Consider the following 144,179-nt stretch of genomic DNA (forward strand, 5'->3'; position numbering starts at 1 on the left):
ATGTGGCGCTTCAACAAATCTATTTGAGGAAGCCTGGCGTATAACAATATATAATGTAAAAATAAGCAGTATATTCAACTACGTATAAAATACTATGTAACTTTTTCAATGAAAATATTCAAATATAATTATTTCGTTATTTTTAAGGGACGGTCTATATGTAAGATTCTGTCAGGGCCATATAAGGCATATATATAGCAGTGGTCATATAGCATGGCCACTGCAATTTGTGAGTAATTTGTTGTATATTTCTTTATAACATCATTAATCCATATCAGTTTGGACAGAAAACCTTATTTAGTTCAACCCAATTCTTGATGGCTGCCACTATGTTTTTGACCTTATTACAGTACGGTTTCCTGTCGTGTGATGGGGATCCCCTCTCTGTCAACCTCATAGTTTTGTTGACTTGATCACCGTTATTGGTTGGTGCAAAAATTTGAAAATTGTTATTATACAATACTTTTGTTAGTGTTCTGTACATACTATTTCAATTTTCCCCCATCCCCCATTTGCTGGTGGGGGTTAGCATATAAATAAATTTGGCCATCCGTGTAAAAGGCATGAGAATATTTAGTTTTAAAACTCAATTCAGGTTTTTTTAGTCAAGATTTCCACAACTTTATTTAATTACAGCCTGTTTTTGGTACTTTTTGCCCAATTTCATGAGCATTTTCAGTTTTTCAGGGTTTTTTTTTAGGAAAGTGCAGCAGACATGATATGTGAGTACAATAATTTAATAATTTAATTTTCATAGACATCTTATTTATTCATTTTATTTATTTTTAGTAGTCTTATTGTCCTGTACTTTAGTTTAATACTGAAATAGAGATTAATATTTGGCTATTCCAGTTGAAATCCATACACCCCCAATGGACAACATGAATGATCTTAATCTCCCAAACTGGGAGTGTGAATTTCAAATGGAGTTACCTGAATGGGTGACTCCATTTGAAATCACACCCTATGTGGGAGATTAAGGTCATGACTATGGGTGATTTCAACTGGAATATCTCATTATATTCTATGCTTCCAACATTTAAGTGGTAACATTAAAAAACATGTTGAACTTGCGATTGGTAATAGTTCCTCTTCTGTGTAATATATGTGCACAAATAAAGTATGCTGCAACTGCCAGTACCTGTATCTCCGCTCTCTAAGGGTTTTCTTATACAAAGTATCTAAATGCAGCTATTTAAAGTTCTTTTTCAAGACCATAGGAAAAAAGTTTTTCTGCCAAAAGTTTCACCAGAAACCTGTCTTTCTCAAAGCCAGAGGGTTTTGCTTGGAGGTAAATAAAAATTATGATTTTCCTAAAACTTGGAGGTTGATGATGTTGGAGCAGGAATCTGCTCAGAGGGTTTAATAACATCATCAATGCTTTGAGAAAGCTAGAAGGTTTTTGGCGAAACTGTCAGCAGAAAAACAGAAGTTTTTCCTTTGGTCTTGATAAAGAACTTTAAATAGCGGATTAATCAACAGACCGGATGAACCTTGAATATTGCAAGTGATTACGTAAAAAGCAATGCACAACTTTGATGGCACACGTTAGCCGTGCATCCGTTACACTTTATATGACATGCACGTACAGACTACATGTACAGCTTTCTGGTACCTGATGTGCATTTATTTACATTCAATTGAAATATCTCAAGAATGGAATACCTTATGTGATACTGGAACAAACTTAAAAATAAAGCCATTACATTTCTTTCAACATTGTTTTTTTATTTGGTGCATGTTGAATTATGTGTGTTTTTGCTATCAACTGCAGATAGCTCAAATTTAAATGTGTGTTGGTTGTCGGTTTTGTCTGCTGAATGAGATAACTTGATATTTTTCTGAAGATCAAATTAAAAGTGTTGCAACATGTTGTTTTGGTTTAATACTAAATTCATGTGTATTTTTTTTTCTATCTGTTGAAGATACAGCTCCAATAAAAAATATGCTGGTCTCCTGAGCAAGACAGGTTAATATTTTAGAATCAAATTAGGCCTATAGCTACTGGTGCTATATCTACTGAAGATCAAATTATAATTTCAAGTAGTGAAGACTTGCTTTGAACATTTACTTAGTTTAAAGTTTCTTTGTTTTAGTAGATAGCACCATAAACACAGCCCTAAAATAAATATCTAGGTGAGGAGACAAAATGACAACATGCATTTAATTTGAATTATCTTCAGTAGATAGAGGAAAACACATGGATTCAACATAATTACAGGCCTACCAAAAGAACTTTTACCAACACTTATCTTTAGTAGATAGCAGCACATTTACAATTCTAAAAACATCAATCTATTTCGTTTAAGAGATAAAAACAACAAAGTACATTAAATTTGAACTATCTTCAGTAGATAGCAAAAGCACATAAATTCAGTCTAATTGGAAAAGATGCATTACAAACACCTTCCATGAGCTAGCCTTTTTCAAGGCCCTCTAAGGTCCCTCCATCACAACAGTACTTGATTCCTAATTGAATATCATTACTTTTGGGCTTGCCAAGTCCATGATAATGAGGGCACAGACTGCCGCTACCTATAATCATGCGTAAGTTGAACGATCAAACTCAGGTTGAGCCTACAAGCCTATTGGGCGAGTACGGGCGAGACGAGGGGCAGGGAGGAAATCTTAGAAGGCCTTGAACAAGGCTATCCATTAGTAGAAATATGTTAAGGGGACTCGATCTTTTGTGCGTAATTATAGAGGGCCAGGGGATTCACTCTATCATTAAAAAAATTATTTGAAGAAGTTAAAGAGCCCTAAGAATAAAAAACTGTAGTGTAATTCATGCCACACACAATTTCTTTATATGACAAAAATTAATTTTTGTAATCGATCAAAAAAACAAACGTTTTATATCAATTTTAAATTTAGCCTGAATCGGTAAATATGGTACCTCTCGCCCTTTTTTAGGTCAAGGCTGTTTTTACCATTATGCAGCGAACCATATATTGTTGAAGCTATTTCACATACATGTACAAAACATTCTAGAGAAACAATGAGGCCATACTGTTTAAATATCTTTTGTTGATTTCGAATGATAATTGTCACGAAGTCGTAAATTTTAAGGTCACATTCCTAAAACCAAAACAAAACATTGCGACGCAGATATTTCCCGACTTACGCAATTACATCATCACATCAGTGTCTTTATTATTTGTTTGAAACATTTCCCAAACGTTCGTGCTCTTTATGCATAAAACGGCTAATCTATCTTTACAAAACGCGTCTTTTTTTAGTAAACAAAAGGCTCAAGATGGCATTATGAGATTTATCTTTTATCATTACACTCATCCGCTCAACTACCACCGTGGACGAGTGGTAAAGCACTAGACGTGTAATCAAAGGAAGTTTCGAATCGCTGGTTCGAATCCCAACGAAGCCTGTGGAAACTTTTTTTTCCTTCAAAATTCATGATCGCATTCCGAAATGAGTCACTTGTCGGTAAATCATGTATCATATCCTTAATTGAAATAAACAAAATACCATATTTTTATTTTAAATAATATTCTTATTGGGAAAAAGTAATAAAAGAAAGAAGTTTTTCAGAATAATTTTGTTTCTCATACTGGTTTTACTAAATTGTTATAATTTTTGTCTCCTGATGAGAGAGAGAGAGATCATTTGATACTTAGAATCAAAATGGGTCTTAAAAGATCAAATTAAAATTTCAAGCAGGGAAGACTTGCTTTTTAAACACATATATATTTATTTACTGCTTGCTTTAAAAATGTTTATTTTTGACCATATTGTTAATTCCTTTTAACAACACTAACATGGTTGTAAAATATTGAGCTATCTCGTCAAGGAGACTAAATAAAATAACATGAATTTGACTAGGGCAGGTCATTATACAAAACGAATTAAGACAGTTAATATTTGTTTTATATCACTCATTCATAAATTCTGTTGCTCAAAAATACTATTTAAGATAGGGAATACATTTTTTCATCAACATAACACCGTGTTTTGCCGTGACATACATAACATTTTGGTGTCCACCCCATAACTAAATCGGCGAGTCTAAGTCAGCGCACGGCTTGGCGCAGCACTATGATGGTAAAAACTATCACACAGAGAGGCTGATGGTAAAAATGATAAATGGCTATCTACCAATGAACTGTCTAGAATTGATCATGTATGAGTGATTATAATAAGGGTTATCTTCAGCAGGTTGCAAAACACATGAATTCAACATAATTATACCAAAAGAAAATGTCTCTGGTTGTAACACTACTGTAATTTGCACATTTTAAAATTAATTTTGAAAGGAACTTTTCAGGGGAAATTAGAAAGAAAAACTATTAAGGGCTGGGGTATGAACGTTTGGACAGTATTTATTTTGGGACATTAGAGCACCTCAGACATATCGAATTGCATTCTGAATACGAAGAATGTCATTCTGATATCAAATAATTTTGATTTTTTGAAATTCGCATTTTGATACACATCTTATGGCAAATCATTAAAATTGATATTTTGATATTTAACAGTACTTGAAGTAAACTTTATAAATCTGATGATTTATACTTAAAGTGTATGTAGGTGGGATGAAAAGCCGACGATCAATTGAAAATTTTGACCTTTCAGTATTGAAGATATGGATTTTTTTCCCAAAACACCAAAAAAAATGAGGTCTTTTTGGGAAAAAAATCCATATAATAATAATAATAATAATGACCCTTTAATATTGCGCCGGTATTCGCCTTTCGACTCTCAATGGCGCTTGACACAACAAGTTCAAAAGATCTGAGAAAATATATATCAACATGGTGACACAGTTCATTTGAAAAAGAGTCAAATACTAAAAGAGTCACTCTTTGAATGCCTCATTGTATAGATGGGTCTTAAGTCCAGATTTGAAAGTTGCGATATTGTCACATGTTCTTAGGGCTACAGGCAGTGTGTTCCATAGTTTAGGTGCACCAACTTCGAAGGATCTATCTCCCCAAAGGGTTCTTGTACGCACCTCCAGCAGGCGTCCACTGTCCGTTGATCTCAACCCAGCTTTATCCGGAGTGAAAGCATCAACTAGATCACTCAAGTAGAGGGGTGCCTGACCATGCATGCATTTGAACAAGATCAAACAAACTTTGAAAGACACTCGTTGTTTAACAGGTAACCAATGTAAGTCCGCTAACACAGGTGTGATGTGGTCAGACTTTTTGGTGTAAGTTATGATGCGTGCAGCCATGTTTTGTAGTCTCTGGAGCCTATTAAGTTGCTTATCTGGCAGACCATTTAGGAGAGCATTATTTCCATCAATTCTTGATGTCACAAAAGCATGAGTGAGAGTTTCTGTTGCATCTCTGGTCAAATATTTGCGTACACTTCCAATGTTGCGCAGTGATAAACAAGCAGCTTTGGACATGGACGTGATCTGATTCTCCATAGTCAATGAAGTGTCAAACATAACACCCAGATTTCTTATGTCAGTGGATGGTTCAATATAAGAAGAACCAACCCTAATGTGCGGAATGTTGACTTTCTCCAATTGATGTCTTGAGCCAATGATTATAAATTCAGTTTTAGAGTCATTTAACTTCAAGCAGTTGCTTCCTTTCCACCCGCGAACATCGTCAATGCAGTTCTCAAGTTTGGCAAGGCCTGCATCAACAGCTTCTTGAGTAGGCTCAACAGATAGATATAATTGGCTATCATCAGCATAGAAATGATAGTCTACCTCATGCTTGCTTATAACATCACCTAAGGGCAGAGTGTAAATTGGAAATAATGCTGGTCCAACACATGAACCTTGCGGTAGGCCATAATCCAATGCAGCAGTGTCCGTAGTCTGATCATTAATACAAACTAACTGGCTCCTGTTAGACAAGTAACTTTGAAACCAGTTAAGTGCGATGCTATCAATTCCAAGTCGCTCTTTCATGCGCAATATCTTCAATATGAAAGGTCAAAATTTTCAATTGATCGTCGGCTTTTCCTCCCTGCTACATACACTTTAAGAATATATCATTAGATTTATATAATTTACTTGAGGACTGTTATATATCAAAAATTTGAAAAATATCAAATTTTTATAATTTGTCATAAAATTTGTATTATATTGTGATTTAAAAAAATGAAAATTATTTGATATCAGAAAGACATGCTTCAGTATTCAGAATGCAATTCGATAGGTCTGAGGTGCTCTCATGTCCCACAAAAATACTGTCAAACGCTTAATAAACGCTCATTTTGGATCCCTTAAGTTTGCAGACTTTTTTGATCTTCAACAAGTCCCTTTATATTTGTTGTGCATACAGGCTGAGGGAACAAAATACTCCAGAAAATGAGAAACAAACAATGTTTTCAATTTGTCTACTTTGTATAATTGCAACATTTTATTTCTCTTTACCAAACAAACATTCACAACTTAAATGTTAAGAAACTGGACAGATAATGTAAATGTATAAACAGAAAAAATAAGCAACTTGTCTTCAGAATTCATTAGATGCTGTAATATTCTTTTACAAAATTTTTTTTTGCAAGAAAATACATTTTACATTTGTCCATCTACATTATAGCTTTCTTAAGCACACATACAGTTTTAATGCTAAAAAATGACTGAAAAGGAAGACAAAAGTGCTTATTATTTGTGACATGATCAAGGGAATGAGTCACATGTCGGCCCAGGTCGAAAATGAGTTTTACACATGTTTCTAAAGAGGACATTTAGAGCTTTCAGAAACTGACAACCCCATGTTGATACGATTTTTCTTTGTGAAGTTACATCACTTTATCAATCGCTGAAAACAATATAAAACAAAAGAATTTTAACACTTTCTTTGCCAATATCTCAAAATCAATATTAGCGACATCCGACTCATTTCCCTTGATCGTGTCACATTTTAGGACCAAATTGTGCTTTAGCATATTAGGAAAAATAATAATTTTAAAATAATATGATGAAATTTTTACTTAAACCACACATTCTTAAACTAATAACAGGCATGAGAATGAATCCAAGAAAAAACCTGAAAATTTTGGACCAAAAAAAAGCCTGAATTCAGGCTTAAACCTGATAATTCTCATGCCTGTAGTGTAATAATAAATATATAACAAAAATAACATGTTTAATAGGACTTGACAACAAAATAAAGTCCCACATTGTTTTACGATCTTTACACAGTCACAGAGCATCACAGGTTGCAATTTAAAGTAGCATGTAATGTATAAACCACCTAGCTAATGTACAATGTACTTGATACAAAGAGACAAGATCCAAAGAGTACCAACTCGGAATTGACCATGCATAACGCTACATGGTAAATCCGCCACATCGGTTTGTCACAATGGCGATCAAGATAGTGTACCTCTGGCATATATCTACAAAACCCTGATATTGAACGTTAACACAATAATGTGCAATTTCCATACGAATATATTCTTATTTGTTAGTTTTCACTGGTCACATTATGTGCACTTTCAATTTCAAACAGGAGGTGAAACAAATTTTATTCCAGCGCCTGTAATCATCATCAATGCGTGTATTCACCTCGCCAATCGTTATTGAGCCAAGCTTCACGCAGCTGGGACGTATAAATAAGGTGTGTTATAACTAAATATAAATAGTGATATACAGTTCAGTTTTATACGTCAATGATACAAGGTGAACATGGTGACGGTGAATAAAACTAAAGATCCCCAGGTTTGTAATAAAAATTTTGTAATGTCTTTCACATGGTATTGTGTAGTACACCATTGGGCATTATTATGTTTTGATGAATCCAAGTGTGTAAAAATATTGGATCCAACACATAATAATGATAAAATTGATGTTTTACGCCTAATATTTATTGGTCTCGCTATGAGTTTTAAAATATTGGACTCGACTACGTCTCGCCCAATATTTTTAAAAACTCGTAGCTTCGACCAATAAATGTGGGCTCAATCGATCCAATCATTATAATCATGCAAAAAATGGAAATTGAAGCAAATCACACATAATGGCTTCAATTTCCATCTTCAAGCTTGATTGTGAAACGCTGGTTTGCATGCGATGACACAATGCCGCATAACGCAAACACTGCCAATATTACCGGGCACATGGCGAAATAACCCACAGGTACACTATCTTGCCTACCTGAGTGACACACAAACATTGCCTTAAACTTTTAGTCTAATCCATTTGACTTGTTCTAGAATCACTACTTTACATAATAAACATATTCACAAAATTATCTACAATATATACAATCAATAGGCATTTTTTATACACACAAGATTAATCACATTATTATGCCAAACTACATACCAATTATGAATGTCAAGCATATAAAGCCAAGCTAGTAAATTTCAAGGCCTCCAGATTCAAAATCACTAAATACATGACTTGCACAATAAATGCTTTTGTACTTTGATCAGCTCGTAATCGGCGGGCCTTATGACATCGCGGAATAATATCAAAGTATTTTATTTCGAAAATTGTCTTGTGACATCTCGCCGGGAAAAATACCCAACCACACACAAATATTAATTTTTTTACCACCACATTCGGACATCATTTTTATACTAGAAAAATAACTACAATTCATTGAATATAATAATTGCAGTCATTTGTCACTTTTCAATGGACTGTAATGTACTTTGTTTCCCCTCAAGTTTAGTAGTGAGTAGTGACGTCGGTGCTTTTATGCAATGAAAGCACACCACCCTTGTACCGTGTCAATCCACTCTGCAGGATTAGGCTAGCACCTGCGATTCAGTATGTACTGCGACCAGCGAAATACACACCTATGCATGCCTACCAAACTTTTGGTGAAACACAAGTATAGATAGTTACAATGTATATCATCTGCTGTCAAGAAAAGCAAATAATTAAGTTAATATTAACTGAACCACTGAATGCAGGGTGCGTGCAGCCACCTCTATTTCAAATTCAAGGACTTTTCAAGGACTTTCAAGTACCCAAAAATTAATTTTCAAGTACCTTTGAACGGAACAACCCAGAGATAGGTGTGTGTAAAAAAGTAGAAAAATACCCAGTGGTCTAGTCGCAGCAGCCCAGTGCATACCTGCCAACTTTTGAAAACTAGAAATAGGGACACTTGCGAAGCAGAGTGAGCGTAAGCGCTCACGACACTGGCCGGGGTCCAGGGGCGAAGCCCTGGTGGGGGTTGAGGGACGAAGCCCCAAGCCAAAGTCAGAGGGTAAAAAGAACATTTCAAAGCTCCTGGCTTGTTCTACACTTTTAATAAAAGTGCTTCCTTCTTCCAGAAAACATGCTTTAAAGTTTGAGTTTCCTATACTTTTATGCACAAGAGACACTCTTAAAAATGTTTTTTGGCTTTATTACATGACCAATATGGCTTACGTTGATATATGTGAAGCAGAAAAATAAAACAATAATTAACCATTTGTGCTTGCATCCACTGCCTCCCCACCCCCACCAACTGGCACCCCATCCTGGGCCTTGATGGTCAGTGTGCTTTTGGTTAAAATTTCAGGACGACAAACATTTTAGCAGATTTAGCACCCCAAAAGAGACCATTTTGGATGGACTTTTTTTGAAAAAATGCTTCCTTCATCCTAAAGAAGTGGTTTTAAATATTCACTTTCCTATACTTTTGTACATGAGAGACATTCTTCAAAGTGTTTTCTTGGCCTAATAATATGGCCTACATGATTGAAATTGATATATATAATGCACAATATAAAAACAATGATTCATCGGGTATGTGGGAGGGGGCCCACATGGGGGGGGATACTAATGAATGTGCCTGAAGAATACATTTTATGATAAGAGTAATTTGTAAAATTCGGTATGTTAAACATACAGAGTGATGTCACTACAAATTGGGACTAAAATAGTAGGCCTATCCCAAAGGAAATACATAGGCCTACACACACTCACTCACCCCCACCCAACCTCCCCCCCCCCCCCACGCTCACCACGACGGCTACACAAAGCCAAAGGATACAGCTAAAAGGTTCATATCAAACCTTTGACCGAAGTTTGTTTCCATTTAGACTTAAACATGACTTGATATTAGAGTATATACATATAGGCCTATACATCATCAGTCCAGCATCATCTCAAATGTCATCGTTCATTAATGCACATGACATACTTCTTACTTGGGTAATATTCATTGAGGAAAAAGAGATGAGTTTTTGAAGCATAAAACCGACACAATCATATAACATGCTGGTCCGATAATGGACTAAAATTCATCAATTTTGGGCATGAAAAGGTGTTCTCAATAAGATAAAAATTTGACCACATGCATGCTAAATGGGTACCTTTATCTAGTCGAGTCATCCAGTCAGGGTTCTATGGAATTTTCATTTTAAAATTGGAAATATATAAGTCCAAAAAGAGTTAATGTGTAGCCTACAAAATGAAAAATATATAGGCCTACAAGACAGATTTATTTCCAAACTTCTTTTCTTATTTATTTGTAACATAATTTTTTATTGTTTCAGCACATTTTTTCTTTAAGGACTTTCCATAAATTTCAAGGACTTTTCAACAAAATTCCAGGACTTTCAAGGCCTTGAAAAGGCATTTTGATTTCCAAGTACTTTCAAGCACTTTTTTGGCTTTTCAAGGTTCTGCACGCACCCTGTGAATGTGTCCTGTATGAAGATCTGTAGTTTGCGTTTATCTAACTTTATAACTTGGTGAACAAAAATGTCAGCTTAAGCAGTGCAAAATATCCATCCAGGATTTGAACCTGGGACCTTCGGTTTGCCAGGCCGTTGCTCTTCCTACTGAGCTAATGGATCATATTGAGCTAGTTGACCTGTATTAGCTTTCAGTTTGCACATACTGGCTGACATTAGTGTTGCAAGTTAAAGTCATACATGTAGATGTCCAATAAGTAGTTTACTCAAGATGACATATGTGTACATCCATATCAAAAGGATGCACTTGTCGGCTGCTACATGTGTCTCATTTCACATAATAACTAGGAATAAATACCAGACTCATCTCCGAAGTGGAGGTCACTTCAAATTATCCCAAGTCACGTGGTTTAGGAATACAGATAATATTTCTTATACAATTTGACTTGGGATGATTTGAAGTGACCTACACTTGATATGAGTCTGGTATTTATTCCTAGCTATTGTGTGAAATGAGACACATGTAGCAGCCGACAAGTGCATCGTTTTTGATATGGATGTACACATATATATGCATTATATCAAGGTGCTATAATAAAGATTTCATATTTGGGTGTCCATTTGCATCCTACAAAAACAAATTAAAAAAATATTGCATGATTTCACTTGGCGAAAATCTATAAACATACCCTTAGTATTTGCATTAGACGGTTTTTATCATTCCTTAGAATAATATTCATTTCTCCATGAAAAATATTGTAAATGCATTTATAGCAACAATGAGAATTGTATACGATTGTAATCTCCCGCACAAAAATCTACCCTTGGCAATGTCTTCAGAAATAGCACTTTTCAAATCAACTAGAAATTTGGGATAATCCACTGTAAGTCCACACTCCCCCCTGCGGAAGAGTTTGGAAATATCTCCCACAGACAGAGCATGAATTTTAAATGGAATTAGTACATTTGAAACTCATCATCCATTTGTAGATTCTGGTTGAATCTTTCTCAAAAGGATACATGAAGTTTAGACCTGGGTACCTTTTGGATGGGCGGGTACCCGACAGCCCACACAAATATCCCAACCTTGCTTCTCAGTGTGCAAACTTTGCATTAGATACATAGATTACAATGCTATTCCAGTTGAAATCCATACACCCCCAATGGAAGACATGCCCTTAATCTCTCACACAGGGAGTATGTATTTCAAATTGACTTACCTGAATAGGCAACTCCATTTGAGGTATGTACCATGTCATGTTTTCCATGGGGTGTAAGGATTTCAAATGGAACAGCCCAATGGAATCTGATCACCTTTGATCTTTCAATCAATTTAACATACAAAACACTGTCACTATAAACAGCCATGATGTGCATCTACTTGACACACATGATAACCATATTTCTTACTATAATTTATAATTCAAATACTAGTACAGGGAAAAAGTGCAGAGGATGTTTAAAGACATTCCCACAACCCAATGGGGTTTCTGACCTTGGTATGTCTGGCATTTGTACACATGTGGTACAGTTGATCATACCTTGCATTGGGATTGTGTGCAAATATCTGGTGGTTTCATCCTATTATTTAACATTCAAAACATCGAGACTTATGAATAAAATTAATACAGTGGGACAATATGAATGTTTCCTGTAAGAAAATCAAATATCAGTCATAAGTCTCAACTATTAGCTTGTTGGCTGTAGTTTTAAAATTACCATTTTGTGTGTGTGGCAATGGGGACTTTAAAATTAGGTTATATTGGTCAAATTTACCAATCATAGTGCATTGTAGGAATGCCTTTAAGCCTCCTCTGGAAAAAGTGGAAAGAGATACAAAAAATGTCCAACATGAATGATTCCACAATCATGAGCTGCTCTCTGGTTCAGCCAATTAAGACCGATGGTCATAATTATTGATAAAGCTTTACGAGTTCAATTTATAATTTATCTAAGTACTGATATCCATCCATTGCTGATCACGATGAACTGGTTGTGGCACTAGAAGATGATGATGAAGCTTTAGCATTGTTCGTGATCCAGGGATGAGCTAGAACGCCCTCTAGTGTTAGACGTGAGTCAGGGTTGTATCTCAACAGCTGTTGGGTAATAGAAATAGAAATCAAAGCAACATGATTAGTGTTTAAAAAAAACCATTCACTTCAGTTAGGCCAAAAAAAAAAAGATGTTTGCTTGCCCTCAACCGACCGACCCTAATTTTGGAAATCGGAAAAAAGTTTTTTTCTATTTACTGTACAAAAGAATACCGACCCTATTTTTGGAAATTCTTTTTTTTTCTTTTCAAATTTTTGCATTCTGAAGATGTAAAAAAAAAGTATTTTAGAGCTTGTATTCCACATTTTAGTTGTTTTGTAATGTTAGCTGATTCATTTTGACACCAAAAATGTATTATTTTTCATATTTTGAGCCTTCATTAATACAAACAGTAGAGTTTGCTAGTAATTAGAAAAAAAAAAGAAGAATAAAAAAAAAAGAAATCCCGACCGACCGACCCAATTGTGAAAATTCAATTGAGGGCAAGCAAACAATTTTTTTTTCTTGGCCTTATGGGGAATCAATTCTGAACATTTTAAAGATAATTTATTGAACAGTTTCTATGTGTAGTGAGACTTCATTATGGACCCAAACATTATAGAATTGCAGATTCATACGTAGTGGTAAAAAAATGTAATTGAACACTACCGTACCGTACTTGTTTATTTCGCTTACCGGGAGCATTTTCAAGGAAAGAAAAACATCAACCTAACGACAAGTTCCTTGAAATTAATCCTCTAATTCATGATAGGTTTTTTTTTTTATTTCTTTTTAACACTATCCACAAAAAAATTTACAAGGAAAACCACTGCACAAGCATGCATCCCACATGATGACATGACGCAATCACCCCAAGTCATATATGCAAGGAATTGCTGACCAGGCCAGCGAAACCCCTATGGCTACCGGTCAGTGATTTTGTGCATGGTACACGAGAGGTCAATTCACAGGGGTACCAAGTTGCTTCTTTGTACATCTTTTCTCCTTTTTCGTTCCTTCTTTGCTTTCTGATATCAAAAATCCATGGGCAGTGTTAGGTTTAAGTTTTCCACTATTCCAATGAGAACTCACCTTTGATATTAAGTCTCTAGCTCCTGCTGATACATAGCTTGGAAATGTATAGTTTACCTGAAATATAAATGTTGATAGATATAAAAGATTTGAACATACCAGATGTACAGAGCAAAATTAATGCCCCACACATATAATTTGAAAACTTCCATAGCTATTCCAAATGATTGTAACACACTATATTATTCCACTAGGCCCTAAAGCATAGTTTATTTATAACATTTGGCCATTTCACGTAAAAAGAACCAGGTCATGCAGTGATACCCAGCTTGATCGGTGAATACAGATGTGATGATGACGTGATAATATGGACAATAGGCCCAAGTCTAAGTCGAGTGGTTGCCTTTTAATATTGCGCGTACCATGGGCCTATCAGACGCGTGCCAGTTGAGCTCAATACCTCTCAGTTGTTGACAAGTGTCCCATCCTGATTTTGCGTCACATCCCGCGGCCCATAGCTTTGTGCTACCATATTTGAATTGAAACTGGGGCGGGGTTTTTGTAATTCACATTGGAATCACCGGGCTTCGTTGAACGATTATTTGGAAGGGAGATCTCAAACAGATTGGTTCAGTCGAGGAATCAGCGCTCACTGCATGCACTTTCGTGTTCACTAATAATACGAGTATGTTTCTCTATTGCTGCATGGTTCGACTGTGTGTGTAATCCTATTGTTTATTCATTAAATACAATCCGACTGTCTGTCTCCTAAACATTCAGGAGAGCTGTGTGTAACCCACAGAATTCTGAGAAAGAGAACCAGGACTCAACAGCCATCGAGCAAAAATTAAGGGTATTTGGTTTCCCTTAGAATGCGCTTGAGGAAATCGCTGCCATGCAAGCATAACATGGATGACGGGCACATTTGATACAACCTGCACACAATACCAATGAGACGCAGAATTGTTTTCATTTGTCTCCGCGCACCGTCGAAAAGGACTCAAATACCCTCAATTTCCTCCCCATAGCTGATATACTGACTGACCGATACTCACCTTCATAATTCTTTTGTACGTCTCTGAGTGTCCTTCTGATTCAAATGGTGGCTTGCCCACAAGGAATTCATAACACAGTACTCCCAAGCTCCACAGGTCCACTTTGTCATTGTGAGTTTTTCCTTCTACCATCTCAGGAGGAAGATAATCTAGGGTACCGCACATTGTTGTACGTCTGTATAAAGGTTGCAAATGAAATAAAATTAAAAATAAGTATGTGTACTGTGAAGGGAAACAATTTATTTCAAAAACCCTGAAAACAAACTTCCCGATTTCCCTGAGTGACTGGGAACGTTAACTTGGACTATATAGAGACACATCAAAAGGCACAAGTTTGTACACCAATGGTCTTTCAGAAGGCACCTTCTTTGGGATTTTTAATACTTTGTTTGACTTATAAATGGAAAGACTCATGGATTGATATACAATGGTGCATGCAGTTTGGTATGCAGTATGTTAGCTGCGTGAATGGTGCCTGTTCATGTGAATTTACGCAAGCATAGAAATTAATGATGTATGCAGTACTTATTTACGGTGGGGACAATTGAACCAAATCTATTGAACAAAGTATGGCCTGTAACTCTGAACAGCGTAGACCTCTTTAGCAGCTGATTGGAATTGGAAAGATGTCGCATGCATTTAACAAAACACACCAAGACTACACTAGCATGTTCGATGAGTGTGTAGCAAGGCTTATATTAAACAGGCACCCAGGCTTTTTTTACCACATTGTTGCCCAGTTTCGGCTCCTGGTGTGTGGCGTAGTATGATAATCCATTATCCACACCAATCATCCCGCATTCCCGCTGCTCTTACCTGAAACAGCGTATTGAACACAATGTCCACTGTATGGTCCAATAAATGTTCGGCCTAATTTTTTCACTGTACGTCATTGATGTACTTACCTTGATGATGGGGCATGCACGGACCAGCCAAAGTCGGCAATCTTGAGGTCTCCTTTGATGCCTAATAGTAGGTTTTCTGGTTTGATGTCTCTGTGAATCACCTTCTTAGAATGACAGTAGTGGAGAGCATCAGCTAGTTGACCTATGTACTGTGACAAGGAGAATGGTAGGAGAGTAATGTTAGCTCAAGTGTTAAGTTTTACAACCTCAGCAGGGTTAGAATTTTGGTGCGATGCTTTAAATTGATTCTGGGAAAGCTTCTCATTAAACATGGCTGTATGAATCGCAGTTGATATTTGTAAAACTTTTGAACTTAACACAGTAATTAAAGGCCCATTCAGTGATTTGCTCATCCGAACGATCGTAAAAATCATCAAAATTCAGATTTTGGTACCTTTGTAATTGGCATAGATGTGCTAACATAGCCTGCTAGTGGTTCGGTCGAAAGCCGTGTATTTTAAACAAAATAAAGCATTTACATGAATCTGGACTTTTGATACTGACAGTACAAAAAGTCCGACTCGAGATCGAAAGAAGCTCACTCTCCACCATACCAACACGCGTTGCGTATTGTTTCTAGGCCTACTACTTATTACATCAGTAGCTACTATTTTAAACAAAATACACAATTTTAACTGTTTTTCATATTTGAATTGACCGTTAGTTTGCCTCGGTGACGTTTAATTGCTTATTTAGTTTTCTACTACAAAAATTAAGCGTCTGTTTTAAATCAATTTAGACTCTACTTCCCCCGTGTTAGAAACCCTGGACTAGGAGGTTTTTCCAGTCGATTGGTGGCGACTGTACGAAAATCTCGATTTTCTCGAGTCGATCTGAGTTGAAGTAGAAAACCTTTCTAAAACTTCTGTTTTTGACTAATTTGTCGATGTATTCAGGGAAAAGTGGTTCAATGAAATTCTGTAGACTTATTCTTTATTTCTAAGCAACTCTGACAAATTTCCATTTTTTTTTAATGTTCCTGTGAAATCACTGAAAGGGCCTTTAATCAGGGACTGCCTTTTAAGGAGAGCGAGAGCAATCGCTCGCTACTGCTTTCCTTACATCTGATATATGAGGGTGATTATTAGTTCTCCTTAGTTGACCATTCTCTCTTTACATTCTATTGTAAATGCTGTTTACAGCTGCCCTTGAAGGCTGCAGAAGAGCTATTTAATGCTCTCCTACAAATTCCAAAAGACAGCCCCTGAATTAATCTGTGAGAATCCAAAATTGTAGACTACTCAGTGCCAGAAGTGGGCAAGTGCAATAGCTGCCATGTGTAGAGTACGATATACTGTGTGTAAATAGCCAAATGTTCACATTGCACTTACTTCTGGTAGTGGGCAGTCAACCTTCTCTGGGACCATGCTGTCTCTACACAATGTTCAGGATGGCTTCAAAATCAAACCACTGGTGCTCTGCCCGAACTGGCAAATAGGCTAGTTTTTTTTGTTATACCCACACATCTTTCATACAATTAATTTTAATTTGTGGATTCAAGCTACAATTCGTACCCTTTTTTTACCTTCAATTTAAAAAGCACACATGATCTGGGATGCTTTGAAATGTCAAAGCTTATTTAGGCATTAACTCTCAGTAAATCTATTTAGGTAATACCAACGGGCTGGTGCCAGATCACTAACTCTCGCTTGGCAGCAAGCAGAATCTTGGTCAACTATCCAGTTACTACCACATGGTATAATGCGATTTTAATGCGGTAACTTTGCAACTCGTCCAAGATTCGGCTTTCTGCTCTTGCTTGAAGCGCTGGTGTAAAGCTATATACATTGGTATGACATACCAAAGTCCGGCAGAGTATGGGAGAAATGATCAAACAAAATATCTATAGATCAAGGTGCTTACCATTGCGGTTCTTTGATCATCAAATCTGCCTGGTGGTTTCTGAAGTTCTTTGTACAGTTCACCTCTTGGTGCGTATTCTAAGATGAGGTAGACACGAGTGTCATCGTAAAAGTAACCATACAGACGAAGGACATTTGGATGTCTACAAAGCAAACAAGAAAAAATATTTGGGCTCTTAACTTATTGTGAGGAACATGATCCCATTTCTTGAAAGTTATAGGCCTAACATTTTGTGTCTGAACTGAACTTTTTGTTACAAGAAACAATGACTAAATCTTATAATACTAGGCATTAGGTTTTCAGAGCACTTGCCATGCACTAAAAACAAATTAAATTAAATTACCAATTTGTTTGGAGAATGAATATGCATACTAGACCAGTAATGGTTTTCATACATGCAAAGATGCACTCACTTGCACTCAAAAAACCTGCAACACCCTGTGAATGCAGGCCAAAAAGCCCCAAAACGGACTAAAATAGATTTAAAAAAACACAAGAATTTTTAACTCATAAAAAACCTGAATTCAGGCTAAAACCACAAAAGTGGCATCTGTTTTCATGTCAGGATTTCCGACTCATGTTACACAATGTTCTTGTAGTATAGTCATGATGAGCAATGGGCAAATGAAAAGTAGTGAAGGTGAACATTACAGCCATGAAAGTAATGTTACTGGCCACAATACATACCTAAGATGAGATTGGATTTCAATTTCTCGTCTAAGTTGATGTTCCACCTGGGCCTTCTGGAGCTGTGATTTGAAGAGGACTTTCAGTGCTACAATGAATTTGGTGGACTTCTCTCTGGCCAGGTATACATTGCCAAATTTACCTTTGCCCAGTGGTCTGCCAATGTCAAAGTCAGCCAGGGTCCATCTCTTGCCTTAAAAAAAAAAAAAAAGCCAATACATTAATATTTACATAATTAATGATGACATTTTATAATTGGAGTGTAAAACAAAATCAAGAAAGAAAGTTATCCAAAACTGCTGAGGTTCCTTCGCGTAAGCTGCGCTTGTACGCCAGAGCGTTGCTGTCTGCACAAGTGAGAAAATGGTAAATTTTTTGCGGGCCATTTGGGCCGCCGGATGTATCTTTGCGGACCCTCACTGATTTTGGGGGCCGACGACCCTCCTTATTTCAAGGCCTGGACGTATATGCCGCAGTATTGAATCGTGCGCGGAAAGTTAAACTCGCACATGTACTGAGGCGGTTTGTTGGCACACTTACGGCGCAACCACAAAAAAGCATTGACATCAATACCAAACTTGAGATGAACCAAATTACAGTTTTCTGATGCAGAAAATGTATTTGCAAGTTTACACAGTAGAACTTCTAATCCCCCAGCTATTTTACTGTATCGACGTCTATCCGTCACTTCAACATTAATGGTACCTTTAGCAAATTGAAAATACCTTGGGACTGGACGCTTATTAGGGCATGGGCGCATACTGGAATGAATACGGTACTTACTTGATCTGTTGTTGTATCTCTGCCTGACTCTGACTATTTGTTCTGGATTTCGTGACGGCGCTGGATTGTCCCGCTGATGACGGAGGTTGCATAGATCTGGCAGGTGCCTGTGATTTAGAGTTGGTCAACGGCTTGATTGGGTGACTTCCTGACATGGGGTTGTTACCGCCCGCCCGTAGCACTCTCTGTGGGGCTTGGTTTATACGAGACACTCCTGTAGGTGTCTGAAACTGAAAAATCAAATTTATATTCATGGTTTATTTAATGCATTGGGGCAAAGTGCTACACTTAAACAAAAGTATAGTGTACACGGCAATAACACTCCAGTATCCAGATTCTCTAAAAGAACAAAACTATAATAAACACAAAAAAATTAAATTAAAGAATTTTGGTGTTAGAACTTCCTCACACCTTAGACCCATTCACACACTTACCTTCTGATGAGGATAAGAATTTGCATTTTCTTTTTCCATGGCATAGCCTCCATGCTGTAAAACAAAATTGATCAACAACAGGAAACAAATTCAAAATTTTTTAATGAAATACTAAGATTTTTTTTTTTTCAATTATGTACAAATTCTAAACTTGCTTGATAAAGTTTTATTTGCCAAATCATAAAATTTACTAAAAATAATAAAAATTAGGCTTTACAAATTAAACCTAGGCCTATGCAATTTTCTACTGGATTTAACATGGGGGCTTTCATTTCAAAATTTAAAAAAAAAAGTTATCTGCAACACCTCTCCTTCATAGTCAGTCAGATATCTGTTAGTCCGAATCATGCCTATCAAGAAGGAAATATTTTGAGGACGAAATTCTAAACTAAATTAGACTTGGAGCCTCACCTTTCCATCTTGAAGACCAAAGGCAACATCTAGCCAAAAAAAAGGAAAAAAATGTTCTAAGCTAAAATGTAAAATTCCAAGTCCAGCCATTGTCTGCGAGTGTATAGGGTACCAGTTCAAACATACCGTACCGGTACCAAATGTTCCTGATTTTAGGGCACCACTGCCATGCATGCCAGGAAAATCCTTAGACCTAGCTTTTCGAATGCTGGATAAGGATTCTACTGGCTTTATTTTGAAGTGTCCACTTAGTCTGATACAGTGATAGACCAGATATGAGGATAATTGATTTGAGAGTAGGCCAGCCTAGATAACCAAGGTCAACTGGGCACGGTGGCTCAGTGGTTACGGCCTTGGACTCATAATCCGAGAGCTTGCTCGACGTGCGTGGGTTCGATTCCCCGTCCCACCATCGTGTTGCGCCCTTGGGCAAGGCGCTTTGCCTCACTTGCCTCACCCCACCCAGGTGCAATGGGAAGCTGTTAGGGGTAGTCACAGTCGTTGTACTGATGGACCCTGCGCCACTTGTAGGCTGCAAACGTGGTTCCGACATATTCTAATGACGGCGGAATAAATGTAAAGCGCTTTGAGGCTGTTTACGGCATAAAGCGCTATATAAATATCTACATTTATTTTTATTTTATTTTTAACTGAAGGGAACGAACCAAAAGATCGATTAGGACATATGGACTAGTTTCTTATGGAGGGAAGGGCCAAGGCGACCCAAGGGGTGAAAAATTTTGACAAGGGACTGGGAGGGGTCAGCTATGAAAAAAAATGTTGTATAGGACTTCATCACATCAATCTTTCGGTTTGTTCCCTAAGTAATGACAATAATTTCTTACCCTTTGCGCCGACATGTTGAATTCAAGTTGAAACTGTCTTGTTTTAGAACCAATCTGAAAATGCAAAATAATCAGAAGCTCAGATAAATTGTAAATAGCTATATTTGATGTTGAGAGCTTGATGCAAAACAGGGTGATACCAGCTCCGAAGCTTTCGCTTAGGACATTTGACATCTTTCTACTGTGTGACTCAATTCTGCATTTTATTCAAGACGGTGAATTTCTCAAAAAATGTGATGTAATTTTCTGTGAAAATTCCCATATTTCTCAAATTAAATTTCCTGCAACATTTCACTCATCTGATAATCATCTTTAATTTTCACGTGACGGAAGTGATGCTGATTTTATAAAGGTACGTTTCTTGCTTTTACGATTATTTTTTAAGACAAAAACTCCCTAGAAAAATCATGGCCATTTTTCCTGCCTCCTTCCAATCATTCATGCCAATATAATACATCATGACAGTCATGACATTAAACATGTTAAACCTAGACTCCGAAAGTGTCAGTGTTTGGCAACTTTAAAACCATGATGCAAAACTAAACCTTGATCATTCATGGAAAAGTAAAAATTTAGTCCTTAGGCAGGATCAAGATGGGTGTAACCAAGTAATGTGTGCACTTGTTTGACACAAGACTGGTGCTTGTGTTTTGTTTGTACGAGTGAACGTTCTCTTTGTCCATCGTCTTTGTCTCTTTTGTGATTGTCCTTTGTACCTGTTCTTAAAAATTTTGACTATAATATTATGATTTAATTCATGATCATTGGGAACTGGTGGCCCATTATGTATGTTTTTTCTCCCTCCACCAGTTCCAAGAACAGGGAATAAAAAATTTAGTCCTTATATACAGTGGGTGGCAAGGGTGAAAATAAGAAAGCTTGAACCAGGGGCCACTTTGGCAAAAAAAGTGGCCCCTGGTTCACCAAGATTTGGAAGAACCAGGGGCCATTTCCAATTACCAAGGGGCCAATAAAAATAAAGATGTGCTGGATGAATTAAATATAAGCACTATTTGCTTGTAATTTGATATTTTTGGTTCACTGTCTAGGGGGCCAGTTTTGTGAGAAAAGTGTCCCCTTGTCAACTAAAATTGAGATGGAACCAGGGGCCATTTCAGAGTTTCTGGGTGCCAAACGGCTCCCGTCTCCTACTTAATTTCACCCCTGGTGGGTGGTCTAAAAGTCAGGATCACCTAAAGTTATAAAGGTATGTTCATCTGATTATTTTGGCGATCTTTTCCTTTTGACCACCCTCGCTATAGTATAGGGACTAAATTAATACTTTACATACATACAAATGTGATTTATAAGGTGCCTATTCAATAAGATCTAGGCGCATAACAAAAAGAGCGAACCTCAAACAAGCAAGATGAAACAAAAATGAGCAATGCAAAAAACAAATAATAAGGATACAAATATGATTTTAACAATGTTTTGAAAGTGTTGGTGGTTGGTGCTTCCCGGATGGATATATTTTTGCATCAAGCTTAAACAGAACTTTGCCATTAACTTGCCAAACACTTTGAAGTCGAGGTTTAATGTAGTGGAAGGAGGGCAGGGCTTCGATAAATGAGGGAGATTATGCTCAGGTAAAAAACAAGGTTAAAACAACTTTTTGAAAACAAGTGAAAACGGCCATTTTGCTTGGAAAGTTTTGCCTCAAAAAACAATAAAAAAATTATCGGAAAAGCAAGAAACATACCTTCATAAAATCAGCAACACTTCCGTCACATAAAAAGATGACCAGATCAGTGGAAAGTGGCAAAGAATTTGCGAAATGAAGTAATTTTGTAAATAAAAATACACCATGTTTTTCGAGAAATTCGCCATCTTGAATAAATGCAGAATTGCGTCACACAGTAAAAAACTGTCAAACGCGAGCCTAAATCACCGTCTAAACGAGCGTACATCAAGCGCCAGTGCTATGCGAACGTTTTGGAGTTTGCATGACTAGTTTTGCATTCAGCTTCAGGCTTCAGCTCTTTTACGTCAAAAATTGCGATAAATTAAAAACATGAATTTTGGAACAAAATAAAGCTTGTTCGATGAAATAAAAGGCTAGATAAGAATTTCGTAATTTTCACCGGGTCGGGTGGTCTAATAGAAAAGATCGCCATTATTTTAAAATGATTCCCCCGACACCCGAGTCTCGAGAGAAAAATGGTAATTTTCACTTGTTTTCAAAAAGTTGTTTTGACCTCGTTTTTTACCCCATAATTTCCATCATCTGCAAAAGTAAAAATTTAGTCCTTATATAGTGAGGTTGGTTTAAAAGTCAGGATCGCCGCATATTGTACACACTTTCATGCTTGCCCTTGCATGCTTGGTAAACATGCAATGCATTGGCATTGCCATGCATGATGATTGCCGGCCATTTTGTTTCAATAACACGAACTCATCAAAAATATTTCTAATAAAATCACCCATTTGCGATATGATAAAATATATGTGCTTTTACAGTTAAATACTTAAACTAAATTTAATTCGATTCTTACCGCTACAAATATTCTATGATTTGTCAGATCTTATCAATTTTGTTCTGAAAATGCGTCTACAGTGCAGTGATCACACAGCTGTTTTCACGATGAGCTCCTTTTAAATTTCAAGCCAAAATGCAAAGCGCTGATTGGCTGCTTCGATCCAATTTGTTGTGAATATTTACAAAGCGGTCTCGTTCATAGCAAGTGTATTAAGTGGGTATTCAAATTACTATAAAATGCAAAATTAAAACTAAATTTGTAATAAAAAATAGTTTTTCAAAATTTAAAGAATATTTAAGTTACAAAAAAAGTATTTATTGATTTAATAAATGTATAAAAGATATTATAATATTAGTATTTCACTAAGCTCGACCAGCTTTGATCACATGACTTTTTGACATGTGACTTTTCAGATCCCCAGATGAAAACATTGCACACAGAAAAGATACAGTGATTTGGTCTTGGTATTTTTGCTGTGAAAATGGAAGTGAATTTCGGTGCGGTGTTTTTCACAATTTACGCCCTTTTGGCGTCTTGCATGTATGATGGTGCTGCAGGGAAGTCAACTGACAAACCAAATATTATCATAATGTTAATGGATGATGTAAGTGAAGCATGGACAATGTCAAGTGAAATTATTTTCATGAATTTCATATGCACTACCAGTACACGATCATGTCAGAAATTAATATTTTGTTCTGGGTCTGATTATTCGGACTAATGCACTACTAGACTGCGGAACTCAGTCCTCAATGATAGTCAGTCATTTATCTTTTGGTCGTTATATGACTATCATTTGAGGACTGTGAGTTGTTACCATACATCTTCCGAGGTGCAGTTTCAGACAATAGCTTGGGATTATTGGGGCAGAGGTTATCTATTGAATCCTTTCATGACCACTGAAGCATAGTCAAGTCTGCCAAGGACACTCGGCACAAACTGAAAGACCATGTCACTTTCGACAAAAGAATGCATGCATGTAAAGGTCATACGACACCAATTTGGTGTTTGTTATGACACCAATTTGGTGTTTGTTATGCACCTCGAAATATGTACCTTAAAGTCTGTGTCTGATGCACTACTCCCGGGGCACTACTAGACTTGCTTGCCAGTCCTATAGGTGACCCCGGAGTGACGTCACAAGCCGTTGACCTCCGTTGACAACAAATCCGATTCAGAATTTGTAGTTTTCTGTGGTTTGCCCCTTTTCAAATCGGCCAAAATACTACCATTTCTATAACTTCTCGACATGGGGCCTCCAGCCAACAACAAAAATAAAGACTCTCCTCTATATGTTCATGTGTTCAGCTTCACATAAAATGCAATTTTCGCCAAGTATTTAACCTTTATTTTACCGAAATCGGCCGAGAAATTTGCTCGATTCGAGGTCAAAACAGAACGTAAACAACCGAATGAGCTCTGCTACAAGTCTTCAAGTAGTCGCTCAGCTGCACGATCTATTGTGGGTTGAAAAGTGTAAGTGTAGCCGACTGTAGCGTCATGTAAAATAAGTACCCGGATGACCGGGGTGACCTATATACGCCGTACCTATGTATATTAAGGACTGGCTTACGCCATTTTGGATGTCAATGGGAAATACACACTTGACGATTTGCGCCGGTTAGAAACTTGAAAAAAAATCTTAAAATTTTTATCAATGTATATAAAACTTAAAAGTGGTACCAACCTTATTGTGCTTGTTAAGACTCGGTTGAAACAAAATTAAGGATCAAATTCATTTTAGTGTCCAAAAAGGCAAAATTATCATCAAAGTTCTGCCGAAATCGGCACCCTTGCAAAGGGTTCAGAATTGAATCGAACGAAAATATCCGATCTTTGCGATCAAAAACACAAAATTACAACTTTAAACATACTATTGGCAAAACACATTATTACCAAACAATATAGAATAGAAAATTTGACATCATTTTCTCAAAATATTGAAGAAATTTGCTCACTAGACATCGAAAAAGTACGCAATCTAATTCCCGTTCAAACGTGTGAGAAACTGAAAGTGCATAATCCCGACTAGGCACTACTACATCATCATGATCATGAACTTCATGAAGTATAGCTAAAATAATAATTTCTCTATCATGAGAGCTCAATTGGCACGCAACGCGCAATGACAATTGCGCCAAGCGTACAACAGTCAACACTTATCACACACGCTTCTAAAGGTTACCGTACCGCGCTATTTCTTGTGCATGCATAAATGAACGTGCTATCGTGTTATTCCATTAAAATTGCGACATTACGAATTTGCACGCAGTACATTCATTTTCTCATGATCGAGAAACTATTATTTTAGCTATAGTAGTACAGTAACAGTATGTCTGGTTTGGTAGTTCTACACAGATACGAAACAAGACCGAGTGAATTGAGACGTCAGAGCAGGTCAAAGTACTATTTTAGCCTACGTCTGGACAGCCCGTGTCCCCGTAGCCTAGTACTAAATTGCTCAAACAAGGTCAGGAAACCTCTTCACGAATTCACTCACCTTGCACCCAAACAAAATTGTACAATTTTACTCGTAGCCCTTACTTCGTGAGAAAGGAAATTGGAATTCCGTTCTCAAGCCCCGATGCAAATGCTTCCATTTGTTCAAAAAATCTTGCAAATGAGATATTTTGAAAAGAAATACGGCCCTATGGGGCGGATGAAGTCTACGTCACTAGTAAAATTTCTGATTTTCCCATAGATGGGTAGAAGAAGTCTCTGCAGTGTCTTTGCTAGCCACCCATCTACCCATCATTTCAGACGGGAATTAGCTCCTGGGACGGGCAAAATCACCCCCAATGGGCTGCAGAAGTCTGGTCAATGTTTTAAAAGTTCAAATTAGGACAGGTTATTTTATTCAAATTATGTGCCAACCTTCTTCTTCTTCTTTATCTGCTCAACACTCCAGGTGGAGAAAGGCGAGTCGGGTATTGTGTGTGCGCTAGTGGTTTGATTCTTTCTACTGGAAATGGTTCTGTAGCTGATGCTTTAAAAATGCTTTGGGGACTTCTATGCTGATAATATGTTGTGGCAGCCTTGTGCTGGCAGGGTGTTCCAATCTGTAAGAGTTCAGGGTATACTTGAAACAGTCTTTTGATGAATGTAATTCTATGAAGGATTTGGTATGTGATCTCATGGTGGAGCGCTTGACCGGGTGCAGCAGCGGTCGAACTGGTATGGATAAATATGGACATCCAAGTTCTCTGACATAGTTCATTCATAAATTTCCACTCAGCAACAACTGAGTCCATCACACTTAAATTGCTGTTTATAACTTGGAGGACAGTACACTGTTCAATGAAACATCCAAACCCTACTCTGCCATGTTTGAATTTGCCTGAGTAACGGTACACAAATTCTGTCATTTGTGGACTCCGTTCAAGGGATTTTTGGACATCAGATATTTTTGAGCCAAAAATATGGCCGTATTGGACTAAAAAATATTTTTAGTATAAAACATGTCCAATTGTATGCATCTGATTGGTCGGTTTTTGTATGTGGGCCATGAGTAGGTAATGTGTATACTACAGGTGTGTATACATGCTTTTATTGTGATATATCATTTCTTTACCCACCATTTTGTGTTTTCTCTCTACAGATGGGATGGGGTGACCTGGGTATATTTGGACACCCAGCTAAGGAGACACCTAATCTTGATAAGATGGCTGCAGAAGGAATATTACTTCCTGATTTCTACACCGCAAATCCACTGTGTTCACCTTGTAAGTTTCCTTAGATTATGATGCCAAAAACTCCAGTTTTAAAAATGGAAAATGTTTGTTGTAATACAGGGGGAGTATGGGTGTCAAAATGATTAACCCTGACTAATTACATTTGAACACTCCTCCTGTGGAAATTATTTCCAAAATCTTCTTCAGGGGTAGTGTGGATTTTAAATGGAATAGCCCAGATCATATGTGACTCCTCGCCACAACTGAGCCCGGATGTCGCCAATCATCATTTTTGAGATATTCAACCAAAATATTCTGCTTGAAATTAGCTTTAAAATGATGAATATCATGTCTATAGTACTTGACATTTAAGTAGTGAAAATCAATAAAACAGTCAATAAATCCTTTCTTTCCTATTGTTTATTGTTAAGTTCGATGGAGCATATCTCAATAGTGGCACTGGCGACATCCGGGCTCAGTTGTGGCGAGGAGTCACATATTTCCCAACCACTATGCTTGTAGGGAAGTATGTAATGGGCTATTCAATTTAAAATCCACATACCTTTGGAGAATTTGACAATATCTTCCAGACTTCCACAAGGAGAGTATGAATTTCATATGGCCGAAATGAAAACATTATGGCAGCTCCATTTGAATTTCATGCACCCCCTGAGAATGATTCAACCTGAATCTTCAACAGAGGGAGGCTGTGTTTCAAATTAATATGGTTAACATGCTAATTATACTCCCCTGTGGAAGACATTTCCAAAATCTTCACAGAGGGAATGCAAATTTTAAATGGAATAGGTAAGGTATAAAAGTCATGCTGTGCCCATTTCTTTTTCCATGGCATTTGGGCCAGACTCCGCTGAATTAACTTGTTGTGGAGATTTTGCCACTTCTCCTGCATGACGAGTCTGATTTGCCTTCCCAACACTTGGATTATCCCGGTGCCCATTAAGACAACTGGGTGGAGATAGACAATAGAGGTCAAGAATAAGAGCCTTGTCTAACTTAGCTCACAACATGATAGCAGCACCACCTGGGTTCGAACCCGCAACTTTTCAATAATGAGTCTGAGCTCAATTCATTCCTAAATGGATTGGCCCAATTCCTTGTACCAGTGAAAGCATTAGGCAGAAAGGTTGTTAGTGCATAGTAATAACAACAAACTAATAAACTTACAATCGTCTCATATGAAAGTGTCAATTTTATTGTGCTGGTGTTTTAGCAACTATGAATTGTGCTTATCCAAATCTCCTCATTCTGTTCATTCCTTGCAGCCCGTGCAGCACTAATGACAGGTCGTCTCCCAATCCGTAATGGTTTCTACACCACCAACCAGCATGCCAGGAATGGCTACACTCCACAAGATATAGTGGGTGGTATCCCAGACAGTGAAGTACTACTGCCAGAATTGTTAAACAAAGCTGGCTATCGGAGTAAAATCATTGGTAAATGGTACGTAAGATTGACATCAGAATCAATCAGTGGCTGTGTTTTTGCTAGTAAGCGCCTAATTTCATTGGGTCTTGGATGTTGTGACTGTTATGCGCTCAAATCAAGTCAAGTTATACTTTATTAGATCCACAAGGGAAATTATACTCATGGCTGCTCATACAAACAAATAAATTTGCATACAAAAATACACACATATTATTTACAACCAGACATCAAAACAGCATAATTAAAGATGAAGATCAATCCATATGTTAGGAACAGCACCCGTTTGAAATTAGAGTTAAACTCCCTTTAGTTGAAATTTGATTGTATGTTTATTTGTTTGCCATTGTCTTCAATAAACAGCATCCACAAAAGAAACAATCCTATTAATAATTTTTTGAAGAAGTCAGCGTCGTGGGTAGGATATGAAGGTTTGGGTGTGTAAATTCAAAAAACTGGGTGTGTAAATTTAAGATCTGTGTACAAAGTATAGGCCATGTGGGCAAAAACTGGGTGTGTATTTACAAATTTGGGTGTGTAAAACACTCCCTACACGGCTGGCTGTCTAAGCTCTTGGAAGAAGTATAAACATTGTGGATTACCAATCAAGTCTTTGAAAATGAAATGCACTATTAGTTTTAATTTTAAAGTAATCATTGATTACTAATCAACCAACATATCTTCTTTGTAGGCATCTTGGGCAGCAACCACAGTTCCATCCTTTAATCCATGGTTTTGATGAGTGGTTTGGTGCTCCCAATTGTCACTTTGGACCTTATAATAACAAAAATACACCTAACATACCGGTCTACAAGGATGCAGAGATGGTAGGCAGATACTACGAGGATTTTCCTATTGATAAGAAAACGGGAGAGTCAAATCTTACTCAAATCTACATCAAGGTGAGAATTTATTGGAAGAATCTTGAGCTGCAAGTAAGCCTGTAAAAATGTGGAAAACCAAGAAACACCCTCCAGGAAAATTTTGCTATTTGTGGGAGATTTTAGATTCTTCTGGAATGCTAAAATTGATTCCAGGCCTGGTAGGCATGGTGTCTTGGCACTGTCTTAGCTAGCCACCTGTCTGCCCATCTTTTTGCTCCTGGGACGGGCAAAATTAATGCTTTTGACAGATGCTACATTCTAATTGCATGTAAAATCAGCCGTTTTTAGGTGAATTAGCCATTAAGCCCCCCGCATAACTCTGAAAGCCTCTCTGAGTCCCCCGCAGGAACAGATCCTGGACGTGCCGGTGAATTGTATGTGTTGAGAAATGTTATGGACCTTTTTAGTAGACCAGATTTGCAACACAAGGCCATAGGAAAACATATTTAAACTCTTTGAACTTCCAGCGGTCTGTAGAAATCTGGTAAATGTTTAGAAGGTCAAATTAGGATGGGCAATTTTATTCAAATGATGGGCAAACCTAAATTTCTAGCTAAGACCCTGTGTCTTGGTATAGAGTTAAAACTTTAATTTTAAACTTATATTCAATCAAAACTTAAAAGGATACCAACATTAATACTTATGGATACTTATTAATTAGTATTTTGTATGAGGGATTTAAAGGGAAGTGTAGACCCAAACTTCTTGAAAAAGTAGGTTTATCATTGATTTATGTCCTCTCAGGCTCTCAGGGATTTTCACCAGGCTCATTATTGGTGAAAGATTGATTTTAAAAAGTCCATTTCAGGGACAGCAGTGGCCAGTGCTGTGATTCACCACTTCCAGTTGACCTGTTCCAAGGTCCAAAATGAACCACATTATTCTGGGTCCATTTTACTGTTAGTATATTATAGCTGCAAATTTCTGGAGTGGTTTAGGCCTTAAATTATAAAGGCAAACTTGTTTAAAAAGTGATTTTGTTTTATCCACACTCAGGTATAAATGATTCAAGTTTTGGTCCAAGAATGAAAATGAGTGACAAGTGGAGGGAGGGGATAGAATATGTCAAAACTTTCACTGGATGGAGGACCCTAGTGGTCTAGTTGCCTTGTCTTGGATAAAAAAAACCCTCTTTAAAGGACACTTAGTTAGCAGGTTAATAGCAGTGCTAATTAATGTTTTAGCAATTAGCACCTGTCAAATTCAGAGATAACCTTGTCGCTGATTAATTTGATAACCAGGCAGGTTTGGTTTACCGCCAGAAGAACTGCTCTGGTGTAGCTTCCTCTTTAAGGTCAATGCAACTAATACCACTTTTAACATTTCGCAGGAAGCGTTAATCTTTATAGAAGCTCAACAGAAAGCAGACACGCCTTTCTTCTTATACTGGACACCAGATGCCACCCACGCACCACTCTATTCATCTAAAGATTTTGTCGGTACGAGTCAACGTGGCAGATACGGCGATCCCGTCAGAGAACTAGACAGTGGAGTCGGCATCATACTTCAAAAGCTACGGGAGCTAAAGATCGACAATAACACTTTTGTATTGTTCACCTCTGATAATGGTGCTGCTACATATAACAGAGACAGTGGTAAGATATTTTTCTACCGTTCGTTTTTGCTCATACCCTAATGTCTCAATTTCTTGTTTTCATTCCATATTAGGAAGCTTTGGACTTTCTTGACAAGCAGGAGCAAAATTCCACTCCCTTCTTTCTATACTGGGCTGTTGATGCCACACATGGTCCCCACTATGCATCCAAAGATTTTCTTGGTACAAGTCAGCGAGGTCTTTATGGTGATGCCGTGCGAGAACTGGATCATGGTGTCGGACAGATTCTGTCTCGAGTGGAAGCGTTGAATGTAGCGAAAAACACCTTTGTATTTTTACATCCGATAATGGCGCTCCACTGAATGATAAAAATGGTGAGAAATGCATAGGCAAATTTTGCATGGATTAATTTCTGGTTAAACTAATACAATCATCAGCAGTAATAAGCAGCAGGGGTCATAAGCTATCCCTTATACTTTTTTGGGCAGATAACGGAGAGTGGCTCTTTACACCATAAATGTTTTGACCATTATATCTTCCCATATGAAACAAAACTAAAAATGGATCAAAATATTTAAAATATATTTTAAATCCCTTCACTTTGTAACAAAGCTAATTTCACTCACATCAATCTTTTGGTCAGTTAGGCAAAAGAAACAAAAAAGTTTGATCTTTCGATCAACATCGATGCTTGGTCGATCCTTATTATTATTAAATCAATAAATTTACTATTGTTAATTGTGATAAAATAGTAATTTGTACCTGTAGTGATTATTGGCCAATATAAATTTAGTGTTAATTCTGATTAATTAGTTGATGATTGTTCATTAATAACATCGAAGTGGCATCGACAGCCGATCCAAAGATCAAACAAATTTGTTTCTGGTGCCTTACCTATAAATTGTCAATTAAAAGGTTTTCTCTATTCATACAATATTAAATTGCACCATTTCAATATTTTGTGATTCCAGGTGGTTCCAATGGACCCTTTCTTTGTGGGAAAGAAACAACGTATGAAGGAGGAATGAGGGAACCAGCCATTGCTTGGTGGCCAGGAAAGATTAACCCAGGAGGGGTAAGTTATCTCAATATATAGACCATTTAGCCTCATCGAGGCAGTGGCATTGATACTTTGTTGCTGTTATTTTGCGCTTGTAAATTCCTCAAAGACTCCTTTGAATTTTGATTTCCTAGAAGCTGTTAACTTGACAAGATCACAACTGGAAACTTGTATTCATCACCCTCAATGCTATGCAACTCAACATGCTTTGCATACAAGTTTGCACAATGCTAAATTTTGAACAAACGACCATGCCCGTACGCAGGGGGGATGCATCGCACACCCCCTTCAAATTTGGAAAAGTATACTAAAAGTCCCAAAATTTCAGAATTTGCGAGCATAGCAAGCAAAAAATCAGGTTTTTTACGCTTTTTTTGACAAAAAAGTCCAAATTTTGGGAAGAAAGTCCACTTTTCACAAAATCGCCTTCCCCCTTGGAAAAAAACATTCATTCATATACCAAAAATGGCCTAGGAAAAGGGGTCATTGATACACCAAAAGGCCGAAAATGTTACCCATGTTTGTGGCACATCTTGATATATGGTCATTTGTACTGAGTACCTGTAGGATAACACCCTGCATTGGAATGTCAGTGATTCATGTACACTAAATCGATTCCCCACACTCTGGTTCCACAGGTAACACATCAATTAGGCACTGTCATGGATCTGTTTACAACAGCTCTAGAACTGGCCGGAGTGGAGTCACCAACAGATCGCATCATCGACGGGAAGAGTCTCCTTCCAGCTTTATTAAATAATAAAGTAGACCCAGATAGAGTAGTATTTTATTACCGTGGTAACGAGATGATGGCTGTTAGACATGGATTGTACAAAGCGCATTATTGGACATGGACTAACTCACTGCAGGAAAGAGCACGGGTACGTCGAATATATTGACTCTTCAGTGCCAGAAGTGAGTAAGTGCAATAGCTGCCCTGTGAACATTTGGCAGTTTGCACACAGTATAATGTACTCATGTACACATTGCAGCTACACATGGCAGCTATTGCACTTACCAGCTTCTGGCACTGAAATGAGCAGTCGATATGTAATGCGATCAAGCAAAATTAGTCATTTCGAGCAAAATCAAAATTCAGTCTTCAAGGTCATTAGTAGATTTATGCTATTTATAGAGCTTTATATTTTACTGAAATCACCATCACAATAGGGACCCCATGTTTAGGAGATATGGTCAGTTTAATGTTGCTCCGAACAATAAAATGTAAAAGAAGTTGAACACTATTATTAGCAACAAACAACTTATTTAGCTCAGTTGATCATACCACATAATTTGATATGGTGGGAGAAGGTGGGGTTGTGTTAGGTAGTGCTAGAAATAAGCCAAAGGGACCATCTAGCCTATACTCAAAACACTTAGACTACATGTTGTCTCTTTTACATGTATTTGTATAACCAATTGTTAAAGTTAATATGATATATTACAATTATGATATCAAATTGGATGGTTTGAACCCAATACACAAATTTATTGGTCGAGCTATGAGTTTTAAAATATTCTCAGAATCTTTTCTTGGTCAATAACATGACTTTTGGTGAAAAAAATGTGAATTTGGGTCAAAAATGTTGATTTTTTTTGGTCAAAAATGTAATATTTGGTCAAAAATATGATATTTAATCAAAAATGTGATATTTGATCAAAAATGTGATTTTTGGTCAAAAATGTGATTTTGGTCAAAATGAGCAAGTCAAAAATGAGTTTTGGTCAAAAAAATTGTAGAAAACTAAATTTTTTGGGAAAAAGTGAGCCTATCCAACACAGTCCAAGTTTTGAGTCCAAGTGTTGATTATATTGGACTCTTCAACTCTGTACAAAGTATAGGAAGGAATATTCTGAGAACATAATAATGAGCAACCTTGTAGCCTATAATACTCAACATTTTGAATGCTTAGACTTGTGCCAAGTCTGTGAATTTTGTGATTGCAAATTGTATAAAAACTAGATAATTGCATGTTTTTGGCCCATTTCCCCTTAAATTGCGCAAAATAATTTAACTTTTAATTTGACTTTTATTATCAGTTTAGAGTACTAACTAAAGGATTAGGATATGCAAATGTTTCATTTGGCAAAACAGATAAAACCAATTTTGTAATGCTGTATTCATTAGGTGGGGGTGCCGTATTTAACGTTAGCTTTGGACATTTAATTGTTAATATTGATTTTTCACCCGGATATAAATATCCAAAGCTAACTCTAAATATGGCACATCCGCCTAATGTTTTCTGAAATCAGGAGTAGTCTTGTTTTATTTAGAAGTTTGGTTCAAGGGAAAAAGACCAATTTTTGCATCTTTTAATCCCATTAATCCCAAATAGCCTGTAAAGGTTAATTTGGGGTAGTCAGTTTGAAGTCGATACACCCCTATGAGCTCTATGGAAGACATCATAGACATGACCTAAATCTCCCACACAGGGAGTGTGAATTTCAAATGGAGTCACATGCATAGATGACTCCATATTTGAAATCTACACCTGTGTGGGAGATTAAAGCCATGTTTTCCATAGGGGGCCATGGATTTCAACTGGAATAACCCAATTGGCTCTTTCATGTTAAACAACCCTTTCTATTTGTTTATTCTTCAGGGTGTCAACTTTTGTCAAGGTGAGAATGTAACAGATATAATGACACACGAACAAACAAACAGAACGCTGTCACCTCTACTTATTCATCTGGGGAAAGATCCTGGGGAGAGATATCCAATCGCGTAAGTATCAAGATTCTGGTCCCACATTATGGACCACAATAGCCTCACCCCAATGGCATAGTTCAATAACCTCAATTAAACAATCATAGTGCAAAATGTGACCTCAAGTTGCAGAGTATGAGTTTTTGTACTCATATTTTCTAAGGTCATTCAATGAATGTACAAATGTATTGGGGTTAAAGTAAAGAACTGTGCCTGATAGATGAACATGTTGTGGATCCTAGTGTCATACACCCTCCACACATCTATGCGTACGTGTTTGCGGGCAAACAAGGACATACACAAGATTTTTCACCCTAAACTGCTGACTTACTTCCAACCAAGGACAGTCCGCAATCTCAAACTGCTGCAAAAGACCTCAAATGCATGCTAAATGCTTTATAATGCTATTTGCCTGAAACCGAGGACCACATGTGTAATAACTACATGTACCGTCCGCAGGTGATGGCTAAAATTCCGTTACGTATTATACACAAAAAAATCCGCCATTTTAGTCCACGGTTAGGCGATGAAAACATCATACACACGTCCTCGGGTTAGATAGCAAAACACAATGTCCTCGGTTGGCGACAAACACACACAGGGGTGTGTGAACATGGACAGCAATGCACCTATTGAAGTTTTCATTATCCAACTCAATTGATTCACAATATGATGCGCCTCCAGTGGTTGCTTGGGAAAGGCTAAAGTATGCAGCAATTTACCATTTTAGTAGATCCAATTACTATATACTGATCACACTGATGCTGGAATCATTTGTGGAGCTGTTCTCAACAATCACATAAAAACCCAATGGTGGCTATAATCTGTATACCTTCCTCAAGTCAGTAAAGTAAAATCAAATTTTGAGATTTTCTCAAAACTGTTCATTTTGGCAGGAATCTGTTATGCTAGTTGGATTCCTTTCATCATTTTCTTTATGAAAATGTATACTTTTATATACTTCTCATCATTACATTGGAGATACAATAAAAACAATATCTAAATTACTGACTCAAGAAGACTATAGAACGGTAATGTCAGCTCTGGAGGTCAAAATTTGGATGGCAAGAAACGCCGCTGGTGGCATGTTGTATTGTGAATTGCAAGAACTGTGAACACACACGTTTGAGTTTAGTCTTTATCATGGGTTCCAGTCTTCATTATGCCTTCAGCAATGTTCTTGCACATTTTATGTAACAATTTCTCACATTTCAAATTTTGACCAACAGGAACCACACACAGGAATACAAGACTGTGATGAAGACTATACAGGCTATTGTAGATGATCATAAAACCAATATGATACCAGGAGACCCACAGTTCAATTGGTGTGATTCAGCTGTTATGGTAAGTAATATAAACCTGTGTGAGTTTTGTTAATGATATTCAAAGGGGGCATACTCACTCCACCGTAAAGTGCAAAGAAGTTGTTATAGTGATACTGCTGTAAAGTTTGTTCATAGGCAAATTATTTGGCTTTGTTACTGCATCAATAAAGTCCAAACTCATGCTCGCGTAAATTCACATAATTGTGCATCAGTCACGCATTACGCAATGCGCAACTAGCGTAAGCACTGCGCCCAACTGCGTGCATGCCATTCTATATCAATACACAATGTTTTGAGTCTTATTTTTTCCGCCTTATATAAGCCGGTTAGCCGGACAAACTGTAGTTGCTTATTTGTGACCTGCGCCCACAAAATGCGCGTAAAGTCGCATGTTGGTAGTTTCGAGACCCCTGGCTGCTGAATTGCTGTTCTTTGTTTGATGCGCACCTGTACATGCCAGGAGTATGTCTTTATGAATGAGACATTCTGTATGCCAATAAATAATATGTCCTTTGTGAATGGGGCACAGCATGCACAATAGGGCATTCACAACGGATATACTACTGGCTTGTAAATACATGGGTGCAGCAAACAAAGAACATCAATTCAGCAGCTACCAATTTGAGACTTTTCGCTCATTTTGTGAGAGCATTTCACATAATGATCATCTGTGTTGTATATATGCTTTCTCAAATCAATTGCTCAATATATGCCCTAATGCATAATGCATATGCATGAAAGAACTCTTGGGATGTCAAAGGTAGTTATACATACAACAGCTATGGACATGTATGCTTCTGCTTCTGAGCCACCTAGATGTGAGAGGGAAATAGCTGACGTCGCACACTGCACTGGTCATAGGCCCTATAAATTATCTGAGTATATTATTAGCTGGTAGCTACCTCTGTTCAGTAACTTCAGGTTTGTGGTAGTGAAAATGTATCATTATTTAAATAAATTATGTTTTGTTTATTATTTCTTTCAGAATTGGTCACCGCCAGGTTGTGAGAAACTCAATAAGTGTTTAAAAGGACCCGCATCAAAACCCTACAAATGCACATGGCCTCATTGATACTACAGGCTGTCTATAACTATGATGATTATATGGCGGTCAAAATCCTAATAAAAGCTTGTGGTAACTTGGTTCCCCAAACGGGCTATTCCAGTTGAAATCCGCACACCACCTATGGAAGACATGACCTTAATCTTGTACACATGGAGTGTGAATTTCAAATGGGGTTACCTGAATGTGTGACTCCATTCAAAATCCACACCCCCCCCCCCTGTGTGGGAGATTAAGCTCATGTCTTCCATAGAGGATGAATGGATTTCAACTGGAATATCCTAATGCACAAATTAACTCCTTAAGGTATGACCAAAATAAGGGATGGTGCAAGTAGCATATACAAACATACAAATAAGGCAATAGAAACAAATTAGTTTGATCTTTTGATCGACCATCGATGCTTGGTTGATCCTTATTATTTATGAAATCAATTGATTATTGTTAATTGCGATAACATATGAATCTTAGTATGTATTGATGTTGACCAATATAAATTAAGCATTTAATTCTCATTAATAAGTTGCTACTTCATTAAGAACAAACATCAAAGCAGCATCAACGGTCGATCCAAAGATCAAACAAATTTGGTTCTGGTGCCTAACCAAAATAAAAGGTAAAGTGCTATTTGGACATAATATTATAAATTTAGGTCCATTTTATATAAATATTTTCCTTGCTTGTGCTTTTGGAGGGTAGGCCTACGTCAGATAGATGACTAGTATCAGCAGGTTACATTCACTCATGACTACCACTAATATTCGCATTTACGAGTTGGAGCATTTTGGACTTTCAAGATCATTTGTACCAGATGTCATATCACCCATCAGTATGTGATGCATTTATTGACACTTTTCAAGCATACACCAAATTCACACCATTTTATTGATGGGTAATGCTGATTTTTTTGCCTACATTTCATCAAAGATTTTCCAGCTTTGTCCAGGATATCTCAGAGAGATCCTGGCCTCTATAATAGCACCTTGCATAATCTAATGGGGTTTTTATGCCATTATTGGCTTGTAATGCATAGGGACTAAAATACATTGTAATGTACCTCCAGCAACAGAGACACCATAAATATGTTAATTGGTATTTTTAAGTTTGCCCATTTTATACTTAGTATGTGTAATCACAGGCAGACTGCAAAAAAGTTATGTTCATAAAACTGAAGTGTGTCGGCACATATGGCACAATTTTTCGGAGGTACTCTATTTTGCCCTCCATGACCATCATAAAAATGGTAGAAAGTTTTGAATTAAATCTTTAACTGTAACTTACTTTTACAACTTAGTATGTTGTATCTGATAAATAAATAAATAAATAAATAATAGATGGGCTAATGATATCATTAGCCCATCTGGTAACTGACCTGCTGGGCTGGCCATGCGTCAGATACAGGGATCTTTGTGATGGCCTGGTCCCATGCATGAGATAAGTTGTGTCTCAGTCCCCCTTTCTTGTTTAGTGATGGCTGCTATATTCTCTGCCAGGTTGCTTCATTGATGTTCCTAAATCCCTAGTCATCTTCAGGTATTAGTCGAAGACACCAATAAGTCGGTTGTCTGATGCAGTCTGATGGTATCAGATACAAGGTAGCAAGTTGTAAAAAGATGTAAAAGTAATTTCTTGTAAAATATTTAATTCAAAACTTTGTGATTGTTACAAATGAGTGACTGAGAATATTCACTATTTTGTCTAAAACAGTTCAGACTTCCCTGGTCTTTAACTCTTTTGTAACCATTAGTTTGACTGACTAGGGGAGTCTGTTTACCCTGTTCTGCATCACATGTAAGGAATTACATATCAGTGGGTTCATTTTGAATTGTAAGTTGCACTGTGCTATGTCAGCTAATTATTTTGGTGTTTCCACCTGCATGTATCTTAACAACAACATGCATACAGCTGTGTACCAATTTTGTACCATAACTCCCTAACCCTTTTTTTGTACTGATATTGTATTATAAGGTGCTAGTAAATTTAACAGATATTCTAAAAATTTCAGAACTTATATTTCTGGTGGTTGAAAATGCTGTAGTGTATCCATTATATCTATATCCTTTCAGAGAGGGGTAAAGAAAAAAGTTTAAACAGTGCATACCAATGATTAAGATTAGCAAAGCTGTAACCTGCTTGAATGTTAATCTTCCTAAGTGGTGTGTGGCATTCATTCTGCCCTACAAAATATTTGACTGCTTTATATTCAGGGACATGGTTAAGATTATAGGCCCGCCGTGATCTCAAAATCATGCTATGACCTTCGGCTGTGCCTCGGGTCATAGCATGATTTTGAGATCACCGCGGGCCTATAATCTTAACCATGTCCCTCATAGCAGTCAATATTTGCATACTAAGCCATATAAAATGTGTAATATTACAAATGTTATCCCAGCAGGGGTCTTCATACAAGTAATGACAATGATGATCTATCTGATATGAAAACATTTTATTTTCATTATGATAAACTTTTGAAATACAGATATTGTAGGGTCTTCATAAATTTGATGAGAATTTATAAACCTCATAATCTGTGAAAATGCCTTTAAGTCTGACTGACTGCTATCTACTGAAGATAGCACACTGCATGCCATTACTTTATTCAGTTTCTGCAACTACTAAAGATAGCAGCTGTATAACATACCCTAAATAATCTGCTAACTACTGAAGATAATGCATGGCATGTTGTTATTTCACTCCAATATCTGTTATCTACCGAAGATAGCAACTCAGTTAACAACACTATCACTTAACCTTTGCTATCTAGCAAATTAATTAACATTGATTACATATCTGCTGAAGATAGCACACTGTGTGTTACTACTTAAAGCCTTAATGTACGATTTTTGATTTTGTTATTCTTTATTCAAAATGGTTGAAATAATATTAGTAATAACTGACGGGATGGATTGCTGTCCATTTTAGGTTGAAATAACAAGGTAAAGTGACAGAAACCCCACTGCTTATTTTGGCCATTTAACATGCAGTTCTATGGGAGAACATATTATCATAATTTTAAAATTATGATAATATGTCGAACTTTGCTCTGTTGACCTACAAAGACAACAAATTTGGCCGATTCAATTTAGGTGCAAGTTGGGACAAATATGCAAAAAAATCAGGTTTGAAAAAAATTAACTAATTTCATATTATAAGATCGTACATTATGGCTTTAACAATGCCAGTATTTCATATTTGTTTGTATAATTTGCACCATTAATAATTTCATAATTTGTCTTAGTGATTGTAATTGATAATACCCAAGGTTCACACTGTATATTTTTGTTGATCCATGTTGCCAAAAGTTACGTAATTTCTAATCAAAGGACAACTTCATTAATGTATGGCATACATAAATGGTCACCCACATTCATACCAAGCTCTTTCTGTCTGTATTATATTAGTTTGGTTAGGACAATAGTATTTCCTATCTTAGTTTTTGAAAGATTTTTAGGATATATTTGATTAACATGTTAGGATATATTTGATTCACATGAGAAGGGTATTTAAGTAAAATGTGGGTCTTTTTAAAGACTGCATGAAATTCAAATATTGCGCAGTAAAACATGGGTCTTAAAGGCTATAAGATAATTCAAATATTGCGCAGTAACACATGGGTCTTAAAGTCTGTTAGAAATTCAAATATTGCACATTCAGCTCAACAGGCCTGGCAGTTCCTGAGATAAATACATTTAAAAAAAGTTCTCACTAATTTTAGTAGCCATAAATTTGAGCACAATTAGCTTAACATTTTGTTAACTGCAATTTGATACTACACTTGAGCAAAACAAAATCAGACTTATGTAGAAACTGATGATTGAATGGAATTTGATGTTATTTTAAAAGTTGTAAATTCAAACAGATTACATTGTATGAAATTGCATATGGTAACATGTTCCATTCACTTTAATTCAATAATTCATTAGGCTATGTATAAAGGTCAACGTTAACACGCATCTTTTTACACTGCAAATGATGTTGCAACTCTTTGAATCGCACCATATTACATTCAATCATAAATTTTGTGATTATTTCAATATCATTTTACATAAGTGTGATATCACAGCTAACCAAATTCTCCGTGTTCATAACAATGTTATGGCCACAAAGTAGTTGACTTTCTTTTCTTTTGATGTGTTTATTTGAACTTGACATAGGAACCACACAGAGAAGATATCTTCCACTTCCCATAATGCATTTCTTCCATTTCAATTTTCTGTACTGATTTGTTATGTAGTGCAACATGGGTCGATAGTGATGAAATATACCTCAGTGAACATAGGACATCCAGATCTTGTGAAATATGTTTCTTGTTTTGACTAGCGACCTATGTTCAGCCAGTCTATTATCAAAATGAAAACAAAGGAAACCTGTACACAGTAATAGGAGTGTCATTTGATGAAATGAAATGTATCATGTTGCAAAGGAATCTGGGAAGGGTTAGGTATCTTCTCTGGGAACCACAAGACGTAGAGAACTGAGAGGAATGCTTGACTTTGTTTATCAATGCCTTGTGCAGAGCACATAGAATTTAGGTTGTGTGTGATATTAAAGGAGGATTTCGTGATCCTAGCATCCTCTTTTTATGACATTTTTCAGTACATATCCACGAGAAAAGCCTATTCCCAAAATTTCAGTTGATTCCGATTTTGCGTTTGCGAGTTATGCATGATTATGTGTATTACACTGCTCCATAGACAAATTTCACGATATTTTTGCAAAACGAACTAATCTGCAAGAAATATTTTGCACATAAACATTATGTAGCCAGAGGTTTCCAGTGATATAAAAATCTCATCTTTTTTTGAGAGAAGTGGGGGGATGAGGCTGTGGATCACGAAATGCCCCTTTAATATATCAGTTTGTTTTCTTGATTTCTGTGAAACAGTAAATGTTTTATAGCAAATGTATATATAAAATTAGGCACATTTCTATATTTTTTCTATGAACTTCATCATGAAATAAAATTTCATCTTTTACTTTCTACAAACAGTTGCTTGTTGTTTGATTTAATTCAGGATCTACCTTCAGTTTGGGTTATGTTAATATAGACAGACTGTACAATAATTATGGGTGACCCTACTGGGGAGGTGAATTTATCAAGTGACATGGCCAAAATCACTTTCCCCTTCTCCTTTTAGCTTAATAAAAATCCTTGACCCCTACCCCCTTTTGATGCCCACTACTTTCTACATGCCAACTTTTTGATGAACCTATCAGTACTAATTGAAAATGCCTTTTTTAACAAGAAAATGTATGGGGGCTATTTTTGAACAGACTCTACAAAAAGTAGGATCCTAGTCCTTATGCTTCGTGCCATTGACAATATTTTCCATGGGGCTGGGGTCCGATTCGGGTCCTGTTTCTAGGGCCCTAGAAAAAACCTGTATTTCTTTCCTTTTACTTGTGTAATAAAAGAAGAGTAGTATAGAGAGCAGAAATGGACCCCAATGAAAATCAACTTCACAAGAAGCTTTCTTGGATTATCCAGGGTCAAATCGATCCTAATAAACGGCGGCCCCTCAATTGCCTGCCAAACATGGCTTTGTCACCTCTTAGAGGGATATGACCTGATCGACAGCCAATTCAGTATCGAAGTTACGTAATGTTACTATGTCAACGGGATCACGCGCTAGAGTAATGAACCACGATCGAAATGATCACCACATAAAGTATATGGCACTCGAAGGCATACCAAAGTAGCGTGATCAGGTAACCAAGAGAATTACGTAACCACTTCGATGCTGAATTGAACGTGTATGGGTGATATTGGGTCGCACAATGGCACTATGAATAAAAAAAATTTCAAAATTTTTCCCCAATATTGACCAATAAAATTGATTGTGTATGGGCCGCAACACAGAACATAAAAAAATCGGACCACGCCCCTCTTTTAATTGTCAAAACTTGCTTGCCCCCCCGAAACCAGCTTGAGGGCACGTTATAGCACCATCGCTCAAGTTTGGTTTGGGTATAATTATATAGAGATATACATGTGCCGCTTGGAATTCAAGTTGAAAGTGGACCCATCCATTAATTTTTTCAAACAATTTGGACCCATGGCTATACCAAAAGTCAAGTTTTTTGGCCAAATTCTACAGCTACATAGCCAAAATTGGCTATTTTAGGGGAACATAGGGAAAATTTTAAAAAAACTCATCCATCCAGCAAACGTTTTGCATCAACTTTTCAAAAATGTTTTTGAATGTTATTGAAACGTTTTTATACCCTTTATATAACTCGACATTTAAACGTTTTCTGTCAAACTTTTTGTGTTTGCTGTGCATATAGGGGCCTACTAAAATTGGCCTGGAAATAAGGGTCGTTGGTGTACCAAAATGAGTCGGACCCGTCTTTGCGGTACGTTCCATGTCATTAGTGTACCCAGGATTTTTCCTGCAGGTTACATCTTGGCTTTATTCTCGGGGTACTCATGAGTATTCCGAGAAATATAGCCAAAAAGGAAACAGACTCACCATATATATTTTCACAAATTCAAGATGCCTACTGCAATTTTGAGGGCAAGTTGGCAACCACTCCATCAAAGTATTTTGGCATCATGGTTTTTCGCTATCTTCTGAAGATATCATTGCGGGCCCAATAAAACAATACAGAAAATATTTCACACATTTAGAAGAACGCGTGTTAGGAAAGTTTATTTTGATGTTTTTACGCTATCTACTCAAGCTAGTATTTATTCATAAAATACAAAGAAATTGAAAAAGGTTGAAAATATTTTGTTATCTACTGATGATAACCTTTGATGGGACCTAATAAAATAAAAAATACACATAAAAATCATAGATTTAGCATGAGACGAGTTAGAAAGGTCATTTACAGGCCCGTACGCAGGATTTCATTTTTTTTATTGGGGGGGGGGAGGGGAGGGGAGGGGTCCGATTTTGAAGAAAAAAAAGCGTCCAAAAAAGCATTTGGCATCTTTTTAATATTTTATGTTTGTTTGTTATCTACTCAAGATAGCATTATATTTACAGCACGATTGCCCAATCATTATAAGCGGCATGCGTCATCTTTTGTGAACCCACTCTCGCATAATGTTAATTCAATGCATTGAAATCGAATTGAATTGAAATGAATTTTGGGCGATTTTCATTTCAATGCATTGGAATTGAATTGGAATTGAAATGAGTGGGCTTGGGCATGAATTGAATTCAGGATTGGAATTGAAATCATCGTGAGCAATGAAGAATTGAATTGGATTGGAATTGAAATCATGTTGAGTGATGAAGAATGAAGTGGAATTGAAATGAAATTCAGCTTTGATTTCAATTCAGCATTTCAATTCACAAGCAGATGTCTGTGATTCCAAATCATTCCACCTGTAAAAAAGTGCCCTTCCTCCGTTCCGAATTCTGATACACTTCCAGGTCTATTCACGCAAGAGACACACATTAAAAACTTTTGGCACAAATCATAAAGCCCCTATTTTTCTCAAGTTCCTAATTTTTATGCTCAAAAGTCATTGTACATTTGCACAAATTGTGAGAAAACCATTAAAGAAAATGCTCACATCTTTGACAGTTTTTTTCACACTTTTTCAAAAGTACAAGGATTTTGGGTGTAAAATCTTAGGAGGAGCAGAAGACAAGTAGGGGCTATCTAATAGTATCAAAACCTTGATTTTTGACATCTTTGAGGTCAGTGTGGGGACAGGGTCCCATTATCGGATGTACCACACACCTTAAGTTTAGAAAATAATGTGCATGGTGGACAAGAAGTGAAGACAAATATTAAGAAGTCAGTCACCTAAGAACTAAGAAGTTCCAAAGTTTCATAAAATAGGACCCAGAGGTCAAGGATCACTCGCATTGCTTGAATGCGAAAAGTGAGTCAACATAACATCAAAGTATCTTCTTTTGAAATGCTTTTGTGACAAGTACATATAGTGCACTTGATTTTGACTTTGTGTTGCCTACTCAAGTGTTATAAAATTGGTAGTAAAATTTAAAACGTGCACTGCAAAAACAGCGTCTAGATATTAAACACCATTCTAGACACCATCTTGTCCTCGATTTGTAAACATGTCTACCGTGATGCTTTAGTAATTTGATGCCTTGTGTTTTGATATTATAAACACTTGATGTTTTGAAGTTTGACATTTGTGTTTAGATTTTACATTTGTGTGTACAAATCGAGGACAAAAAAGTGTTCAATCTCTAGACACAGTTTTTGCAGTGTGCCTTTATTCAATTAACACAAACTGGAATTGGAATTGGAATTGAATTGGAATTGAAATGAATGCTCAGAATTGAATTGAAATAGATTAGCTGTTAATTTCACTGCATTGGATTGGAATTGAAATGGAATGATTTTGAAATTGAAATATTGAATTGGAATCGAATTGAATTAATTATAAAGCAAGGTGGATTGAATTGGAATTGAATAGCAAGACTCCAGGTGTAGAAAGAATTTAATTTAAATAGAATTGAAATCAATTTTCTGGAGTGAAATAACAATACTGAAGTCTCGCAGAGCCCACACTTACGGCCTTCATCATTTTCTCGGAACCCCGGCTCGGAATACTCAAACAGCTATGTGACGCGTGTTTCGGAAAGGCATCTTGGTTTTTCGCTATCTACTGAAGATAACATTGTGGGCTTATAAAACAATACAGAAACATATTTCACACATTTAGAAGAACGCGCGCCAGTTAGGAAAGTTTATTTTGATGTGTTTTTTTTTCGCTATCTACTCAAGATAGTACTTATTCATAAAATTGAAAAAGGTTAAAAATATTTTATTATCTACTGATGATAGCATTATTTTGCAACCTAAACAAAAAATTCATAGCTTTAGCATGAGACGAGTTAGAAGGGTCATTTGTTATCTTTTTAATATTTCATGTTTGTTTGGTAGCATTTACAGCGCAATTAGAAGAACGTGTGGTAGGAAAGTTTATTTTGATGTGTTTTTTTCGCAATCTACTCAAGATAGTAAATTAATTTGGGGTGCTAAATTCGAATATGTTGTCTGCCAAACAGTACTTTGACATCATGACTCAAATCCCCTCCAAAATAGCCCACAGTGGTCGAAAGTCAAATTTTCGTAAAATTAGAAGAAAGCGAAAAAAGAGCCTAGCTTGGAGGTTTCAGAAAAATAATAGTTCTTCTGAAATGCAGGTAGTGAGCATTTAAAAAAATCTGAAGCTAGCGGAACAATTTGTCTGACTGTATATCCAGCAAACACAAAACGTTTTACAGAAAACGTTTAAATGTCGGGTTATATAGGGGGTATAAAACGTTTTAATAACATTCAAAAACTTGATGGAAAACATTCTAAACAGAATGTTATTAAAATGTTGACAAAATATTTGCCCAAAAATGATTGCCAAAATATTTACAATAACCTTTTAAAAACGGTTTGATGACCTTTATATAACCCGACATTCAAATGTTATTAACGTTTTGAAAACACTTTTGTGTTTGCTGGAACAGACGCCATATACACCAAAAGTGCTCCCTATTTCGTAAGCAGGGCCGTCGCTAGACCAATATGATTGGGGGGTGTACAGCATGTTTTGCCGACGGAAATAATTTTTGAATTGTATAGACCTAAAACATTTTTCGCCAGGACACCTAGGTTTCATTATCATTGAGGTATAGGACTTTTTATTTTTTCGGAGTAGAGCAGGTAGGGTAACTAATTGATTATATTTCTACATGTTCATACTACATACTCTGAAATTTTTTGAAAATTCGCACGAGGCCGTTTTTTTTAAATCACATTTTTTGTTCCTCAAATGGGGGTTATAGCGCCCTCAACGGGCACTCTCTCCATAGGGCTACATGTAAAGACCAGTTATAGACAAATGGCCCTAAAATAAAACGGCCTCGTTCATTTTTCCTCAAATTTTGCATATGATGTAGATTTAACATCTGGAATGTAATGCAAGTGGTGTCGTTGCTGCTCTTCTAAATTCATTTTTAAAATGTCCGCCCCAGACCAAGGTGAGGACGGCGCTCAAGAATCTAAAAAGTCAAAAGGAGTCAACATTTTTTTTCACCAAATTTATTTTTTATTACTAACTACTATAACATTCACAATAGGTCTATTAAAAACCAACAGCACAATTTCGTAACACATTAATCTTTTATATGACTCTTGCATGCAATTTGCCGACAATCACATAGCTTTGACTATACATTTTCCGACAATCACATGTTTGGACGACAACAGTCAATTTTTGCCGACAAAGTTGTGTGTAGGGGGGTGTGACACCCCCATACCACCCTCCCCCTCTAGCGTCGCGCGGGGCGTCGCGTCGCCCCTGTTCCTAAGACAGATGTTTCAAATGGACAAATCACATAATTATGTTTAGAAGAGTCTGGAGAATCTTTTCTGGTATGTTGTCAAATGTAGGCCTATAACCCACGGGTTCTATTTCGTTCCCATGGTAACGGTCACAATTTTAAAGGATTTTTTTCATTTTACCCAAAAACTTCATTATAACCAAGCTATTTCTTTGAAACTAAATGTAGAAACTTCTTTTTTTGCTGTGTAGAATACATGACACATTTTGTACAATTGTATATCAATTTTATTGAGATTGAGATGGATAAATGTGGATCAAAAAAGTCTGATCACAGCATTTTGCTCTGATCTATGGTTTTTGACCTATGATCTCTTGAAATTCATAAGTAGGCATAAATGTTTGTTTTGAGTAATTTTGGGCAATTTGAATTCTTTAATTTAAGATATTAGAAGAATTCAAATAGAAGACAGTTTCCATGGCAAACGGGCCATTAACCCAATTGTTTGTCAAGTTTACTGGGAAATTTGATAAGCAATGCTTAGAAGTTAAAGTATAAATGGCCGTTGTCATGGAAATTGTCTTCTCTTGGAATTCTCTTAATAGCTTAAAATACAAGAAGCTGTGTATATCAATAACACAATGGGTAATACAAAGTTTTGCACTGCAAGAAGTTTGTAAAAATAATGACAAAGGGCCCATTTTGGCCAAAATGCCCCCCCCCCCAATCGCCAAAAGCATGCCCACTTATGAATTTCAAGAGGTCCGATAGGTCAATAACCATAGGTCAAGAGAAAAATGTTGCGATTTACTTTTGATCCAAACATCCATCTCAAATCATTTTTTCAAAAAACAATGTTTCCCATGTAAAAAAATCATCAAAAAATGACATTTTCACCCATAAATCGAATATATTGAATTAAGCGACAATTTTGTTTCATCATGTTTAATAGAAATAATTATTTTGATATTATGCGCACATTTTTTACCAGGGAATTGCAACATTACATGACACATTTTCTCCTGACCGCCATAAGTCATAAAAAACTTTTTTTCACGTTTTTGTTGAAACAATGGCATACCAATCCCCGCCATCACCCGCCTCTGGGTATGATTATTGTCCCTCATTCAGACCCAGCAAGTGACCACACCCTAAATCAAAACAGTGCCAAGAAAGCTACTATTAATGGGATGTCAGAGATCAAATTTATGTTCAATGTGAAAAACATTATAGTCAGAAGAATATTTATTTGACATCATATTAAAAATTATTTAATTTCCTATTCTATAAATTAATGTTACAATTGTTAATTAATGATATTTGAAATTCCAAGTAAGCGCCTTTTATTTTATTTGACTTCGATGAGTCATGTTGGGATACACCTGTCCGCCCCCATAAAAGTTTTGAAATTAAACAGTGACAAAAATGTTGCTATTTGTCTAGCGCTCTCTATAATAATGCATTGCTTTCAACGAAATAATATTATTAGTAAAATCCAAGAGGATGCAGTTGCCAATCAATTATAGTGTTGCCACATTGCATATAAACACTCTCAATTGAATACACCTGTCCAATGAAAAATTGCTTCATCCCAAGTCCCCCGGGGCTTCCCCCTCCTTCCCATCAAAGTATTCTAGCCTATAATACTTTGCTCCCATTGAATCGGGTTTGGCCATTTAATTCAATGAATTGTATCCAATGCAGAAAACAATTACAAAGCATTTTGAATATAATTGAAAGTTGAAACAAAGTTTCCAAAATTGTTGGCAAACATGAAAACTTTTAAGAAAAGAAAGTCACGGCACCGGCATCGGCAGCTAAAGTGACTGTGAGGCAGGGTTATAAAAGACCTCAACAACAACAGCAACAACAACAACAACAACAACAACAACAACAAATGAATAATGGAAAATGAGGCATCACTGTGACCAAAAACTTATTTTTTTGTAAATAAACGTTAAAACTAAGTAGTTCACGGTCTTGCAGCCAACCAGGTACCATCTCAGCAATATGATCATGAAAATACTATTTCCATGCAATGATGCAAAGATTAATATCAAATTAATAAATAATTGCATTTTATTGGCTTCGGCTGCACCTCAGGCTGAGGCTAGCCAGAAGGCCACAGTACACTTTACAGAAAGTCGATGATGGTGACTGGTCAAAATCATTCCGTAAACCATTCCCGGCTAATTATTTCATTTTGTTCTTTTTGTAAATTAAAATTTGTCAAAAGTCAGGTGATTTACTCGCCGGGTTTAGTACTCGTTACATTTTAAAGTCACATTCAGAATGTGTTTACATCCAGTGATTTTCCCACGTGGAAATAGTGACACGCTGAAAAGAAACTGGCAATGCACAGAAATTGTCAAAAATATCACACAGATTGTGTTACATTTTATTGTACGATTATTAAATTATTACATTTTTGACGTTGTAAATAATAAATATAAGGACCTTATACATAAAATAAATCAAATTAGATTAATTCAAATGGACTATCAAAATATTTTGCATGGAATTATATTATATTATATCATATCCAAATCAGCTATATTGTACATAATTTGCATCAAACGACCGTTACAGTATGGCAGTCGTCGCAATCAATTTTGTCACGAAGGATTTTTAGTACGCGAAATTCCGGGTGATCATACCGTGTGAATTGGCTAAGTGTCATCGACAAAATCGAGGAAGTTTGATAGCCATACAGGAAGCAATCCTTGGTGATTACAAACAATTGTTTCCTTGTTGATTACCCCAGCTAGATCTGGGGAAGCTTAGCCATGAGTCTAAAGGCTAAGGTGGAAAATAAGATGAGTAACGGGAACGGAACATCAGCGCCGACCGGGGTGGTGTTCAATGGCCTCACCGAGGTCAAAAGCAAGGTAGGCATTTTTTGTGTAATGGCAGAATTTAATACGTCATATTTATTCATTGAAGGGATTCATTGGCAAGATCAACGTTGTGCTTATTTCCTTGCTTGTCTGTAAACTGTTACCTTGCAGGTGATGTGGTAATGTGGCAGAATTGTAGGCGAAAATGTAGAGTGAAAACAAACTAAATTTGTAAGCCACAACTCTGAACTCTAGACACAACAAATGTTTTCTCAAGTTCTGCAGCTTGCATGCATGCACTGAATCGACAGCTGGACATGACATGACAGCCAAGCAATTTGTTATTGCATGGTCAGTGTGGTTGTAATTGTATGAAATATACTGTTCATATATAATGTTCATGAAAAAAAAAAAGAAGTAACTGGTAATGGTATTGAATGAATATGGATCCATGGCATTAAAAACAAGGCCACCAAAAGGTGTGTAGTTTTCCACATCCAACGTAGTAACGTTGGCACATTTAAATGGATTATGTTATCAAGAGTTCTGTTAGTGTTACTCAAGAACTCAAATTTGCACACAATAGTTACGCATTCAATGCTAGAGTCCATATTGTTTTGCGGTAGATTGGCATTGTCCCCACATTGACATTTAAAATTTTGTTAATTGTGTTTAAATTTGGATGAAATTGAAAGTTATGACAAACTCGAAAATTTAGTTGTAAGTGCAATTTTAGCAAAATGTTTGATGCGATCGCCCATTGTGATCGGCTGTTCCATTGCTTTACACAGTCAGTGTCATGCTTCAGTGATTTTGACTAGATTTCAAATCGAATCAAATCAAATCAAATTTATTCATCCAATCATCATGAACACAATTTCGATTTCGAATGCAATGATCTCTTGAATGTGAATAAATTCGTAGCTAGACTTCTTGAGCAAGTGTTATCAATGATATCAATTGCAGCTGCATAAATATCAAACTGACATTTTTTTAAATGGAATAGTACTCCACATAAGTTGGAAGAAAGGTATACATGTAGCAAAAGATTGTGGTGGCACTGGTGGTCCCCAATGTAAGTTTTACCCGCACATTGCCGCTGCCACAAGCTGTGTTGATCGTCCCCATTTTCCCGTTGATTGTTGTGATGTGTGTGTGGTCCATCTTGCTAATTGAGAAAAATGCATAAACGATTCCAAACATTGCGTGATAGAACCCATGTAAAGGACGAGACAGTGGGATGTACCTCACTATCCAGGGCCTCAGATTTCGACGAGAATCACTGAATCGATTCTCGTAATGATTTTCGTAACATTTGGCGAGTTACTTTCATTGAATCGAAGCGACTCTGATGGTTTTTGATTCTCGCAAACTGGCACAAAATCTAGTAGGCCCCGCTATCTATCGTGGGATGTTTTTCCAACAAATCCAGGCTGCTGAGTCAATCATGCCAGTTATGCATAGCGTGATATGCATGATCGCCCGGTAGCCTGGATTTGTTTGAAAAACGTCCAACAATGGGTTGAATCTGCTTTAGTTTCAATGTGATCTTTCTCATCTTGAACTCTATCGTGCAGCTTGTGACTGAGTTTCGAATTTGCACACGATAGTTACAGTATGCCTTTGAATGCTTGAGTCTTAAACTTTTAATGCAATAAGTTGGTCCATACAATGTAGCGAGGGTGGTCTAAAAGAAAAGATCGATGATAATGGATATTATGATCAATGAAATACTGCTGATGAAACAAAATGTCTGATGAGCTTCACCTCAGATTTTTAAGGAGCTTGAAAAGTCATGAATACCGTACCATAAGTAGACTAGTTTGTATCCATCATTTTATGTATCGTAACAAGTTCTACTTCCTAAGTTATCTTTTATAAACTGTAATTTATTTCCCGACATAATGTATAGCAGATGATTGGTAGAGTTTGTAATTTTCTGGTACAAGGAATATACTAGTGATCAGATCATGTACCATTACCGGAGCATGTTTACCTGTTTTGTTGGCAATTTAGTCGGCTTGCATTCTTCTTGCATGTTGGGTACTTGGTAACTTGGTTTATGGAGTGGAAAATAAATAGGGAAAAATGGAGATAAAAAAAGGAGAAAAAATTAGTTACTGCAATTTTGAACTTTTTGGGGAAATGCGCACATTTTGGGAATATTATGGACAAATTACGCAAATCACGAATTTCCCAAAACTGCCACGCGAAATTTGCTCTCAAAAATCGCGCATTTTCCCGGTGTATGGTGTAGCCTTACTTTTTTTGCATTGCTTGGTACATTGTAGGTATAGGGTAGGGGAGATTGGGGTTAGTTGAAACATTTTTCACAAAATCTTCTTTTTAACGCAAACCGATTACTTTCAAGAAACACTAACCATATCAGTATAAACATACATACATGCTACAAATACAGCCTTAAACTTTATTGGACCTGCTTAAGATTATTCATATAATCCAATTTGAAAATTTGAAAAAAAGTGTTTCAACTAACCCCACCCCTGGGGTAAGTTGAAACATAGGGTGGGGTTAGTTGAAACACGGCTTGTAAAAATTTCAAAATAATTATTATTGTGTTGTTAGGGTTTATACAGCTCAACTGATCATACTTTTCCTACATTCGACCTTGCATGATTTTTGAGTTGACACAGTCATGAAAATAACTATAGATACTTGACAGACCATTAGTAGCCCAGTTCTGAACCTTTTCATTGATCATTCATAACAATAGGTATCTGATGGATCAGTGAAGATAAGAAGGGATTATAATATATCCGTAACCTTGATATTATAGTACATCTCGAGGAAAAAGTGCAATGGACATGTTTTCATTTTATGTTTCAAATATCCCGCGCATGAAAATTGAGTATTTAACCCAAAATGGAAAATGGAACAATTTATTGGAAATCTGTTTTAACAGATTTTTTGACATCTTTTTCTGCACTGTATTATTAGGCATGTCCACTAAAAATTGAAGTACTTTTAAATTGATTCAGACCTAACTTATTGGCTGGGAATTGATGAAAGAAACATTTTGGCGTTTAAATAATCTTAATCGCATGTTTCATTCCAGAGATGGCCTTTCGAGTGTCACAGTTTTATATAGGGCTGCTAGAACATGTTAAAAAGTTAAAGTCCAAAAAGGAATACTAACAGAAAGTGCAACTTTAAGGTACTTTTTCTTAATGTATTTATTAACTAGCGTTATCTGGAACATTATATTTGCTTATAACAACATGAAAATAAGATCATCCTGAAAATTTAATCGATTTTGTTGACATACAACAAAAAATATAAGACCTCAAAACCGATGGTTTGTTTGGTGAAACCTCAAGCATGATCATAGATGGCCGCCATGGAAAATATCTCCATAGAGGAGATGAACAATAAGTGCATTATTTCAAATGAATAGCGGTAGTCTTAAACATTGTTCAATCTTTTAAGGTCAGCACATTTTATCTTCAAAAATTATTATATTTCATCATGGCATAAGTTTGGTAACATTAATCACTACCAATTTTGAGAAATTTGCTCCAACTCAAAGGTTATCTTTACTACATTGAGCAATACACTGTGTGTGCATGGAAGCCTTGATGGACAGCATATGAAATGGACATGGTAGTGAGAAGTGCACGGGGAAGTAAAAGATTTGAGATGGGCGCATGTAGGCTTAAACATTCTTAAATTTCTTAACATCCTGCACATTTTGTCTTCAAAAATAGATAAATTTTATGAGTATGTAAGTTTGCTTGTCTGATTCACTCCAAATTCGGAGATAATTGCGTTTGAACACCTGATGCACGGAATGGTGTCACTTCAACCTGTTGTAGTTCTCATCTCATTAAATTTTTCATTAAAAAAGTTGATCTCTTCATGAAGGAAGGTCCTCTCTATTTACTGACCAAACAGGAAAAAGTTTGGTTAATGTTTTCTGGTGGAATCAGGAATTTCTTGAAACACCCTGATATAGGCCTACATTTGGATCAAAACAAGTATGTACGCCATTTAACAGGCCTGGGATTTCTTGTATCGATCAGTTTCTCCATAGACAATACGTGTGTGAGTGCACACACACAGTAAATGAAAAATCGTTCTAGTGGAAACTGTATTGACAGTGGTCATCCCTAGTATTATACCTAAATTAAGAAATTTGATAAATATTCAAAGAAAATATAGGTCATCCAAAAAATGTTGATTTTTACACATTTTGGGGCAAAAAAGGAAAATAAGCAAAAATATCAAAATCTGTTTTAACAGCTTCATTCATCAAGTCATAACAAACTGCCTACATGCTTAATTTCTAATAAAATATTGAAATTGTGAAAAATATAGGTATTTATTGATTTTCATGTTTTTTTTTTTAAATATGCTAATAATATGCAAATTATGAAATGGCAAAATAAAGTTTCTACATAGCATACATCTTTCAAGTGTGATGTTCAAAATGACAGACATCAAAAAGAGATTCGATGAAATGTAAAGGTGTAGTAACAATTTTGGCATGGACTGTCTGGTTAGGAAAAGTACGGTAAGTTGAGCTGTACTTCCCTTGAAGGCACCCTTTAACATACAATCAGTGTGAAAAAATGAATAAATATATATATGTGGGAGTGCGGGTCAATACTTTGGACACAAGGTGACGAGTGTCACCATGGACCAAAATATGAGAAGCCTAAAATATTATAAAATGTACTTTCTGTGTGCACTTTTTGCTTGTATTATTGCTTTTTAACCATATTAAAGCAATATTGAAGAAATGGTAAACATGTTACAAATTTTTAAAAAGTCATGTATTTTTCTATGCGATTTTCACGTGTCAACTAACCCCACCTCAAAAGTTTCAACTAACCCCGATGCCTATTTTTACACTTCAAAGTTCATTACACAAAAGAAGAAATACAATAAAACTTTTATTTAACATTATTCTGGGACTTACTACTACTGTACTAGTGCTTATGATACTCAAAAAATAATCCCCTGAATCTTCAAACAACATGGAGATAATGCATCTTTTCTGAGGGGTATAAAAATTAATCAGTAAGTCAAAAAACAGATATTCCTTTCCCAAGCCAACACTGGTGGAGCATCAGTGCTGTTGCTAATTTGGTGGATGACCCTTACTAATACCTATTACTAGGTGCCAGTATTTTACCAAATTAATTTTTGTGTCAGAAAAAATACAATGTTTCAACTTACCCTGCTCCAACTAACCCCAATCTCCCCTACCGGGTAATTAAGTTTGCAAAGTTGAAAAAAAAGTTCTTTTTTCTTCACCGAATTGGGGACTTTAAAAGGGTTTTTTTCGTCACAGATTTGGAAAGACTTTTAAGTTTATTATGCATATTTGTATTCTTCATCAAGTTTTAAAAAAATGTGTGTAGGCCAACCTTTTTTTTAAAGTCATGCACAGAAATATCTGGGTAAAAAGTTTTAGTTTGGCATGAGCGCTTGTAAAACAAACCTGGGAAATAATACCATGTGATAGAGTAGACAATTCTCTGTGGCATGGCAGTGAACCTGCACAATGTTTTGATTTCAAACAGTGACCCATTAATTAACAGTGCTGTCCTGAGCTCAGGTCAACACAGACAATATTCCCAGGGAGACCATTAGGGATCAGTTTAATAGTTGACCACTCTAGGGGTCACTCAACAGTTACATGCAGATTAGATAGCTTGTTGTCATAATTTGCTCTTGACCTGTCAGATCCTGGAAATAAATTTTATTTCCAGGATCTGTGTTCAAAGTGGTCAAACTTTTGGCTTTTGTGAATTTGTTGGGAAGTTATAATATTATTAACATTTTGGCACAAATTGATTTTCACTTCAGGGTAAAGTTTCTTGTAAAAAGTCAATCAAAATATGCTGTAGATTTTCAAAATATGCTGTAGATTTTCACAACATTTCTTTGAAATACTGTAATCAAGATCGATCCTCATGTTATGGATTTGTAGCCCTGAATTTCCCGAACTTAGCATTTTGTGTCGGCCTACATGTAGCTTACATTTGGCTTATCCTGGTTAAGAGTGCCGCATAAACATAGATTAGGCTAAATTGTTTGTCTCAAAGCTCCCACACATAAAATAAAATCGTGCTCAATGAAAAAGTGATATTTAAAAAAAAAAATTTTCTGTCCAAATTTTCCAAGAAAGCAACCAAATCTGTATAAAAGTCAACAACGTATCCTCATCGTATTTGCATTTGTTGGCTACAAAACAGTCGCCATAATACTTCTCGTGAAATTTTATAGAAAAAAAGGAGAAAATAAAAACGCATTCCGCATTAGGTTTTGACTAAGACTAACAATTAAATTAATATTGCCTTATAATAGGTCTACCGTCTATGTCTTTCTAAATGCTTCAGAGCATTAAGACCTGTGTCAAAACATTCAACACTGTAGGTTTTCTTACGAAGCTTTCACAGCGGGATGACAGAATCTATTTTTTCTATTTGGGTAAGAGTTCTGGGTAAGGGAGATTGGTCTGTAGGCCATTTTAGAAATTATATTTTGGTGACACAGTCAAGTTCATGAACATCATAAAAAATAAAATAATGAAAGGCAGAATGAGGGCAACATGTGTTTTTAAAAGCATTTTGACATAAATTATTAACATGAAAAACCGCAAGATGCATGATGAGTATGAGGTTAATAATAACATAACATTTTAAACATAATTTCATGGAAAATGTTCACTATTGTCATCACTGGGAATCCACTAGACTCCTCAGTGATGTACCAGCAATGATTCAGGTCTCCCGCTAGGTTCTTACCGCAACCAAGTCACATGCTCAGTCCAAAAATAAAACAACAAAACCCTAGTACACTACTAAAGTTCAAAGGGCAATTGTTCCAAGTGTTAGTTTCTTATCGCTACCAGCTCCACAGAAGCCGCCTTTTACACACTTGAATGACTGACCACTGTGGTTGCACTGTTATCGGACTGTTATATGGTCTATCTCTTCCACTGACCACTTCCGTGTGTAGTTAACGAAGCGTGCATGGGAGAAGTTTCATTATCAGGACTGAGGATGCTGCAGGCAAATAATTAAAGTATCTAGTGGGTTTATAAAGAGTTTGGGAAAATACTCAACCTGTTATTGATACGATTTGAACAGGGTGGTCATGATCTCACAGGGCAGTTGAACTTGAAAGTTGAAGTGAGTCTCCTGCAGCATGCCTTCATATCATTATGCAAGCAAAGTGTCTATGATGCAAGCCTGCAAGGTTAGGCCAATATTTTGGGTTTACTGTCACTGTGCATGGTGATTGAATCCTAGCAGAAGAGAAGACCTGCAATTGCTGAAAAAGCAGATCTAGGCAGTAGAGGGAGGTAGGAAGGAGATTAAAAAAGTTGGTATGCTATTTGTATGAAAAATCATCAATGTTAATTTTGAATACACCTGGCTCTGAAATGAACGGAATTCGCTTGTAACTTCAGTTGCGCGTACGTGCAGCTAGTGAGAGGGCATTGACCCTCAGTTACCAAGCTCTTTATGTTTTTGCACCGTTTGTTGGCTTTTCATGGATTCACACTTGGCTCGTTGCTGAAGATACTATAAAAGATGCCCAGGAACCCATCAGATTTAGCGCTTACAAAGAAAAGACACTCGCTGAACAAGAATGATAATATAGCCTACAACTACATGACTGCATGTAGGGCTTCCTCTGTAGATGTAGATATGTATCTTTGGTTTTATCCCTAAAGTCTGGATTTTTATTACTATCAATTTCTCAAATCTCAACATGTAATGTTTGTACACTTTACTGTGCATGCTAGCCTTCTTCGCAAACCGTGATGCCCCTCAAATAGCGCACAAGAAGGACTAAAAATAACCCCATTTGCAAAAAAACCCTGGTGCATTTGAATAGCAGGCAAAGCAATACTATTGGGGTATATTATTAGATCATGCAGGTGAAATGGTGGTACATGTACAATCGGCATTTTAACGTACATGTACTATGGCCTGCAAAGTAAATACATGAATAGGCCTATATGTTTTATACAGAAATATTTTGGAATTTTTGAAAATTTATCAATTCTGCTGTTTGTTGCTTTACATAAACAAAAGCATGGATCATAATTTTGGCATGTGCAGTGCTGTGCCAAAGTTGACCTTGGGACCTGTATTGTATTGGTATCAGTGGAGTAAACAAATAACACTGCATGTACAGGCAGTGACAGATTTCGTTTACCAGTTGCATTCTTTCAAACAAACGTGCCCTTTTGATGAACTGCCATGAAGAATCAAATCCTGATATAATCTGCAATATTAGATTTGAAGAATTATGAAGGGAAAACATGCAATGCAACCTATGTTTTGATAAAGTTGAATTTCAAAGTGTCTGCCAGTGCCCATCTGACCATGGAATGGCAGTTTATATAATAATTGAATGGCAGTGCATCACTAAAAAGAGGAATTGTGAAAAACGGGATGAAATCACCAAGTTTACATTCATGAATGCATTGTTACGTTTTAAATTGTTAGGTATTGATGATGGGTGAACTGGTCCAATGATAAAAATTTCATTTTGTATCGTCAACGACATTGAGTAGATACATGATGCTCATTTCGTAAAGCATCGTTCAAAATATTTAAAACACTGGCACTCCGGCAGTATGCACTTCACAGTCACAGAGCAAAGACTTCAAACTGGAATGGTATGCTCAACCAGGGCTGGCTCAACCAAAGTCAGTGGTTGGATAGAATTGCACAAGTGTGACCCAAACCATGGAAGATTACTTCCATGCCCAAACATAGAAGATTGCCCCTAAACACCCTGTCAATAAAAATCACACAAGTAAAGGGTCATAGAACCTCTTTACCTATGTGTGGTTGTGACCTCAGGCTACATAAAGAGTCAGTTGCCATGGTGAAGAAAAGCCAGTGTCAAAGTTACTGTGACCAGATTCTTATCAAGATCATTATACCAGTAATCTTGGCTAATATTTTGGCCTAGATCGTTTAGGGTGACCACAGTATAATGACAAGTCCAGTCTACCTACATATCTTTTGCCATCGGCAAACCAAATTTTATGATTCTTTTTAAAATTTGCATTCAACTGTATACATGATACTCTTCTTTTTTCAGGGTCTTTGATCCAAGATTAGAATTAGTATTGGGAGTTGAACTTGTTTGACATTCATGTGCTGTATGCCTGTCTGAGACAAATAAATCATTCTAAAATTAGCAACAACTTGAAATCTACACAGGTTTCAACACAGGTGTGTACTATGGATACAGAGCTGTGTTTGCAAACAAAAATATTATAGCCTGCTTGGGCACATGTACGTATGTATATTATTATGCTTCATAATAGCGGGTAAAATATTAGTTGCTTTTGCTGGGACAGCCAAGTAATATGCCTATTGCATGCTTTTCACTATAGGAAACAAAAACAAAAACCAGTAGGCCTATGCCCAAAGTAAAATACATTTGTGGGGAAGGGTGAAAATAGATCTTGTAAAGCATGTGCAACTTCTTTTGACAAGACAATGTCAAGATGCATGAACCAGGGGCAATTTTAGGTTTATCCTTTGTGTTACAAGACAGCACAAAATAATAATAGGGTTGTGGTTAGGGTTAGGCTGGGGTTTCATGCTCTCTTACACACGAAGGATATACCCAATTTTACATCAACCTGTGCTGTGGGCAAATGCAGAGTAAAACAAATATTTTGTTGTTTTGATGATGAAGATTGTGCCTCAGTAACCACAATTTTCAATAAAAAGTTGCCCCTGGTCATGATGATTTCTATGGGAACCAGGGGCATTCAGCAGGGCAAAATTTCCCTGGCTCCTGCTTACTGGTAATGGGAGCACAAAACCAAAGGCATAGGGCACCCTTGTACTGTATGTCAGAGGTTTTTCGTGATCAATATTTTTGTAGTTTAAAACCTAAATCGTCCATTTTCATTTCAACAAAAAAAACTATAAGCACTCAAATGTATGAAGTTGTGTAGCAATTGATGTGGTTAAAAATATAATACTGATAGTTTTGTAAGAAGGTTACGGTAACAAAGAAGTGATACGATTTGTGGATTTCATGTATCATCAGTATATGAATAGAAGAAAGACATCGATCCATTGAAATGTCCACCTACTGTTAACTAAGTTTTCATAGAAATTCATTAAAGAAATTACGCAGTGGTCGGATGGCAGTGAGTGGTCTCTATAGCACTATCACGTTACGGAGCTGGAAGTAAATCGCAGGTAACAGAAGATGTGTGCAATGTTTGTAGTCTTGTCAGGAGGGACAACACATTTAAGGATTTGGTCGACCCTGGCAGATGTTTGATGTTTAAAATGAACTTGACACTGGCTTTGTTTACATTGAAGAGATAATCTAGAGTGTAATGAAGGGACTGATTTAGAACAAGAAAATCAACTGTTTCAATCTTGGGCTGTCTCTTGAATTTTTATACAAAATTTTTTGTGTAAAGTTGCGTTGCCTGTTGCCCAACACATCAACATACGTACGGACGCGCAAAAAATTTGTGGGACACGCATTTCACGATCAGGTTTTACAGTTGTGCGTCCGATCAGACGATAGCTTTTGACGGGTAGCGGAGCCCTGTTAAAAGCCCAATGCTACAATGTAGGCCTGGACACTTTTTTCTTACGAACCCTTGGTTGGACTATGGTATGTGTACCATTTAGACCTGCAATGTTTTGGTTAGTATCAGGTATTTAAGTGTTATGATTTTAGAGTGGCCTGATGTTTGGCCTGCAGTCTTTGTTTACAACTCTTTGTGGGTCAATAGGTAAGAGTAAACAATAACTTTGCATCTGGTGGTGTTGAGTTTTCATCAGGAATGAGTACAGTCTACAGAAGAAAAATGTCTGTTTCCTTTGCAACTAAAAAGCTGATTCCACCAGCTTTACTTGCTGTTGTAAAAATAATGGCATCATAGTGAAGCATCATCACAGAGGAAACTTTATCAACACATACACGCAGAAGTTATCAGCGCACATGTGATGACGTATTTGACTTTGCTTTGTTGTTTCCCGATAACACAATTATTCAAATAAAAGCTTAGCTGATACGCTAAATATTATGTGCCCTATCATGGACAAAAAGGCAACTTTGTATTGGCATTGCATTGTTATGGTAAAATTCTGCAGTACAATGTATGTGTGCCATATACATGCATGTATGTGCAGTCAGTGAGTCACTGTACTTGTATGTATAAAAGAACAGGGAAGTTTCAAGTTGAAGGTCTAATGGGAAACTTGGTCAAATAAAAGAACTATTATGTATAATATGAAGGTCATTGATAATTTCAATTTACCAATTTCAGATCCGATTCTGAATACGAATAAATTATAAATTAATAATAATAATAATAATAGACCTATAATAAAGGAGTCATAATGGAAGCACAAATTTCATTAATTTAAAGGATGTGTGGGCTCAAATTTATTTTTTGGGTACATGTATGTGACACGATCAAGGGAATGAACCGGATGTCGCTATATTGTTTTTGAAATATTGACAAAAACAGTGTTCAAATTCTTTTGTTTTATATTATTTTCAGCCATTGATAAATTGCTTGTAACTCTTGAACTAAATGTCCGATTTTGATGGGGGTTGCATCAAAATGTAGCATTCGTAAACTGCCAGAAAATGATGTAAAAACTTCTAATTGAAAATAGCCGACATGTGACTCATGATTTCCCCTTGATTCTGTCACATATGTTGGGAACATAAAATGTAAATGCTAAAATAGTCACCATTTTGCTGCTGAAATGTTTCATTCAATTTGATTTTACTTTTAAATAGTCAAGTACATGTATAAATTAGAGACTGCAGAACAATTGGAGAGTCGGTGGTCTAACATTCTTTTCTTTTTTTTTTTCCCTATGTATTTTCAACCCGGGAACTCTTCTTCTCTTAAACCCTTGAAAAAATTTTATTTTTGGCAGCGGACACCAAAACCCACAAGTTGTCTCAGGTGTGGCAGACAATCCTTGCTTGAGGCAAGGGGAGATGATGAGCTCAATAGAAACCTTTTTCTTGTGTCATGCACGTAGTGCCATGCACTGTAGCGCATCACCATCAGGCAAAAAAAAAGGACAAATAAAGATAACTTAGCGAGTCGTATGTCTACCTGGGTGAGAATACATGAATAGTAGAAATACCGGTATAGAAAAAAAAACTTTTACCGACCGACCCATCTATAGAAAGTTGCAAACGATCTGTTTTTTTTAGTGAACCATCATTCGAAAAAAAAAACCCTGTTCTATGGGCGGATGGACCTAGTAGGGTCAGTCGGTCATTTTTTTTTTAATGACCCAAAAAATCACCAATATCTGTAAATATTTTGCAATTAGGGAAGATACCAAAAATCTTTTTTCGAAATTTGGGTTGGCATTCATTTGTACAGGAAATGTTTTTTTTTCCTAATTTGTTCAAAATCTGGGTCAGTCGAGCCCATAGAACAGGGTTTTCTTTTTTCGTCGCGTAAGTATAAAATATGATTGAGAAAAATTGATAAACAGGTAAATTTGTAAGCTTGTTTATAGTAGCAAAACAGTATCATTTTCACTTTGTGTGCTAGGCATTGTATCCAATGTGTAGACCTACAGGTTAGTGTCTTCACTTGTCATCAGGTCTAGGAATGCTAGATTACTTTGGGTGTGTCTATACCACACTTGACCAATTGAACCTGTAGGCAGTTGTGGATTGGGAAACCCCCATCATAGCAGAGAAACCACTTGATCTGATAAATGTGCTGTTGACCTGAGCTAAATTTTAAAGAGAAACTAGGATATGGTATTTACTTTTCCAAAATTTCATTGATTCATTTTTAACTCCATCCTTTGCCGAATATCACTCGCCAGTGGTGTAAGAAGTGGGAGCACCCATTCATACAGGGCCCCTCCAACCTCCCTCCCCATTACCCATTTTATTCAGGTCTGCTGCAACTGGCGTACAAATACAGGAGTCTCTTGAGAGGGTTTGTAAATTTTTCTGACAACCTACCCACAGCCACAGATCTTCATTGAGGATATGTGAGGATCTGTGGTTTGCCACTCTCATTCAGGTGATATAGCTTAAGCACTGAAGACATGTTATGATGTTAGAAGTATTAAGGGCGCTTTGTTAATGTGTTTGTTCAGTTGTTGTCAATGATATTATCAATCAATGGAATCAATGATAGAAGTACTGTGCTCAAATACAATTGTGCATGTATGCAGGGAAGAGTGGCACTACCCTGATGTACATAAATGATACACAGTCTCGAGTTGGTTATAAACTGCCCCCCCCAAAAAAAAATCCACTGAAAGGTCCGCTTTGTTGTAAATAGGTTAAAATGTGCCCAAAAATTCACATTTGAAGCCACTTTCTTGAGTGAAATGTTTAAAATGACCAAAAACATTTTCCTGGGTGGGTTTAAAACTGGGGGGGGGTTAATGTACAATTTTTACATGTAGGCTTATGCATGCAGATTTTACCCAGATAAAGGTCCACATTTTGAAAGTCGTGTTGCAGGCTTTGGTATAAGATGATGTTGAGGGTCCATCTAACAGGTTTGTAAGATAAATATTAATTATATCAATGAATTGAGACATTTTTTGCATTTTTTGTGATCCTAAATTCCTGTATTATAAATGTAATGCATCCCAGTGTATGGTGTAAAGGAATTCAATCCCACATACATGACATACCTGTTGTATGAGTTTTTACTGTTCCAGTAGTAAAATTGAACTTGCACTTTGTTATAAATCAATGTGTGCTGTTACTATACTTTGTTCAAAGACTCATTAAGGCTATTCCAATTGATATCCATACACCCTGTGTGGAAGACATGACCTTCATCTCCCACACAGGGGGTGCGAATTTCAAATAGGGCTACCTGAATCGGTGAATGTACACCCCTTGTGTGGGAGATTAAGGTCATGTCTTCCATAGGGGGTGTATGGATTGCAACCAGAATTTTTTATCCATATTACTTTAGTTTTACACTACTGTGGTTTTACACATGGATTGATAAATTACATGTGTTGGGCACAGCACCCATGTCAAGTGTAAAGTCATGTATTGCGACTTCATTACTGTATGTAGCAGCAACAATTTCTAAATTTTGCTGATTATGAAGTGAATCGAGTATAGGTCTGTCAAGTTTGTCTTCCTTCAGCAGTCATGATGTAAAGCTGTAATGGTGTCATAAATTTTACCCCATTTACCCCCAGAAAGTAAGTTGTAGTAAAAATTGCAAAGAAAGCATTGTCCAGAGTAGCAGTGAAGCATTGAGACCATTGCCCTATGTTCAAAGGTAAATTTGTAAATCTACCCCATTGAATTAAAATTTTGAACTCTGAATTTAATAAGCAAACCAGTGTAATAAATTCAGAGAGCAAAAAATAAAAAAAATAAAGTGTAGAGCTACAATGTAGTCATCTGTAACACACACACTTTAGAGAAATGAGCAAATTGTTTGTGAATCTTTAATTCTAAAATGTATTGTGATATAAAAGCCCCGGGGGGGGGGGGGTACTCAAGTTTGGTTTTGGTAGGAAATTTGGACCCATTGATATACCAAAAGTCAAAATTTTCGGCCAAATTTACCCAAAATTGTCTTAGTTTTTACAAATTTTGAAAAATTTTGCTAGATTAAGGAAAAATTGGGCAGTTTTGAAAAAAATAAAAAAAAAGGACCCATTCATATACCAAAATAGGCTTTGAAAAAGGGGTCATTGATATACCAGAAGACTGAAAATGCTACCCATGTTTGCGGCACGTCCCCGTATGGTCATTTGTACTGAGTACCCTCCCCCCGGATAAAAGCATATCTGCTAAGGCTGAATCATGGTCATGATAGATGTGGTTGACATGCAGCAATGCAGCATTCCAGGAAGGAAAAAGAAAAAGGGGATTTCTGACTTTCGGTCCAATTTCATCTTTATTGATATTCAAATTGGCCCAGTAACGGAACTCTGATCATGATCAATTCCTCTATCAAGTGTCTCTGGCCAAATTTTTTTATAGGGCCTAGTATAGTTTCCAATTCTTGAAAGGAAAAAGAAAAACCATTCCAAATTTATTCTTGTTGAACACAGCTTGGCGTAGACCGGGGATGGGGATAGTGCGAGCCATTAACCCTCTCCTATTATGGGTCGTTGTCGAGTTCCTACGGGAAGATCATTTAAAACAAACAAACAACAGTAACAACAAGTGATGTACAGGATGCTTCTCAAAAGTCTTAACATCACTACTGCTACAAGTACAAATGCACAGCCAGTAAAATTCTTGAAGTGTATCTGCTATGCCTTAGATTTAATATTAAGCCATCCACTTCAATTATTGTTTTCTTGTAACAAAGTTTTGGCTCACATTCAATAACATCTTAAAGAGAGCATCAGTTATCAACTTGTTAGAGCAAAAAAGCCAAATCACAAGTAGTCCCAGACAGTTTATATTATCTGCAAGCTATGTTGTGAAGATCTCTTTGATCTTTGACATCAAGATCACATCATCTTACAGAATATGCCCCAAGTTGTATTTTGTGCACCAAAATGGGATTTATCTGTCTGACATCATGTAGGGATTTTCCCTGAAAGCAATCTTAACTCATTGTAAGGTTGTAACCCTTTCTGTAACCCTCTATCTTGAATGCTCAAGAGAAGATTGAAATAAAATATGTTTGGGGCTTTTTGCAGCATTTAAAATGCTGCTGCATCCCATCCCATTTTCACCAGCTGCTTTTTGTACTGAGTGGAGCTATCTGTCTGATCATGTAGGGATTTTCCCCCATGGTAAACTATTCTGACAGAAGGGTGTTTTATAAATAATATTGAGATGAGAGGATGATGCTAGAAAACAATCTGGTGTAGAAGACCTGGATTTACTAGGGATGATTGGTGCATTGACCGGGATTTAACAATATTTACTGATCATGCTGATTGCTCGAGCTATTTGTTCATCATCGTCCTTGATGTTTCTAAAGAAAGGTGCCAGAAAGCAACAGATAATACTAAAGAGGATTATGTGATTTGGAAGAAGGAAGCTTTCCTTCAGGTCTAGGGTGGTATAAAAATGTGTTTCAAAACTGGAAAAAAACAACTTGTGATTTAAGGATAAAATGATGGCTTTACAACCAGATCTTGAAAAAGTGGGTAGTTCAGGCGCACTTTCCTGGGAAATATTTGTATTTGGATGTGGTTTGTTGTGTTTTGTTTTGTAAAATTTATAAATAAATTTAGTGGTGAGAAATGAATTTATGGGAAATGTTGGTATCTATGTGAGAAATCCATCTTATCTTCCTGGGAAATATATGCTTAGACAATACAAATTATGGAACAACACAATAAATTATATTTGGTTTGAATAATGTGCTGTCCATTTGCTACATGTACATTGTACATGCATGTCCAAGGTTCTGCATGTCAAATTGTCAATAGTAAGTTCACTACATGTTGAATATGAAATAAGGTTTGTTAATGTTAGGTAAAGGTTCGAGGAGTTAGGGTTAGATTCATCACAGCAAACCATATTTCCTACATTTATCCTATACCTCCTAGCAAACCTTTGATACAGCAGGCTGTAACTAGTGTACCACAAAAGCGAAAAAAGTGATCAATACCGAATGGTTTTAACAAAGTCGCATTAGGAGTCATGGACCTCTCTATTGCCACAAATAATCAATAACAATGCATTTAATCATGCATATCATAATAATAACAATAAGTACATGTACAAAATGTACTTTTTTTTTTTTTCTTTACATGTGGCCATATGGTGGTTTCCCGATGGCCAAAAGGCAAATGGTTGGTTTTTGAAGCAGCAAGGTTGCCAATCGTGTGATTTGGTAGCCCAATTGGGTGGATTTTTTAGATTTTTCCCACTACTTTGGACACTTCTCCTGTCCTATAGAAACCAAGAAAAACATTGGATGACTTTTCAACTTTGGCTTTCGTGGCTCTCAGTAGATTTAGTGTCCTATTATCACCTATAATGGTTAAGGGAATAATTGGTGACTTTTCGATGATTTCATCAGCGAAATGTGGCGATACAGGCTGAAAACATTTGGCAAACATGGGAAGCATATTAATATGAGAAGTTTCTCTGAACTAAATAACCATGAGAATTATACAAGATTTTTTGTGGTTTTAGATGCCCAGCTTTGACAACAACACTGCTTTAATACAAGAAGTTCAGAGTATTGTCCCTTACCATGCATTTTCTAAAATTACTGTTTTGAAAATTGAAAATCTTGTATCCAAATGCTTGAATTAATTTAGGAAATTAAATGCAGGGCGATTTTTACACTCTGCACTTTTGTGACTGCATAATTATGCACAAAAACCTTGGCCTGAATTGAATTGGTTATGAATGGGTATTTTTATGAAACAACCAGTTCCTGTTATTTTGTGAGATGTGTGGTTTTATCCAATTGAAATGCTGTGTTATTATTTCGTGTTTAAAATAAAGCTATGTATTGAGCGTAACTAATTTGTCAGAATTATTAAAGACAATACAAGGTGAATAGTCTGGCATTGTTTTCAGAAAGTTACGTACGTGCATGTTGAGCAGCTCTAGGTATGGTACTCTATTCTCTGTAAGGTGTTGCGATGTTTCAATGTATTGAAAAATATCAATGGTTTTCCAACATTAAATTATCATTTATCAATATTTTTAATATCTGTTATAATTGACTACATCACAAATATTCAATGAAGTCAATGTTCTTAATGGTTTTTTTCAATGTCAATGGTCAATGTTCTTTTTTAACATTGCAACAGCTTAATTCTCTATGCAAGGTTTGGTGGAACACTAAATCGGCATCATTTACCAGAAAATTATACAAAGAAAGTTCTATTATATAATTTATTTTGTTCTATGCAAAATGTTCAAAATATGAGAAGATACGATTCTATCACTTTGCATAATTTATGTATTTAAATTTCTTCAAATTCAAAGAATTGGTATAACTACTAAACCTATCGATCAAACATTTGAAGTAAAATACTATTTTTTGGTATACATGTATATTTATTTATTATTGTGTACCGGTATGGGGTGTAGGGGTGTGTGTATGTGTTTGTTTGTTTGTTTATTTATTTATTTATTTATTGTTTGTTTATTTGTTTGTTTGTTGATTTGTTTGTTTATTGATTTATTTGTTGTAATATTTCTAATGAACTGTTAATGAACTGCTAGCTATCACAAATAAACTAATTTTAAACTGGACTAACTTCAAAGGCAATGAACAGATGAAATATTTATACATTATTGGATAGAATTGCTACTTCAAATAAAATGAAAATGCATTTAAAATGCTGCTGCATCCCATCCCATTTTCACCAGCTGCTTTTTGTACTGAGTGGAGCTATCTGTCTGATCATGTAGGGATTTTCCCCCATGGTAAACTATTCTGACAGAAGGGTGTTTTATAAATAATATTGAGATGAGAGGATGATGCGAAAACAATCTGGTGTAGAAGACCTGGATTTACTAGGGATGATTGGTGCATTGACCGGGATTTAACAATATTTACTGATCATGCTGATTGCTCGAGCTATTTGTTCATCATCGTCCTTGATGTTTCTAAAGAAAGGTGCCAGAAAGCAACAGATAATACTAAAGAGGATTATGTGATTTGGAAGAAGGAAGCTTTCCTTCAGGTCTAGGGTGGTATAAAAATGTGTTTCAAAACTGGAAAAAAACAACTTGTGATTTAAGGATAAAATGATGGCTTTACAACCAGATCTTGAAAAAGTGGGTAGTTCAGGCGCACTTTCCTGGGAAATATTTGTATTTGGATGTGGTTTGTTGTGTTTTGTTTTGTAAAATTTATAAATAAATTTAGTGGTGAGAAATGAATTTATGGGAAATGTTGGTATCTATGTGAGAAATCCATCTTATCTTCCTGGGAAATATATGCTTAGACAATACAAATTATGGAACAACACAATAAATTATATTTGGTTTGAATAATGTGCTGTCCATTTGCTACATGTACATTGTACATGCATGTCCAAGGTTCTGCATGTCAAATTGTCAATAGTAAGTTCACTACATGTTGAATATGAAATAAGGTTTGTTAATGTTAGGTAAAGGTTCGAGGAGTTAGGGTTAGATTCATCACAGCAAACCATATTTCATACATTTTTTGTATTCATCATAGCAAACCTTTGATACAGCAGGCTGTAACTAGTGTACCACAAAACGAAAAAGTGATCAATACCGAATGGTTTTAACAAAGTCGCATTAGGAGTCATGGACCTCTCTATTGCCACAAATAATCAATAACAATGCATTTAATCATGCATATCATAATAATAACAATAAGTACATGTACAAAATGTACTTTTTTTTCCCTGCTGTACATGTGGCCATATGGTGGTTTCCCGATGGCCAAAAGGCAAATGGTTGGTTTTTGAAGCAGCAAGGTTGCCAATCGTGTGATTTGGTAGCCCAATTGGGTGGATTTTTTAGATTTTTCCCACTACTTTGGACACTTCTCCTGTCCTATAGAAACCAAGAAAAACATTGGATGACTTTTCAACTTTGGCTTTCGTGGCTCTCAGTAGATTTAGTGTCCTATTATCACCTATAATGGTTAAGGGAATAATTGGTGACTTTTCGATGATTTCATCAGCGAAATGTGGCGATACAGGCTGAAAACATTTGGCAAACATGGGAAGCATATTAATATGAGAAGTTTCTCTGAACTAAATAACCATGAGAATTATACAAGATTTTTTGTGGTTTTAGATGCCCAGCTTTGACAACAACACTGCTTTAATACAAGAAGTTCAGAGTATTGTCCCTTACCATGCATTTTCTAAAATTACTGTTTTGAAAATTGAAAATCTTGTATCCAAATGCTTGAATTAATTTAGGGAAATTAAATGCAGGGCGATTTTTACACTCTGCACTTTTTGTGACTGCATAATTATGCACAAAAACCTTGGCCTGAATTGAATTGGTTATGAATGGGTATTTTTATGTAACAACCAGTTCCTGTCATTTTGTGAGATGTGTGGTTTTATCCAATTGAAATGCTGTGTTATTATTTCGTGTTTAAAATAAAGCTATGTATTGAGCATAACTAATTTGTCAGAATTATTAAAGACAATACAAGGGGTGAATAGTCTGGCATTGTTTTCAGAAAGTTACGTACGTGCATGTTGAGCAGCTCTAGGTATGGTACTCTATTCTCTGTAAGGTGTTGCGATGTTTCAATGTATTGAAAAATATCAATGGTTTTCCAACATTAAATTATCATTTATCAATATTTTTTAATATCTGTTATAATTGACTACATCACAAATATTCAATGAAGTCAATGTTCTTAATGGTTTTTTTCAATGTCAATGGTCAATGTTCTTTTTTAACATTGCAACAGCTTAATTCTCTATGCAAGGTTTGGTGGAACACTAAATCGGCATCATTTACCAGAAAATTATACAAAGAAAGTTCTATTATATAATTTATTTTGTTCTATGCAAAATGTTCAAAATATGAGAAGATACGATTCTATCACTTTGCATAATTTATGTATTTAAATTTCTTCAAATTCAAAGAATTGGTATAACTACTAAACCTATCGATCAAACATTTGAAGTAAAATACTATTTTTTGGTATACATGTATATTTATTTATTATTGTGTACCGGTATGGGGTGTAGGGGTGTGTGTATGTGTTTGTTTGTTTGTTTATTTATTTATTTATTTATTGTTTGTTTATTTGTTTGTTTGTTGATTTGTTTGTTTATTGATTTATTTGTTGTAATATTTCTAATGAACTGTTAATGAACTGCTAGCTATCACAAATAAACTAATTTTAAACTGGACTAACTTCAAAGGCAATGAACAGATGAAATATTTATACATTATTGGATAGAATTGCTACTTCAAATAAAATGAAAATGCATTTAAAATGCTGCTGCATCCCATCCCATTTTCACCAGCTGCTTTTTGTACTGAGTGGAGCTATCTGTCTGATCATGTAGGGATTTTCCCCCATGGTAAACTATTCTGACAGAAGGGTGTTTTATAAATAATATTGAGATGAGAGGATGATCGAAAACAATCTGGTGTAGAAGACCTGGATTTACTAGGGATGATTGGTGCATTGACCGGGATTTAACAATATTTACTGATCATGCTGATTGCTCGAGCTATTTGTTCATCATCGTCCTTGATGTTTCTAAAGAAAGGTGCCAGAAAGCAACAGATAATACTAAAGAGGATTATGTGATTTGGAAGAAGGAAGCTTTCCTTCAGGTCTAGGGTGGTATAAAAATGTGTTTCAAAACTGGAAAAAAACAACTTGTGATTTAAGGATAAAATGATGGCTTTACAACCAGATCTTGAAAAAGTGGGTAGTTCAGGCGCACTTTCCTGGGAAATATTTGTATTTGGATGTGGTTTGTTGTGTTTTGTTTTGTAAAATTTATAAATAAATTTAGTGGTGAGAAATGAATTTATGGGAAATGTTGGTATCTATGTGAGAAATCCATCTTATCTTCCTGGGAAATATATGCTTAGACAATACAAATTATGGAACAACACAATAAATTATATTTGGTTTGAATAATGTGCTGTCCATTTGCTACATGTACATTGTACATGCATGTCCAAGGTTCTGCATGTCAAATTGTCAATAGTAAGTTCACTACATGTTGAATATGAAATAAGGTTTGTTAATGTTAGGTAAAGGTTCGAGGAGTTAGGGTTAGATTCATCACAGCAAACCATATTTCATACATTTTTGTATTCATCATAGCAAACCTTTGATACAGCAGGCTGTAACTAGTGTACCACAAAAGCGAAAAAGTGATCAATACCGAATGGTTTTAACAAAGTCGCATTAGGAGTCATGGACCTCTCTATTGCCACAAATAATCAATAACAATGCATTTAATCATGCATATCATAATAATAACAATAAGTACATGTACAAAATGTACTTTTTTTTCCCTGCTGTACATGTGGCCATATGGTGGTTTCCCGATGGCCAAAAGGCAAATGGTTGGTTTTTGAAGCAGCAAGGTTGCCAATCGTGTGATTTGGTAGCCCAATTGGGTGGATTTTTTAGATTTTTCCCACTACTTTGGACACTTCTCCTGTCCTATAGAAACCAAGAAAAACATTGGATGACTTTTCAACTTTGGCTTTCGTGGCTCTCAGTAGATTTAGTGTCCTATTATCACCTATAATGGTTAAGGGAATAATTGGTGACTTTTCGATGATTTCATCAGCGAAATGTGGCGATACTGAGCTGAAAACATTTGGCAAACATGGGAAGCATATTAATATGAGAAGTTTCTCTGAACTAAATAACCATGAGAATTATACAAGATTTTTTGTGGTTTTAGATGCCCAGCTTTGACAACAACACTGCTTTAATACAAGAAGTTCAGAGTATTGTCCCTTACCATGCATTTTCTAAAATTACTGTTTTGAAAATTGAAAATCTTGTATCCAAATGCTTGAATTAATTTAGGGAAATTAAATGCAGGGCGATTTTTACACTCTGCACTTTTTGTGACTGCATAATTATGCACAAAAACCTTGGCCTGAATTGAATTGGTTATGAATGGGTATTTTTATGAAACAACCAGTTCCTGTTATTTTGTGAGATGTGTGGTTTTATCCAATTGAAATGCTGTGTTATTTTTTCGTGTTTAAAATAAAGCTATGTATTGAGCGTAACTAATTTGTCAGAATTATTAAAGACAATACAAGGTGAATAGTCTGGCATTGTGTTGAGAAAGTTATGTATGCAATGCATGCATATTGGGCAGCTCTACTCCTCATTCCAGATAAATACAACACTAATTTTTTGGGATTCAAAAAATATGATCAAGTTAGTAAAACATAGCTAAATCCTAATCCTTTAGTTACTAGTCCTAACTGGCAATAAAAGTAAAATTTTAATATTTGGCCAATTTCTTGAAAAAAGAGCAAAAAACATGCATTTTGGGCATGTTTTCTGACAATCGATTCACAAAAATCAAAGACTTGTAACAAGTCTAAGCATTCAAAATCTAGAGTAGATGCCACAATTTTGCTCTAATTCCCACTTTTTGTGTTACTATAATTGTGACCGTACAGCACGAATGAGCCGTAAATGTCCTCAATTGTATTCCGAGTTACAGTGTAAAATGGGCATGAAGGTCGTATTCATTGGTACCTCAATTTGGTGCTACGTGTACCTCATTTAATGAGATACACGTAGCCCCAAATTGAAATACCTATGAATATGACCTTCATGCCCATTTTACACTGTAACTCGGAATACAATTGAGGACATTTACGCTCATTCGTCTGTACGGTCACAATTAAGTAATTGGTTATAAAAATGAAATATGTCTTTTCCAAAAACTAGAATGCAGTTTCCAAAAACTAGAATGCATAAACTGAAATTAGTCTTAGTACAAGTCTTTAGGCTTGATTGTCACAGCATACGAAAACACCCTAATTTATAATTCCAAAAATTGGCCAAATATTAAAAATTTTCTTTTACTGCCAGTTATAGGACTAACTAATTAGGATTTGGCTATGTTTCATTTGGCAAAACAGGATAATATTTTTTTATCCCAAAAAATTAGTGTTGTATTTTTCTGGAATGGGGGTAGGTACATGTATGGTACTGTATTCTCTGTAAGGTCTTGTGATGTTTCAATTTATTGAAAAATATCAATGGTTTTCCAACATTGAATTATCAATGATTTCAATATTTGTTAATTGACTACATCACAAATATTCAATGTAGTCGATGTTCTCAATGATTTTTATTTCAATGTCAAAAGCCAAGGTTTTTTTAACATCACAACAGCTACAATTCTTCGTACAAGGATAGGTGGAGCACTAAATCTGTAGCATTAACCAGAAAATTGTACAAAATAAATTCTGTTGTATTTAATTTATATTGTTCTTAGCAAAATGTTCAAAATATATAAGATTCTATCACTTTGCATAATTTATGTACGGTATTTAAATTTCTTCCAATTCAAAGAATTGGTATTTCTACTAAACCTATCGATCAAACATTTTAAGTAAAATACTATTTGGTATATATTTATTTATTATTGTGTACCGGTATGGGGTGTAGGGTTGTGTGTATGTATTTGTTTATTTGTTTGTTTGTTTATTTGTTTGTTTGTTGATATATTTGTTGTATTATTTCTAATGAATTGTTAATGTACTGCTATCACAAATAAACTAATTTTAAACTGGACTAACTTCAATGGCAATGAACAGATGAAATATTTATAAATACATTATTGGATGGAATCGCACTTCAAATAAAATGAAAATGTGATGTGCCATATGGTTCATTAAACCTCCAGGATCACATTGACCTTACCATAAGAATCCAAAATATAGATTTTTAAAAGCGATTCCCTTCCATTAGTCAGTGAAATGAACCAATATTATATTAGATTATAACTGATGGTTATTAGGGGCTTTTATGAGATATTTGTTAATGTGTTTAAAAATTATGAGCGGTTTTATATTGCTTCAATGTTGCTGGTAAATGATGATGATTTTAAAATATTATTATTTTCATTTAATGAGATCGATGAAATGGACTAGGGATTGTCCATTCTGTGATTTATAAATGTTTAATACAAATACAAGTGCATTATTTGCAAATTTACAATTGCATTATCATGGCTACAAAAGAGAGTGTCTGCTATTATAGGAGCATATGTATGTCTTTCATGTTATCAGCCCTTTGTACGGATCCACCATCTTGCTTAGCTACCAAAACGAGTTTCTCTTTGTAAACGCATGCTCAAAAAGCAATGTGCCAGAAGACTTTTGCAAAGCTTACGCGATAATTAAAGCACACCACATCTACATGAATTGCAAGGGCATTTGTCAACCGGGGATGTGTGGGGTGCATCCCCCACACCACCCCTTTTGATTCTAGAATAATGCCAAGTTACGGAAGTTTGTATACTATTGTTGCTTGGTCAGACAGCTTTTGTGCAATCCATGAAAGATCAGCAACAGGCTTGATGTAAAGGATACAGCAGTTTAATCAGCATGCTGCAATAATATTTATAAACAAACTTGACTGTTTATTTTCACTTCATGCTCTTTCACTTTGATGTGAAAATGTTGATACTTGTTTTAGTGCTGCAGATAGTACATAGCTGTGCAAAAACCATGTACATTTACATAACAATTCAACTCCTGACAAGATAATGAACAAAATTTCCCACAGATCTGATACTTGTAAGGGATGCACTATTAGACTTCAAGGATGGAATAATAAGCACCCAGGGACTGTCTTTTGGAATTTGCAGGAGAGCATTTTATAGCTCTTCTGGAGCCTCCAAGGAGAGCTGTTTAGAGCATTTACAAATGGTCAACTACATTGTAAGGAGAGCTAAAAATCACTCTCCTATATCAGATTTAAGGAGAGCAGTAGAGAGTGATTGCTCTTGCTCTCCTAAAAAGGCAGTCCCTGAGCACTCCTTCCAGCTCACTAATACATGTAGCATGACAATTGGGTATAAAAAGCAAACTCATCTTGGCACTTAAATTGCAGTGGCAGATTGACATATAATGCAAAATTTTATGTTTCTTTTGTCCTGAAATATGTGTAACGTTCTTTTTGCATGTCAAATTTCCAGTTTGACTTTCAAATCATATTATAAGTTCTAATGAGCTGCTTAGGTGTTCAGGGCATTGATTAGGTTGACTATTATAGTCAGGGTTGTCACCAGGACCAAAAAAGAACTGGTTAAAATATCGAAGCTCTCACGCCTCACACTATCTTTTTAGTGAACGCTAAATCGGGGACCGGGGAATAGTCTTTGAGGGTACCACCCCCTAAAAAAAATTTCTTGCTCTTTTTATGATGAAATATCATCATCTACTTGGGGAAATGAGTGCCGGATGGCCCGTCCGGCGTAGTGACAACCCTGATAATATAGTGTTTATTTTGTGTTATAGATGGAAAAACAAAATTAGTGTTTCCCAGTGCTTTTTTCCCCAAGCAGGCTTAAAAATGGAAAAGTATGATAATTCATAGCACAAGGAAAAAAAATTCTTTTGTGTGAAAATGTTTAATAAATCATAGACAGTAACACCATGGCTGTCGAAAGATTTAAAAATAAATAAATAAATAAATAAATAAAAAGTAAAATAAATAAAAAACAAACAGAAAAGACACACACACATAAAATTAATTTTTTTTAAATGAAATTATTTTGCATGTGATTGCCTTGTGATATACTCAAAAGTGCATTTTTTGGTCATGAATGTTTTGTTTGCCTATCTAAAAGAGAAATATGTAGGCAGATGTACATTATAATTTCTGTTTTGGTGGTCAATTTTTAATCAATTGAGAATGGAATTTACTAACTATATAAAAATCTAGATAGTATAATATTTTATCACAATCAACCACATTCAGGTACTTGTCGGGTATGTGTTAAGTTGATAAAAAAATAAACAAAGAAGGAAAAACTCTCTCCTGTATTGTAATTGTAAATGAACCATTCTATCAAAAACTACAAACCATTCCTCAGGGAACCAGACATACCCCTTCCCCTTCACAAACCACCCAACCATAACTGCTTGCAGCCCTTTAACAATACCACCTTTTGTTCCATTGAATTGTTTTTGTTCAAACAGAAGCCAAGGAAAGCAAACCGCCAGTTCATTCATTTGATATATCACACAATTATGCAGGTCTTTAACTGGTGGACCTTCAGAATTCCTTTCCTATTATTAATCAATCTTTTCACCTTTTTTTTTATTATTCAATAGGCATGTCCACACGAGGCTTTTGCTTAAAAGCAACATGTTCCTCAAGCAAAAACTTGGGAAATCTCTTTTGTGAACTTTCTTGAGGGTTCTTAGTTTGCACCCAAATTTATCTCACAGAATATTTTTGGATTTTGCGATATCCTTGAGAGATCCCCAAATGATCCTTGAGTGCTACTACCAGGTAAATAGCCCCATTTTGCGATTCTCGAGTGCTGAGCTTAACCTATGACCTCAGTTTAATTATACTTATAGGCCTATATATTTAATATGGGTCACTTCGGTACGCCATAGATCACAGCATGGAAGTACTGATCACAGTAAGCTTCTGGTCTGTAATAGAACCTGCTCATTTCCCTCTAAGGCCCTTCACATTTGATTCTTAGTTTCCTGTTTCATGGTTGAAAACAAGGGATGAGGCGACTTTTAATTATTAATTATCTATTATTTAATTTATTTTAAAACAAGTGGTCGCATCCTACATCAACCTGTTTTGACTAGGAACATGCATTATGTTTGATTTTATACATCAGTAATGGTACAGTTATGTTCTTTGTTTATTCATCATTTAATATAGTTGATATAAGCAAAGTCAGAAAGTAACAAATGGAAGTCATTAAAAGTTATTTTAAAAGAGAAAATCCAAAATAAAAATAAAATAATTAAATATTTTGCAATTCTCTACTTTGGACGCGCGAGGGAAACAGGAAACTAAGAATTAATTGTAAAGGGCCTAATCACGATGCCCCGATTAGCGACAGCAGACGAGCATGTAGTTCGTGTCGGGAGTGTCATTATTGGTATCAGTAATGGGCTCGGAGCTAGTGCTAGGTTGTAATTCGCTGTTGTAGTGCAAGTTAGAATATGACCATTGCTAGGTCAGCTGGATCACGCTTTTTTTGTTACGAACCACTGATCGAAATTATCACAACACAAAGCCTATGGCATATCAAAATTTGGAATGGGTGTATGAGCCTAGGCTTGGAGCAGTAACCAATGGTTACTAACGTGCACTACGACATCGAATTCCATCGAAATCAAGCATAGCAAAACTCAAAGTTCCAGTCTTCACTAGAATCGTGTGGACACGCAGTAGGGGATTGACCTAGGATTGAATAATGAATATCAATGCTTGAGTACGCCAAACCTCAAGGATTCTACTACTGTCTGAACACACCTAATTACAAGTACACTAGATTGCAAAGATAATTCTTCATGTAATAATACTTAGGTATTGTACAATGTAGAGTGTGTTATTTTATCATACCATAGTGATTTTTGTTTAGCACTTTTTTTTAGGTCATTTGATTTTGGAAAAAAAGAAAGAAATTAGCCGTACAAATTTTGATGACTGTAATTATGGTAGAATTGGTAGAAACAAAACACTCTTTTATTAGTTAAAATACAAAGAACAGGAAGATATATAAAGTGTGATTTGATTATTGTGGTTTGCTGTGATTTCTTTACAAAATTGTTTTTTAAGCAACTAAAACAATCGCCAAATCATGATATGCCTGTGCAATGTTTTGATTTGGTTAAAATAATCGTAATGCATGATTTAAGGCTGTTTAGGTTTATTTCTTTAAAAATATAATAATATCTTCAATATTTCTAAAATTTAGTAATATTTATGATGTGTTACACCCAGGTTGTTATTAAGGTCGTAAAATTAAGCCCACAAATGATACCAGTTGTGTTTAAATTTGAGTTTCTCAATATTTTCCTATCATTACCTCAGATGTTTTTGTCAGCAGAAGGTTCCCTTTCCACATATTAAACACATTGATCACTTGACTTACATTTGTATTAAAATAGTGCTCATGTTTTCAAAAACTTCCAAGAAGTCTTTTGTCCATGCATGCAAACGATACCAATGACCAAGCATAATTTGCACCATGGTATGAGGGTTCCATGTTATGTATGAAAAGAAAAATTGTGCTGTTGCTGCCAATTTACATGAACAGGGATTCATCAAGATAAGTAAGGGATCAAGTTACACATATTCCTTTAGGACAGAGAAAAAACTTTGGAATGACAAAGGAACTTGTATCAAGCATATCTTCAATATATATTCACTGTGTAATTTGCCAAATTAGCATTTTGAGAGCATTTGTTATGGTAGTTTTCATTTTTCAAGGATGTATCATTGTTTTTATTGCTCAAATTTCCAAACCGAGATGGTCATTTGCATTGGTATAAAATAACTTTTCCATTAAATTAGGCCTTTTGTGAATATTTAATTAATTTCAGGTTTTGCATACCAAATGATGTTACTTCAGCTCAACAGGCTTTTTCCAAGTATAGCCCTTTTACAATAACTTCTGACATAAGAAATTTTTTAATTTCTTATAAACTGTCTCTAACTCTGCATGTATCTGTAAATGAGATGACAAATAAGCAAACTCCTGCTTGAACATTTGTGATTAACCGATAATGTCTTGGGCCCCCCCGGTATCCACCAAAAAGATGCCCTTTAGGTAAAAGGTTGACAAACTTCAACATCTTTTGACTACCATACAAAGGCAAGGTAAAATCCATTCCTAACATCAATTTTTTGAACAATGTAAATAGGAATCCTTCATGTCGATTCTCATTGCTCTATGATGAAATGCAAAGATGAAAACCATTGAAAGGTTTCGGCTTAAAAGTTCTGTCAACACACAGGCAATCAGGGCCAAATGTATGCTGGAGGAATGAAAGCTAACGTGGTGTGATTGAGAGAGAATGAGATGGAAGGGGATTGAAAGAGATTTGTTGGGGGATCTGGGAAGGATAAGAATTTGCATAGACTATGCAGTGCATTTGCAAACAAAGCAATTTGAGTGAATACTTTTCATCCATAGCTTAGGTTGGGATACATTTATCATGGATCTAACTGATGAAATATTCATGTAACATGCTGGCATCATTGGCATGTACTATGTAGTATACTTCAATGGACAGTCCGATTTTCTGTACAAAATATTTTGCCCTTTTGAAATTGAATCGAAAATAATTGATATGAAAGAAATAATTTATTTCTGTGATGTGTCCATACAAAAAAATTACCTTGATTTCATCTGTACTATATCCCATTTTACATACACCCTAACCTAGAAAATTTGACACTAATTATAGCTATATGGCCCATTTCACGGTTAGGCGCCACTTTTTGATTTTCAACGTATCTGGCCTGGTGTGTAAAAAATAATGGGGTTACAGAATTGACTGTTGGTGATTTTTCATTGTCTCTGTATAGCCTACCTCCACTAGCTTAATCGGCCTTTCTGCTTTTATCTTTCAGGGTGCACAGGGGTCAGAAGTGGTCAAAAACCACATTTTACTAGCAACCTAAAAACAGACATTTATTTTCCAATGCTGCCACTTTTAACTATGTTGAGCCTACCAGCTGCTTTTGTTGTTTTTATGTAATGAACAAGTTGCACTATACAGCCATAGATGAACAAAGTAGTAGTTGTCAGTTAAACTAGCATGAGAACCATTTAAATTTCTGAATTCGGATGTGACATTTTCCGTTCACATCTATGTACCTTATTCAATGTGGAATAGATCGACTAATACTTTACATGAATGGCAAACTAGTGTGTTTTAGTAAAGTTCAGAGTCTTGTTACTATTTGTTGAACAAATTACACTTGTTGCTCTTAATAAGTAGATACAGCGATATTTTGAATTTTTGCCAACAAATTCCGTTCACAATTTTGTCACATCCGATTAATTTTCCAAATAGTATAATTTATTAACAAATAAGTGGCAGAATTTGTTCTCCTTGATTTTAAAAATCTCCTGCTATGAGCTATCTAATGACACCATTTAATGAAAACTCCTTCATCAACTTAGCTTGCAGATGTCATTTCAAAGTTTCCGTTCACATGTGTCACATCCATGGTACCTGTCACATCCAAAATAGTTTCTTCAAAGAACTAAGACAGGAATGGGACTAGGATGCCAGTTTGAAGTTATTTCATTACAGGTTTGTGGGGGATCAAAAGGCACAATAAGTTTTTAATTCAGCATGCCTTCTTTAATTGTGACAGGAGATTCAAAAAGCTTCAATTTCCGTTCACATGTCACATCCTCAAAATTAGTAGTTTTTAGGCCAAAATACTTAAACAGCATGATATTTGACTTTCTAAAATAGGTTTATTATTTCATACATGTCACATATGATTATTTCATGGCTTTGTTGTTGTCTTTTAGGGGACAGTTTTGTATACAATTTACAGAAGCGGATGTGACATTTTCAATTGTGAACGGAATATTTCAGTATTATAAACATTTTGCTTGGCAAAAATATAAAGGGTCAGGAAAAACATTTTAGCATTGCTCAATTCAATAGAATCTATCAAAATATATGTGTTAGAAGTGCTTTAAAGCTTATATTTTGACAAGCAAACTGTTTATAATAATGAAATATTCTGTTCACAATTAAAATGTCACATCCACCTCTATAAATTGTAAACAATGTTTTAAAATGAACACTAACACAGGTTAATATGTTTCAATATATCCCATTTAATTTACTGAGTGTGTGAAAACTCTTTGAATCATTATTTTCTGAAACATACTCTGCTTTACAATGTGTGGTTTCCGTTCACATTGACATCTGTCACATCCAAAATTGCACAAACATAAGAATCTTGAATTTGACCTGTGCTTTCAAACTGGCTGATATTATTTGTGAACATTACCCATATTATGACCATCAAAGCTGTGAAATATCAGAGTCATTCATTGATTATTAAAATTGTTGAGTAAACCTTTTCATGTCAATTTCCCTTTTTACCACAAAATTACATGTAAGTAAGTGGCCATAAATTTGTCATTACACAACAAAATTTGCCCAAATTTGGTCAGAAGAGAGCCTATGACATACTTGTTTATTTTAAATATCTATTATATATGTATTGGACAGTAAAAGTATAAATATTCACTACTCAATATTTATCAAATTTGTTAAAAATTACATAACATGAGATAATAAATTATAATTTTCTTCAAGAAGTAGAGAGATTTAAGCTGGGAAATGATATTTTTATGAAAATCTGGTCTTATGTGGAAAAGAAAACCCCAATTAAATGAAATTTAATCCATTTTGAAAATTTCAAGTTTTTTTCACCAAAAGTGGCGCCTAACCGTGAAATGGGCCATATATAATACAAAATGTACATGTATTGCAATGCATAAAGTACATAACAGACTGGTATTATGGTTATAAATACTCCTCATGATAGGAGGGAATTATCAGCATGTATATGTTAGTCTACTTCATAGCCCCTTTTTGAAATCTACTCATCTCACAATGTTTACAAGTAAAGAAAGAGAACTGCTCCCATCCGAGAAACTGTTGCCTTCTCTAGGCAGAGCTGTCACTGGGGATGTGTTGTGTTAAGGGTATAACTGCATTAGCTGGGGTATTAAATTGTTAATCAAAAAGGGACTGCAAAGCAGCCTACATGTAAGTGGACTAGCATCAATTATGCAATTATGTAAGAAAATATGACGCGCTAAGTATTGCTGCTGGATTTCGCTTAAAAAAATGGTTTAAGTAAGTGCACAACACCCAAATTACTCTACATGTAGGATGTGAGAGAAATTAGTAATACCATACTTCCACTGTAACACAGATTTGGACTAGTATCAAAAATATAAATATATCTGCCCTATAATGATAAGGGTGAGAAAATATGAAGGCATTCATGTATTCAGTGCTTTCTTTGTGCATATTTTACACATTACTTGGCGTAATTCCTGTCTACATACAACAATGAGGTCATGAACGGCAATTATGAATATTTCTTTCATCGTATTCATAATTGACACCAGGCAATCGGAAACTAATTATGGTAATTGTGAGCTTTCATTATCGGATGGGTTATTGTAAATGGCAGGATTGCCAAATTTAAATCCAGTGTTATGATAAAATAGAATCAATCATGTACTGAAATTTGCCCTGGATCACATTTTGACCCTTTTTGAAGGTCTATCAATTGGTATGTTGTTTTTTTGGACAAATAGCCCAAATGTGTCTAAAATTTCTGGAAATTTGGTAAGGACAGCAAAATTTTGATATAAAATTGGATCGATTGAGCCCATATTTATTGGTTGAGCTACGAGTTTTAAAATATTTTAAAACTCATAGCGAGACCAATAAATTTATTGGTTCGATTGAGCCCATGTTTATATGAGTCTTAAAATATTGGACAAGAATATTTTAAAACTCACAGCTCGACCAATAAATATTGAGCGTAAAGCATTCAATTTTATCATTATTATGTGTTGGATCCAATATTTTCACACACTTGGATTAATCGAAACATAATAATGTTTTAAATTGTACAGAAATGTGGGCTTGGAATTTGGTATGATGATTTTGAATTTCACCCAGGATCTGACTGTGATTTCACAGACACTTCACTACTACCCCAAACTGGGGTACCTTTTCATTTGTATACGTTATATAGTAACTCATCTGATGAGATGTAGACTGTACAGTGTACATACATGTAGAGAATTGCCATTTTCAAAAAAAAAAAAAAGATCAGTTTTGAGAAGAAATGAATGTGCATCTGGTGCCACAAAATTCTATTGAGTGAATACTTCCTTTGAAATACATAGAGGCTATACTAAGAATTGCAGTGATCAAGCATTCCATTTAGTTTTAATTGAATATATGGGTTTTATAAATTCAATTGATTCATTTTGCTTGCGGCATTATGATCCATCAAAAATGTACAATGAGTGGTATTTTTTGAGTGATGTCTGATGCTGTTAGTGTATTTTCATTATTGTGTTTGAACTCAATAAGATTTAAAATTATGGCAGTAATACTCATAGAATATTAGAAATTGATTTGCTTGCAGACTGGGTTTATTTAGAGAACAAACCAAAAGTCTGATGACGTCCTATAAACGAAAGTCTGTTCGTTAGGAAGCTGACCCCCTCCCACCCTCCCTGAACTTGTTTTGACTTGTTTGTTTACAAAGGTAATGAGACTTTTTGTCCCCTCACTCCCCCTAACAAATGGACATTTCATGAGGATGTCATCGAACTTTTGATTGTTCCTAGAAAGGAATCAAGTTTGTATCACAACATTTTTGGTGCATACACAATCAGACCTGAAACATTTCCTCTTTTTAGCAGATTTCAGCTTTTTATCTTGATCAAATTTACATGTTTTCTTTTATTTTCAGTCCAATTTGAGCCATTTTACCCCAATATTACACTGTTTTTCAGCTTTTTTTAAAAATCATTTTCATCGTTTTAAGGTTAGTTTCATGTCTGCACAATATAAAGTCTTCACATAAAGTAACTCAGCCATTATAAATACGCTTATTTCTTCAGAAATATATTTCAGTTTTTTATTTTGAGAAAGAAGACAACTTGTTAATAATTTCAACAGTCTGAAATAAAATATGTTGTTGGATTTGAGCCAATGTTAACAATCGGGTCTCATGACTTTAATAAGCTGTTATTTAGCCTATAACTTTATCAAAACCGAGTTCATGCTCTTTGTATGAAGCATGGGGCATGAACTCAAACAATGTAACCCGACTACTACGTGCCAAAATTTTTTTAATTTCATAAGTGAAATTTGATATATACAATGTAGATCCGAAATTCAAGTAACATAGATTGTAGGGATGTCATATTCGGCCAACTATTTACCCATGATAAAACCTCAAAACTTCCTCAAATAACAATATCATCCTCAAGTGCTTAATTCAGTCACCCATATATATAGTAATCATGACCCATTACATTCAAGGTGAACTATGTTTTGTGAAATGAGGTCATTGCAGTCAACGTGTGGGACAGGGGCATGACCTGCAGTTCATGAAATGTTTTGTGTGCATTCTACATTTTGTCATTTTTTTTAATGTGTGGTTTTTTAAGAAGCTTTTTTTTTAATGGTTTTATATGGGGTACTGGATTCAAAATTGATTTGATCATAGACTGTCCATGGTCTATGATTTGTTGAACAAAGTAGCAGTGTTTTATCATTCAAACTTCACATTATATGTGGGGGTAGAAGGAACTTGTGGAAAAAAACTTGTCACATAATATTAAAGGCCAAGTAAAATAAAAAACATGTTTCACATGTTATCCCTGTTTTGAAAAAAAAGGATGAAGAGGGGATTTTTTTATTTTTTATGGCAAAATCGATTAAATACCCATACTTACAATGTATAGCTGTTTTAGCGTACATACAATGATGTCTGGAAAAAGGAGGACCTTTCTATTTTATTGTTCTTAGAGGTAGGCCCATCTAATGATCACAAAACCTTCCAAAAGTGTTTCTTGTTTATTACAAAGGCTATAGAAAGCATCTCAACTTCCTAGACATATTTTTTGAAAAGTTATAACTGAATTTCAGAAAATAAAAATATCATACTTGAAGAAACCTCCAAAAAGGAAGCGGGATGGGACATGAAACATGTTTATTTTATTTTTTTGGGGGGGCCTTATGAAGAAATTTGAGGTCATGTTTTCAGACTTTTTTAACATTTAAAAGTACAGTAGCCCTATTTTATTTTGGTTTAGTTTTCAAAGTAAACAAAATGTGGGATGGTTAAGTGGTTCAATAACATGTGGTTTATAAAGTGAGAGTGAACCATTCTGGTAGGCAACTTTATAACAGGTGTACAAAAAGGTGTGACACTGGTATGTATTTTAGCTGGTATCAATTTGCTCCAAGAATAGCACTTATCTTACAGTGTGTTTATACTGAGCACCTTGCATTACTGCGCTTTCACATTCACCCTCATTTTAATCCTCTCATCTTCAATGGGTCGTTTCTACTGCGCTGTAAATGTAGGGTAACAATTCACTACCCACATATTTAGTGATGAGAGCGGAAGTCCAGAAAATAGTTTTTGTGACCTTCAAGGTCAGATTTTGAACACTCACACTGTATTTTAGTTAGGCAAACTTCCGGTATCACCCGCAAAATCGTCAACCGAACTGTTTCTACTGCGAACATTACTGCGTATTCAACACTATTAACCACCTCAATAGGTGATTGACGGATTCACTTGCATTACCGCGCAAGGCGCGCATTCACTTTCTCCCAATCCGTTTCTGCTGGGGCTGTTTCTGTGTATTCCTGAATCCTTGCATCACCCTGAATTTACCCACAACCGTTTGCTCAGTAGAAACATGCTGTCTGTGTTTTGAACTGCTAAATAATATAGGCCTATAAGGCACAGGCAATCAGGGCCAAATGCATGCTGGAGGAATGAAAGCTAAGAGAAGAGATTGAGAGAGAATGAGATGGAAGGGGATTGAAAGAGATTTGTTGGGGGATCTGGGAGGGATAAGAATTTGCATAGATCATGTAGAGCATTTGCAAACAAAGCAATTTCTGTGAATACCTTTCATCCATAGCTTAGGTTGGCATACATTTATCATGGATCTAAGAGTTGAAATATTCATATAACATGCTGGCATCATTGGCATGTATATTTCAATGGACAAGCCAATTTTCGGTACAAAACATTTTGCCCTTTTAAATTGAACCCGAAATAATTGTAATGAAAGATAATAAAATTTATTTTTGTGATGTGTCCATACAAAAAAATTAATCTTGATTTCATCTGTACTCTCCATTTTTGATGAGAGCGGAACTGCTAAATAATATAGGCCTATAAGGCATAGCAGAAGCTCCACTTCACAGCTGTCAACTAATTTTACTCTTTAAAAATAGGATAAGTCTGAAAATAGCGAAGAATACTAAAATGCTATATAAATGTATGTACCGATTATTTATACATAGACAATTTTAGATGCAGATTTCAAATCTAGAGAATACTGAAAAAGCATCTTAAGATGTAAGTACTAGCTCTGTGTAGCAGGCGTTTTGTATTGACAAAGTCTTTGCCAAAGACTACTCACGATGGGGGGTGTGCGGTTGCAATCAAGGGGGATGAGCAGCGAAGCTGTGTGTGAGGTACCAAAGGCACAATAGAGCATTGAAGCTGTGACATTGAGCACAGTAGTTTCTTTCCTTATGGGTAATATAGGCCTACATGTAGGTACACGGTCTGTGAGCACAAACTATAGTATTCTTACATAGAGCATAGCTAAATTGTGATTTTCGGTTCCCTTTAAATACACATAGCCTAGCCTAGATGTGTCTTTTGTGTTGTGTGTTGACTTTCATGGCATGCATGGTTTGTGTTTATGAAATAAAATGATACATATAACCCACGATAAAACATAAGTAGAACCATTGAATAAATTATGACCTGTGAGGCTCATGATGGGGACCTGTTATGTGCAGTAGTGCCATGCAATAAAAAGTACATGATTTGGTTGAGAACATTAATTGTCAAAATGATTGAAATATTGTTGATTCATGGTTCTAGTATGAATAAAAAATGCATACATGCATACTGTTTAATATCCCTTTGAGGCTGCATTTCGCACATGAAATAACTTGAAGAAAAAACAACACTGGTTGACATTATCTTCATATGTAGTTGACCTGTGATCCTATTCCTAACCTAATCTAAACCAACACTAATCTTACCCCAACCTTGTTACCCTTAACCTAAAGCACTTACCTTAATCTCTTACTACCCCAAACCCTTATAGGCCTATTCTTAACCTTAAGTCCTAATCTGAATTTAATATCTAGTGCCTCTGTTCATGATGCCCTCGAATAACATGCATGTTGCAGGGCGCGAGACTGCAAGTTGTCCCCTCCATTTTGTTGGAACACATATTTTCTGATGCAGCTATTGATGTTGTGAAAAGTAGTTCTGACAATAATTAATTTTATTAAAGTGAGTGCAATAGGTGACAGTATCTCATAAAATTAACTACGCCTAGATAGTTGTGTCAGAAAATGTTCCAACAAACCTTGTGGTGGGCCAAGTAACCCCACTCTCCCTACTGTACTCTTTACAGAGCTATTAAATCATAATTAACACCCTAAACTCAAACTGAAAACCCAACACTAAAATTATGTTATCATCATACATTTATGTAATATCTATTCCTTCCTATAAATTGAATAAGCCTAAAATCATACCAAGTCGTCTTCATGACACTATGAGATGAAATATGAGCTTGTTTTGTCTGAAAAGGATGCTGTTTGGGCTATATAATGTGATCAGAATCGTGCAAAGGTGGCAATGTGTCTTGAATATGATATCTTAAAAATCAATGCCAAGTTCAAAGAATAATGTCAAAAGGAATGTATAATGAGTACAGTACTTGATATTTGTACTTGATATACTGCACACACAAAGTATCCATACTCTTAAAACAAGCAATTTCTCAAAGACACTAAACCTAAATTATCAAATGAAGTAGCAAATTATGGAGAATGTTGTTCTGCATATTTTGATACCGCATTCGGCACGGTGCGACTATATTTTCCCAACTTAAAACCAATTTGAATAAAATGAGAGAGCATTATAAAAGTGACAAAAGTATTTACTTTTCTCTCAAACTTACTGTGAGTAAGTGTTGATCTGTCATGCTGGAATGAGTCCGTTATACAACATGTAAAGCCAGTGGGAATTCCCTGGAAAGAGGAAATATCCCAAACTTGTCACTTTTGAGATGCTCTATTTTTCCATTCACATTGGTATAACTTGGGGGGAGTCGCATCGTACTGAACATGCTGATTGAGGTGTCAAAATACCATCTATTGATAATTTTTTTGGGCAATTTAGGTTTAGTGTGTCTTAAAGATATTGTTTTTGTTTTTGTTTTGAAAGTGTGCAGATACTTCTTGTGCACAGTATACCATATTGTTGTGAGCCAAATGCATTTACTTTTCATCACATTGTGTCTCACCTATTTGTTTGTAACAACATACAGAATGTGGCTTTTCAAAGGGGAATGTCTCTTGATATCATAATTCATCAAATCACTAAGACATCTCTTGATATCATAATCAAATCACTACATGTAAGACCTCAAACATGGTAAATCTGTTGAGACATAGTACCTTCCCTAAATGCTTTTGCCAGTCTGAGAATGATCTTGGACATGTTTAGGTACACAAACTCATCTCCACAACTAGAGGTCGAATATTTGATCAATGCTTGTTGAATGCAAGTTATTGAACTATGGCACTAGGAATTACATCGTTATAGCTCATAGTGTCAATTGATGTCTCACAGGGACCAGAATCGGTGGTGGCAATTAGAGTTCACCATGATCACCTTTGTGTCAGTGTTTTGTATAATGATGAAGAATGTTATCACTTCTCAAGTCTGACAATACTGTGAAACTTTGCCCCACATAAGTATTTTACTTTAATTTCAACCATAAAAGTTATCTGTCAATATATGTGACACGATCAAGGGAAATGAGTCGCTTGTCGCTAATATTGATTTTGAGATATTGGCAAAGAAAGGGTTCAAATTCTTTTGTTTTTATTGTTTTCAGCAATTGATAAATTGATGTTACTTTGCAAAGGAAACTCGTATCAACATGGCGTTTTCAGTTTCTGAAAGCTCTAAATGTCCTCTTTAGGAACCTATGTAAAACTAATTTTCGACCAGGGTCGACATGTGACTCATTCCCCTTGATTATGTCACATATGCACCCTTATTGTTTGACTGTATAATGCCCCTACATCCCTACACTACAGGTAGTGATATCAGAGCAGGGCTCAATTTAACACCTGTACGTTGGACAAATCCAGGCCGTAAATACGCAGTCAAGCTGTTAATGCTGGTGGGCAAATTAGATACACAGCCAACACAGTTGCCAACCGGTCCAAGCTGAAACTGGACCAGTCCTTAAAACTGTGAAGCTAGTGCAAGTCCTGCGTCAGAGCATGGTCCAGTGGGGGTAGTATAAACTCCTGTGCATTGACTGACCTGTTTGCATATATACATGTTACATGTACATGTACGATTAAAGGTGGTGCATCTGTATGTACACATGTGGAAGTACACATACTTGCGACCAATGATACTTCCTGCGACAAAGTACTGATGTCACTGCCTTGAGGAAGCCAAATGGACTAGATCTCAATTTGTCACCCTGTTGACTTGTGCGCAAATTGAATATTAAAATGCTGGCCAAGTTATCAAACATTATTTTGAATGTAACACAGTGAAATCTCAAAAGACTTGTTGTGGTATACTTTAAAAATCCAACAGCTTTGAATTTCAATTGTGATCAACTTTGCATAATTCTCTTTTACACTACAGATTTTAATGTTTTACACTACAGATTTTAATGTTTTAAGCATAGAGATACATTGCACTTGGCTGTGTTTTAGATTTGAGGGTTAATTCAGGTTAATATGACAATTGTACAGCCATATGCAAAGTTGAAGTTTAAAATTGCATATATGTTTTGATGTCTGCCAAAAGCAAAAATGGCCTAGCACTTGTTCAGTGCGTAGGAGACCGTGACAGGCCCTCTCTGACATTACAAAATCCACCAGTCCCAGGCGCGTTTGAAGCAGCCCTCGAATTAACCCACGGCACCCATGGCATTTTGCTGTGGGTGCCCATCCCCACTGCCGTAATGCCCTCAAAATATGTGACCGTACACCACGAATGAGCCGTAAATGTCCTCAATTGTATTCTGAGTTACAGTGTAAAATGGGCATGAAGGTCATATTCATAGCTATTTCAATTTGGTGCTACGTGTATCTCATTATATGAGGTACACGTAGCACCAAATTGAGGTACCTATGAATACGACCTTCATGCCCATTTTACACTGTAACTCAGAATACAATTGAGGACATTTACTGCTCATTCGTGGTGTACGGTCACATATGTCCTTACCAAAGGCAGTCACTTGCCGTGCCCTCTAATGAAGTTGCCGTCGGTGCCCCAGCCGTGCCCCTTCAGATCCTCAATTCGAGGGGTGGTTTGAAGGCTGCTTTGAGCTGCGATCCCTCTCCTGAGCGCAGGGAACTGAAACCAGTTCCAAAATGGCCCATCCTCCAAAATCAGGTTCAGACCAGATCATTTCATAGCTGTGCAGTGGAAAGAAACATGTCAGTCTTGCCTTCTCAATGCCAAGTGATGAAATGAGGAGTCTCATTTGTTTACGTGTTATCTACATGTGATGTCAATTTATAGAGTGTGGGAAGACAATAAAAGTTATTACATGACATCTTGTTTAATTAATTAGTGGCTGGTTACATATCTCTCTGGTGACTGATGCTGCTGCTGTAGTAATAGGAGAACATGGCAGGGCATGTAGGAGGCTTTACTTTAAGAATATGGATGCAAATTTCTAACAAAATGCACTCTGCGGAATATGCCCAGATGTTCATTTTACACCTTATAAAGAAGCCAACTGATTGGGCTATGTGTGTGTGTGCTGTGGGGAGGAGGTCCACCTGCCCAAGGAGGTAGTAAAAAGACACCTTTAGACGAACAGGTTCACTTTGTTATGAATTTTGTTAATATTGAACAATTCCAAAGGAAATGGAAGATTTTTCAATTCACATACTAGTATAGTGATGTTTGACTACTAGCTACTATGCTATTAGTTTCATCAGACTGGCAACCCATCACATCTGATGGTTTCCTTTTATACCCAGGGGCGGATCCAGGATTTCGCGAAAGGGGGGGCACACCTGAAAATTATAAAATGTAATAAATGGTCGCGAAGCGGCCATCACGGAGGGCTTGCCCGACGCAGGGGGGTGTCTGAGGGGGATGTGCCCCCTCAGAAGGGAGAAACTTTTGGAAAATGAAGACCCAATTGAAGCCATTTGGTGGACCATTTTGTCACTATTATTGTGTAAAATTTTAAATTTTGCAAAAAGACGGCCCAGAATTGAAGCCATTCGTGGACAAGTTTTGACCTCTTTTGTATAATTGATTGCTTTATGTATAGGGCCTACCCATAACGTTATGCCGACACGGGCAGGGGGTGTCCTAATTGAAGCCATTTGGTGGACCATTTTGGCACTATTATTGTGTAAAATTTGAGTTTGAAAAAGCGAAACTATAAAATTTGCGAAATGACAGGCCAATTGAAGTCACCTTTTTCACTGTTATTGTACAAATTCAGAGTGCTGGGTAGATTTCTTTTTGACATGGGGGGGTGGGTGAAAAAAAATCTTAAAGTATAGTGAATCCAGCACCTTTTGGCGACAGAATAAGGTTATGGTACAAAAAATTTGCTATTTTGAAGTTTAACTGATGAAATATGGTGGAAAAGTGGAATAAATGCGCTCGAAAATTTGCACTTTTGGGGCTAAAATGGGCAAATATGAGGTTAATTTGGTCAGAAACCCATATTCAGGTGTCAACATTGGGGCAAAATTTGGCAAAATATTGGGGAATAAATCCCCCCTCCCCCTCCCGGATCTACGCCTATGGTGCTGGGTGTGAAATCCAGAAGTTTAAAACGGGCAGTTGTTTATATAGGCAGGGGGTGTCTGATGTTCCCCCTCCGAAATTGGGAAATTTTGCAAAATGAAGGTCCAATTGAAGTCATTAGGTGCATCAGTTTTACACTATACGAGAGTATATCATTGCCTTTAAAAACAAAACAGGGCCCGAAGTCAGCATAGAGTCCGTATTAATACTGACTATGGTGACAAAATGTGACGGGCCCTGCATCATCGACAGGCCAGCAGTAATCAACAAGCACTGCCTAAAAGAATCAGGCCTATATAGGCCTACTAGTATTATAGGGCCGACTTCTGATAGACCAGACTGTGAGCTATTGTGCGGTTTATTTGGGCATGGGCCTACTAATTAATTACGTGCAATTTAACTTTTCCCCTTCTCCTTTTCTCTTCTCCTTTTCTCCTTTTCTCTTTTTTTCCTCTTTCTCTTCTCTTCTCTCTTTTCCTCTTTTTTTTTTGGGGTGGGGAGGAAGGGGGCGCCGCACTCTGAATCCGCGCATGGAGAGATGCCCCCCCGGTGTATGATACTCACTACAGATTTATTAGGCTATAGGCCCGACGATTTTCTTTCTTTCTTTCTTTCTTTTTACGTTGTTCCGTTTTCTTTTTTCTTTCTTTCTTTTCTTTTCTTTTTCCCTTTCTTTTCTTTTCCTCTTTTCTTTCCTTCCTTCCCTTCTCTTTCTTTTCTTTTCTTTTTTCTTTTTGGGGCCCCCCCAAAAGGGGGGGGGGGGGCACGGGCCGGCTGTGCCCCCCTCTAAATCCCCGCATGTTTATACCCACTTGTTCAAAAGTTGACTTTGTGTTGTTGTGTCTACCAAGAGACAAAAGGTCCAAATTTGAGATTCAAAATGTCCCCTTTTGGTGTTTTAAAAATTACTTAATATGTTTAGCAGTAGTATGCTTGCACTAAAATGTCCACTTTTCCCAAATTTAGCAACTTAGCTTTTCCCAAATAATTCCTGGCTACTACATGTAGCCATCCTCTGTACCCACACAAGAGTAGACAATTTAATTAGAGCAGTAATATTCGGTTAAGATTACTTTGTGTTGAGCACAATTTTCCATCAGTGACAAAGCAAGTGTACATACATCATTGAGTAAAATAATTAAAGGGGTATGGTCCAGTTTTACATTATGTTCTGTATCTTGATTGAATTGCTTTGAAGTACACACCTCACATGTGGGGTTTTCTTCTGATTACTGCTTCTTATTTGAGAGACAAACTTGTGACATGTGGAATATTGTCTAGGAAAAAGGGAGTTAATGAACTACATGCTAGATATATTTTAATACATAAAAATCCAATTGAACGTATGTATACTTTATTGCTTGTTTACTATTAACTTGGGAAAGACAACATGTCTTTAACATGGACACAATTTTGATACTACTTTTTTTACGTGAACATAACAAAAAAGATAAGGTATATCTGTCTTGTGCCTTTTGCACCTGTCATGCATTTGGCTGTTCCATTTGAAATTTATACACCCCCTGTGGAAGACATGACCTTAAACTTCCACACAGCGTGTGTGAATTTCAAATGGGGTTACCTGAGAGGGTGATTCTATTTGAAATCTTCACTCCCTGTGTAGGAGATTTAGGCCATGTCTTCAACTGGAATACACCATTAGATTATATGAATCTATACACATATTCTTGAGGATGGCAAACAAATATGAAATATATTAATGTGGTTTTATTTTGTTGTTGTCTCATTTCAGTTCATAGCCGAATTCAGAAGATTTTCCATCAACGGCAACAATGTGCCGACTTTTGAAGAATTCTATGCATTCCTTGAGAAGATCCATAAACTTAATGACATACCATTCCTAGTAGGCTACACAGATCCCCAGGGAGATCTGCTGCCCATCAATAATGATGACAATTATCGCAAGGCACTACAATCTGCAAAACCTGTGTTAAAATTGCTGGTACAGAGACAAGGTAGGTACTTGGTAGCATCAGTCCTTTTGGATAATTCCTGTATTTGTTTGCAAAAAAATCCAAACTGCATCATCACATCAATGGTTACTCTTGACAGGCATGGGCGATATTTTGATTAATCAAAGATAAACAAACATTTTTTTGATTGGGTAATCGATTAATTTTTTCAACACCATAATTAATGTATCCATATTTTGTTAATCAAAAATAATCAAATGGGTACATTTGACATTGACCTTTCTTTACAAAGGATTCTGTACAAAAAAAACCCTGTTTTACAGGTGGAAGAATCGGTCGGTCTGGCTTTTTTTTTCTTTTTTCTGGAGGCTAAAATGACCCTAAAATTTCACCAAAATTGGAAAATCTGAAAAAATTGTACATGATTTTAGCAAAATTACAAAAAATAAATTCTCCAAAATGCAACTTCTGGGTCGTCAAGCCTGTAGAACAGGCTTTTTTTCTCGTCGCCTTTAAAAATGTTATTGATTGAAGAAAGTTTCTCATGATTTTAAAGAAATTTAGGCCAGTTACAGTAGTTAGCTGATGTGAATTGGTCAAATTGTGGAATCATGCAAACAGTAATTACCTCTGGCACAAATTGCTGATGTTATTTTGAAGCAGGCTTAACAATGAATTCAAATATCACATTTACATTTTGTGTAGGTCTTGTGGTTCTTGAGAACTTTATTCATTCAACTTCTGGAAGATAGAGGAACAAATTTTCACAGAAAGTAGGGTGTTATTGATATGGCATATTTGCACTGACTCTCTGATCCATTATTATTATCTTCTTCTTTTCAGATGAAAGCAATGATGTTCAATTTGGGACTGTGATGCCAAAGAAGAAGGGCATATTTGGAGCTTACCTTGGTGAAAATAAACCGTTGTCAGCCATCCCCAAACACATCGGTCTACCTCAAGACTTCCGACGTGTGTCAGCCATCATAGATGTCGATATTGTTCCCGAGACGCACAGGCGAGTCAAGCTACACAAGCACGGCTCCGATAAACCTCTAGGGTTCTACATCCGTGATGGCACCAGTGTGCGTGTAACTCCGCATGGACTAGAAAAAGTGCCTGGAATTTTTATATCTCGGTTGGTACCAGGTGGCCTGGCAGAAAGCACAGGGCTTTTGGACGTTAATGATGAGGTCCTGGAAGTCAACGGTATTGAGGTACAGGGTAAAAGTCTAGACCAGGTCACCGATATGATGGTTGCTAATAGCGCCAACCTTATAATAACTGTGAAACCAGCTAATCAGAGAAACACTTTGTCCGGTGCCAAACACAGGCCCATGTCAGTCATCTCGACGGTCACAACCACGTCGCAAGCATCTCTGAGCGAAGCTGGTAGTGTTGAGGACTTGAGCGACGATGAGGTTCAAGATCTGATTCAGCAGACCTCAAATTTACAGACTTTGGAAGAGACTAATGATCGGTCCGAATCCAATGGGAACGGGACGGTACATACAAATGAGCATGGAGGCGGTGATGGACAAGCGCCCCTTAGTAGTAATGGACAAACAAAAAATAGCCCAACAATAGAAATTGTGCCGCCTCCTGCAGAGGAGGAGCGACCAGAGTCAGATCAGGTTATGGAGAATGGTACGCTGACGGAGTCATCATATAATGAAGAGAGTCAACAGACGACGGTGACGCTTTGAATTCCATGTTACCCAGACTTGTGCCTTGCGTATTAACATGTAGTACAGAGTATTGGCTAATATCTCATGTGGTGGTATGAAGGTGTCATCTCATTGCAGACGACAAGAATATTTTAATTGAAATCTTGCTTACCAAGTCTAAAGCTGAATTTATATTTGATCGCTTTAGCAGAAAAGCGATTAACATGCCATGCACTGTGTGTACTTCCGTTTTCACAGTGTTGAGCCGATCAATCGAATCGCTTTTGCAAAAACGATGCCGCTTTTCGGCTTTTGCGAGTTGAAAAAATTTCAAATCCCAAGCGATGTATCTTGTGAATGCATCAACCAATCATTGCCCACCGACTGGATGTTCTAAACATGTATGTTGTGTGGGCTTTTAAATTGTTGTCTGCAATCGCTGTCACTGTGTTTAGTATCAATGTAAAGGTGACAAGCGATGCATCACAAAATTATGTGATTAGCCATCGCTTATGCATCGCAATCGCTCAGCTATCTAGAGTATAAATTCAGCTTCACAAGTGTAATGTGAAGAACACAGTATTGCCTTGCCTTAGAGATTATTAGCCTTGTGCCATCTTGGCTGGCATGTATGATGTGATCTGATAACCTCTATAGCAAGTCTGTGTACTTTCAGTTCAAAAATTGAAAAGGATAAATAAAATGTGTCTACTACAATGTATGTAATGTGAGCAAATTGTAGATGACATAGAATATTTTGTCCTTTCAATTTTTGTTCAAAAATGATGATGAGCAACAATGGGTCATATCATACTATAGACAATAGTATGTTTCGTCTCAAGTTGAGACTGAGAGTAAAGCCATGTTGGATTTTGCAGGGGTAGATGTGTAGAAGGGTAATTTGTCTGTACGTTAGCGGCACAAACACACTGATTCGAATCAGCCACTGCAAAATCCAACATGACGTTACGCACTTACGCTCAACTTCAGACGAGACACACTAATTTGGTTCACCTCAAATTTGGTAGGACGTACGTGCATATTTCGCATCAAATCGAGCATGTAAAGTTAAACATCTTGAGTGTACACGCATGCGTGTACAGGAGCGGTTTGTCGGCACGCTTGCGGTGCAACCGTGAAAAAGCATTGAAGTCACTACCGAACTTGAGGTGAACCAAATTCTAGTAGTCAAAACTGACACCATCTTATAAACCATGTTGCTTCCACCAGCTCTTGAACTCACTACAGTTCAACAGGTATCAAAGTAAGTTACTAGCCTCATGATGTGTTAGCCAATACTTATGCTGCCCTACAACTAACATCACCTTATGATGGTTCTCCATGTTTAGGTAGCCAACTGGAAGCCATCAAAAATTGTCATAGTGCCTGTTTTCACAATTTTGCACTCATGTTTTCAATTGCAAACGGTTATTATCAGGTTAGCTTTTTCAATGTTGTAACGGTACATACACAGTGTATATAGATTTTTATATACGTGTACCATTATCGTAAATCGATGAATCTGGAGATTGGAAATATTGGATGATATGAGTGTAAGAAAGTTGTATGCAATAGCTGCTTTATAACATTTGATGATAATAGCTGCTTTGTGTATTTTGATTTGGTGATGTTGAGATGCCAATTGAATTTATAGTTATATAATTCACCTTTCGGTAAATCCCATAAGCCTTTGCTAACTAGTACACCTGAGAACTCGTCATTTGACGTCACACCGACTTGCAATGCGCAATAACGATGTTCGATAAAGGTTGTGCACATCAGTGTGACGTGAAATGACAAGTTCTCAGGTGTACTCGCAAAGGCTTATGGGATTTACCGAAAAGGTGACTTGACAGAAGGTTGCTAATCACTAGCCAAGTCACTGCATACTATTTTAGGGTGTGAACTTTGGTGTGAATCAATTCTGAATAAGGTACTGGATGGAGTTGGGTGCCTTACCAACAGAGCTTCCTTGACTGCTGCTGTGCTTATAAATGCACTATAAGACAGGGCTCCATTAAAAAGGCTCCCTTTTGTCTGCAACATAGTGAAGAATCGTTGTAGTCACTAACAATTGACTGCAGTTATATAAACTGCTTCAGAAATATGTTATCAATCATACAGCAGCTTTTGCAAATAGGACTTTGTTGCACTCAATAAATGTAAATGTACACATAAAATAGTACTAATGTGGAGGTTGTAAACTAAGATTTGCTTTATATCCATGTATGTGACACGATCTGATCCACCCAGGCTGAAAGAGGTAATTGTAAAAGTGAAATGTAAGTAAAACATGGGCTATCCTGTTTGAACTCCACACATACACCCCGTGTGGAAGACATGACCTTAATCTCCCAGGCAGATTAAGGTCATGTCTTCCAAAAGGGGTTTCATGGTGTTAACACTTTGCATGGTGTTAATAACTCCTGAGTTTCAAAGTTGCCATCATTGGCCTGATTGGATCAGACTATCTGGTGTGACATACTGCATTTTGGTTGGGCTTTGAATGCTGTTGCAAACTTGTGTGGCGTCTGCTTCTTTCGCTCTTACTTGGACCACCCCTCTACAGAGTACATGTTCATGATGGTCTGCAAGAAACAAAGAATATTTGTGACGTGTCATGTCAAAAGGAGACACTTTTGGGCAGGATCGTAAATGGAGAAATAGCCAAAAATCTGCCCGGGGTCATTTTTTCACAATTTGAGTTTGTTGCGAATTTGTGATGTTATTAATGTTAAAAATATTGTCTGATAGTTTCAGACTGGAATATAACTGGCATCTTGTATTTTTTTGAGACATTTTTCAAGGTAATTCCTTCTCTCAACATTGTCAATAATATTTTTAAAGGTCGATATCTCAATTTCCAATTTTATAATACCATAACTTACGAACTCAATATCTTTGCTTAGGAATGTCCGATTTCATTGGGGAAAACGGCGTCGTGGAGCAAAATATCTCTATATTTAAGATATGTCAAAACATCAAAATTGATAACCTGCCCCAAAGTGTCTCCTTTTGACAGGACACGTCACATTTAATCCTGTTAATAACACATACAGGTGCAGGAGTGTCTATTTCTTTGATTCACATGCCAGACAATGCAACAAAATAGGGCAAAAACTTGAAAGTTCTATTTTAGGTACATCAAAAATGCTGTGAAGCAGAACTGTCTGTCGGTGTATCAATCTCTTGCACTCGTTTAGTATTCACCTGACGGTGGCATTCTCTGTATATTTTGTGTTCATATTGTACACTCAGAAAACATTCTTGCAAAAGATGCCAAATCAGACATTACTAAAGAAATCTAACATATCTATGGTTTTGTATTTATAAAGAATTCTATTTAACAGTTTATATAATGCTATACCAAATAATATGTGTTGATTCAGAAGACATATGACTGAAATGGCGACAAAGTTTGTCAGATTGAAGCTTTTGCGGGAACGGCAGATCCACTAGATTCATCCTGTACCTATTTTCACAATGTTGGGCTATTTCAGTTAATATCCATACACCCCCTGTCGAAGACATAACCTTAATCTCTCACACATGGAGGTGTAGATTTCAAATAGAGTCACCCATTCAGGTAGCCCCATTTGAAAGTCACACTCCCTGTGTGGAAGATTTTTTGTCATGTCTTCCATAGGTGTATGGATTTCAACTGGAATAACCCATTGCAGCTGTTTACTTACAAAACTTTGACACAAGAATTTGTAGCACTGTGTCACAATTCTTCGGTAAGCAAAAAAAAGTTTTTTTAAAAAAGCATTGTGGCAGATAGTTTATCAAGTGTGATACATTGTATACTTGTTTGGTGTAATGTAAGTAACTTTTGCACCATTGTCAAATGTTTTTCATGCACTTTTTTATAAACCTGGTACATGATGATGAAAAATATTTCTGGTCAAATTTCTAAATTGCACAGAATAAGAAATGTAAGTTTAAATACAGAACTTGAAATTCACACTAAAGTTAATTTTTTATTTCTTCCGTGGTCGGGATACGCACTGGTGATCGGCGATCGCGTAGAAGTGGCGAGGTCTCCTCCCCTTATACGTGCCGACGACCAATGGGTAAACCGTCTTGTTGTCAAGACTGTTGATCAGCCAATCAGCGTGATTGTTTATCGCCTGTGTGTTTACGCTCATGTACGCGATATGTACAGCTCTGACCATGGAAGAAATGAAACATTCACTTTAGATCATCCAAAGTTGTCAGCTGTGGTGAAGGAATGACTACTCATACCAAATGGAGTAAATCTCTTAAATTCAAAGTGTCCTTTAATCTACAATATGCATGCTGTTTGCACCAAAGATGTTATACCATTACCAAGAAGCTCTGTACTAGTACCATTTTTACATTTTTTAAAGAAAGAAAATTGGCAGATTAGTTACAAGATGCCAAAGTTATTAAAATCATACTTGGCACATAAGGGTTTGCTTTTATTATACTGATGAAGTTTAGATAACTATTAACACTAAGAGTCTACTGGGATCCCAAACATTCTCCTCTGTCAGTACATAGTTCTTTAGCCTCAATAGCCTTCTACATGCACAAAATGACCTTTGAGTGTGTAAGGTACAAAAAAATCTTCTTCCACAACAAGAGGTTATCTTTTGAGCTATGAAATGTCAAATGGAGGTAATTGGACTTTGCTTTTGGAAATGAGATTGGCTCATAGTGTAACTGTCCCTTTGCTGACTGTAGAGGGCGCTGGTTTGCCATGATTGTCACCTGCACTTGGTAAATCACACAGTGCACTTAATGGGGACAGTTTATAGTATTAAGCCGGTAATAATCATTATGTGGAAATCACAATGACAAGCTCATTAGGCGCCATCTTTTTCAGTGGCCTGAGTTGCACATTTGATTCATCTGTCCTTGATTTAGGACTTGAAAAGAGCAGCTTATCAAAGGTATCATGACAAAGACTGGCACCAAGGTAAATAACTGCATATGGCACCATAATACCTGTGCCTTCGGTATTTGATAGCTTGAATCCTATTAATAGATGACACCTTCTGGAGTGTCACAATGGTGTGTGGGATGTTCCAATTCATTTTGAAGTTGGATAAATTCCGATTTTATTTTGGTCACAGTATTCAACCCCAAGTTTTTGTGTGAATGCATAACTTGTCACATAAGGTAAAGTTTTTTATATCAAAAGGCACAACGTCTAATTTGGTCCTATAGCGCTATCGGTGTCATGTTGGGCAGGGACAGGCGATTTGCGTGGAACTTTTTTTCCGCGCAATCTCCGCGCAATTGGGAATTTTTTTCCTATGGGCAGGGATACATGATTTGCACTGAAAAAAAGTTCTGCGCAATCTCCGCGCAATTTGCTATTTTTTTCCGCGCAAATCGCCTGTCCCTGATGATGGGTACCGATGGCTCTTGCTATCGTACCCTGGATATTTGCACTGTTCTTTCATTTTTTATTTAAATGAAAAATGATAATGCTGCAAATGTTAATTACATCACAAGGGTATGATAGAAAGAGTCTTCGGTACCTAAGTGGGCACTGATAGTGCTATAGGACCAAATTTGGTGCCTAAGATGTAATTCATATTTATTACCTAAAAAGCCTATTACTTTTGTTTGTTTCAAAATTTGATCACCATATTTCAAGTTGAAATTTATTCCTGTGGAAGTTCTTGGCAGTTTGTTGTTGAGGTAGTGGATAAAAGTGATATTTCATGTAGTGAATGAATCCTTGCTGTTGACTTATTGCAGGCACATGGCTAAGCTGATGTTAATATTCAAAATGTAGATGTTTAAAAAATTGCGCTTTAAAATTTGTATATACATTTGTAAAATGCACCATAGGGGTCACATAGGTCACCATTATCTTGTTGCGCTGCGCGATTTTATATTTGTGTAAAGAAATAATTGTACATTTTGCAATGCATTTTTTCTGATTAAATTAGAAAAAAAAAGACAATTGAAAGAATTGTTATTATAAATAATTGATGATAATGTTGCACATAGAATTATCTTGGATTTTTTTGTATGTATAAATATATAATAATAATAATGGTTATGTAAAAGGTCAAAGGTCAGTATTTGAACTGTGTCTTGTGAGGATGAGATTGTTTTATTGTATGTATTGTGCCTTAGCTGTGAAAATTGAGTTATATACTTTGTACCATTGTTTTATATTTATGCACTCATTGTAGTAGTACTAGAAAGCAAAGTTAAGCTGATCCAAAGAGGTTATATATACGATAAATTGAAATTGTATGAATATTCATGAATGATGGTCAACACATGCTGCTCAAATTACTATCGACATATCTCAAATAAAACGTCAGCATGCCCGATTCATGGTGAGAAATTGAAAAGGAATTACAGTGTGTTCGGCTTATAATTGGCGAAAAAGTATTTGGTTTTTGTTACTGCACACATCAATAAAGTTCAACTCACTCTCGCATAAATTAACATAAGCGTGCACCAGTTACGCATTACACAATGCTCAACCAGCGTAAGTGCTGCGCCCTACTGCTTGTACGCCATTATATATCAATAAACAATGTTATGAGTCTTATTTTTTTGGCCAATTATATGCCGAACAAACTTAGCTAAAGGGTTTGCAACCCTGAAAAACATGCCAAAGAGTTTGTTTCTACTGTGTAACAGGTTGAAAGATGATGTAAGTTAATATGTGGCAGTAGAAACATTAGGTTAAGGATGATGCAGGGTACCTCGCCATTAGGTGGGTGATGCTTGCAGTAGAAACAGTGTAAGGTGATGATATGGAAACCATATTGGGCTATTCCAGTTGAAATCCATACACCCCCTTTAGAAGACATGACCTTGATCTCTCACACAGGGAGTGTAGATTTCAAATGAAGACACTCATTCAGGTGACCTCATTTGAAATTCTTATCTCTGTGTGGAATATTAAGGTCATGTCTTCCATCAGGGGGTGCGATTTCAACTGGAATAGCCCGTTTTGTCATTGAATTTGAGCAGCATAGGAATTGAATTTTTATATTACATGTAAAGAAAATAATTTTGGATGTGGTGGAACCGTGTTTCATTGAATCATATCATCGGCTTTCTTTCACATAAAAGTACTGAATTTGTATGATATATCAAGATATTTATTTAAGATGATGTGAGCATGGACTTATCACAAGTGACATGTACATTGTGCTAGGCCAGTTGAAAACTATATACTCTAGATAGAAAACATGACCTTCATCTACCACACAAGGGGTGTACATTTCAAACAGAGTCACCCATTTAGGTAACCCCATTTGAAATTTACACTCCCTGTTTGGGAGTCGTGAGGTAATTTCTTCCATAGAGGGTGTATGGATTTCAACTGGAATAGCTCCTTGAATTTGTGATTGCACATTTCATATGGCTTGTAGGTTATAACAAAACTTAGTGTTGGTGGAACATTATGTGAATAGGACTATTGTGACCCAACAGTTTTTGTGCATTAGGAAAATTATGATTTTTGGAAACCAATTTTGTGTGTGGAATACTATAGGTCCCTAAACCGTTGTTGTAAAAAGGGAACAAACCAAACACCCCATTTTTGATGAGGGTTGTTCTTTTTTAAGAAGTTTGACTCAAAATCAATGATGACCAATTGCTGCCAGAACATCAGTCTGCCTGAAGATGCACCTAGGATAATGTGTGATACGGTAGGCACTCCAATAAAAGTGAATCCAGTTGATTTTGTCTGAATTAATGGCAAATGTTTATGTGAGATGCTTGCCTATATCCTATAGAGTTCCACATTTACCTGTTGGAAATAGCAAGAGAGCTACATATCCCTTGCCCTCTCTCTAGAAACGTGGTAATCTTAAGCCCATATCATACTAGCAATTGCAATGTGCGATTAATGGCGATAAGTTTTCACAATCGCTACCAGCGTCCAGTAATGGCTAGCAACTTCGCAACAAAGTTGCCTTCGAGTAAACTGGTTGCGATTTGACACTAGGGTATGTTAGTAACTTATCGATCTGATATCGGCAAGTGCTTTTCCTGTAAGCGACGGAAGTTAGTCATACAAACACAGTGTATGACTAGGCCTTTAGAAACTGACATTTTCAGACTCTCATGCAGTTCAGCAGTGAGTTATTTAATTTTCCTTGGGAAAGATTGCTGAATTCCAACCAAATGATTCAACAGTTGGAGCCATTCTAGATCCAAAGAGTGGAAGATTTCAAAATCCAAGTTTCCTAAATATTGTGTAACATCCAACTGCAGTTTTTTCGCTGGATTCTAATTTGGTTTTTTTAAATTCCACCTGGCTTGTCCATAACTTGAATTAAGATAGCAATGCAGTCTTTCACAGGGGAATGTGAATTTCAAATAGAAAAGCCCAGTGCACAGTGATATGTTACCTTGTGAAAGGTTGAAAAACAAGCACCCACAACATCTGATAATGTTGTTGTTTTAAGTGTCAACAATTTCCATTACATGATAACAGTAATTATTGTAATTTTTGTTGGGAAAAATATATCTGTAGCATTATGTTTGTTGTGCTCTATTCAAATTATATTGAGGTCATCAAATATAATTAATATTAGTTTACAACTTCAACTGAAAAAATATTACTTTGTGTAAATCGACTATTTATATGTTTTCCTTTTCTTAACCCTAATCCCACAGGGATGGTTACTTGGCCCTGCCCTGCCCTGCTGAGTATGAGATTGGATAGGCTTAGCATTTAGGAACATGCACTACAAGTTTCCTATTGCTGTCGCCAGCGGAGGTACATGGCTACCCAGCTACTTCATTGGTACTCTTAGAGTACCTGTGTGGGTACTCTAGAGTACACACATCGGAATCGCACATACAGTACACACTGGTACTGCATTAGTACTGCAATGGTACTCTAGAGTACCCACAAAGTAGCTGGGCAGCAGTGTACCTCTAGGGTCGACAGCAAGAAGAATCTGATAGTGCAGTTGCAGTTGTGACATGGAGTTATTCACGGTATAAAAGCAGAGTAATTTCCAATTCCTGTCGCCAGTCTTGAATCATTTGATTCCTGTTGGGTTCAGACCAGAGTCAGAATTTCGGTGAGAATCGATGCTCACAAAGATTCTCGGAAACAGATTTGTGTGGATCAAAGTTGATTCTCGCAAACTTTTGTAGTTTACACAGAAGTTGATTTGCAAGAATCAAATGATTCCCGCAAATTTATTCTGCAAAAATAAAGATTGATTCTCACACTGTGAAACAAAATTCTGACCCCACGGACTTCCTGTAATCATCTGTGTATAGGTCTATGTAGACTCAAACACAACTTCCGCTAAGCAAGTACACAATGTAGGTCCATGTACAGTGACATCTCAAGTTGTGTTCAAGTTGTTTGGAATTGGGAAAATGTGTGATTAATCCTTGATTAATTTGGATAATTCCTTAACAAAATCTCTTTTCCATAACTGGACATTCTATGCATGGTTATGTCAAGAATTCAACCAAATTACGGGAAAATCAAATTTTGAAAATATTTAAATTCCATTTATAGTGTAATGGTACATGTATTAATTAATAGGTAGAATAAAGGGGTAATAAGGATTATATACAGAGATAAAACAAAAATGAATACAAATGTGATAAATTATACTTAAAAACTTAAAACGCATTCTGAAATGTATTGAATACTTTTGTGCATCTAGTGATTAAGTCAATTATGCAATGTGTTCAGTAAATAATACCACCCTTACTTAAAGCGGACTATACACAAATGATTACAGTATGTAGAAAACCAGGGGTATGTTTCACTAACACTTACAACACATCGTAGGTGTTAAACCTGATTTTAAGTTACAAGGTATCATAACTTAATTTCACTATGGTGATTTCCCATTATTGGGTAATAATAATACAGATTTATAACAGGAACACATCGTAAAATTCAGATGAGCAAAGAGTACTCGTACGAATTACACTACGATGTGTTAAAAGTTTAGTGAAACACGCCCCAGGGAATATAAAAACCAGAGCCCGTACTCAGTGATTATTAGTATTCCATTTTGTGTTAATTCCTATTGTGTATAGTTTATTCCAGAATATTCCATGTGTACTGCTGTATTCCAAGTATTATAATATAAGTCAGAATGAATGAGTGGATTCATTATCATTATACTTTGTTTTGTCATCGCAGTAATATAATTGATGGTCAAAAATGATGTCTATATCATATTTAAAAGTAAAGGGGACAAGCCTGGCCGGAGTGCCCATCTCTCTGATTTGAGCCACATCCCTCCATGAAATGTTGGTGCGGGGTTTGGGGGTCATTTGACCTGCTCCACAGCGAATCTGTTACCTCCCCGGCATTGAACAAAGCCATAAAAAGTTCTGTAAAGTGTGATTTTTGGACATTGTCCTTGGAAATTGGGTTTAATTAATGTGGAGATGGAGGATAACATCAGCAACATTGGCAAACTTGTCAGTACTTTTATTTTACAGATGATTGAAAAATAAGGATTGAAACATAAAAAGCTTCAATTTTAACAAAACTTTTACTTCATGGTCTTAAGGCCAGTATGTACTCCACCATCTTGCATGTGTTTTTTCTACCAGAGCATGATTGGAATGTAGTGAAGGAATTTAGGGTGGACGTGATTCATACACTGACGGAAAAACACATAAATGATGTTGGACTGTATCCTTCCTTTATGACGAGCAGATTGCTTAATAATGCTTTGCACGCTAGCCATATTAAGCTTCAACATAAACAGATGTTTTCTCAGAGTATCCAGAGCTATCTTAAGAACCACTGAAACAATACTAGGCTTGTTTGTACTCATTTTAATGCATTTTTCATGTTGAGTGCAAATATGGTCATGATAATTTACAAATCTGGAATTTTTGAAATTTTTAAAAACACTTGAAATTTGTCGTCTGCTGTCAATACCCGTGTGGAGAGAGTTTAAAATACGAAAGTTGTTACAAAGATTGTATTTTGCAGTTAAGAATTGGGTCCGTTAAATGCAAATAAGTTTAGCTTTACCCATATTTGCTGTATGCAAAAGACAAGACCAATAATGTACATGTACATATGCAAACTTAGATCCACATCAAGTCTCATAACTAGGTAACCAAAATATCAGAAAATTATTAATCACTTAATAATGGGAGAAAATGGTTTAAAATAATAATATAAATTGTATTTTGATATGATTTTGTGTATAAGGGGAAATAACCCTGTATATTATATATGCTCACACATATTGTACAGTATTTTCTGATCTTTGACAATAAAAAAGGTAATGGGATAATAGATTGATTTATTGTCTTTCATTTTGTTATATCTTGTACAATGTACATATAGCTCATGTTCATGACTTCTGATATGGGCTTTGAAGTGGCAAAATTCCATTGGTTTTTAGACCAATACATGTATTCATATAATCATATTTATGAGCCCTGGGCAATGACAACAATTTTCTAATATTCACATTACATCTTTGATCTTCGAGTTTTTAGAAAGCACCAATGACAAATCTCATCCGCCACATCCTTGATCTTTATCTTTATGTATTTATGATACGATTCACTTTAAGAATTTCCTAATATTCCCATCACATCCTTGATCCTTGAGCTCTTATTGAAGATCAATAACAAATGTTAATCTCATCCATCACATCCTTGATCTTCATCTTTTTACATGATACAATCATTTTCAACAATTTCATAATATTCCCATCGCATCCTTGATCTTCGAGTTTTTATAGAACATCAATGACAAATCTCATCCGCCACATCCTTCTAATATTCAAATTCCATCCTTGATCTTCGAGGTTTTATAGAACATCAATGACAAATCTCGTCCGCCACATCCTTGATATTCATCTTTTTTTTTGGATAAGATTCACTTGAAAGAATTATTTCCTAATATACCCATCACATCTTCGAGCTATTATTGCACATCAATGAAAAATAAATGTTAATCTCATCCGTCACATCCTTGATCTTCATCTTTTTATATGATACGATTCGCTTTATATTTTACAAGGTTCGCCGTCGCAAATAATAAAGGAGACAAGCAGAAAAAGTGATCCCGCCTGGGAATTGAACCCAGGACCTCAGGTTTACGAGACCCGTGCCTTAACCCCTCGGCAACAGGCGCTTCATGTAGACAGTCAAAATGATAATCAATAAAAAAAATCATTAAGCATAGAGAAAAAAAATTGAGGTATGAATTATTTTCTTTGTAGGCCCTAAATGCTACTTACAGAAGATAGCAAGCAAAGCAAAAAAAGATACAAAATAATAATGTTCCAAAAACATTGCCGAACGTGACACGCGTTCTATCTAAATAATGATGATTCAGTACGCAAAATGTGAGGATTCAGTGCGCAAAATCCCGGTCACAGTAAAACGGCTATAATTTGCCACTCGCGCTTAAAATTTTAAACGGCACTTATATAGCAAAGATTATTGGGAACATGAAGGAAAGAAAATAAGAAACAAATCAAAAAAGCAACACAAAAGTAAAACAAAAACGAAACAAAACAAAAAAACAATGATAACTTTTTGTCTCATATAAACCCGCCGTGATTGCGATCTTCGGTAGACAGTCAAAATGATAATCATTAAAAAAACCCATTAAACATAAAGAAAAAACAATAGAGGTATGAATTATTTTCTTTGTAGGCCCTTAATGCTATCTACAGAAGATAGCAAGCAAAGCAAAAAACATGCAAAATAATCAGGCACCTGAATCGAGCAAATTACGGCATGTCTCGCCACATTTTCTTTTAGTTTATGGTAAATTCGTATTTTTACTATTACAATACAACTGACGATAGCTTAAATTAAATTGATGGTGTAATTTGGGTCTCCAGTAGTGCTATCTGCTGAAGATGAAGTTAAAATATTCAAGCAGTTAGGTCTGCAGAGTGTTGTGGCATTATTTTTGAAACGGAGTACGAAAACGTCAGAAGCGTAACGTACAGAAGATATCAAGCAAAGCAAAAACATGCAAAATAATAATGTTCAAAAAAACATTGCCTAACACGTGTTCTAGATAATGATGATTCAGTACGCAAAATGTGATACGCAAAATCCCAGACACGGTAAAATGGCTATAATTTGCCGCTTTGATACGATCCACTTTAACAATATCGTAATATTCCATCCTTGGTCTTCGAGGGTTTATAGGACATCAATGACAAATCTCATATGCCACATCCCTGATCTTCATCTTTTTATATGAAACGATTCACTTAAACAATTTCCTAATATTCACATTACATCCTTGATCTTCGAGTTTTTATAGGACATCAATGGCAAATCTCACCCACCACATCCTTGATCTTCATCTATTTTATATGAAACGAGAAATTTAAGAATTTCCTAATATTCCCATCCTTGATCTTCGAGTTTTTATAGGACATCAATGACAAATCTCATCCGCCACATCCTTGATCTTCAACTTTTTATATGATACGATTCACTTTAAGAATTTCCTAAAATTCACATTACATCCTTCAGGGTTCGGTTTTTGCCGGCAAAAACCTGTTTTTGCCGAGAAAGTGGCAAAAACAAGCAAAAACCTGTTTTTGCCAGTTTTTGCCTGGTTTAAACTCGGCAAAATGGCAAAAAAACTGGCAAGTTTTAATGAATCATTCAACATATTTTTTGTCTCATCAAGTCCTTAAAATGAAAATTTTTGAATTTGATATACCGTATGCCACATTTTGGGTAAATGCACTTGAGCAATGAAAATGCATGCCTTTAATTTATTAATATGTGACTTATAATTACAAAATTTGGCCTTGTTACACTCAGGAAATTATTTTTGTAACTTAATCATTTGTTTTGAGAAGAAAAATCTGGACTACAAATCACTTTCTTAGTTTTTGCCATTTTTGCCGGCAAAAACTGGCAAAAACTGTTTTTGCCAAGCGGTTAAAACCGTGGTTTTATCCACCTGCGGCAAAAACCTGCGAACCCTGACATCCTTGATATTCATCTTTTTATATGAAACGATTCAATTTAAGAATTTCCTAATATTCACATTACATCCTTGATCTTCATCTTTTTATATGATACGACTCACTTTAACAATTTCCTAATATTCAGATTACATCCTTGATCTTTAAGTTTTTATAGCATATCAATGACAAATCTCATCCGCAACATCCTTGATCTTCAACTTTTTATATGAAGCGATTCACTTGATCAATTTCCTAAAATTCACATTACATCCTTGATCTTTAAGTTTTTATAGAACATCGTTGACAACTCTCATCCGCCACATCCTTGATCTTCATCTTTTTATATGAAACGATCAAGGTTATTTGAACAATTTCGTAATATTAACATTACATCCTTGATCTTCGATTTTTTATAGGACATCAATGACAAATCTCATCCGCCACATCCTTGATCTTCAACTGTTTATATGATACGATTCACTTTAACAATTTCCTAATATTCACATTACATCCTTGATCGTCATCTTTTTATATGAAACAATTCAATTGAAGAATTTCCTAATATTCACATTACATCCTTGATCTTCATCTTTTTATATGATATGATTCACTTAAACAATTTCCTAATATTCCCATTACATCATTGATCTTCGACTTTTTTATAGGACATCAATGACAAATCTCACCCACCACATCCTTGATCTTTTTATATGAAACGACTCAATTTAAGAATTTCCTAATATTCACATTACATCCTTGATCTTCGAGTTTTTATAGGACATCAATGATAAATCTCATCCGCCACATCCTTGATCTGCATCTTTTTATATGAAACGATCAAGTTCATTTGAACAATTTCCTAATATTTATATGCCATCCTTGATCTTCGAGTTTTTATAGAACATCTATCGTAAATCTCATCTGCCACATCCTTGATCTTCAACTTTTTATATGATACGATTCACTTTAACAATATCCTAATATTCACATTACATCCTTGATCTTCATCTTTTTATATGAAACGATTCACTTTAACAATTTCCTAATATTCACATTACATCCTTGATCTTCAAGTTTTTATAGGACATCAATGACAAATCTCACCCACCACATCCTTGATCTTCATCTTTTTTATATGAAACGATTCAATTTAAGAATTTCTATTCACATTACATCCTTGATCTTCGAGTTTTATAGGACATCAATGACAAATCTCATCCGCCACATCCTTGATCTTCAACTTTTTATATGATACGATTCATTTTAACAATATCCTAAAATTCACAATACATCCTTGATCTTTAAGTTTTTATACCATATCAATAACAAATCTCATCCGCCACATCCTTGATCTTCAACTTTTTATATGATACGATTCACTTTAACAATTTCCTAATATTCACTTTACATTCTTGATCTTCCAGTTTTTATAGTATATCAATGGCAAGTCTCATCCGCCACATCCTTGATCTTCAACTTTTTATATGACACGATTCACTTTAACAATTTCCTAATATTTACATCACATCCTTGATCTTCAACTTTTTATATGATTCGATTCACTTTAACAATTTCCTAATATTCACATTACATCCTTGATCTTCGAGTTTTTATATGACATCAATGACAAGTCTCATCCGCCACATCCTTGATCTTAATCTTTTTATTTGATACGATTCACTTTAACAATTTTCTAATATTCACATTACATCCTTGATCTTCGAGTTTTTATAGAACATCGTTGACAAGTCTCATCCGCCACATCCTTGATCTTCATCTTTTTATATGAAACGATCAAGTTCATTTTTACAATTTCCTAATATTTATATGCCATCCTTGATCTTCGAGTTTTTATAGAACATCTATGGCAAATCTTATCTGCCACATCCTTGATCCTCAACTTTTTATATACGATTCACTTGAACAATTTCCTAATATTCACATTACATCCTTGATCTTCATCTTTTTATCTGAAACGATTCAATTTAAGAATTTCCTAATATTTACATTACATCCTTGATCTTCATCTTTTTATATGATACGATTCACTTTAACAATTTCCTAATATTCACATTACATCCTTGATCTTTAAGTTTTTATAGCATATCAATGACAAAAATCTCATCCGCAACATCCTTGATCTTCAACTTTTTATATGATACAATTCACTTTAACAATATCCTAAAATTCACATTACATCCTTGATCTTTAAGTTTTTATAGTATATCAATGACAAATCTCATCCGCCACATCCTTGATCTTCATCTTTTTATATGATACGATTCACTTTAACAAATTCCTAATATTCACATTACATCCTTGATCTTCGAGTATTTATATGACATCAATGACAAGTCTCATCCCCCGTATCCTTGATCTTCATCTTTTTATTTGATACGATTCACTTTAACAATTTCCTAATATTCACATTACATCCTTGATCTTCGAGTTTTTATAGAACATCGTTGACAAGTCTCATCCGCCACATCCTTGATCTTCATCTTTTTATATGAAGCGATTCACTTTATCAATTTCCTAATATTCACATTCCATCCTTGATCTTCGAGGTTTTCTAGGACAGCAATGACACATCTCATCTGCCACATTCTTGATCTTCATCTTTTTATATGATATGATTCACTTAAACAATTTCCTAACATTCACATTACATCCTTGATCTTCGACTTTTTATAGGACATCAATGACAAATCTCACCCACCACATCCTTGATCTTCATCTTTTTATATGAAACGATTCAATTTAAGAATTTCCTAATATTCACATTACATCCTTGATCTTCGAGTTTTTATAGGACATCAATGACAAATCTCATTCGCCACATCCTTGCTCTTCATCTTTTTATACGCTACGATTCACTTTAACAATTTCCTAATAATCACATTAACATCTTTGATCTTCATCTTTTTATCTGAAACGATTCAATTTCAGAATTTCCTAATATTTACATTACATCCTTGATCTTCATCCTTTTATATGATACGATTCACTTGAACAATTTCCTAATATTCACATTACATCCTTGATCTTCATCTTTTTATCTGAAACGATTCAATTTAAGAATTTCCTAATATTTACATTACATCCTTGATCTTCATCTTTTTATATGATACGATTCACTTTAACAATTTCCTAATATTCACATTACATCCTTGATCTTTAAGTTTTTATAGCATATCAATGACAAAATCTCATCCGCAACATCCTTGATCTTCAACTTTTTATATGATACAATTCACTTTAACAATTTCCTAAAATTCACATTACATCCTTGATCTTTAAGTTTTTATAGTATATCAATGACAAATCTCATCCGCCACATCCTTGATCTTCATCTTTTTATATGATACGATTCACTTTAACAAATTCCTAATATTCACATTACATCCTTGATCTTTAAGTTTTTATAGCATATCAATGACAAAAATCTCATCCGCAACATCCTTGATCTTCATCTTTTTATATGAAGCGATTCACTTTATCAATTTCCTAATATTCACATTCCATCCTTGATCTTCGAGTTTTTATAGGACAGCAATGACACATCTCATCTGCCACATTCTTGATCTTCATCTTTTTATATGATATGATTCACTTAAACAATTTCCTAACATTCACATTACATCCTTGATCTTCGACTTTTTATAGGCCATCAATGACAAATCTCACCCACCACATCCTTGATCTTCATCTTTTATATGAAACGATTCAATTTAAGAATTTCCTAATATTCACATTACATCCTTGATCTTCGAGTTTTTATAGGACATCAATGACAAATCTCATCCGCCACATCCTTGATCTTCAACTTTTTATATGTTACGATTCACTTTAACAATTTCCTAATAATCACATTAACATCTTTGATCTTCATCTTTTTATCTGAAACGATTCAATTTCAGAATTTCCTAATATTTACATTACATCCTTGATCTTCATCCTTTTATATGATACGATTCACTTTAACAATTTCCTAATATTCACATTACATCCTTGATCTTCGAGTTTTTATAGAACATCGTTGACAAGTCTCATCCGCCACATCCTTGATCTTCATCTTTTTATATGAAGCGATTCACTTTATCAATTTCCTAATATTCACATTCCATCCTTGAACTTCGAGGTTTTACAGGACATCAATGACAAATCTCATCTGCCACATCCTTGATCTTCATCTTTTTATATGATATGATATGATTCACTTAAACAATTTCCTAACATTCACATTACATCATTGATCTTCGACTTTTTTTATAGGACATCAATGACAAATCTCACCCACCACATCCTTGATCTTTTTATATGAAACGACTCAATTTAAGAATTTCCTAATATTCACATTACATCCTTGATCTTCGAGTTTTTATAGGACATCAATGATAAATCTCATCCGCCACATCCTTGATCTGCATCTTTTTATATGAAACGATCAAGTTCATTTGAACAGTTTCCTAATATTTATATGCCATCCTTGATCTTCGAGTTTTTATAGAACATCTATCGTAAATCTCATCTGCCACATCCTTGATCTTCAACTTTTTATATGATACGATTCACTTTAACAATATCCTAATATTCACATTACATCCTTGATCTTCATCTTTTTATATGAAACGATTCACTTTAACAATTTCCTAATATTCACATTACATCCTTGATTTTTTAAGTTTTTATAGGACATCAATGACAAATCTCACCCACCACATCCTTGATCTTCATCTTTTTTATATGAAACGATTCAATTTAAGAATTTCTATTCACATTACATCCTTGATCTTCGAGTTTTATAGGACATCAATGACAAATCTCACCCGCCACATCCTTGATCTTCAACTTTTTATATGATACGATTCATTTTAACAATATCCTAAAATTCACAATACATCCTTGATCTTTAAGTTTTTATACCATATCAATAACAAATCTCATCCGCCACATCCTTGATCTTCAACTTTTTATATGATACGATTCACTTTAACAATTTCCTAATATTCACTTTACATTCTTGATCTTCCAGTTTTTATAGTATATCAATGGCAAGTCTCATCCGCCACATCCTTGATCTTCAACTTTTTATATGATACGATTCACTTTAACAATTTCCTAATATTTACATTACATCCTTGATCTTCGAGTTTTTATATGACATCAATGGCAAGTCTCATCCGCCACATCCTTGATCTTAATCTTTTTATTTGATACGATTCACTTTAACAATTTTCTAATATTCACATTACATCCTTGATCTTCGAGTTTTTATAGAACATCGTTGACAAGTCTCATCCGCCACATCCTTGATCTTCATCTTTTTATATGAAACGATCAAGTTCATTTTTACAATTTCCTAATATTTATATGCCATCCTTGATCTTCGAGTTTTTATAGAACATCTATGTCAAATCTTATCTGCCACATCCTTGATCCTCAACTTTTTATATACGATTCACTTGAACAATTTCCTAATATTCACATTACATCCTTGATCTTCATCTTTTTATCTGAAACGATTCAATTTAAGAATTTCCTAATATTTACATTACATCCTTGATCTTCATCTTTTTATATGATACGATTCACTTTAACAATTTCCTAATATTCACATTACATCCTTGATCTTTAAGTTTTTATAGCATATCAATGACAAAAATCTCATCCGCAACATCCTTGATCTTCAACTTTTTATATGATACAATTCACTTTAACAATATCCTAAAATTCACATTACATCCTTGATCTTTAAGTTTTTATAGTATATCAATGACAAATCTCATCCGCCACATCCTTGATCTTCATCTTTTTATTTGATACGATTCACTTTAACAAATTCCTAATATTCACATTACATCCTTGATCTTCGAGTATTTATATGACATCAATGACAAGTCTCATCCCCCGTATCCTTGATCTTCATCTTTTTATTTGATACGATTCACTTTAACAATTTCCTAATATTCACATTACATCCTTGATCTTCGAGTTTTTATAGAACATCGTTGACAAGTCTCATCCGCCACATCCTTGATCTTCATCTTTTTATATGAAGTGATTCACTTTATCAATTTCCTAATATTCACATTCCATCCTTGATCTTCGAGGTTTTCTAGGACAGCAATGACAAATCTCATCTGCCACATTCTTGATCTTCATCTTTTTATATGATATGATTCACTTAAACAATTTCCTAACATTCACATTACATCCTTGATCTTCGACTTTTTATAGGCCATCAATGACAAATCTCACCCACCACATCCTTGATCTTCATCTTTTTATTTGATACGATTCACTTTAACAATATCCTAATATTCACATTACATCCTTGATCTTTAAGTTTTTATAGGACATCAATGACAAATCTCATCCGCCACATCCTTGATCTTCAACTTTTTATATGTTACGATTCACTTTAACAATTTCCTAATAATCACATTAACATCTTTGATCTTCATCTTTTTATCTGAAACGATTCAATTTCAGAATTTCCTAATATTTACATTACATCCTTGATCTTCATCCTTTTATATGATATGATTCACTTTAACAATTTCCTAATATTCACATTACATCCTTGATCTTTGAGTTTTTATAGAACATCAATGACAAATCTCATCCGCCGCATCCTTGATCTTCATCTTTTTATATGAAACGATTCACTTTAACAATATCCTAATATTCGCATTACATCCTTGATCTTGGAGATTTTATAGAACATCATTGACATATCTCACCCGCCACATCCTTGATCTTCATGTTTTTATATGAAACGATTCACTTTCAACAATTTAGTAATATTCACATTACATCCTTGATCTTCGACTTTTTAGAGAGAATCAATGACAAATTTCATTCGCCACATCATTGATCTTTATCTTTTTATATGATACGATTCACTTTAACAATTTCCTAATATTCACATTACATCCTTGATCTTTGAGTTTTTATAGAACATCAATGACAAATCTCATCCGCCACATCCTTGATCTTCATCTTTTTATATGAAACGATTCACTTTAACAATATCCTAATATTCGCATTACATCCTTGATCTTCGAATTTTTACAGGACATCAATGACAAATCTCACCCGCCACATCCTTGATCTTCATTTTTTATATCAAACGATTCACTTTCAACGATTTAGTAATATTCACATTACATCCTTGATCTTCGACTTTTTAGAGAGAATCAATGACAAATTTCATTCGCCACATCATTGATCTTTATCTTTTTATATGATACGATTCACTTTAACAATTTCCTAATATTCACATTACATCCTTGATCTTTGAGTTTTTATAGAACATCAATGACAAATCTCATCCGCCGCATCCTTGATCTTCATCTTTTTATATGAAACGATTCACTTTAACAATATCCTAATATTCGCATTACATCCTTGATCTTGGAGATTTTATAGAACATCAATGACATATCTCACCCGCCACATCCTTGATCTTCATGTTTTTATATGATACGATTCACTTTAACAATTTCCTAATATTGACATTACATCCTTGATCTTCGAGTTCTTACAGGACATCAATGACAAATCTCACCCGCCACATCCTTGATCTTTATTTTTTATATGAAACGATTCACTTTAACAATATCCTAATATTCACATTACATCCTTGATCTTTGATTTTTTTATAGGACATCAATGACAAATCTCACCCGCCACATCCTTGATCTTCATTGTTTTTTAATATGAAACGATTCACCTTCAACAATTTAGTAATATTCACATTACATCCTTGATCTTCGACTTTTTAGAGAGAATCAATGACAAATTTCATTCGCCACATCATTGATCTTTATCTTTTTATATGATACGATTCACTTTAACAATTTCCTAATATTCACATTACATCCTTGATCTTTGAGTTTTTATAGAACATCAATGACAAATCTCATCCGCCGCATTCTTGATCTTCATCTTTTTATATGAAACGATTCACTTTAACAATATCCTAATATTCGCATTACATCCTTGATCTTGGAGATTTTATAGAACATCAATGACATATCTCACCCGCCACATCCTTGATCTTCATGTTTTTATATGAAACGATTCACTTTCAACAATTTAGTAATATTCATATTACATCCTTGATCTTCGAGTTTTTAGAGAGAATCAATGACAATCACATCCTTGATCTTCATTTTTTATATGAAACGATTCACTTTCAACAATTTAGTAATATTCACATTACATCCTTGATCTTCGACTTTTTGAGAGAATCAATGACAAATTTCATTCGCCACATCATTGATCTTTATCTTTTATATGGTACGATTCACTTTAACAATTTCCTAATATTCACATTACATCCTTGATCTTTGAGTTTTTATAGAACATCAATGACAAATTTCATCCGCCACATCCTTGATCTTCATCTTTTTATATGAAACGATTCACTTTAACAATTTCCTAATATTGACATTACATCCTTGATCTTCGAGTTCTTACAGGACATCAATGACAAATCTCACCCGCCACATCCTTGATCTTTATTTTTTATATGAAACGATTCACTTTAACAATATCCTAATATTCACATTACATCCTTGATCTTTGAGGTTTTTTTATAGGACATCAATGACAAATCTCACCCGCCACATCCTTGATCTTCATTTTTTTATATGACACGATTCACTTTCAACAATTTAGTAATATTCACATTACATCCTTGATCTTCGACTTTTTAGAGAGAATCAATGACAAATTTCATTCGCCACATCATTGATCTTTATCTTTTTATATGGTACGATTCACTTTAACAATTTCCTAATATTCACATTACATCCTTGATCTTCGAGTTCTTACAGGACATCAATGACAAATCTCACCCGCCACATCCTTGATCTTCATTTTTTTATATGAAACGATTCACTTTCACCAATTTAGTAATATTCACATTACATCCTTGATCTTCGACTTTTTGAGAGAATCAATGACAAATTTCATTCGCCACATCATTGATCTTTATCTTTTATATGATACGATTCACTTTAACAATTTCCTAATATTCACATTACATCCTTGATCTTTGAGTTTTTATAGAACATCAATGACAAATTTCATCCGCCACATCCTTGATCTTCATGTTTTTATATGAAACGATTCACTTTAACAATTTCCTAATATTGACATTACATCCTTGATCTTCGAGTTCTTACAGGACATCAATGACAAATCTCACCCGCCACATCCTTGATCTTTATTTTTTATATGAAACGATTCACTTTAACAATATCCTAATATTCACATTACATCCTTGATCTTTGAGGTTTTTTTATAGGACATCAATGACAAATCCCACCCGCCACATCCTTGATCTTCATTTTTTTATATGAAACGATTCACTTTCAACAATTTAGTAATATTCACATTACATCCTTGATCTTCGACTTTTTAGAGAGAATCAATGACAAATTTCATTCGCCACATCATTGATCTTTATCTTTTTATATGGTACGATTCACTTTAACAATTTCCTAATATTCACATTACATCCTTGATCTTCGAGTTCTTACAGGACATCAATGACAAATCTCACCCGCCACATCCTTGATCTTCATGTTTTTATATGAAACGATTCACTTTCAACAATTTAGTAATATTCATATTACATCCTTGATCTTCGAGTTTTTAGAGAGAATCAATGACAATCACATCCTTGATCTTCATTTTTTTATATGAAACGATTCACTTTCAACAATTTAGTAATATTCACATTACATCCTTGATCTTCGACTTTTTGAGAGAATCAATGACAAATTTCATTCGCCACATCATTGATCTTTATCTTTTTATATGGTACGATTCACTTTAACAATTTCCTAATATTCACATTACATCCTTGATCTTTGAGTTTTTATAGAACATCAATGACAAATTTCATCCGCCACATCCTTGATCTTCATCTTTTTATATGAAACGATTTACTTTAACAATTTCCTAATATTGACATTACATCCTTGATCTTCGAGTTCTTACAGGACATCAATGACAAATCTCACCCGCCACATCCTTGATCTTTATTTTTTATATGAAACGATTCACTTTAACAATATCCTAATATTCACATTACATCCTTGATCTTTGAGGTTTTTTTTATAGGACATCAATGACAAATCTCACCCGCCACATCCTTGATCTTCATTTTTTTATATGAAACGATTCACTTTCAACAATTTAGTAATATTCACATTACATCCTTGATCTTGGACTTTTTAGAGAGAATCAATGACAAATTTCATTCGCCACATCATTGATCTTTATCTTTTTTATATGGTACGATTCACTTTAACAATTTCCTAATATTCACATTACATCCTTGATCTTCGAGTTCTTACAGGACATCAATGACAAATCTCACCCGCCACATCCTTGATCTTCATTTTTTATATGAAACGATTCACTTTCACCAATTTAGTAATATTCACATTACATCCTTGATCTTCGACTTTTTGGAGAGAATCAATGACAAATTTCATTCGCCACATCATTGATCTTTATCTTTTTATATGATACGATTCACTTTAACAATTTCCTAATATTCACATTACATCCTTGATCTTTGAGTTTTTATAGAACATCAATGACAAATTTCATCCGCCACATCCTTGATCTTCATGTTTTTATATGAAACGATTCACTTTAACAATTTCCTAATATTGACATTACATCCTTGATCTTCGAGTTCTTACAGGACATCAATGACAAATCTCACCCGCCACATCCTTGATCTTTATTTTTTATATGAAACGATTCACTTTAACAATATCCTAATATTCACATTACATCCTTGATCTTTGAGGTTTTTTTATAGGACATCAATGACAAATCTCACCCGCCACATCCTTGATCTTCATTTTTTTATATGAAACGATTCACTTTCAACAATTTAGTAATATTCACATTACATCCTTGATCTTCGACTTTTTAGAGAGAATCAATGACAAATTTCATTCGCCACATCATTGATCTTTATCTTTTTATATGGTACGATTCACTTTAACAATTTCCTAATATTCACATTACATCCTTGATCTTCGAGTTCTTACAGGACATCAATGACAAATCTCACCCGCCACATCCTTGATCTTCATTTTTTATATGAAACGATTCATTTTCAACAATTTAGTAATATTCACATTACATCCTTGATCTTCGACTTTTTGGAGAGAATCAATGACAAATTTCATTCGCCACATCATTGATCTTTATCTTTTTATATGATACGATTCACTTTAACAATTTCCTAATATTCACATTACATCCTTGATCTTTGAGTTTTTATAGAACATCAATGACAAATCTCATCCGCCGCATCCTTGATCTTCATCTTTTTATATGAAACGATTCACTTTAACAATATCCTAATATTCGCATTACATCCTTGATCTTGGAGATTTTATAGAACATCAATGACATATCTCACCCGCCACATCCTTGATCTTCATGTTTTTATATGAAACGATTCACTTTCAACAATTTAGTAATATTCACATTACATCCTTGATCTTCGAATTTTTGGAGAGAATCAATGACAAATTTCATTCGCCACATCATTGATCTTTATCTTTTTATATGATACGATTCACTTTAACAATTTCCTAATATTCATATTACATCCTTGATCTTTGAGTTTTTATAGAACATCAATAACAAATCTCATCCGCCACATCCTTGATCTTCATCTTTTTATATGAAACGATTCACTTTAACAATATCCTAATATTCGCATTACATCCTTGATCTTCGAGTTTTTACAGGACATCAATGACAAATCTCACCCGCCACATCCTTGATCTTCATTTTTTTATATCAAACGATTCAATTTCAACGATTTAGTAATATCCACATTACATCCTTGATCTTCGACTTTTTAGAGAGAATCAATGACAAATTTCATTCGCCACATCATTGATCTTTATCTTTTTATATGATACGATTCACTTTAACAATTTCCTAATATTCACATTACATCCTTGATCTTTGAGTTTTTATAGAACATCAATGACAAATCTCATCCGCCGCATCCTTGACCTTCATCTTTTTATATGAAACGATTCACTTTAACAATATCCTAATATTCGCATTACATCCTTGATCTTGGAGTTTTATAGGACATTAATGACAAATCTCATCCGCCACATCCTTGATCTTCATGTTTTTATATGAAACGATGCACTTTAACAATATCCTAATATTCACATTACATCCTTGATCTTTGAGTTTTTTATAGAACATCAATGACAAATCTCACCCGCCACATCCTTGATCTTCATTTTTTATATCAATCGATGCACTTTAACAATATCCTAATATTCGCATTACATCCTTGATCTTGGAGATTTTATAGAACATCAATGACATATCTCACCCGCCACATCCTTGATCTTCATGTTTTTATATGAAACGATTCACTTTAACAATTTCCTAATATTGACATTACATCCTTGATCTTCGAGTTCTTACAGGACATCAATGACAAATCTCACCCGCCACATCCTTGATCTTTATTTTTATATGAAACGATTCACTTTAACAATATCCTAATATTCACATTACATCCTTGATCTTTGATTTTTTATAGGACATCAATGACAAATCTCACCCGCCACATCCTTGATCTTCATTTTTTTTAATATGAAACGATTCACCTTCAACAATTTAGTAATATTCACATTACATCCTTGATCTTCGACTTTTTAGAGAGAATCAATGACAAATTTCATTCGCCACATCATTGATCTTTATCTTTTTATATGATACGATTCACTTTAACAATTTCCTAATATTCACATTACATCCTTGATCTTTGAGTTTTTATAGAACATCAATGACAAATCTCATCCGCCGCATCCTTGATCTTCATCTTTTTATATGAAACGATTCACTTTAACAATATCCTAATATTCGCATTACATCCTTGATCTTGGAGATTTTATAGAACATCAATGACATATCTCACCCGCCACATCCTTGATCTTCATGTTTTTATATGAAACGATTCACTTTCAACAATTTAGTAATATTCACATTACATCCTTGATCTTCGAGTTTTTAGAGAGAATCAATGACAATCACATCCTTGATCTTCATTTTTTTATATGAAACGATTCACTTTCAACAATTTAGTAATATTCACATTACATCCTTGATCTTCGACTTTTTGAGAGAATCAATGACAAATTTCATTCGCCACATCATTGATCTTTATCTTTTTATATGATACGATTCACTTTAACAATTTCCTAATATTCACATTACATCCTTGATCTTTGAGTTTTTATAGAACATCAATGACAAATTTCATCCGCCACATCCTTGATCTTCATCTTTTTATATGAAAGGATTCACTTTCAACAATTTAGTAATATTCACATTACATCCTTGATCTTCGACTTTTTGGAGAGAATCAATGACAAATTTCATTCGCCACATCATTGATCTTTATCTTTTTATATGATACGATTCACTTTAACAATTTCCTAATATTCACATTACATCCTTGATCTTTGAGTTTTTATAGAACATCAATGACAAATTTCATCCGCCACATCCTTGATCTTCATCTTTTTATATGAAACGATTCACTTTAACAATTTCCTAATATTGACATTACATCCTTGATCTTCGAGTTCTTACAGGACATCAATGACAAATCTCACCCGCCACATCCTTGATCTTTATTTTTTTATATGAAACGATTCACTTTAACAATATCCTAATATTCACATTACATCCTTGATCTTTGAGTTTTTATAGAACATCAATGACAAATCTCACCCGCCACATCCTTGATCTTCATTTTTTATATGAAACGATTCACTTTCAACAATTTAGTAATATTCACATTACATCCTTGATCTTCGACTTTTTGGAGAGAATCAATGACAAATTTCATTCGCCACATCATTGATCTTTATCTTTTTATATGGTACGATTCACTTTAACAATTTCCTAATATTCACATTACATCCTTGATCTTCGAGTTCTTACAGGACATCAATGACAAATCTCACCCGCCACATCCTTGATCTTCATTTTTTTATATGAAACGATTCACTTTCACCAATTTAGTAATATTCACATTACATCCTTGATCTTCGACTTTTTAGAGAGAATCAATGACAAATTTCATTCGCCACATCATTGATCTTTATCTTTTTATATGATACGATTCACTTTAACAATTTCCTAATATTCACATTACATCCTTGATCTTTGAGTTTTTATAGAACATCAATGACAAATTTCATCCGCCACATCCTTGATCTTCATGTTTTTATATGAAACGATTCACTTTAACAATTTCCTAATATTGACATTACATCCTTGATCTTCGAGTTCTTACAGGACATCAATGACAAATCTCACCCGCCACATCCTTGATCTTTATTTTTTTATATGAAACGATTCACTTTAACAATATCCTAATATTCACATTACATCCTTGATCTTTGAGGTTTTTTTTATAGGACATCAATGACAAATCCCACCCGCCACATCCTTGATCTTCATTTTTTTATATGAAACGATTCACTTTCAACAATTTAGTAATATTCACATTACATCCTTGATCTTCGACTTTTTAGAGAGAATCAATGACAAATTTCATTCGCCACATCATTGATCTTTATCTTTTTATATGGTACGATTCACTTTAACAATTTCCTAATATTCACATTACATCCTTGATCTTCGAGTTCTTACAGGACATCAATGACAAATCTCACCCGCCACATCCTTGATCTTCATGTTTTTATATGAAACGATTCACTTTCAACAATTTAGTAATATTCATATTACATCCTTGATCTTCGAGTTTTTAGAGAGAATCAATGACAATCACATCCTTGATCTTCATTTTTTTTATATGAAACGATTCACTTTCAACAATTTAGTAATATTCACATTACATCCTTGATCTTCGACTTTTTAGAGAGAATCAATGACAAATTTCATTCGCCACATCATTGATCTTTATCTTTTTATATGGTACGATTCACTTTAACAATTTCCTAATATTCACATTACATCCTTGATCTTTGAGTTTTTATAGAACATCAATGACAAATTTCATCCGCCACATCCTTGATCTTCATCTTTTTATATGAAACGATTTACTTTAACAATTTCCTAATATTGACATTACATCCTTGATCTTCGAGTTCTTACAGGACATCAATGACAAATCTCACCCGCCACATCCTTGATCTTTATTTTTTATATGAAACGATTCACTTTAACAATATCCTAATATTCACATTACATCCTTGATCTTTGAGGGTTTTTTTATAGGACATCAATGACAAATCTCACCCGCCACATCCTTGATCTTCATTTTTTTATATGAAACGATTCACTTTCAACAATTTAGTAATATTCACATTACATCCTTGATCTTCGAATTTTTGGAGAGAATCAATGACAAATTTCATTCGCCACATCATTGATCTTTATCTTTTATATGATACGATTCACTTTAACAATTTCCTAATATTCACATTACATCCTTGATCTTTGAGTTTTTATAGAACATCAATAACAAATCTCATCCGCCACATCCTTGATCTTCATCTTTTTATATGAAACGATTCACTTTAACAATATCCTAATATTCGCATTACATCCTTGATCTTCGAGTTTTTACAGGACATCAATGACAAATCTCACCCGCCACATCCTTGATCTTCATTTTTTATATCAAACGATTCACTTTCAACGATTTAGTAATATCCACATTACATCCTTGATCTTCTACTTTTTAGAGAGAATCAATGACAAATTTCATTCGCCACATCATTGATCTTTATCTTTTTATATGATACGATTCACTTTAACAATTTCCTAATATTCACATTACATCCTTGATCTTTGAGTTTTTATAGAACATCAATGACAAATCTCATCCGCCGCATCCTTGACCTTCATCTTTTTATATGAAACGATTCACTTTAACAATATCCTAATATTCGCATTACATCCTTGATCTTGGAGTTTTTATAGGACATTAATGACAAATCTCATCCGCCACATCCTTGATCTTCATGTTTTTATATGAAACGATGCACTTTAACAATATCCTAATATTCACATTACATCCTTGATCTTTGAGTTTTTATAGAACATCAATGACAAATCTCACCCGCCACATCCTTGATCTTCATGTTTTTATATGAAACGAATCGATGCACTTTAACAATATCCTAATATTCGCATTACATCCTTGATCTTGGAGATTTTATAGAACATCAATGACATATCTCACCCGCCACATCCTTGATCTTCATGTTTTTATATGAAACGATTCACTTTAACAATTTCCTAATATTGACATTACATCCTTGATCTTCGAGTTCTTACAGGACATCAATGACAAATCTCACCCGCCACATCCTTGATCTTTATTTTTTATTTGAAACGATTCACTTTAACAATATCCTAATATTCACATTACATCCTTGATCTTTGATTTTTTTATAAGACATCAATGACAAATCTCACCCGCCACATCCTTGATCTTCATTTTTTTTTAATATGAAACGATTCACCTTCAACAATTTAGTAATATTCACATTACATCCTTGATCTTCGACTTTTTAGAGAGAATCAATGACAAATTTCATTCGCCACATCATTGATCTTTATCTTTTTATATGATACGATTCACTTTAACAATTTCCTAATATTCACATTACATCCTTGATCTTTGAGTTTTTATAGAACATCAATGACAAATCTCATCCGCCGCATCCTTGATCTTCATCTTTTATATGAAACGATTCACTTTAACAATATCCTAATATTCGCATTACATCCTTGATCTTGAGATTTTATAGAACATCAATGACATATCTCACCCGCCACATCCTTGATCTTCATGTTTTTATATGAAACGATTCACTTTCAACAATTTAGTAATATTCACATTACATCCTTGATCTTCGAGTTTTTAGAGAGAATCAATGACAATCACATCCTTGATCTTCATTTTTTTATATGAAACGATTCACTTTCAACAATTTAGTAATATTCACATTACATCCTTGATCTTCGACTTTTTGGAGAGAATCAATGACAAATTTCATTCGCCACATCATTGATCTTTATCTTTTTATATGATACGATTCACTTTAACAATTTCCTAATATTCACATTACATCCTTGATCTTTGAGTTTTTATAGAACATCAATGACAAATTTCATCCGCCACATCCTTGATCTTCATCTTTTTATATGAAAGGATTCACTTTCAACAATTTAGTAATATTCACATTACATCCTTGATCTTCGACTTTTTGGAGAGAATCAATGACAAATTTCATTCGCCACATCATTGATCTTTATCTTTTTATATGATACGATTCACTTTAACAATTTCCTAATATTCACATTACATCCTTGATCTTTGAGTTTTTATAGAACATCAATGACAAATTTCATCCGCCACATCCTTGATCTTCATCTTTTTATATGAAACGATTCACTTTAACAATTTCCTAATATTGACATTACATCCTTGATCTTCGAGTTCTTACAGGACATCAATGACAAATCTCACCCGCCACATCCTTGATCTTTATTTTTTATATTAAACGATTCACTTTAACAATATCCTAATATTCACATTACATCCTTGATCTTTGAGGTTTTTTTATAGGACATCAATGACAAATCTCACCCGCCACATCCTTGATCTTCATTTTTTTATATGAAACGATTCACTTTCAACAATTTAGTAATATTCACATTACATCCTTGATCTTCGACTTTTTAGAGAGAATCAATGACAAATTTCATTCGCCACATCATTGATCTTTATCTTTTATGATGGTACGAGATCTACTTTAACAATTTCCTACACGACGCTCATTACATCCTTGATCTTCAAAGTTCTTACAGGACATCAATGACAAATCTCACCCGCCACATCCTTGATCTTCATTTTTTATATGAAACGATTCACTTTCACCAATTTAGTAATATTCACATTACATCCTTGATCTTCGACTTTTTGAGAGAATCAATGACAAATTTCATTCGCCACATCATTGATCTTTATCTTTTTATATGATACGATTCACTTTAACAATTTCCTAATATTCACATTACATCCTTGATCTTTGAGTTTTTATAGAACATCAATGACAAATTTCATCCGCCACATCCTTGATCTTCATGTTTTTATATGAAACGATTCACTTTAACAATTTCCTAATATTGACATTACATCCTTGATCTTCGAGTTCTTACAGGACATCAATGACAAATCTCACCCGCCACATCCTTGATCTTTATTTTTATATGAAACGATTCACTTTAACAATATCCTAATATTCACATTACATCCTTGATCTTTGAGGGTTTTTTTATAGGACATCAATGACAAATCCCACCCGCCACATCCTTGATCTTCATTTTTATATAAACGATTCACTTTCAACAATTTAGTAATATTCACATTACATCCTTGATCTTCGACTTTTTGGAGAGAATCAATGACAAATTTCATTCGCCACATCATTGATCTTTATCTTTTATATGGTACGATTCACTTTAACAATTTCCTAATATTCACATTACATCCTTGATCTTCGAGTTCTTACAGGACATCAATGACAAATCTCACCCGCCACATCCTTGATCTTCATGTTTTTATATGAAACGATTCACTTTCAACAATTTAGTAATATTCATATTACATCCTTGATCTTCGAGTTTTTAGAGAGAATCAATGACAATCACATCCTTGATCTTCATTTTTTTTATATGAAACGATTCACTTTCAACAATTTAGTAATATTCACATTACATCCTTGATCTTCGACTTTTTAGAGAGAATCAATGACAAATTTCATTCGCCACATCATTGATCTTTATCTTTTTATATGGTACGATTCACTTTAACAATTTCCTAATATTCACATTACATCCTTGATCTTTGAGTTTTTATAGAACATCAATGACAAATTTCATCCGCCACATCCTTGATCTTCATCTTTTTATATGAAACGATTTACTTTAACAATTTCCTAATATTGACATTACATCCTTGATCTTCGAGTTCTTACAGGACATCAATGACAAATCTCACCCGCCACATCCTTGATCTTTATTTTTTATATGAAACGATTCACTTTAACAATATCCTAATATTCACATTACATCCTTGATCTTTGAGTTTTTTATAGGCCATCAATGACAAATCTCACCGGCCACATCCTTGATCTTCATTTTTTATATGAAACGATTCACTTTCAACAATTTAGTAATATTCACATTACATCCTTGATCTTGGACTTTTTAGAGAGAATCAATGACAAATTTCATTCGCCACATCATTGATCTTTATCTTTTTATATGGTACGATTCACTTTAACAATTTCCTAATATTCACATTACATCCTTGATCTTCGAGTTCTTACAGGACATCAATGACAAATCTCACCCGCCACATCCTTGATCTTCATTTTTTTATATGAAACGATTCACTTTCACCAATTTAGTAATATTCACATTACATCCTTGATCTTCGACTTTTTGGAGAGAATCAATGACAAATTTCATTCGCCACATCATTGATCTTTATCTTTTTATATGATACGATTCACTTTAACAATTTCCTAATATTCACATTACATCCTTGATCTTTGAGTTTTTATAGAACATCAATGACAAATTTCATCCGCCACATCCTTGATCTTCATGTTTTTATATGAAACGATTCACTTTAACAATTTCCTAATATTGACATTACATCCTTGATCTTCGAGTTCTTACAGGACATCAATGACAAATCTCACCCGCCACATCCTTGATCTTTATTTTTTATATGAAACGATTCACTTTAACAATATCCTAATATTCACATTACATCCTTGATCTTTGAGTTCTTACAGGACATCAATGACAAATCTCACCCGCCACATCCTTGATCTTCATTTTTTTTTATATGAAACGATTCACTTTCAACAATTTAGTAATATTCACATTACACATTACATCCTTGATCTTCGACTTTTTAGAGAGAATCAATGACAAATTTCATTCGCCACATCATTGATCTTTATCTTTTTATATGGTACGATTCACTTTAACAATTTCCTAATATTCACATTACATCCTTGATCTTCGAGTTCTTACAGGACATCAATGACAAATCTCACCCGCCACATCCTTGATCTTCATTTTTTTATATGAAACGATTCATTTTCAACAATTTAGTAATATTCACATTACATCCTTGATCTTCGACTTTTTGGAGAGAATCAATGACAGATTTCATTCGCCACATCATTGATCTTTATCTTTTTATATGATACGATTCACTTTAACAATTTCCTAATATTCACATGACATCCTTGATCTTTGAGTTTTTATAGAACATCAATGACAAATCTCATCCGCCGCATCCTTGATCTTCATCTTTTTATATGAAACGATTCACTTTAACAATATCCTAATATTCGCATTACATCCTTGATCTTGGAGATTTTATAGAACATCAATGACATATCTCACCCGCCACATCCTTGATCTTCATGTTTTTATATGAAACGATTCACTTTCAACAATTTAGTAATATTCACATTACATCCTTGATCTTCGAATTTTTGGAGAGAATCAATGACAAATTTCATTCGCCACATCATTGATCTTTATCTTTTTATATGATACGATTCACTTTAACAATTTCCTAATATTCACATTACATCCTTGATCTTTGAGTTTTTATAGAACATCAATAACAAATCTCATCCGCCACATCCTTGATCTTCATCTTTTTATATGAAACGATTCACTTTAACAATATCCTAATATTCGCATTACATCCTTGATCTTCGAGTTTTTACAGGACATCAATGACAAATCTCACCCGCCACATCCTTGATCTTCATTTTTTATATCAAACGATTCACTTTCAACGATTTAGTAATATCCACATTACATCCTTGATCTTCGACTTTTTAGAGAGAATCAATGACAAATTTCATTCGCCACATCATTGATCTTTATCTTTTTATATGATACGATTCACTTTAACAATTTCCTAATATTCACATTACATCCTTGATCTTTGAGTTTTTATAGAACATCAATGACAAATCTCATCCGCCGCATCCTTGACCTTCATCTTTTTATATGAAACGATTCACTTTAACAATATCCTAATATTCGCATTACATCCTTGATCTTGGAGTTTTTATAGGACATTAATGACAAATCTCATCCGCCACATCCTTGATCTTCATGTTTTTATATGAAACGATGCACTTTAACAATATCCTAATATTCACATTACATCCTTGATCTTTGAGTTTTTATAGAACATCAATGACAAATCTCACCCGCCACATCCTTGATCTTCATCTTTTTATATGAATCGATGCACTTTAACAATATCCTAATATTCGCATTACATCCTTGATCTTGGAGATTTTATAGAACATCAATGACATATCTCACCCGCCACATCCTTGATCTTCATGTTTTTATATGAAACGATTCACTTTAACAATTTCCTAATATTGACATTACATCCTTGATCTTCGAGTTCTTACAGGACATCAATGACAAATCTCACCCGCCACATCCTTGATCTTTATTTTTATATGAAACGATTCACTTTAACAATATCCTAATATTCACATTACATCCTTGATCTTTGATTTTTTTATAGGACATCAATGACAAATCTCACCCGCCACATCCTTGATCTTCATTTTTTTTTAATATGAAACGATTCACGGCTTCAACAATTTAGTAATATTCACATTACATCCTTGATCTTCGACTTTTTAGAGAGAATCAATGACAAATTTCATTCGCCACATCATTGATCTTTATCTTTTTATATGATACGATTCACTTGAACAATTTCCTAATATTCACATTACATCCTTGATCTTTGAGTTTTTATAGAACATCAATGACAAATCTCATCCGCCGCATCCTTGATCTTCATCTTTTTATATGAAACGATTCACTTTAACAATATCCTAATATTCGCATTACATCCTTGATCTTGGAGATTTTATAGAACATCAATGACATATCTCACCCGCCACATCCTTGATCTTCATGTTTTTATATGAAACGATTCACTTTCAACAATTTAGTAATATTCACATTACATCCTTGATCTTCGAGTTTTTAGAGAGAATCAATGACAATCACATCCTTGATCTTCATTTTTTTATATGAAACGCTTCACTTTCAACAATTTAGTAATATTCACATTACATCCTTGATCTTCGACTTTTTGGAGAGAATCAATGACAAATTTCATTCGCCACATCATTGATCTTTATCTTTTTATATGATACGATTCACTTTAACAATTTCCTAATATTCACATTACATCCTTGATCTTTGAGTTTTTATAGAACATCAATGACAAATTTCATCCGCCACATCCTTGATCTTCATCTTTTTATATGAAAGGATTCACTTTCAACAATTTAGTAATATTCACATTACATCCTTGATCTTCGACTTTTTGGAGAGAATTAATGACAGATTTCATTCGCCACATCATTGATCTTTATCTTTTTATATGATACGATTCACTTTAACAATTTCCTAATATTCACATTACATCCTTGATCTTTGAGTTTTTATAGAACATCAATGACAAATCTCATCCGCCACATCCTTGATCTTCATCTTTTTATATGAAACGATTCACTTTAACAATATCCTAATATTCGCATTACATCCTTGATCTTCGAGTTCTTACAGGACATCAATGACAAATCTCACCCGCCACATCCTTGATCTTCATTGTTTTATATGAAACGATTCACTTTCAACAATTTAGTAATATTCACATTACATCCTTGATCTTCGACTTTTTGGAGAGAATCAATGACAGATTTCATTCGCCACATCATTGATCTTTATCTTTTTATATGATACGATTCACTTTAACAATTTCCTAATATTCACATTACATCCTTGATCTTTGAGTTTTTATAGAACATCAATGACAAATCTCATCCGCCACATCCTTGATCTTCATCTTTTTATATGAAACGATTCACTTTAACAATATCCTAATATTCGCATTACATCCTTGATCTTCGAGTTCTTACAGGACATCAATGACAAATCTCACCCGCCACATCCTTGATCTTCATTTTTTATAGCAAACGATTCACTTTCAACGATTTAGTAATATTCACATTACATCCTTGATCTTCGACTTTTTATAGAGAATCAATGACAAATTTCATTCGCCACATCATTGATCTTTATCTTTTTATATGATACGATTCACTTTAACAATTTCCTAATATTCACATTACATCCTTGATCTTTGAGTTTTTATAGAACATCAATGACAAATCTCATCCGCCGCATCCTTGATCTTCATCTTTTTATATGAAACGATTCACTTTAACAATTTCCTAATATTCGCATTACATCCTTGATCTTGGAGATTTTATAGAACATCAATGACATATCTCACCCGCCACATCCTTGATCTTCATATTTTTATATGAAACGATTCACTTTAACAATTTCCTAATATTGACATTACATCCTTGATCTTCGAGTTCTTACAGGACATCAATGACAAATCTCACCCGCCACATCCTTGATCTTCATTTTTTTATATGAAACGATTCACTTTAACAATATCCTAATATTCACATTACATCCTTGATCTTGGAGATTTTATAGAACATCAATGACATATCTCACCCGCCACATCCTTGATCTTCATATTTTTATATGAAACGATTCACTTTAACAATTTCCTAATATTGACATTACATCCTTGATCTTCGAGTTCTTACAGGACATCAATGACAAATCTCACCCGCCACATCCTTGATCTTTATTTTTTATATGAAACGATTCACTTTAACAATATCCTAATATTCACATTACATCCTTGATCTTTGATTATTTTTATAGGACATCAATGACAAATCTCACCCGCCACATCCTTGATCTTCATTTTTTTTAATATGAAACGATTCACCTTCAACAATTTAGTAATATTCACATTACATCCTTGATCTTCGACTTTTTAGAGAGAATCAATGACAAATTTCATTCGCCACATCATTGATCTTTATCTTTTTATATGATACGATTCACTTTAACAATTTCCTAATATTCACATTACATCCTTGATCTTTGAGTTTTTATAGAACATCAATGACAAATCTCATCCGCCGCATCCTTGATCTTCATCTTTTTATATGAAACGATTCACTTTAACAATTTCCTAATATTCGCATTACATCCTTGATCTTGGAGATTTTATAGAACATCAATGACATATCTCACCCGCCACATCCTTGATCTTCATATTTTTATATGAAACGATTCACTTTAACAATTTCCTAATATTGACATTACATCCTTGATCTTCGAGTTCTTACAGGACATCAATGACAAATCTCACCCGCCACATCCTTGATCTTTATTTTTTATATGAAACGATTCACTTTAACAATATCCTAATATTCACATTACATCCTTGATCTTGGAGATTTTATAGAACATCAATGACATATCTCACCCTCCACATCCTTGATCTTCATATTTTTATATGAAACGATTCACTTTAACAATTTCCTAATATTGACATTACATCCTTGATCTTCGAGTTCTTACAGGACATCAATGACAAATCTCACCCGCCACATCCTTGATCTTTATTTTATATATGAAACGATTCACTTTAACAATATCCTAATATTCACATTACATCCTTGATCTTGGAGATTTTATAGAACATCAATGACATATCTCACCCGCCACATCCTTGATCTTCATATTTTTATATGAAACGATTCACTTTAACAATTTCCTAATATTGACATTACATCCTTGATCTTCGAGTTCTTACAGGACATCAATGACAAATCTCACCCGCCACATCCTTGATCTTTATTTTTTATATGAAACGATTCACTTTAACAATATCCTAATATTCACATTACATCCTTGATCTTTGATTTTTTTTATAGGACATCAATGACAAATCTCACCCGCCACATCCTTGATCTTCATTTTTTTTAAATATGAAACGATTCACCTTCAACAATTTAGTAATATTCACATTACATCCTTGATCTTCGACTTTTTAGAGAGAATCAATGACAAATTTCATTCGCCACATCATTGATCTTTATCTTTTTATATGATACGATTCACTTTAACAATTTCCTAATATTCACATTACATCCTTGATCTTTGAGTTTTTATAGAACATCAATGACAAATCTCATCCGCCGCATCCTTGATCTTCATCTTTTTATATGAAACGATTCACTTTAACAATTTCCTAATATTCGCATTACATCCTTGATCTTGGAGATTTTATAGAACATCAATGACATATCTCACCCGCCACATCCTTGATCTTCATATTTTTATATGAAACGATTCACTTTAACAATTTCCTAATATTGACATTACATCCTTGATCTTCGAGTTCTTACAGGACATCAATGACAAATCTCACCCGCCACATCCTTGATCTTTATTTTTTATATGAAACGATTCACTTTAACAATATCCTAATATTCATATACATCCTTGATCTTGGAGATTTTATAGAACATCAATGACATATCTCACCCGCCACATCCTTGATCTTCATATTTTTATATGAAACGATTCACTTTAACAATTTCCTAATATTGACATTACATCCTTGATCTTCGAGTTCTTACAGGACATCAATGACAAATCTCACCCGCCACATCCTTGATCTTTATTTTTTTATATGAAACGATTCACTTTAACAATATCCTAATATTCACATTACATCCTTGATCTTCGAGTTCTTATAGGACATCAATGACAAATCTCACCCGCCACATCCTTGATCTTCATTTTTTTTTAATATGAAACGATTCACCTTCAACAATTTAGTAATATTCACATTACATCCTTGATCTTCGACTTTTTAGAGAGAAACAATGACAAATTTCATTCGCCACATCATTGATCTTTATCTTTTTATATGATACGATTCACTTTAACAATTTCCTAATATTCACATTACATCCTTGATCTTTGAGTTTTTATAGAACATCAATGACATATCTCACCCGCCACATCCTTGATCTTCATGTTTTTATATGAAACGATTCACTTTCAACAATTTAGTAATATTCACATTACATCCTTGATCTTCGAGTTTTTAGAGAGAATCAATGACAATCACATCCTTGATCTTCATTTTTTTATATGAAACGATTCACTTTCAACAATATAGTAATATTCACATTACATCCTTGATCTTCGACTTTTTAGAGAGAATCAATGACAAATTTCATTCGCCACATCATTGATCTTTATCTTTTTATATGATACGATTCACTTTAACAATTTCCTAATATTCACATTACATCCTTGATCTTTGAGTTTTTATAGAACATCAGTGACAAATTTCATCCGCCACATCCTTGATCTTCATCTTTTTATATGAAACGATTCACTTTAACAATTTCCTAATATTAACATTACATCCTTGATCTTCGAGTTCTTACAGGACATCAATGACAAATCTCACCCGCCACATCCTTGATCTTTATTTTTATATGAAACGATTCACTTTAACAATTTCCTAATAATTATTCACATTACATCCTTGATCTTCGAATTTGTATAGAACATCAATGACAAATCTCACCCGCCACATCCTTGATCTTCATTTTTTATATGAAACGATTCACTTTCAACAATTTAGTAATATTCACATTACATCCTTGATCTTCGACTTTTTAGAGAGAATCAATGACAAATTTCATTCGCCACATCATTGATCTTTATCTTTTTATATGGTACGATTCACTTTAACAATTTCCTAATATTCACATTACATCCTTGATCTTCGAGTTCTTACAGGACATCAATGACAAATCTCACCCGCCACATCCTTGATCTTCATTTTTTTATATGAAACGATTCACTTTCACCAATTTAGTAATATTCACATTACATCCTTGATCTTCGACTTTTTGGAGAGAATAAATGACAAATTTCATTCGCCACATCATTGATCTTTATCTTTTTATATGATACGATTCACTTTAACAATTTCCTAATATTCACATTACATCCTTGATCTTTGAGTTTTTATAGAACATCAATGACAAATTTCATCCGCCACATCCCTGATCTTCATGTTTTTTTATATGAAACGATTCACTTTAACAATTTCCTAATATTGACATTACATCCTTGATCTTCGAGTTCTTACAGGACATCAATGACAAATCTCACCCGCCACATCCTTGATCTTTATTTTTTATATGAAACGATTCACTTTAACAATATCCTAATATTCACATTACATCCTTGATCTTTGAGGTTTTTTATAGGACATCAATGACAAATCTCACCCGCCACATCCTTGATCTTCATTTTTTTATATGAAACGATTCACTTTCAACAATATAGTAATATTCACATTACATCCTTGATCTTCGACTTTTTGGAGAGAATCAATGACAAATTTCATTCGCCACATCATTGATCTTTATCTTTTTATATGATACGATTCACTTTAACAATTTCCTAATATTCACATTACATCCTTGATCTTTGAGTTTTTATAGAACATCAGTGACAAATTTCATCCGCCACATCCTTGATCTTCATCTTTTTATATGAAACGATTCACTTTAACAATTTCCTAATATTGACATTACATCCTTGATCTTCGAGTTCTTACAGGACATCAATGACAAATCTCACCCGCCACATCCTTGATCTTTATTTTTTATATGAAACGATTCACTTTAACAATATCCTAATATTCACATTACATCCTTGATCTTTGAGGGTTTTTTATAGGACATCAATGACAAATCTCACCCGCCACATCCTTGATCTTCATTTTTTTTTATATGAAACGATTCACTTTCAATAATTTAGTAATATTCACATTACATCCTTGATCTTCGACTTTTTAGAGAGAATCAATGACAAATTTCATTCGCCACATCATTGATCTTTATCTTTTTATATGGTACGATTCACTTTAACAATTTCCTAATATTCACATTACATCCTTGATCTTCGAGTTCTTACAGGACATCAATGACAAATCTCACCCGCCACATCCTTGATCTTCATTTTTTATATGAAACGATTCACTTTCACCAATTTAGTAATATTCACATTACATCCTTGACCTTCGACTTTCAGGAGAGAATAAATGACAAATTTCATTCGCCACATCATTGATCTTTATCTTTTTATATGATACGATTCACTTTAACAATTTCCTAATATTCACATTACATCCTTGATCTTTGAGTTTTATAGAACATCAGTGACAAATTTCATCCGCCACATCCTTGATCTTCATCTTTTTATATGAAACGATTCACTTTAACAATTTCCTAATATTAACATTACATCCTTGATCTTCGAGTTCTTACAGGACATCAATGACAAATCTCACCCGCCACATCCTTGATCTTTATTTTTTATATGAAACGATTCACTTTAACAATATCCTAATATTCACATTACATCCTTGATCTTTGAGGGTTTTTTTATAGGACATCAATGACAAATCTCACCCGCCACATCCTTGATCTTCATTTTTTTATATGAAACGATTCACTTTCAACAATTTAGTAATATTCACATTACATCCTTGATCTTCGACTTTTTAGAGAGAATCAATGACAAATTTCATTCGCCACATCATTGATCTTTATCTTTTTATATGGTACGATTCACTTTAACAATTTCCTAATATTCACATTACATCCTTTGATCTTCGAGTTCTTACAGGACATCAATGACAAATCTCACCCGCCACATCCTTGATCTTCATTTTTTTATATGAAACGATTCACTTTCACCAATTTAGTAATATTCACATTACATCCTTGATCTTCGACTTTTTGGAGAGAATAAATGACAAATTTCATTCGCCACATCATTGATCTTTATCTTTTTATATGATACGATTCACTTTAACAATTTCCTAATATTCACATTACATCCTTGATCTTTGAGTTTTTATAGAACATCAATGACAAATTTCATCCGCCACATCCCTGATCTTCATGTTTTTATATGAAACGATTCACTTTAACAATTTCCTAATATTGACATTACATCCTTGATCTTCGAGTTCTTACAGGACATCAATGACAAATCTCACCCGCCACATCCTTGATCTTTATTTTTTATATGAAACGATTCACTTTAACAATATCCTAATATTCACATTACATCCTTGATCTTTGAGGTTTTTTTTATAGGACATCAATGACAAATCTCACCCGCCACATCCTTGATCTTCATTTTTTTATATGAAACGATTCACTTTCAACAATATAGTAATATTCACATTACATCCTTGATCTTCGACTTTTTGGAGAGAATCAATGACAAATTTCATTCGCCACATCATTGATCTTTATCTTTTTATATGATACGATTCACTTTAACAATTTCCTAATATTCACATTACATCCTTGATCTTTGAGTTTTTATAGAACATCAGTGACAAATTTCATCCGCCACATCCTTGATCTTCATCTTTTTATATGAAACGATTCACTTTAACAATTTCCTAATATTGACATTACATCCTTGATCTTCGAGTTCTTACAGGACATCAATGACAAATCTCACCCGCCACATCCTTGATCTTTATTTTTTTATATGAAACGATTCACTTTAACAATATCCTAATATTCACATTACATCCTTGATCTTTGAGGGTTTTTTTATAGGACATCAATGACAAATCTCACCCGCCACATCCTTGATCTTCATTTTTTTATATGAAACGATTCACTTTCAATAATTTAGTAATATTCACATTACATCCTTGATCTTCGACTTTTTAGAGAGAATCAATGACAAATTTCATTCGCCACATCATTGATCTTTATCTTTTTATATGGTACGATTCACTTTAACAATTTCCTAATATTCACATTACATCCTTGATCTTCGAGTTCTTACAGGACATCAATGACAAATCTCACCCGCCACATCCTTGATCTTCATTTTTTTATATGAAACGATTCACTTTCACCAATTTAGTAATATTCACATTACATCCTTGATCTTCGACTTTTTGAGAGAATAAATGACAAATTTCATTCGCCACATCATTGATCTTTATCTTTTTATATGATACGATTCACTTTAACAATTTCCTAATATTCACATTACATCCTTGATCTTTGAGTTTTTATAGAACATCAATGACAAATTTCATCCGCCACATCCCTGATCTTCATGTTTTTATATGAAACGATTCACTTTAACAATTTCCTAATATTGACATTACATCCTTGATATTCGAGTTCTTACAGGACATCAATGACAAATCTCACCCGCCACATCCTTGATCTTTATTTTTTATATGAAACGATTCACTTTAACAATATCCTAATATTCACATTACATCCTTGATCTTTGAGGGATTTTTTATAGGACATCAATGACAAATCTCACCCGCCACATCCTTGATCTTCATTTTTTTATATGAAACGATTCACTTTCAACAATTTAGTAATATTCACATTACATCCTTGATCTTCGACTTTTTAGAGAGAATCAATGACAAATTTCATTCGCCACATCATTGATCTTTATCTTTTTATATGATACGATTCACTTTAACAATTTCCTAATATTCACATTACATCCTTGATCTTCGAGTTCTTACAGGACATCAATGACAAATCTCACCCGCCACATCCTTGATCTTCATTTTTTTTTATATGAAACGATTCACTTTCAACAATTTAGTAATATTCACATTACATCCTTGATCTTCGACTTTTTGGAGAGAATCAATGACAGATTTCATTCGCCACATCATTGATCTTTATCTTTTTATATGATACGATTCACTTTAACAATTTCCTAATATTCACATTACATCCTTGATCTTTGAGTTTTTATAGAACATCAATGACAAATCTCATCCGCCACATCCTTGATCTTCATCTTTTTATATGAAACGATTCACTTTAACAATATCCTAATATTCGCATTACATCCTTGATCTTCGAGTTCTTACAGGACATCAATGACAAATCTCACCCGCCACATCCTTGATCTTCATTTTTTATATCAAACGATTCACTTTCAACGATTTAGTAATATTCACATTACATCCTTGATCTTCGACTTTTTATAGAGAATCAATGACAAATTTCATTCGCCACATCATTGATCTTTATCTTTTTATATGATACGATTCACTTTAACAATTTCCTAATATTCACATTACATCCTTGATCTTTGAGTTTTTATAGAACATCAATGACAAATCTCATCCGCCGCATCCTTGATCTTCATCTTTTTATATGAAACGATTCACTTTAACAATATCCTAATATTCGCATTACATCCTTGATCTTGGAGATTTTATAGAACATCAATGACATATCTCACCCGCCACATCCTTGATCTTCATGTTTTATATGAAACGATTCACTTTCAACAATTTAGTAATATTCACATTACATCCTTGATCTTCGAATTTTTGGAGAGAATCAATGACAAATTTCATTCGCCACATCATTGATCTTTATCTTTTTATATGATACGATTCACTTTAACAATTTCCTAATATTCACATTACATCCTTGATCTTTGAGTTTTTATAGAACATCAATGACAAATCTCATCCGCCACATCCTTGATCTTCATCTTTTTATATGAAACGATTCACTTTAACAATATCCTAATATTCGCATTACATCCTTGATCTTGGAGTTTTTACAGGACATCAATGACAAATCTCACCCGCCACATCCTTGATCTTCATTTTTTATATCAAACGATTCACTTTCAACGATTTAGTAATATTCACATTACATCCTTGATCTTCGACTTTTTAGAGAGAATCAATGACAAATTTCATTCGCCACATCATTGATCTTTATCTTTTTATATGATACGATTCACTTTAACAATTTCCTAATATTCACATTACATCCTTGATCTTTGAGTTTTTATAGAACATCAATGACATATCTCATCCGCCGCATCCTTGATCTTCATCTTTTTATATGAAACGATTCACTTTAACAATATCCTAATATTCGCATTACATCCTTGATCTTGGAGTTTTTATAGGACATTAATGACAAATCTCATCCGCCGCATCCTTGATCTTCATCTTTTTATATGAATCGATGCACTTTAACAATATCCTAATATTCGCATTACATCCTTGATCTTGGAGATTTTATAGAACATCAATGACATATCTCACCCGCCACATCCTTGATCTTCATGTTTTTATATGAAACGATTCACTTTAACAATTTCCTAATATTGACATTACATCCTTGATCTTCGGGTTCTTACAGGACATCAATGACAAATCTCACCCGCCACATCCTTGATCTTTATTTTTTATATGAAACGATTCACTTTAACAATATCCTAATATTCACATTACATCCTTGATCTTTGATTTTTTATAGGACATCAATGACAAATCTCACCCGCCACATCCTTGATCTTCATTTTTTTTAATATGAAACGATTCACCTTCAACAATTTAGTAATATTCACATTACATCCTTGATCTTCGACTTTTTAGAGAGAATCAATGACAAATTTCATTCGCCACATCATTGATCTTTATCTTTTATATGATACGATTCACTTTAACAATTTCCTAATATTCACATTACATCCTTGATCTTTGAGTTTTTATAGAACATCAATGACAAATCTCATCCGCCGCATCCTTGATCTTCATCTTTTATATGAAACGATTCACTTTAACAATATCCTAATATTCGCATTACATCCTTGATCTTGGAGATTTTATAGAACATCAATGACATATCTCACCCGCCACATCCTTGATCTTCATGTTTTTATATGAAACGATTCACTTTCAACAATTTAGTAATATTCACATTACATCCTTGATCTTCGAGTTTTTAGAGAGAATCAATGACAATCACATCCTTGATCTTCATTTTTTTTATATGAAACGATTCACTTTCAACAATTTAGTAATATTCACATTACATCCTTGATCTTCGACTTTTTGGAGAGATTCAATGACAAATTTCATTCGCCACATCATTGATCTTTATCTTTTTATATGATACGATTCACTTTAACAATTTCCTAATATTCACATTACATCCTTGATCTTTGAGTTTTTATAGAACATCAATGACAAATTTCATCCGCCACATCCTTGATCTTCATCTTTTTATATGAAAGGATTCACTTTCAACAATTTAGTAATATTCACATTACATCCTTGATCTTCGACTTTTTGGAGAGAATTAATGACAGATTACATTCGCCACATCATTGATCTTTATCTTTTTATATGATACGATTCACTTTAACAATTTCCTAATATTCACATTACATCCTTGATCTTTGAGTTTTTATAGAACATCAATGACAAATCTCATCCGCCACATCCTTGATCTTCATCTTTTTATATGAAACGATTCACTTTAACAATATCCTAATATTCGCATTACATCCTTGATCTTCGAGTTCTTACAGGACATCAATGACAAATCTCACCCGCCACATCCTTGATCTTCATTTTTTATATCAAACGATTCACTTTCAACGATTTAGTAATATTCACATTACATCCTTGATCTTCGACTTTTTATAGAGAATCAATGACAAATTTCATTCGCCACATCATTGATCTTTATCTTTTTATATGATACGATTCACTTTAACAATTTCCTAATATTCACATTACATCCTTGATCTTTGAGTTTTTATAGAACATCAATGACAAATCTCATCCGCCGCATCCTTGATCTTCATCTTTTTATATGAAACGATTCACTTTAACAATATCCTAATATTCGCATTACATCCTTGATCTTGGAGATTTTATAGAACATCAATGACATATCTCACCCGCCACATCCTTGATCTTCATGTTTTTTATATGAAACGATTCACTTTCAACAATTTAGTAATATTCACATTACATCCTTGATCTTCGAATTTTTGTAGAGAATCAATGACAAATTTCATTCGCCACATCATTGATCTTTATCTTTTTATATGATACGATTCACTTTAACAATTTCCTAATATTCACATTACATCCTTGATCTTTGAGTTTTTATAGAACATCAATGACAAATCTCATCCGCCACATCCTTGATCTTCATCTTTTTATATGAAACGATTCACTTTAACAATATCCTAATATTCGCATTACATCCTTGATCTTCGAGTTTTTACAGGACATCAATGACAAATCTCACCCGCCACATCCTTGATCTTCATTTTTTTATATCAAACGATTCACTTTCAACGATTTAGTAATATTCACATTACATCCTTGATCTTCGACTTTTTAGAGAGAATCAATGACAAATTTCATTCGCCACATCATTGATCTTTATCTTTTTATATGATACGATTCACTTTAACAATTTCCTAATATTCACATTACATCCTTGATCTTTGAGTTTTTATAGAACATCAATGACATATCTCATCCGCCGCATCCTTGATCTTCATCTTTTTATATGAAACGATTCACTTTAACAATATCCTAATATTCGCATTACATCCTTGATCTTGGAGTTTGTATGGAAAGTCAATACAACTCGTCATCCGCCGCATCCTTGATCTTCATCTTTTATATGAATCGATGCACTTTAACAATATCCTAATATTC

General features: G+C 34.9%; 4 protein-coding genes across 4 annotated transcripts; 2 read left to right on the forward strand and 2 right to left on the reverse strand.

The window, feature by feature from the left end:
• Nucleotides 1-11,836: 11,836 nt before the first annotated feature.
• Nucleotides 11,837-18,902, reverse strand: LOC140136385 (aurora kinase-like). The gene is made up of 7 exons (XM_072158110.1): nt 18,848-18,902; nt 18,143-18,335; nt 17,456-17,597; nt 15,593-15,741; nt 14,688-14,862; nt 13,693-13,749; nt 11,837-12,665 (listed from the first exon to the last, which is right to left on the reverse strand). The coding sequence occupies exons 1-7, from the start codon at nt 18,900-18,902 to the stop codon at nt 12,546-12,548; spliced, it is 891 nt and encodes a 296-aa protein (XP_072014211.1). The 3' UTR covers nt 11,837-12,545.
• A 19-nt stretch (nt 18,903-18,921) lies between these two features.
• Nucleotides 18,922-23,246, reverse strand: LOC140136386 (uncharacterized). The gene is made up of 4 exons (XM_072158111.1): nt 23,111-23,246; nt 20,616-20,669; nt 19,360-19,413; nt 18,922-19,155 (listed from the first exon to the last, which is right to left on the reverse strand). Exons 2-4 carry the CDS (start codon nt 20,628-20,630, stop codon nt 18,922-18,924), a joined length of 303 nt encoding a protein of 100 aa, XP_072014212.1. The 5' UTR covers nt 20,631-20,669; nt 23,111-23,246.
• Nucleotides 23,247-23,503: 257 nt separating this feature from the next.
• Nucleotides 23,504-36,985, forward strand: LOC140135846 (N-acetylgalactosamine-6-sulfatase-like). Its single transcript, XM_072157485.1, has 10 exons — nt 23,504-23,699; nt 26,694-26,817; nt 28,050-28,227; nt 28,901-29,111; nt 30,424-30,688; nt 31,620-31,723; nt 32,347-32,589; nt 34,312-34,433; nt 35,645-35,762; nt 36,729-36,985. The coding sequence occupies exons 1-10, from the start codon at nt 23,577-23,579 to the stop codon at nt 36,813-36,815; spliced, it is 1,575 nt and encodes a 524-aa protein (XP_072013586.1). The 5' UTR covers nt 23,504-23,576; the 3' UTR covers nt 36,816-36,985.
• A 12,711-nt stretch (nt 36,986-49,696) lies between these two features.
• On the forward strand, nt 49,697-100,499 carry LOC140135848 (partitioning defective protein 6-like). Its single transcript, XM_072157488.1, has 3 exons — nt 49,697-49,962; nt 93,726-93,948; nt 94,750-100,499. The coding sequence occupies exons 1-3, from the start codon at nt 49,861-49,863 to the stop codon at nt 95,610-95,612; spliced, it is 1,188 nt and encodes a 395-aa protein (XP_072013589.1). The 5' UTR covers nt 49,697-49,860; the 3' UTR covers nt 95,613-100,499.
• Nucleotides 100,500-144,179: the final 43,680 nt, after the last annotated feature.

This window comes from Amphiura filiformis, chromosome 16 (assembly GCF_039555335.1).
Source record: "Amphiura filiformis chromosome 16, Afil_fr2py, whole genome shotgun sequence".
NCBI classification, from domain to species: domain Eukaryota; kingdom Metazoa; phylum Echinodermata; class Ophiuroidea; order Amphilepidida; family Amphiuridae; genus Amphiura; species Amphiura filiformis.

Excerpts from the sequence above, each read along its gene's own strand:
- LOC140136385 (XM_072158110.1), bottom strand. The coding sequence starts at position 18,902 with ATGCGCCCATGCCCTAATAAGCGTCCAGTCCCAAGGTATTTTCAATTT. Across the intron at positions 18,336-18,847 it reads GTATTTTCAATTTGCTAAAG|GCAAGAGATGGACCCTGGCT; the intron begins GTACCATTAATG and ends TTTTTTTTTAAG. Across the intron at positions 13,750-14,687 it reads CGTACAAAAGAATTATGAAG|GTAAACTATACATTTCCAAG; the intron begins GTGAGTATCGGT and ends TTTATATTTCAG.
- LOC140136386 (XM_072158111.1), bottom strand. Across the intron at positions 19,156-19,359 it reads ATTCTTATCCTCATCAGAAG|TTTCAGACACCTACAGGAGT; the intron begins GTAAGTGTGTGA and ends TTGATTTTTCAG.
- LOC140135846 (XM_072157485.1), top strand. The coding sequence starts at position 23,577 with ATGGAAGTGAATTTCGGTGCGGTGTTTTTCACAATTTACGCCCTTTTG. Across the intron at positions 23,700-26,693 it reads TCATAATGTTAATGGATGAT|ATGGGATGGGGTGACCTGGG; the intron begins GTAAGTGAAGCA and ends TTCTCTCTACAG. Across the intron at positions 32,590-34,311 it reads CACTGCAGGAAAGAGCACGG|GGTGTCAACTTTTGTCAAGG; the intron begins GTACGTCGAATA and ends TTTATTCTTCAG.
- LOC140135848 (XM_072157488.1), top strand. The coding sequence starts at position 49,861 with ATGAGTCTAAAGGCTAAGGTGGAAAATAAGATGAGTAACGGGAACGGA. Across the intron at positions 49,963-93,725 it reads TCACCGAGGTCAAAAGCAAG|TTCATAGCCGAATTCAGAAG; the intron begins GTAGGCATTTTT and ends GTCTCATTTCAG. Across the intron at positions 93,949-94,749 it reads ATTGCTGGTACAGAGACAAG|ATGAAAGCAATGATGTTCAA; the intron begins GTAGGTACTTGG and ends TCTTCTTTTCAG.